Source organism: Watersipora subatra, chromosome 2, assembly GCF_963576615.1.
Source record: "Watersipora subatra chromosome 2, tzWatSuba1.1, whole genome shotgun sequence".
Taxonomy (NCBI): Eukaryota; Metazoa; Bryozoa; class Gymnolaemata; order Cheilostomatida; family Watersiporidae; genus Watersipora; species Watersipora subatra.
This window is the reverse complement of record NC_088709.1, coordinates 38,789,118-38,933,296: the sequence shown is the minus strand read 5'-3', so window position 1 is coordinate 38,933,296 and position 144,179 is coordinate 38,789,118. Positions and strand designations below refer to the sequence as shown.

The window sequence follows — 144,179 nt, the reverse complement described above, 5'->3', positions numbered from 1 at the left end:
CCTATATCTACACGAATGCTGCAAAACCAGATGAGCAACCTGACCTTTTGTTACTTGAAATCTAAAAGGAATGAGTTTATGATTATGTCTATATTTTACAGTTAGGATGACAAGACAAATGGGCTCTATTAATTAGATCAAAGTGTAGATGGCTTCACATGATTAATCTAAAAGAAAAAAACCACAGAGGCAAACTATGTACATCAACTGAACGTCATTTTTGTAATTATGGGTGTCAAAGGATCATTTAACAGAGTAGGAATCTAGAGAAACTTGCTTATTACATTCAGAAAAGTTTTTCATTTTGATGCTAACATGTTTTATGTTTTTAAATAGTGATGAAATACTCTTTGAAAAAGAATATAAAATCGCTATTGCAATACGTCAAAGGTCACCTTAGCTTATTACTAGTCCAGTTAGAGTTAGAGATAGAAGGGGTGATAGATACTACACTAACACGGACAGTTCTATTACTCGCTTTAATTTTAATGAAAGCAATTCTTCTTCCTTTTCTCATTACTATTACTACCGTTACTAATATTATTATAGTTACTACTAGTACTAATCATCTTGGGGTCAAGCAAGTTCAGAAATTAAATAGAGGAGACTCTGAGCTGCGTACGCAATATTATAGGTGCATGTTCCAAGCGTTGGCTTGTAGTTCCAAGCGTTGGCTTGTAGTTCCAAGCGTTGGCTTGTAGTTCCAAGCGTTGGCTTGTAGTTCCAAGCGTTGGCTTGTAGTTCCAAGCGTTGGCTTGTAGTTCCAAGCGTTGGCTTGTAGTTCCAAGCGTTGGCTTGTAGTTCCAAGCGTTGGCTTGTAGTTCCAAGCGTTGGCTTGTAGTTCCAAGCGTTGGCTTGTAGTTCCAAGCGTTGGCTTGTAGTTCCAAGCGTTGGCTTGTAGTTCCAAGCGTTGGCTTGTAGTTCCAAGCGTTGGCTTGTAGTTCCAAGCGTTGGCTTGTAGTTCCAAGCGTTGGCTTGTAGTTCCAAGCGTTGGCTTGTAGTTCCAAGCGTTGGCTTGTAGTTCCAAGCGTTGGCTTGTAGTTCCAAGCGTTGGCTTGTAGTTCCAAGCGTTGGCTTGTAGTTCCAAGCGTTGGCTTGTAGTTCCAAGCGTTGGCTTGTAGTTCCAAGCGTTGGCTTGTAGTTCCAAGCATTGGCTTGTAGTTCCAAGCATTGGCTTGTAGTTCCAAGCATTGGCTTGTAGTTCCAAGCATTGGCTTGTAGTTCCAAGCATTGGCTTGTAGTTCCAAGCATTGGCTTGTAGTTCCAAGCATTGGCTTGTAGTTCCAAGCATTGGCTTGTAGTCCAAGCATTGGCTTGTAGTTCCAAGCATTGGCTTGTAGTTCCAAGCATTGGCTTGTAACAACAACATATTTACAGAAGTCAGCCAAAACTCTAGGGTGGCCCATTTACTTCTCACACCGCTGTACAAAGATGGAAGTAAGAAATCCATGTATTGTATAATATTACTCAGGCACCATAGAATCAAATCATATGAAAGAGATGTGCGCTAATTTAACAAGTTCGAATATTTCGAGAGACTTATGGATGCCGCGCAATTATGTTAAAGTACTCCGTGTGTCGAGGCAAACAGGTGATCAAATCATTTCTTAAAAAATCTACATGTTGAGCTGATTGCAAGCCAGTCGAGTTTTGACTTCCATTTTCAGAACAGTCAGCACTAGTCTGTCTCCATAACTCAGCACCCTAAACAAGTCTATGTTGACTAAGGTGAGACTGAAAGCTGACTCACTGATGAAGAAGTATTTGTGCTGCCAGTTATACGGCATAGTCAGCGTCCCCTCCTTTTTGGCTACCTCAACTGGCATCACGTCACCAATCACAAACAGTTTCTCCAATCTAACGTCAGGGTCTTTGCCAATCTGCAAAAGTTGTACGAAGAAAAATTAGTGCAGGCAATCAACGATGCTCTGTCATATGTTGATTCTATAAGATACAGCCCTCCACTGAATATTGCAAATTACTTTTTACCCTGACACATAGATCTAGGTGAGTCTGCGCATCAGTGATTCGTCACTCATCGCTACTACAGGTTCATGAAAAGTTTGGAGTTGTCTATACCACATGTAATGGTAACATATTGTGTCTATGCAGATTTGTTACTCACACAAAGTAAATTAGGCAAGACCAAGCACTGTGATGAATCCTCTGTATATCAGAACAGAAATACAAATAGGTAGAGGCACGTAAATCAGGAACAGAGGTACATATAAGTAGAGGTACATATAGGCAGAGGTGCATATAGGCAGAGGTGCATATAGGCAGAGGTGCATATAGGCAGAGGTGTATATAGGCAGAGGTACATATAGGCAGAGGTACATATAGGCAGAGGTACATATAAGTAGAGGTACATATAGGCAGAGGTGCATATAGGCAGAGGTGCATATAGGCAGAGGTACATATAGGCAGAGGTACATATAGGTAGAGGTACATATAGGTAGAGGTACATATAAGTAGAGGTACATATAAACAGAGGTACATATAGGCAGAGGTACATATAAGTAGAGGTACATATAAACAGAGGTACATATAGGCAGAGGTACATATAGGCAGAGGTACATATAAGTAGAGGTACATATAAACAGAGGTACATATAGGCAGAGGTACATATAGGCAGAGGTACATATAAGTAGAGGTACATATAAACAGAGGTACATATAGGCAGAGGTACATATAGGCAGAGGTACATATAAGTAGAGGTACATATAAACAGAGGTACATATAGGCAGAGGTACATATAGACACTTAGATGCCCTCCAGAGGCTTCAAAAAGCTGCCAGGAAACATTAGCTTCTTTAAAAATTATCCTTTATACAGAAAAGCGCAAATATAGCGCATTATCTACAGTTATTAGGGATAACAGTTTATTTAATTATTTAACTTTCAGTTATTTGTGTGGCAAAGCTTGTATGGTTATTAATAGCCACAGCCGGTAGTCATATTACAAGCATTTGCTTGTAGGTCTTATTTTTTTCGCCGGATTATTTATCCAGATGCAAAGAAAGTTTTCATATCGATTTTAATTTTTCATTAAAGTATAATTTGTGCGATGTACTGACAAGCGAAGTGTATAAGCTCAAAATAAACATGAGAAAACACAAAATAGAGAGGTAGTTGTTAAACAACCAACAATGTTAGGCTTGGAATGGTGTTGATAGTGCATGTGGTTCCACCAATGGCAGCATGTCCCTTTCATCACACAAAACAAGAGTTTGTGGTACATTCTGTTAATCTTGTTGCTTTTAAATATGGAGAGATGTCCGGCATCGTGCTGGTACCATGCAAGCTGCACCTGCAAAAGTAAACAGAATGTACTCGAGCCGCAATAGCTCTGATAAGCTGGTTAAAACTGAAATACGCGATAGTGAAACTGAAACAAAAAATGAAACAGATAGTAAAAATCAATATTAAATATTATACAAGGTACTAACAATATGAACACAGATGATCTACCCAAACCACTGAGAATTGTACCAAGATTTTTGGCCAATTTGGTACAAAGGTAATTAGCCTTAGAACTGCTTTACCCTTCCTCCTATTTTATTACCAGAGGCAAGATAGGCACCAAGGTTCCCTTCAAAGCGTAACACTATAGATTAACTCTATGGACTACATACACTCGCATTTATAAAACTAAGCTTGTCATCTATCTCCTTATTGTTTAAATACTGAGTATAATAATTACAGCGGCAGTGTCGTTAGTAGTGTCGTTAGTAGTACAATTAGTAGTACAATTAGTAGTACAATGTACTGTAGAGTGTGAACTGAAGTGTTATTTATAGACAAAACATTGCACAGCCACAGTCTATCATCATGTAGTTATAAGTACATGTAATAGAGAAAATAGTCTCGACACCTAGTAAATCTCTGTTGTGTGAACACTAAAGCTTTGGTCTTTTAATAACCCCTAGCCTGTCTTGACAAACTGTTGTTTTTGCGGAGTTGTCCCCCGTCAAGCGGGCGAGCAACACAACAGCTTGTCACAAGACGTACTGCAACTGATGCATCAGCTGCACTGAAAGGGAGTTGTTCTCTTCCGTCTATGCAGCTTGGCTGCGATGTTATGGCGGTCGCTCTATTGGTAATCATAACGGATTTCGCGCAAAAATTTATGTACAAAAAAAATAAGATAACAACGTTTAACCAAAGACCAGTCTCTGTTGTAAACTTTAGTAGAACTTAACAATAAAGTAAATTGAAAAGAAAATCCATAAAAACAAATAAAACTGACTGATACAAAAATAGAAATAAAAATGACTGAGCACACAAATAACGACATGTTTAGTCGCTGTTGTTGCCTAAGTTCTCAAGTTCTACTAAAGTTTATCGCCGAAACTGGTCACTGGTTAAACGTTGTAATCTTATTTTTTTCTACGTAAATTTTTGCGCCATTTCGTTATGATCACCAATGGAGCGACCGATATAATATCGCAACCAAACCGCATAGACGGAAGAGAACAACTCCCAATAAGTGCAGCTGATGCATCAGGTGCAGTACGTTTTGTGACAAGCTGCTGTGTTGCTCGCCCGCTCGACGGGAGTACAACTCCACAAAAACAACAGTTTGTCAAGACAGGCTAAATAACCCCCAACTTCATTAAAGGCCTCAATACATCCACAATCTGATGTTATAATATAGCACTGCATTTTAGCCCAACCTAGTGATAAAAATCCTACTGATAGCATTGTGTTGTTGATAACCTAGTCAATTGAGCTGGTAAGCTGAGCAAATAATGAGAAAGAATGCATTGGAATGCACGCTTCGACTTTGGCTCACCTGAGCAGTCGTGAAGAGTGTAATGCTGATCATCCAAGGGATCCACCCGGAGCCATAGTATCTCAGTACCAAATAGCTAGCGATGTCAAGGACAAGGATGTGCAGAAAAAGAGCGGCAAAGAAGAATTTACTACCCTCAAAAAGACCCTGTCAAACAATTTAGACAATTGATAGTTAGTCATACAGTCATCAACTAGAAGGCTGTACTCCCCACCCACTATATGAACACTACCCACTATATGAACACTACCCACTATATGAACACTACCCACTATATGAACACTACCCACTATATGAACACTACCCACTATATGAACACTACCCACTATATGAACACTACCCACTATATGAACACTACCCACCTACTCTTCAAGGACCGGCCACGTACAATCTGAAGACTACCTATCTAACACAAGGGCTAGCAACCTATCATATGTTGTCTACCCATCTACCATCTGAGGACTATCGACCTATCATTTGAGGACTACCCACCTTTCATCTGAGGACTACCGGCCTACCATCTGAAGACTACCCTCCTACCATCTGAGGACTACTGACCTACCATCTGAGGACTACCCACCTTCCATATGAGGACTATCAACTTACCATTTGAAGACTACTCTCCTACCATCTGAGGACTACCGACCTACTGTACTATCTAAGGACTACCCACCTTCCATCTGAGAACTACCAACTTACCATTTGAAGACTACTCTCCTACCATCTGAAAACTACCCACCTACTTACTATCTGAGGACTACCCACCTACCATTTGAAGACTATCCACCTACTATCTGAGAAGTACCCATCTTCCATTTGAAGACTACCCACCTACCATTTGAGGACTACCCACCTACCATTGGAGGACTACACGCCTACTATCTGAGGATTACCTATCTAAGATTAGGGAGCTACCCACGAACCATATTACTTCTACCCACCTACCATCTGAGCACCTACTTTTCGAGGACCACCCATCTATCATCTGAGAACTATCCACCTACCATTCAAGGACTACCCACCTAACATTTGAGGACTATCCACCTTCCATCAAGAATTACGTACCATTTTCTCTGCAGTCAGTTTTAACTCTTTAAAATCGGCTCTGATGCTTGAGTCGATAACCTCTTGATCCTCTTGCAAATGACCGATACGCAAAGGCTTGAGAAATTTCCTCACGTAGTTGATGCTATTATGGTGGAATGCTTCAAATGCTTCCTGCAACATATCGTAATATACCTTCCAGAACTGTGGCCCTATGTGACTGCAGAAACTATGTAAACTACGGTTACCATCCATCTTCCTACATACAAACTTGTTCATGTGTAATATTCCAGGTCGAGCAGAGATCAAGTAAACTTAGTGAAAAGATCCTTTAAGATTGGACAACCCGAACAGACTGAATAAAGTGTCAACTACACAGATATTACATAGAATAGATTTGCCATACAGTCCAGCTAGATCACCGAGCCAGTCTCATCAATTCATCAAACTGATATCTCTATTTACTGAACACGAGGGTTTTAACAGCCTTGGGAACAACAGATGGAAACAAGAAACGATTGTTGATGTAATTAGTTGTGTTTGAATCTGTGTCGAAGGTAAAGTCCGGACAGTATTTGATGACGTGTAAATCCAATGCCCGCTCCTATTCATTTTCTATATTCCCTAAACAGGGGTTTGTTTAAAAATTAATAAAACAGTCCAAAAGACATCTTTATATGCAAAAAATGCAAGAAAAGCTTACAGGGTGCTTTCAAATGCATGAAATCAAATTAATTCCACTTCCGTCACAATTTTTTCAAGCTGGAAAAACATTGGGAATATTTTTGTAGTTGTAGCCCTCCGATTTATTACAAGGGAAGATAATAACACTGTAGATTCTATTACAGCATCAGTAATCATAGAAAGTTTTTATTTACCGTTGCGTCTTGACCAGCATAGTGCCCTAGAAGTGCGCTTCCACCGGGATGCTTTTTAGACCAGTTTGTCACATCATAGACTTCCCTGTCGATGACGATCCATCGACTAGACTTCTCTGAGTGCTTGTTTATTTCCTCCCATCTTGAAATAAAATCTTTCAAACTTAAAAAAGATCTGGAACAATTTTTTTAGAGATGATATGTATTTAAAAATATTCATATTGATCTTACATTTTTAAGCTGGCAGATGCTCCAAAATGAGACCTTTTAACAACAAAGTTAAACCTCTACATGCAAATTATTTTACATTCAAGGTAATAAATTAAGAAGTAAGAGATTTGAAAAAATATTAGGTTTGATATGGAAGCAAATTTCCAACATAGGATGTCCGAACTTAATTGAAACATCGCAGTTTTATAACTCAAGAAATATGTGCACAGTACTTCATATAGTTTGGTTTTAGTAATGATAATACATAAATAATTTCAATTAATTTAACAATATTTAATTAATGTAATAATATCTATTAGCGCTTCATACCATCCTTCATAGATCACAACACTGATGCAACTGGTAAAGTGGCAAAAGAAAAAGGTAATACTTTCCTTGGCATTACAACAAATAATGAAAAATGAACAACTATCTTCAAATCAATTGCAATCATCTCTGCAAGCGTCTAGCAGCTATCATGAGGAAAGTGAAAGTGATGGACTTTTTTGTCCATCACTTTCACTTCAAGGCGGCAATTAGTGATATTTAAAAGGTCACTTTTAAAAAAGCAAAAACATGAAATAGCCTATAGAAACAAAAACAATATGAAGAATATATAATGATAATATATAATATTATAGTTTATATTATATAATATTATATAATCCCACGACCAAACAGAGCGAAGCGATTGGTTGGGAGATTTATGATAAATGCACATGTGCACACAACTCCTGAAAATTATTCATCAACATTGAGACGAACCCTTGTATCAAAATTTCATCAACAAATTTAACCATCGTTTTGTAGAGTCGTTAAAGTATAATAATGATACAAAACACATAGAAACCTATTTAAATATGTTACCAAGTCTTTGTAAACCGTCGTTACTATCTTAAAACTTACCCATCTGATCGGATTATAAACAAATAGACAGATTTATTTGGACGAAAATCATTATTAAAACTTGCTAAGCCTTACTTTCATAAAAGTTAAGACCGGAAATTGAAATGCCGAGCGACAAAGAATAGAACGATTAAGTCGTGCACATTTCACCAAAAAATAATGTGCACTTTTCACCAGTCTATAGCATTGTCGAATTGCCGAAGGTTTCGGTAATTAACATAGGAATACTGAAATTGTTTCATTTTTGCCGATTTCAAATTAACTGACATTTCAGACACATTTGAGTACTTTGGTATTCTAACTGATGTCCAACGCAGTGTAAGTAAAGGAAATGACGATGATATTTTTTTCTAACGATTTTTATGAGATTACGATATTTAATTATAAGTTTGGATATTCTTCTTGATACTTCTTGATATTGTTAGCGATGATGTTTTTAAATGTAAACAAAATTGTTCATTGGTTTTCTATTATTACTGTATTACTATATTAATAACATTGGTTATTCTAATAATATCAGTGCATTTTACTTCTAACATTGGCCAATATTGCATTTCTCCTATTGCAGGGGGAGAGATATAAGCATATAATTTTTTTTTTCATTATTGCTATTTGTTGTATATAATAACACCCACACCCAGTACATTACAGCTACCATTGCAGTTATCCTATTGCACTGCAGTGCCATTTGACCGCTAATATTGCATTTCTCAACCATCAGTACCCTTTCTTTTTTCCAATATCACTTTGGTCGTGGGCTGTATGACAGTGGAATTTCTAGTTTATATATAAAATTATAATTTACATAAATTATAATGTATTATCAATTATAATATATATGATTTCTATATAATTTATATATTATAATAATATAAAAAAAATATAGAAGTTATGTTACCTAATTTAACGTTCAAAATCTCTCACTAACTCCGTATCTCTAAACAGAGTTGTTAATTGTTTTATTTAGGGCTTTTTCTTCAAAATTCTTAAATGTTTCAGTATTTTATCTGTTCAAGCATGTTAATTAGTAAAAGAAATAATAAGCCATTCCCCAATTGGAGCAGAGTCTGAATTCACTGGTTTAAGCAATTGTTTATAGTTCAGGCGAGAAACCCACATCAGTTGATCGTTTATACATGTACACAATCAGTTGATCGTTTATACATGTACACAATCAGTTGATCGTTTATACATGTACCCAATCAGTTGATCGTTTATACGTGTACTCAATCAGTTGATCGTTTATACATGTACACAATCAGTTGATCGTTTATACATGTGCACAAAAGTATTAGACAAGCCCTACAAAAACATTTTCAACAGCATTAGCATGTTTCTATCAGGGCTCAAAGTCATTGACAAGTTATCTGAAGGCCTAAAAACTAACCTGTAGGATTTCTGTCTATCTGCGTGTGACTCAGAGATTTCCATTAGATTTTAGGCGGTGACAGGAGTCAGTGTCGCCCTACAATACAAAGGGTAATATATTATAATGCAAACAGAGGTAGTAATAAGGTGAGTGACATAACCTCCCCTTTTGTGTAATCCGACAAAAATGAGAATAAATACATGCACAAGTATGAACCCATTAGCCTGTGTGAAAACATGGCACAACTCAAACCCAGACGATATGACAGAAATCAGTAAACGTGTTGATGCTTTATATAGGTAGTTATTCAGGGTGTTTTGAAAAATTTCGACTAAAAGATTTCAGCTGGACATGATGCACATCTATGATTATCAGTACCAAGTAGCTAAAATTCCATTCAACCTATCAATAAGGTGTTAAGTACCACAAATAAAAATCTCAAATTTGTATCTTTAAAAAATTGTATATTTAAAAACTAGTAATATTACGCTCATGAATCTAACGATACTACATAGAGGAAACATAGAGGAAACTAGGCAGGCTAAATGTTTATTTCATCAACACTAATCTTCAGGTGTTATCTAAGGTGTTGCTTCACGTGCTGCTACTAACTAAGAGAGATGCATAAAAATCTAAAGTACTTATTGTCAAGTGTCCGAGTTTCACATGCAGTGTTGGTGGGGCACAGGGTTGGAAATAAACCACAGTTTTTTTAATGAAAAAACCGAATAAACCAGATTTTTTTGTTTAAGCCGGTTTTCATGGTTTAAACCGGGTTTTATGGTTTATATAATTTGACCAAGGTTTTTGCAATTTCAAGTCTAATTAATAGCACAAGTTATTTAGGCTTGAATTCAATACTCGCTGCATGATCGAGTATTGAACATACATATGTGGAATCATGTGTTAAAGATGGCACTGTGGGAGTTGTTATGAGGAGAGAAAACATATAAAAATTTCAGAATGAACCTTTAATCAAACATGAATGAAGAAATACAGAGCAGAAATCTTATCACATAAAGTGAATATATATTACAAACAGCTGTATAAGTTGGAATTTTAATTCCAGTCATTAATTGTGTGGTAGTGAGGAGCAGCTTGACATTTTGCTACATGTGCTTCAGGCCTATCTGCATGACCTTGCGTTACGACAGCACACTTATTACATTTTGCCTTAAAACATTTGGCTTCTGCAGTTCAAGTGAAAAACTGCCAAATGGGATCATGTTTGCAAAGCATGTTAGAAATTCAAGGCACAATTTTAAATTTTCGAAACATAAAAAACTTGATAAACTGAAGTCTAATAATCCAACTACTTTGGTTTGTGCCCATTCAATGAAATATTAGTTTGCAAACCTACAGCTTTTACCCAAAAGGATTTCATTGTTTTAATTTCTAATTATAAGCAATCTTTCCTTACTAGCCAGACTTGCGAAAGCTTTCATTCATTGTTAGAGACAATGATAGGATTAGTATATTTCACATGATTTTTATATTTCATCAGTAAAGAGATCCTCATATCACTTAGTAAAAGCAATTGAAAATGAAATTTACTAGTAAATTGTTGTGCTAGAATTTCAGGTAGCCAACAACAGGTAGCCGACAGTTGCAACTACTATGTGCTAAATAAACTTCCATAGCGGATAATTACATAGAACTGCATTTCTACCCCACAGGAACCACTAGGAGCTCAAAATATAATTTTTTCACAAAAAATAATGAAAAACCATAAATACCAGTTTTTCGGCTAGTTCAAAACCGCTTGGTTTAAACCCAACTCTGGTAGGGTAGTAGGGTTGAGCAATGAGCGTATGGATATCAAGTTTGATTCAGTAATTCAAATACTACAATCAACTACATATTTTTAATTAAGGATATTTTTCAAATACAGTTACCTGCTTTCTGATCAAAATATGCCTATATAAGCTAAGCTACATGTTCTTACTTGTCATTAATAGACAAATAGTATTTACCTGTTAATTTAGAAATGAAAATTTGTGGAGGCACAGAACATATTTATGTTATACAAAAGTAGTATGAATTTCATTCTGTCTATTTCCTTTTTGCTGAGTTGCTTTGGCTTCAAAACTTCTTTAGCTGTTTTACCTGTGAGAGCTAGTGTTCTCACACGTGTATCTTGTTTTAGTAGGTTGTTACATGAATAGGCAATTTAACTTGTCTATAACTTGAATACACTAGTAAATTGACATGTTACCATTCAATGAACTTTAAAACATATTTGCAACACTAAACACTGGAAAATTAGTTGCCCATATTCTTGCCATTTATATGTAGCCAAAACTTAATAGTCGAAACTTAATAGTCGAAACTAAAGTTAACCGATAATAGAACTTTGAAAAGTTCACCTAGCAGTGCCGCAAATTTGAATTTTTCAAATTGACTGAACATTTCATATCTATACTACATGTAGGCTTTCTTCTGGATATGTGCCCATTTTAGCTTTATGTGTATTTCTACATCAAGGGCATCCCCTACCTGTACTTTTTTGGAACTTCAAAGTAATTTTGGACCCTAGAAGGCTTATCAATGTTAAGCTAGAGTTAGAATTAACAGGAAATAACAATCAATTGCCGCACTTCACGCACTCAATTGGCTTTTGTCCTATCAAAGAGGCTTCTTATAATTATGAAAAATAACATGTGTACAAAATTTTGTTAAGCTGTAGATCAGCCAGTGATGTAATGAAAGTATTTTATAGACTATGTGCAATGAAACTGCTATCTACTTGCAACGAAAAACTTTATCCAGCTTCCAAAAAATACTCTAAAACTGCTACGTGAAAGGTGTCTGAATTATATACACTCAGAGCAAAAAAAGCAGGCCAAGTAACTCTCTTCTCCATAAAACGTAAGACAATAAATTTACCCAAACAATCAAAATTGTGTATCCATTCACATCACCATAACAAGTTCAGAAGTTAACAGCTACTTGTACATGTAAATGCTTCACGGTTTTAGCTTGTCAGCAAGCCATACTGTTGGACATTGAAAATGCTCCATGATTACCAAACCCAATTAATTAAAGTCGCATTTTCTGTGTTTTCGATACCAGCAACATGCTGAGAGGCTTTTGCACCCAGCCTACTTCCAATGCATATAATTTCCGCAGCTAGTCTTCTAGAAGGTCTGCTAGCTTGTCAGCAAGCCATACTGTTGGACATTGAAAAAGCTCCATGATTACCAAACCCAATTAATTAAAGTCGCATTTTCTGTGTTTTCGATACCAGCAACATACTGAGAGGCTTTTGCACCCAGCCTACTTCCAATGCATATAATTTCCGCAGCTAGTCTTCTAGAAGGTCTGCTAGCATTTCCTAGACGTTTATCATCGTATATGCCCTAAAAACGGGTCAATATGACGTATTCATAGGAGTGTAGTACATATATCACATCCACGATATTCAGTCTGTACGACAATAGCATGTATATTCACTTTTTCAACGAAAATTATTTTAGCAACACTTGAAAACAACACAAATAGCAACTTCCTTAGCAACTTGTTAAATCATGCACATAGCAACTTTGTAAAAATTCAGAAAAATCCAGAGCAAAAAAACGTTTGCTTGTAGTACAAGTCTTCCGTTGAAAGTTTTTTGCTTATTAACTATGCCGCTGTAGCGCCAACAATCGCTCAGTTATCATCGCTATGGAAATTATATACTGCAGTTACAAACGTCCTTGGACTAGATACAGAGTACGCATGGATGCGGTATTTTAGTTATGCAATACCCGTAGGCTAGTCTTTAGGCAAAAGCGCGGAATAAATTGCGCTGTATATTATATCGCCGAGTGAGAATGGTAGCTTTCTGATGTACGATCTAAGTCTACACTACGACTAAAATTTCAGGACGGCTTTCAAAGTATTCACACAGACCAAGGTATTCCAACTATGAGTCGTCGCCTGTCTTGACAAACTGTTGTTATGGCGGAGTTGTCCCCCGTCGAGTAAAACAAGCGTTTTGTATGGAAGAACAGTGCCTCATTTGCTAGTATTTGCCGTTTGCGAATAGCAGGGGAGATAATGAGGAATAGAAAAGTATACGTGTAGTTCGTCCTAGTTGCTGGTCATCCTAGCTGTCATAGAATATAGATACATACATGTAAACGCTATCACCGCAAAAACGCTAGCTGAATTAAAATTCACTGTTACTAATATTGTCTTATGGTGTTAATTGATTGTTGTTTTTCTTATAGCGGACACTATAATTCGTGTTACGATTTCTAATTTTAGAAAAATGTTTGAAAATTAAACCAAAAATGGGTGCCTGGCCCCTTGCACAGAGCAAAACAGTAAGTTTAACAGGTTTCTGAAAGTAAAAGAGCTCCCTTTAATTTGTAACACAAAACTACTATGTATGTTGTACTTACTGCAGCAGTTGGTATCTTATTACTAAACAGTAGTAGGTGTAAAACAATACAAAGTATGTGATAACCATCCACAATTTTGTTTCAACACACAAAAGCAACACTTCGTAACGCAAAACGACTATGTGATACTCATTAATAACAGTAGGCGTACAACAAAACAGAGTATGTGATATATGTTCATTGTCCGTATACAATGCAAAGTAACACTGTATGTGTAACGCAAAGTAATACTTGTAGCAATTGACAGTATGTCTACAACACATGGTATCTGATACCTATTCACAATAGGTGTACATGCACAACATAGAGTATGTAATCGCCATTTACAGTAGACAGAACACAATGGAAACTTATTATCAGTGAGTATATAAGACAGAGTAAATGTAATCTGTTTCAACAAGAAGACAGGCTTGAAAGTATAGATCAGAAATGACGACAAGAAATCTGCCAAATGAAATGAAAACAGCTACTGCAAGCACTTGTCCTTGTCATTATGGGCTACAGAAATAATCATCAGTTAATTTATTAGTGAAAAGGTGATGATATTTGTTGGCTCGAGAGTTATACATCCCCTGTGGTATCACTTATCGCAAGTACTGCACTAAACGATAGATATGCTATTCTATGATAGTCATTCTCAAGCTGAGGCTTGTTGTATGGCCAGTGATACAGTCAATCTACAACAAACCAGGCATAAAATCTATGAACCACAATCAATAATCTCTCCATCCAGGTGTTTCCAAAGGGATGTCATTGTGAGCTCTACAACATGCACACAATGGAAAAAACTGAGCAAAGGCAAACTTGTTAACAGAAATCTAGCCTCTTACAGTAAAGAAGTAGTGAGGAAAAATCTTGCAAAATAGATAGCCCTTTCAGTCTCCAGTTGTGTTTTAGGAAATGTGCCACCGTGACCGAGAGCTGTGCTTATGTCATCAAAAAAGTGCTGTGATTATTTACTATGATGTATACAACGAAGTCTTACCTTGTCACTGATAGTGTGGGCTCTAATTCGTCTGACCTTTGGCCTATGAACCCCTGAAAGCAAATTCAAAACGGATAACCATAAATTATATCCTCAACAGAAGGCTGAATTCCCTTTTACCTCACAACAAACTACTCCCCCAAACTGTTTGAGAATGTCTATCAACATTTACAAATGTGCTCAACTAGTAAAGGAGAGAATTTTATGATAAAACTGGTTGTCTACAAGTTTGCTGCACACTTTCTTTAGGAAATATAATAATAAATGCAGTTTCAACATAAGTCAAACATTTCCTCAAACAATAACACTATCAGCTGATTGTTTTTTATATTCAGTATACTACATCAAGCTAAATTTTTAGACTTTACTGGGCTTATAAACAACACTGTTAAGGAATTAATGTCACCCCTTTTGACCTTCAAAAACGCTTCCTCTCTAGCTAAGTGAACTGCTTATTTGGTATTTGCTTGCTTATAAAGGATACACGTCAGAGATATGGTACCCTGATATAAAATACATAGTTAATTCAATGATATACAGCCCTGGAAGTCTGTATATCATTGTGAACATATATGGCTTTAGTAGACTTGATTATATTTCCTTTAAAGTGATAAATAGCAACTGGCAGTCCTTTGAACACAGACAAGAGCTGAAAAAATTGCACACCTTTAGTTAAAACCAATTTCAAGATCTTAAAGTTACTATATTCATCGGCTCACACAAACCAACTCTCAATATTTTACTAGATGCAACAACATATGGCATACTATAAATATTAACATAATAGAAAATTTATTTCTAATCGAAGTATTAAAGTTTTACAACTAATTTAACTTTTTACCTTTATTTTCCTAGAATTGAACCATTTTATCTACATAAGCTAACCGCGCCACAGAAGATACCCTACAGAGATAGACAAACTGCTAGTATCTACCACACTTATCGCTCGCCATCCCTTCTTATTGCTTTCTCCTTTGCCTGCCAGACACTCTTCATCATCACTCATTCTGATTCTGTTGAAACATTATCACAGGTTCCTTTTGTATAGTTTCCAGATACTCCAACAGTAACTTACATGAAAGTTCACTACTCAGGCGGATATCTTATATTTTGCGGCAATCAGCGAGTCAACTAAGTAACTGGAGACAAGCTTTTTCCAATACGAACTATACTCTTCTAATCCTCATTATCTCCTCTGTCATTGGCAAATCGCAAATGGCAAATACCGGTAAATGTCACACCGGTCTTCGATAGTTTTGCTTTGTTGTTTTGCTCGCCCGCTCGACGGGGAGAAGACAACTCCGCAAAAAACAAACAGTTTTTCAAGACAAGCCACATGTTCATGTTAAAGTAGAGCCTCTAGACCGCTCCGAGGCGAAAGGGGAGACCATCAGGATCAATTGGTAAAAATGGTTAAATTTTAAGTTCACGAGTGGTTCTCGCTATAAAAATATTTAAACATTTATCACGGTTACTAGAAATAGCCAAAGGTTGTCCTTTGGATTTGGCCCGTGTTTGTGGACGATCATCCTTAAAACAAGTATCAATAAAATCGTTTAATTCCTTCAAAGATGGGTCTGTTGATTTTATAATAGTATGTAAAGTTTTAACCCTTTGGACCTGTTTACGTTCTTCCAAAGTCACAAGGCCCAACTGCTCTTTTTCTTGTGTGACTCCCTCCCTTCCCTTCAAATTACTTATAAAATGCGTTGCCTTGTTTTGGACCATTTCAAGCAATTGTACATATTTCTTTTCGCTCGGGTCCCATACCTCTAGAGCAAACTCCAGTTTTGGTCGACATAAGATCTTATATGCGATTATTTGGATTTTAGGTGGTGCTGATGAGATATTTCGTCTGAGCATGCCGAGAGTCTGAACAGCCTCTAAATGTTTTTTGACTATATGCTCAATCCAATTAAAATCATTTGTTATTGTAACTCCTAAATATTTGATACTGTTTACAGTGTTTAAAACTACATTGTTAAATCTATATTTTAAATCTTGGATATTAACAGCTTTGGTATTCCCAAAAATAATTATTGAACACTTAGAAGTATTAAAAGACATTTGCCATTTACTCACCCATCTCTCCAGGCTATCCAAGTCCTTCTGAAAATCTTCCACAGAAGATGAACTATTAATCGGGCAGTGTAGTAATGCGTCATCCGCATACAATCGTATTGTGGATGTCAGAGTAAGCCATATGTCATTGATATACAATAAAAACAGAGCTGGCCCGAGGACCGAGCCCTGGGAGACTTCTGAAGTTACCGTTTCAACATCTGAAAAAATTCCATTTAAAACTACTCTCTGGCTTCTGCCCGATAAAAAGTCTAGTATCCAGGAAAGAACATCACTTGGAAAACCAAAATAAAAAAGTTTGCTCATCAGTAGTAAATGAGAGACCTTGTCGAAAGCCTTGAAAAAATCTAAAACCGCTGCCTGCACACATCCTCCCAAATCAACTTCCCTCAGGATGGACTGGGTGGTGATCAAAAGTTGGCTAGTGCAAGACAGTCCCTTTCTAAAACCATGTTGTTGTGGTATTAAAATATCATTTAATTTGGAGCTCATATTATGTAAGATAATATGTTCTAGCATCTTGGAACATATGCATGTCAGTGACACAGGTCGATTGTTTGCAGCTGACTGTTTACTACCCGATTTAAAAATTGGGACAAGAATTGCCCTTTTCCATTCTATTGGAAGTCTGCCAATATCTCGAGAATACTGGAAAACAACGGTTAAGATCGAGGACACCTCCTCAATGGCCAAACAGAGATCTATTTTCTTGAGGCCATCTGGACCAGGTGCCTTTCCTAATTTTAACTCCCTGAGTAAGTTTGTAATTACATCTTTAGTGACCTTGATTGTAGAACAAGAAAAAAACAGGATGTGAAGTATTGCTAGGACTTGGGTTGAAAACACTTTTAAAATTGGTTCAATTAATCCGCTATTTCTTTCGAGTGTTCTAAACGCAAACCAGGTTGAATACTGCTATTTAAGGATTTAATATTGTTAGATTTACCTAACTTAGCCTTTAAAAATGATAAAAACACTTGCTGTCTCCCTTGGCCATAGGACCAAAAAGACGATTGTTGAGATAGTCATTGTGTAATTTCCAAAGTGCCTTCTTGGAATTTCTCCTAAACAGTTTAAATTGCTGGAGATAGAGTTCTTTCCCTGATTTCTTGTATTTGTTGTACATTTGCCTTTGTTTAATGACTAGCTTTCTGGCATTGTTATTGAACCAGTAAGGTTCCCCATCTCTCCTAGGTCTGATTGTGATTGTCGGGACATGCCTTTCTATGATTGTGTGCATACTATGTGTGAATGTATCCCACACCTTGTCAATACCCTCTTCCTTATCAATTAAGTCTCTGATTTGTTTCTCCGTGTGTTCTAAGGCCACTGCGATTTTACCTGTATCCGCATTTTTACACAACTTGATGGTCTGCGGCGCTCTATTTGTATCTACTTGTTTAGAGTGAGAGCTAAGATCTATCTCAATCATATAATGGTCATCCTACCCCGGATTTATTACAGAAGGGAAAAATTCGCCTTGATCAGAATTCACAAATATCAAATTAAGTGTTACCCCTAATGTGAGTTAAATTGGAAATTAGTTGATGGAAACCAAATTTGTTGAAACAATTGATATAATTTTGATGTAGGCTCTTTCTATTGTTGCTTCTTTTAACAGTTCCATTCGTCCAGCCAATGTCGGGCATGTTAAAATCTCCTGTGATATATATTTTGGCATCCCGATACTTTTGCGTAAGCATTGACAACATGTCGAACAATGGATCTATCGCAAGGTGTGAAACACTAGGTGGGATATATACACAAACTAGTACCATGTCAGTATTTACTGAATTATGTTTAGGAATGAAAACAACCACAACCTCCAGCAAGAAGATCGAGAAGTCCTCTAAGTCAAGATTCAATGCCGAATGAAAAAACTTAGTTGAAACTGCAACCAAAACACCTCCACCACAAAAGTTCCGATCATTTCTGTAAATATCAAAAAATATAGAGTCCAACAGCTCTCCATTGTTGTCTGAGGCATCCAATTGGGTTTCAGTAAGACAAAGTAGTGCCAGAGCATTCAATTCCAAGATCTTCCCTTTCACCGAACGAACATTTGCTATCAATTATTTGCGGGCTTTGAGTCTATTTTCTTTATTTGGTTTCAGATAATTTTGTATACTTCTCCTGGGCTCTCCTCTCTCAATTTTTTTAACTCTGTTCGTAACTGAAAATCCGCCTCCCTCTCCTCTTTGTTGAGGTCAGGCTTAGCGAAAACACCTTAGAGTTTTAACCCATTTATTCGTTTGAGAGTATCCCATTTTGGTCCTCTTGATTTTGTGCACAGTTTCAGAGGTCGAGGAACTTTGGCACCCTGGTCATTGGTCTTGATATTTTCGATTTTTCCAAGTCTGAAAAGATTTTGTTTTTCGACTTTAGTTGTAAGATGGCAATCTTGCATGATCTTTTGAACTTTATCAACAGTTTTTTGTTTCGTGCTACCCTCTTCCATTCCAAAAATTATCATGTTCTTATCTCTAATTTCTTTTTGGTCTTGTTCTGTCTGTTTCATAGACTTTTGGGTAGCACCTGCCAGGACTGTAGAGTTTTTCTCTAGGTTCTTGACTGCCATTGCATAGGTTTTTTGCATAGCTTCAAATTTAGGTTCGAAGTCTTTTGAGAACATAGATTTTATCTGGTCCACACTTTTTACAATCCTATCTAGTTGAGCAGATTGTTGCACAGGCCTAGAAGAAATCAATCTATTGCAGCTCTTACAATTTCATCTGACACCCTTTGCCTCAAGGCACGATATAAAAGCTGCCTCCTCCTTAATTAAATCGCTCCTCTTTAATATGAATCGCTATGGTGGTGTTTGTGGTGTAGGATTGTAATATTCGTTTTTAGGTCTAACCACTGCATTACTATCGCCCTCAAGAGAGTCTTGTGTGAACTTGTTCTACTTATATAAGTCTATCTCTATGGTTCCACTTGACACGATGTTGGCAATTATAATTATTTACGGAGAAACGAGTAATAATTAGAATTGCAGAAGGTTAATTAGTTACCGGTAGTTATCTTTTATTTTGCTGATAACAAAATAACAAAAAGCCTTTATTTGCAGGCATATTATTAAATAAAATAGAAACTGTAAAAGTATCGTGAATGCAAGGTATGCAAGGCAATCGCCATAAGTATGGTTATTATAAAATATATGATATTGGCCTGCTTTAAACCATTAAATCTAAAGACAATATCGAAGTACTTTTTTAAATAAACTATTGATCATTTTACGATAGAGCGGTGGAGCGGAAGGGAAGGACAATACAGTGTTATACGCGCTCTGTTCTCCAAGGTTTAATGTTCAGGTTTGCAAAGGTTTCAGTCTAAGCATTATAAAAGTGTAATGGATTTACTGAGCTGAGCTTTCTCTAATTATCATAAGTGTTCAACCATTCTCGGATTAGCCCAAAAACCAGCTTGTGCAGAAAGCCCATAGATTGACACCCAGCCCTTGCTATATAAGTGAATGTGCTCCAGTGTTAAGCAGATGGGGTAAGGATATGCAACAAGAGAAGATACCCTAGTCAGAGAGAACAAAGTGCACAGAGCAAGCGATACAGACTACGAACTGTTGTAAACTTAAAAATCAAGCGAGATATTCAAACGAATAAACTCCATGAAAATACTGATGGCCCTGAAAAGGGCCGTGGGAGGAATAATTCTGGAGAATTATCCTATTTGGATGTTGGTTGTGCCAAGAACGTCCAGGTCATCAAGGCCGAGAGGATCTCGGGGGTTCTTGGCGACTATGCGAGAGGAAACCTCGCGTGTCGGAGTGGCCAATGTCCTAACCGAGTGGGATGGACGCCACACCGGCCTTCGGTGCCCACTTGGCAGCTGCCTCGGAGAAGGCGCCCTCCTCTCCCTTGGCCTACTGGTGCATGGAGGCTTTGTGGGCGATGTCTGTGTGGCCACAGATCGCCGGTGTATCTCGTTTGTGTGCTGTACTAGAAGCGCCCTGGTGGCGAAGACGCTCTCGCAGGAGGGACACTTAATCTTGTTGATGTGACATCGCTCATGTCGTCGCAGCTCTCTGAGCGAGGCGAAATGCTTAGGGCACTCCGCGCAGAAAAACATGTTGAACTGATCCAAAGGTAAAAGGTGACGTAGCCAATATATATATGGAGAAGGGACTTCTGGGATATTGGTTGACCTAGAAAAGATAACAGACGCCATGTATTAAACTTTTTACGCAATGAACAATTTTCTATAATTTATTTCTTATCGTTCACTCATTGAAAGACATTTGTTATGTTCATGGTTACATGTCAAAATAATCTAAGTTTCTGTTATAATTGATTGTTAGGGGTTTTAAGATTACTTAAACAAATTGTTTCCATTTTTGTTGTACATTTTCTCGAAATAAGATTTTGTAATTAGCCCTTTTCGTTATCGAAATATGTCTTATTGTTTTGTTACAATTACTGTTCGCTACCCAGTGTATGTAGAATTTTTTGGGCTTTTTGTTAGTGTTTAGATTGTTACGCTGCAATAACTCGTTGTCGAACAATAATTTTTTATTGTTACGAGTGTGAATATTTTTTGAAAGTCAGCAGTCAGCAAGACGATATGATTGGTCGGTTTGAAAAATAACCGTCAATCTCTAGGCCAATCGCTTATGTAATATAAATACTGCCACTAATTTTTAGGCAGTTCAGCTTGTGTTTGGCTCTTGAAATAGCCACATGATTGATATTATCATAATAAAGTCGTTGTTATTGGAAATATATCACTTATCATCATCACTAGCAAGCTCACACAAAGTTACTACAAGCAATTTGGATAATTAAATAATTATTATCCTTACAAGAGTTGTGTTCTCTCCTGTTGGTTTCAGCAGGTTATAGCGTTGGTTTCAGCGCACTCTGTTGGTTTCAGCAGAGCACAAGTGAGTTGGGTTCAGCTCCCTCCTGTTGGTTTCGGCAGGTTGTACAGTCGGCAGCGTTGGGTTCAGCGCACTCTGTTGGGTTCAGCAGAGCACAAGTGAATTGGTTTCAGCTCCCTCCTGTTGGGTTCAGCAGGTTGTATCGACGGCAGCGTTGGTTACAGCGCACTAAATAAAAATAAGAGTTGCCCCCACCCCACTCTTGCGAGTTTTCTTCAGAACGACAGAACTACGGACTGAGAATTACGAACAGCGTGATAACATTAACCTACCTTTGTGCAGCTTTGTATATTTTGGTATCATATATATCTTAACATTCTTACATTTACAAGTGTAACTGTTTGAGTATTTATTATAAACTCATTTCAGCATTACGCTTGATTGTAGTGAATTGTATCTAATTGTTCTATCTTTTCATGCTTATAGAGCTTGTGTAAATAAAGAGCCATTATTCACCAGACACCTTGCTTGCAACAATTGCAGTTGTGCATGAGAGATTACTCACTCGGTGTAAGACAACTTGTACGCAGAACCCACTTGCAAGTGGCTAGTCATCGCTGACTTCCACAACAAACGTAAAAGTGAATGGCTGTTTGTCACTGTACATTAAATTTTTTGTATCTTTAGGTCTAAAAATAAAAAATCGTCATACATGTAGATGATTTTTGTAAATCTATATAGTGCTTTTGGATTTCATACGCTTTCGATTCTTCAACCAGCGATGTTAATTAAGTCAACCTTAACCCAAGTCAAGCTGTATTTCCTTTTTCGCCGCAAATTTCGGTACGTACGGTTTTGACGAAGATAGGCGTGCAAAACATAGGCCTGTTACCAGCTAGCGTTCACGAAGTTGTAGTAACATCGTATGCTCTGGATTGTGTAGAAGTGGAAAACTGTCAGACACATGTTGTTTTATGTTTAATTTGATAAATGCTGAAATAGAGTAAGCTGTCATGACTTTGGATATGTCTGTATTTTTAAGAAAGTGCATTGAATTTTTATTGAGACTTTTAAAACCTTACTACCGGCTTATCGCAAAATTTGCTTTGCGTCTGTAGTGAATGGCTCACCTTGTTAGTATTATCAGTATTCGTTCTCTCTAGTTAGCTCTCCCTGCTTGTTCCGTGTCCGCTCGTGTATCAAAGAATGAATCCCTTCGTCCTCGCGCCGGGATATTACGTCACGTCCTTGACCCAGGACCACCACATCCTCTTTTCTTTCTCTCTTTTTTTTCTCTCTTTTTTTTTTTCTCAGTAACAGTAACAAGTAACAGTGCTTGAAGGAATCTTGAAGAAGTGCTGTGTTCTGAATTTAAAACTAAAACTTTTGGAGAGATATTACTTTTGGGAATTAGTAATATACACAATCAGGGTGCAGGTGTCTCCTAGACACAGCTCTTCTACTAGGAGCTCTTCTTTGCTCGGCCTCGATGGGTCTAAAGTGTTCCTCCTCCGGGTTCTCAAACTCCTGGTCACTCGAAGAGTCTGTTTCACTTGAAGTATCTGTTCCATCTTCGCTTTCCCGTTCTTCCTTTGTACCTAGGGGCATCCCCCGTTCAGAGTCTTCTGTCTCACTACAACTGTCTATCAACTGGTCTGGATTCAGCTTTTTAAGATGGCTCCGATTTCGTCTAACTGTATGTCCCTGTGCTCTGACGTCAAATGAGTACGGCTCCTCTCTCTTTTTCAAGATAATCCCTCTCTTGCCTTCGTCCCCCTTCTTGCACTTCACCCACACTATGTCTCCCTCTTGGAGGTTGTCTGGCTGTTTAGCCCTTCTCCTTCTATCGGCATTTCTCTTCTGGCGCCGTTTCAAGGAGACATCTTTCTCCTCAAAATGCTCACAGTCTACTGCATCGTTTGGGGAACTTGTGGGAATGTTAGTGCGAATCTTCCTCGCCATCAGAAGTTCTGCGGGACTAACTCCACTTTCAAGTGGTGTCGCTCGGTAGATCATGAGGGCCAAATTCTTGTCCGATTCCTTCTTCCACATCCCTTTCACCGTCTGCACGCACCTCTCTGCTAAACCATTGCTCTCTGGATAATGTGGACTGCTAGTCTGGTGTTTGATTCGATATTCTCGTACGTACTCCGCGAAGAAATCCCCCGAAAAACATGGCCCATTGTCTGTCCGCAACCGCATCGGAACCCCAAATCTCCCGAAAATAGACTTCAGCTTCTTCACTACCGCCTCTGCGGTTTTGTTCGCCAGTTCTGCTACTTCAATCCACCGAGAGTAATAGTCAACAGCGATGACATAGTCACGGCCTTTAAACTCAAATAGGTCTGACCCAACGCATTCCCATGGTTTCCTGGGCAATTCTGACGTCTGCAGAGGATAATGCTTCCGTCTTCTCTCCTTGATGCACGCATTGCATTTGTTTACATAATCCTCGATATCTTGACGCATGTTAGGCCACCACATATTGGTAACAGCCCTCCGTTTACATTTCTCTATCCCTTGATGACCCCTGTGTATCCTCTCCAGCATGTCTTTCACCAACCCCTGTGGGATGACTACTTTATCTTCTCTCATCACGATACTCTCTTTGGTAGTGAGCTTTTCTCTCTGTGTATAGAACTTCCTCAGGTCACCCGCGTACGACTTGCCTCTCCCTGGCCACCCCAATTCGACTTCTCTTATCACTCTTTGATATGTCTCATCTTCGTCCCCTTGACGCCTTATCTCTTGTAGAACTCCATCATCATATTCCTCATTGGCTGCTATGACCTGTCTGATATGCCCTTCCACCCTGGATTCCTTGGCTCTCTCTTTGTTAGTCACTTCCTCCGCAGGTCTGGATAATGCATCCGCAAGAAACATTTGTGTCCCCGGTGTGTGGAAAATAGTGAAGCTGTATCTCATTAGCCTCAACTTGAACCTCTGACATCTCAAGGGCATGTTAGACAAGTCACTCTCACCCAATAGCTTCACCAGTGGTTTGTGATCTGTCTCCACCTCGAAGTGAGTGCCTACCAGGAAGAAGTCGAACTTCCCGCACGCCCAAGTTATCGCAAGAGCTTCCTTCTCCAGCTGGGCATACTTGGTTTCAGCAATAGTTAGTTTGCGTGACACAAACGCCACCGGTTGCCAGCCCCCCGTCTCAGTTTCTTGAAGTAGTGCAGCACCCAGCGCGTAGCAGCTCGAGTCAGCGGTTAGTCGGTGTTTGGCTCTTACATCGTACTTGGCTAGCACTGGTGCATTCGAGATCTCTCGTTTTAACGCCTTGAAGCTTCTCTGATGGCTCTCTTCCCATGACCATGGTGAATTTTTCTTGCCTAGCTCTCTCAGTGGCTTTTCTAGTTCGGCCAACCTGTGGCTGAATTTGTGAAGGAAATTCACCATACCCAAAAAGCTCTTCAGCTCTTTCTGATTTGTCGGTGCTCTCATCTCTCTGATTGCACGGACCTTGTTTGGGTCTGGAGAAATCCCCTCTCCGCTGATTTTGTGGCCCAGGAAGATAAGCTCTTTTACCCTAAATTGACATTTTTTCTTGTTTAGAGTCATACCCGATGACTTTATCCTCTGCAGTACCCTGAGGAGTCTTTCATCGTGTTCTTTGACGTCTCTCCCGTGTACCAGAATGTCGTCCATCATACAGATGGTACCTTCGAGCCCCTCCAGGATTCGCGACATCTGCCTCTGGAAGAATTCCGGCGCTGCCGATATCCCAAAAGGCATTTTTCTGAACTGAAACCGTCCGAAAGGTGTAATGAATGTAGTATATTGGCGAGACTCTTCTGCCAATTCTATCTGCCAGAACCCGCTGTTTGCGTCCATTTTAGAGAAAATCTTGCTTCCCTCCAGATTGGCTAACAACTCTTCCACCCTCGGCAAAGGATAATTCTCTCGTAGAACGCTCTTATTGAGAACTGTCAAGTCTACGCATATCCTCGCATCACCAGAGGCTTTTGGCGCAACTACCATGCCAGCACACCACTCTCGATGCTCTTCAACTCTCTCTATAACACCTAACTCAACCATACGCATTAGCTCTTTCTCGGCTGCATCTCGTAATCCGATTGGCAACCTCCTCGGGACTTGCAGAGCAAAAGGTTGCACATTCTCCCTCAACTTGATGGTATATTTCTCTGGCAACTGCCCCAAGGCACCATATAACTCCTGATATTCTTCTTCAGCTTGAACTTGACGTACCACTTTCGGCACTATGTGGATAATGCCTAGGCTCTCTATTTCTGGCATACCCAACAGGTTCTGAGGCGCTTCTGGAATAATAAAGAGATTTGCTTGTACGGCCTTACCATCCCTGTCGAGCTGGGACGTTATCATTCCCTCCTGGTTGAGCAGTCTTCCACCGGCATCCAATAGCCTCTTCGTGGTTTTCATGGGGCACGGTCTTTTGAGACGCTCCCAAGTTTCTTGATTAATGACCGTCAGGTCTGCCCCAGTATCAATCCTAAATGGAACTGCCGTCCCATCCACCCTGATTTCTATGTTGTACTTAGCGCGAATGTTACGAGTTGTATTCAACCCATATAGTCATAATGACTCATCACTTGAAGAATCTACCATCAACCCTTGAAGTGTTGTCCTCACCTGCTCTAAAACTTCTCTCTGTTCCTCGGCGCGGACTGTGGCTGTCTGTCTTTCATAACCCTGGCTTCTTCCCCGACCTCTTCCTCTCGTGTGCCCTCTCCAGCCTCTCTCTCCTCCTCTCCTCTGGATGTGTTCTCTACAATCATACTGATTGTGACCCTGTTTCCCGCACGAACGACACACAATAGGATTGGTGCAATCCTTACTCAAGTGTCCCCTCTGTCTACAGTTGAAACACTCTACTAGTGGACACGTGGAAAGCTCGTGCCGATTGCTGTGGCATTGTGTGCAACGTCGTGCCGGGGGTTGGAAATAGGCCGCCACCTCTAGATCGTCTTTGTCCGTCTTCTTGAGTTCTTCTAATGTTCGGCCTGCTGATTCGAACTTGGCACAGGTGGTTGTCAGCTTGGCCATGTCAATCTCTGGTTGTTGTAACAACTCCGTCTTGAGTTTCTCCTCTGATAAGCCATTAATAATAACATGGATGGCCATGTCCTCCCGGAGTTCCCCCAACTGACATGAGTGTGAATGCTTGATGACTCTCTGGGTGAATTCTGAGAGCTCCTCTCCTCTTTCTTGTTTCATGTTTAAGAACCTATGTCTGAGGATCGTCTTATTCTCTCTCCCTGCAAAATGTTGCTCGAATTTCTCTACTATGCTATCGAACTGAATATCATCCACCGCTATGTTGAATGTTTCAAATATTGTCATTCCCTCTTCACCGAGACAATTCAGGAACACCACCCCTTTTATCTTGCTTGTTGCTTTCTTCTTAGCCTCTTCCCCTGTCTCTGTGACTTTATCCCCAAAATCGACTGGAATTGATGCGATTTCAAATCGTTTAAGGAACCTTTTCCAACTTTCCGTCTCATTATTTATCTCAATTTTCAGAGGTGGGATTCTAACCTTACTTGCCATTTTCTGTTGACTATCCTTGTTACCGTCTCGATGGATCTGACTTGAAGAATGGCTCAATCGGCTGAACGCTAGATCTAAATGCTGGACTACTCGATGTACAACAATTTAAGTTACAAATACCCCGCAAAGGCCTGACTCTCACCAAGTTTTATTAGTATTTATTCAATTAGATATCAGTTAGATGTACACAATCTATCCAGGCTATCTTATCAACTCTCTTGATGGTGATATCCAGATTCCTTGAATTCCCAGAATAAATAAATGTGTTTCACCCGTGGTACCATGTAGTGAATGGCTCACCTTGTTAGTATTATCAGTATTCGTTCTCTCTAGTTAGCTCTCCCTGCTTGTTCCGTGTCCGCTCGTGTATCAAAGAATGAATCCCTTCGTCCTCGCGCCGGGATATTACGTCACGTCCTTGACCCAGGACCACCACAGCGTCAAGAAGCAACCTTTACTAGGTACCTTTAATCATCATGCACTGCTAATACCGAGCCTTTCAAACTTTGTAACTGTTATAAATTATCTGTGTTTATATGTTGCAGTGTGGTTGAAGCGTAGGTATATCAAATGCTACTAATGAGCACTGAAGCAGTAGGAAGATAACCTTGATTTACATTTGGTACGATAGTGCTTCATATTTCTTCTTTCTTTTTCTTTTGTTTGCTCTGCTGAATATGCATGGTTAGTTGTGATATATTTGCTTCCGTGATAGTTTTATAAATCACATGTTCACCATACACTTGTGGTATGTTTATCAAACACTCAGTAAGCAACAGATCACTAGTACGTTTATTCAAATCCAAAACGCAACTGAATAATCTATGTACATAATCTAACACAAAGTCATTGCATCAAGCATGGTGTAATGTAAGCATTGTGACAGGCTGTACATTCTACAGAGGCAATGCATTCTACATCCCCTCTTGATCTTAAGATCAACTGTTGTAAAACCATACAGCATAAAATCTAATGGATCTCAGGATTAACTGACTTGTAAAACCATTACAGCACAAAATTTGATAACCACTTAGGAAGACGTCTATCTCGAACAGGTCTGTTTTCAAAGTCACTATTTTGATTGAGATCAGAGTCAACAGGCTCTCGATTCAACTGAGCATTGTTATCAAGCAGGTCTGAAATACTAAACTCAACTTCGACCTGATTAGAGTCTCTAGTTAGCCTAGTTGATACATGTGTACTATCTGCAATGTCGTCTTGATGAGCCAATCTAAGGTCAGACACGTGCTTATTTGTGTCATCGACTTCAACCGAAGTGCTAGAATTTATCTTTGTCACTTTTCAGCATTTCCACTTATCAAAGCACCTAGCATTAACTGGCTCGACATAAACAATGTCTCCAACTTTGTATGGGTTAAGGCTGCAGTCTCTATTGTCACTCGGCTTTTGTGGTATTTCTGTCGATTTGATTGCCCCTGCTAAGTCACTACGATAGTTGTATAGTTCTTCCACAGGCATGATGCCATTGGAGTTCGGTGAATTGTTATACCAATATTCCATTTCTTCAGGTCCTTTACCAGTTCTCATGACTGCTCACTTTATAGTACGGTGATGTCTTTCAATTATTCCATTTCCAGTAGGTTTATAGGCACAGCTAAGGATCTGCTCTACACTCCATTTCTGCAAAAACTCTCATTTTAGCGCTTGTGAAACATGGACCATTGTCACTGAGAAATTCCTTAGGAGGTCCACGTTCTCGAAACACATTGTCCAACTGTTTGATTACTACAGCTGATGTTTCATTAGCCAGTTTGAACCAAAGAGAAAACCTGCTAGGCCCACAATCAATAATAGTCGGATAAAGTCGACCGTTCACATGAGTGATATCTGATGCAAGGCGCTCCCATACATTTGCTACGTTTAGCTGATCATGATCCCATTTGATTGAATGAGGATCTACACTGTTACACATAAGACAAGTTTTCACTACTTGCTCAACTATGTCTATTTTGATTGTTCGTCCAAGCCTTTTTGTGCCAAGTACAGGGTTTTGCTGACACCAAAGTGGTGGTCTTGATGAACTTTCTTTACATCTTCTCTCATCTGTGTTAGAAAGTACAACCCCTGAGCATGCAACAACTTGTAGCCATTTCTTTGGTACTCTGGTTAAGACATCCGACTTGTTTTCACTTGATGGAACAAGTTTGATCATTAGTGTTAACCCATATTCATCAATCAGCTGACCAATAATTCCAAGTCTACGTCGAATGATCAACTCACTGAGGCCAGTAACCTTAAGCCTTTTGGTATCTTTTATCATTGAATTTATCCACCCATGAGCAGTAGCTGAATCTGTGACCACTTGCACATTTGTCAATTTCCACTTTAGCGCTAGGTTGATTCCTTTCAATGCAACTTCTAGCTCAGCAACATTTATATGAGCATCATCATCCTCTTTACGTAGACATTCTGCATCCTCAACAGTGTAACCATCTACCTCCAAAGACACTTCGAGAGCCAAGTTGCTGGCGTCACACCACACAGTACACTGAGAGGCCTTCTTGACATCCCACTTGCCTCTCACTTGGTCTTGCTTTTGTACTCTGAAATATTTCATCAAAAAAAAAGATTTCACAGAACTAGGAACTGTTTCAGACCAGTCTATGCCATTGGTCAATCCCTTTACATAACTACAAGCAACTCTTAACCATCCAGCAACTGGGTAATGTCCAACTAGTTTGCCACAAATGGAAAAAAGGTCTCTTTTCGTAATTTTTCATAAACTACAAGCAAATAACCATCTTGCTTCCAGTTGTACTGATCATCTTCAGCATTGTTTACTCTAAGACCCAACACACGAGTATCTGATAGTGTCAATGGGTCTTTTGCCACAAGTCTAAACCTTAGTAAGTGAGCTCTAACAACATCAGCTCGAACTACCTCCTCCTCTACCCAAATGTCATCAATATAGTGATCAGTTCCATTGCAAATCTGTTCATCCAATGAGAGCACTTTATCTATGATCTTGGACATTATCTTGGGAGCAACATTCAAACCAAATCCCATGCGTGTCATTACATACGTTTTACCTCTGTACTTCACTGCCTGGAATCTTTTCAGACTGGGCTCTATATGAATTTGTAGATAAGCCTTCTTCAAATCTAACAGACATGCTTTGCTTCCTCCTAACCTCCAATTTCACAGTTTTTCTTGGCAAATTGCAGTCTCAACACCTGGACTACTGTGAATATAGTTGTTTAGTTCATGGTAATCCATAACGGGGCGAATCTTATTAGGCTTGTTTGGTTGTTTTGCAGCAATCAATGGGATTATCCCCTCTACATGACCATGGACTGTGCTATCATATAACTCTAGCCATTCATCATCTTTCCAGCGTTGCACTTCTTCATCAAACTCTTTTCTGTCATCATCATTTATCTTGTATTCAGAGCAATGATTTTGTAGAATCGGTTCATCATCTTTCCATTTCCATTTGACAAACCATGCACTACCATCAAACCATGCTATGAAATCTTTATCATCAATCTCCTAACTAGTCTGGTGTCTTGTGCCAACACTTATCACTGGCACCTCACCACCAAACTTAACGCCATTGTGAACATCAACATTAACTCCACCGAGTTTAGCAATAGCATCCATTCCCAATATCACTTGTGCTCCACCGACTAGTGCTGGCGCAATCAAGCGCTGCAGAGGAAGCTCTTCATTTTCTGTGACATTGACTTTTAGAACAGTTTTGCTCTTACATCCAGTAGTTTTACCGTTTAACATGCTGACAATTCGAACAGGACCGCTAGGCTTTTTACCCAATTTAACACAAAAATCATCTAAAACTACAGTCTGTTCGCAACCAGTATCTACAAGAGCTCTTGCTGATACTTTGTTTACATATATATCAACAAATAGTAGCACCTCTTTGTTCAGTGACTTGTAGCGGGGAGAGTATCCGGTGCAGACACTCCCCCATTCTCGTTTCCCTTAGCCTTAGGGCAATTCCTGGCTATGTGATTGCCAAGCTCTTGACAGTTGTAACACTTTATTATCCTTTTTGCACCCTTTACAACCTTGGATGGGCATTGGTGGGCTCCATGACCTCTGCCAGTACAAATTGAACAAATCTGTCCAGCAGGTTTTGAGCCTACATACCCCATTGCACAGACTCCTTGTGCTCCACTTGTGCTAGACATAATCATTCTTGCTCTTGTGGCCAACTCTGACAATGAAAGTTTTTTAACTGCTGAAATGGACTTTATCTGGGTAGCTACATCAATTGGTAACCCAGCCATAAAAGCACACTTCAACAAGGGTTTTGGTACAGTTTGGCCAATCAGAGCTACTAGCCTACGCAAATCTGCCAAGTAGACATCAACAGTTTCTCCTTCTTTGTATATCTTTTGTAGTTGTCCATATGCGCAAAAGTTATTTACTCCAAAAGCAATCATTAGCTCCTGTTTAATCAGTGCATAATCCTTTTTAGTGTCGGCTGACAGTTGTTTATAAATGGCGAATGCCGGTCCAGACAGAAAGAGTGACACAAAAGATTTCAACTCCGTAACATTCTGCAGCTCAGCTACAAGCTCTAACTTGTCACTCCACTCAGAAAAATCACCACTCTTCTCTACGTCTTCATAGGTTTTAATCAAGTCTGAAAGTTTCACTGCCATTATTGTCACAGTTTTGCCAAAATAGCTTGTGGTATGTTTATCAAACACTCAGTAAGCAACAGATCACTAGTACTTTTATTCAAATCCAAAACGCAACTGAATAGTCCACGTACATAGTCTAACACAAAGTCATTGCATCAAGCATGACGTAATGTAAGCATTGCGATAGGCTATACATTCTACATAGGCAATACATTCTATAACACTGGTAGGGTTCATGGTACCCTTAACTAAAAGTTGTTTTACTAGAACAAACTCTAAATCAGTGGTTCTTAACCAGGGGGAATTCCCCTCCAGGAGGGAATTTTGGGATTTTAGGGAAGAATTTGGCAGTTTTCCAAAGGCGGTTTCCGTGGCACCAATTTTCTTATATAAAGGGCAGCGAATGAATTTCAGTAGTTTCAACAAAGCCAAGATCTAAAACTGTGGAAAAGGTAAGGATTGCCACACTACATGCATACACATACCTGCAATATTAATTGTTCAGTTACCGATTTAGTTTGCATAAACTTATAACATTTTGACAATTTGCTCTGTGGCCTAACATATGTATAATGTTTTGCTCATGTAGATATTGAACGTATTCAAATATTTTGATTGCATATCCCATATTGTAGGTGTTAAAAATGTCGAAGACAAAAAGACGAACATATGATGATTCTTACTTTAACTATGGATTCACTTGTATGATTAAAAGCGGCATCGAAGTACCACAATGTGTTTTGTGCATGAAAGTGCTCGCTAAATGACTCCATGAAACCACATCAACTTAAGCAACACTTGAGAAGTAAACATGCAGAACACATGGATAAATCAAAGCCGTTCTTTGAAGCTAAAGAGAGAGAACTCAAGCGGGCAAAACTGGATTCCACCGGCAGCTTTCATATCCAGGCACAGGCCATTACCGAGGCTTCCTATGCTCTGTCTTGCCATATCGCCAGAGATAAGAAGCCACACACCATTGGTAAAACATTAGTTAAACCTTGTCTGCTGGAGTGTACTAAGATTATTCTCGGAGACACAGTCGCTCAAAAGATAGCTGATTTATCCCTCTCAGACAGCACAGTGAAATCGAGGATCGATGATACGTCTGCGGACATAAAGAGACAAGTAATTGAAAAGATCGACTCATCTCCCATGTTCGCCATTCAACTTGATGAGTCCACTGATGTTGCTAGCATTTCACAGCTGATGGTGTTTGCACGCTATGTACACAGAGAGACAATTGAGGAAGAATTTTTGTTCTGCAGTCCTCTAACAGAGACCACCACAGCTGCTGATGTTATGAACCTGGTTTCCAACTTCAGCAAAGAACATCTGGACTGGGGCAAACTAATTGGAGTTTGCACTGATGGTGCTCCAGCCATGCTTGGCTGTCGTGCTGGATTTGCACAGTTGGTAAAAGAAAATAATCCTTTAGTGGTGAGTACCCATTGCTTCATTCACAGACAAGCGCTAGCAGCAAAAACTCTTCCCAAAGGATTGCAGGAACACGTTTCTTCAGTGATTAAAGTAGTAAACTTTATCAAAGGCTCTGCCTTGCAAACACCTCTCTTCCACAAGCTTTGCGAAGATATGGATGCTGTGCACTCATCACTATTGTTCCACACCGAAGTTCGACGGTTATAAAAGGGTAACATGCTTCTGCGTTTCTTCAATCTACGAGCAGAGGTCAATGAGTTCTTGAAAACTCATAACAAACCCAAACTACTGGCTTCAATGCAGGTGGAAGGCTTCCATCAGTGTCTTGCTTACCTGGTTGACATATTTGGTTCAATCAATGAAGTGAACACAAAGATGCAAGGTAAAGACAAAAATGTGTTGAATGTAACTGATAGTATCAATGCATTCAAAGACAAGCTCAAACTCTGGGTGGAAAGACTGGCTACTGGGAATGTAAGAGTTTCATTTCCAGTTCTGCATTCATTAGTTGACAAGAAAGCTCCTTCCGCTTCTTTGCTAACCGACATAAAGCATCACTTGAACAGCTTGATGGCAGAGTTTGAGAGATATTTTCCAAAGTTAGATCCTAGGACAGAGCAATTGATGAGCCTGACTCGAGATCCTTTCAGGTGAAATGTCCACGAGATTCCGGAACAGCTTCAGGAGGAGTTTTTGGAGCTTACAAACAACTCTGCATTAAAAGATGACTTCAAGGAGCTATCAATAGAGCACTTTTGAGTTCAGGCCCAAAGATTGTATCTCAACATAAGCCTGGCCGCTTTCAAGATGCTCATACCATTTGCTTCCACATATCTTTGCGAGTCAGCATTTTCAGCAATGCTAACCATAAAGAGCAAATCTAGAAACCGTCTGGAAGTAGAAGCTGACCTACGGTGTGCCCTATCTACAACAACTCCTAACATCAAAATTCTGGTCAGCTCCAAACAAACACAGAAATCGCACTAGTCTGCTGACTGTCTTACAATGGTAGATATATTGAGTTTCAATATACATTCATTTTTAATATTCCATGTAAATATGACTGTAATAAATGCATATATACATGTATATAAGTTATATATGTCAATAAAGTTCGTTATCTAGTTGCAGTGCATTATTTGAAGGAGTTGGGAGGGGTGAATTTCTGTCTTTAGGTTTGGAAAAGGCGGAATGGGGCAAAAAAGGTTAAGAACCACTGCTCTAAATGTTGCACTGAGGTTTATATATAAACAAAAATACAGTTTTACTGAGCTAAGATAAATTAATTTTTGGAAGAGAGACAAGTTAAACTTTGTCATAATGTTTTTGTAAAATTCTGGGTGGTGATATTGACATAGGCTGCAGGAGCTAATGTTAGAGATAATAGTTTGCCAGAGAAAGCTGCTCTTGCATTCTCTATTTGTTTTGGCCACTACTACCTACCTTATATTAAAACTGATTAAAAATGCTTAAATACTCTTCTTGGCCTCGTACTGTACGGGGAATTGCGTACCGAGATTCAGTAGATATTTAGAGTAAAATAAATTATTTTGTAATTGTTACCTCCTTGGAGAGTCTTTTACGTAAATTTTTAAACTGAACTGAACCCCAAAAATTGCAATGCACTTATGAATGTAAAACAAAATAAAACTCCAGCATAAACGTTTTAAACACTAGAAAATCGCAAGAAATGCAGGTATGGACTGCTCTAAATCGACTGTACATGACCGATTCATGACATCGTGCTCAACCTCTCTTGTTTGCATTCATTCACAATGTTTTGATGCTCATATTGATTCAACTCTTTTTAGGTTTTTTTTTCAATAATGTTACCAATAAAAGGCATCTTTTATTGCTACTCGGTATTTAATTTTATGCTGTTAATTTCTCAGTAATTAAGATGATCAGTTCAATTTTGGAATATAAGCTAAAGACATTTTCTTTTAAATGCTTCTTAGGTTTTTGTTATCTCTTTTTCCTTTAGTGAGAGGTTGATAGAAAACAAATTAGAGTTGAAAATCGATGCACTCGTCAATAATCCATGAGGCATATAGCAGTGTTGAAGCTATATAAATGTGTGCATCGGAAAGCTGAAGTCTAGAGCATACAGTGCACTCTCAAGATACGATTTTAATCCGTTCCAGGTTGGCATCGTATGGTGAAACAATTGTATGTAGGGGTATAGAGACCATGGTAATTATATAATGCAAACATCCCCTGGTAAAAATCATCAAAATTTCATACAAGTACTGTACGTATTAAAATTAGTAACAAAATAGTCTGTTAACCTTAGTAACTATAGTTACCTACAATAGCTTTAATATATTTAGTGTATTTATTGGTTACGATCTGCATTAAAATGTGGCGTTGTTATGTGCAGTACGTACTGTTGAGAGTTCTTACCTTCAAGACAGACGTACGTATAAAATAAACTTTGAATTTACTTTAAATAAATTTCGCTTACTAAGCACATACTTTAAACTAAGTTTGAGTATGTATTTTTAATTATTTTACTAAATTTCAACTTGTTATCACTAGAATTTTAATACCTATTAGTTTCTGGTTTCGTTTTTTATATAATTTTAGCCGATATCATGGAAACCTTTTTCAACCTAGTTTGGCAAGAAAGCCCGAATGATGGTGTTGTCGTTATGAAATAGATTTTTGTTAGCCGGTTAAGAGTTTTTTATAAGTTAAGTTTTCTGACCACTGACTTTCTGTTTGATGGGATCGCAACTCTAACTTTGCTACTGATTTTAAAGGGAAAGTATTACCGTTTTACACATAAGAATTGCTGAACTGAGAAAAATCGATCATCATGTCCCTTTACGGCATTGTGAAAATGTTTTCGGCGAACAGCATTTCGGCGTCTTTGTTATTTTGATGTACGTAATAAGCACATCAACTGCCAAATTTGAACTCGGGTGAAAATTTTGTTGAATTCATATGGTGAAATAAGATTCAAATGGAGAAGTGAAAAAAATCATCATGTTCCACTTCGTAAAGTAAAAAAATCGCATATCAGGGTAATCATATCCTGAGGGTGTACTGTATGGAATATATCCTTTGCCTTTGACTATTGACCTTTGCTCTATTGACCTTTGCTCTATTGACCTTTGCTCTATTGAACTTTGCTATATTGACCTTTGCACTATTGTCCTTTGCACTATTGACCTTTGCTCAATTGTCCTTTGCTCAATTGTCCTTTGCTCTATTGACCTTTGCACTATTGTAATTTACATATTTCTTTTGTCAGGTTAGCTAGAATTAGCATTCTCATCCTTCACAATCAGCCTCAGGTTCTTTTATGTCACTATGAGTGTGAGCTCTCCTCCACCTTCCCCATCTCAACCCTCTTCAGCATCTGCTAAGCCCACCCAAGGAATATTTCGAAGATTTTGGCATAATGGTGGCCGAATAGTCGCTATTATGGTGCCGAGTATGGCATTGTTGAGCTACTTGTGGTATGAGCTCCAGTTTGTTGAGTCAATTGTTCCAGAGGAGAGGAGAAAACAGCACACACGTGTTGGACCCATTCTCATCCATAAAGACCGAACTATTTCATTTATTCCTTTGAGTGAAATGAACCGCTCCTATGAGCTCGAGGATCGGAGGAGTGGCAAATAATGTAATAATCCGAAATTTTAATTTGATAACCAAGTTATTTGTAAGCGCATGACAGGCTCACTGGAATGGCTGGTATAGCCCGTAAGGTTTCGCTTAGCTGATACAGTGAGGCCACGCAGATGTTCTCATTGAAGCCAAAAACATTGCTTTGTTGGACTATACTGCATGTTTTTGTACTATCAATACTATATACTTCTAATGGGACCTGCTGTAGTTATATATTAGGCAATATCAGAATACCATCAAGGTCGCTTCTATTACCTCTCCTTCTGTTTCCAGGAAGGTATTTTATTGATTTTTTTGTTATTTGCGTTATATTTTCTATGTGTGAACTGAGACCTTAAAGAAGTTAAACTTCATTCTTTGGTTATACATAGTCTGAGCGGTAATTTGTGTTAATAAACTTCCTCACCATGCTAAAAGAACTTCACTTGTTTACATGTTCAACTATAGCCTCTAAGCACTGACCACTTCTCTGAACAGTGTAGACACTGCCCTGTGCGCAGATATTATTGAAAGTTATAGAATACTGTTCCAATATTATTGAAAGTTATTGCTGTTATTCAGATTTTTTACCATACCCGAGATTTACCAATAATAAGTATGCTGCCAAACTGGTTAACAAATAGGTTAATAATTATTGACTGCATTTTAAGATTACATTTATTTAAAATATAGTAATTATTGTTTTTCATCAATAATTTTATGTTATAGGACAAAAACCAGTTCTAGAGATAAAAAAGTCTGTATTGTATTAATAATCCCTGCATTAGTTTGAGTGGTGGTTATAGAATTACATCTATTGGCTTGCGTCCATTATTTTGTGGACTACATCAGCTCTAAATTCTTCATTTAAACAAACTTGAAATTTTAAAAAATGCGCTTAGTATTTGGCTATTTTAGAAAAAAATCTATCAATGCTCTGCTTTCATGAATAAAAACTTTAAACGAACAATTTGTGGATAATCCAGTACAAAAACCGATAATTTTAACTTAATTATATACCATTGAAGTTGTCTTCCCATCGATATGCAAATACTACAAATCTCTTTTTGTTCATGTTGGCCACCTAAAAAATGTTAAGAAATCCTAAAAATTGGCAGAAATCACAGAGATATTATTTACACTACAACTTGTAATGCTCTGTGTTTCTGATAATGTATTAATTTTGGAGGTATCAGTTAGTATTTATTGGCATTCGGTTTCTGGTTGATGTTGAGACATTTCCTAAATATATTTTGCCCGTAATTGACAAGTAAATCTTAAGTGATATGAATGATCATAATGTATTTACCAATAGCTTCATATGGATGAGTCATATACCCAATTTACCAATGTTTAGAAATACTTGTTAGTCGATGTGGTTAAGAATGTCCCTAGTTAGAATTTCAATTGTTAACAGTGGCTAACGGTTTTGGTCGAGGGAGATTGAGGGATGGAGCGTTCCTTTTGGAGGGGCTGAGAGTTTCCTCGACTCATAGTCTATCTAGATAGTTATCTGTAGATACAGTAGATACTGCCTACAGAGTACTAGACATCTATTATATGAAGACAAGCAGACACAATAGTCCGACCCAATGCTTGATAGTTCACCCTCGAGATCTACTGTTACAAGAGGTCCACATTTTAAGTCACAAGCTTTTTGTGCTTAATTATACATATCACATATGGGAGTTATCCCCTGCCTCCTCTGAGCTGTACAGATGAGGCTTAAATAGCCAAAACCATATACAAATGTATAATAGTATTATTTGTAGCAGGAGTAAAAATATATATCTATATACATCTTTTTAAATTGTGTCTTATGTCATATGTGAAATATAATATAAAATAGATAATTATATAACTATATACTATTTAATTATTTAAAAGAATTATTTTAAAATATAATTTAATAAATTTTCGATTTAATAAAATGAAACTCGTAAAATGTAATCATGTTATTGTATGGCTCTATGTAATTTTGTGTAAGGTGTAAGCACTCTTGACTGAATTTTTCAGGTAGCAAATAATTATTTCAAATTGGTAAAGTGGTTCCTTCTGCCAGGCAAAAAAAATGTTTTCTATGATAATCAACTGTCAAATTCAATCCTGCAAATTTGTGTAGGATCTGTGAGATACACTGTATTTGTAATTGTGACACTAGTTGTCTTCTCCTGAATATTTGTATACTTAGCTCTCAGTTCAGTAGTTGTCTTGTCTTGCTTGATCACTAATTTTGGCTCCTCTGTAGTATGAGTGTTAGTACCAACAGTAGATTGGCCTATCTCAGGCTCCGATATAATGAATATTTAACAATAATAAGAAACCTCACTTGGGCATAAAATCAATAAAGAAAAATCGTCCAAATAATTCATAGTATATAATTGTCAAAATTATCCTTAACAAAACGTATTAGGGTTGTAGAAGTATTCAACCAAATGGCCTTCTCTTCTCATGGTAAATAGCAGTAAAAAGTTTGTAATATCTCACCCGTCTGGCCTCTCTGGCCTGCTCTCTCCTTGGCCGGTTCCCTGATTCAATCACTTTCAGAGGCTCTTTTTATACAAACCGCTTAAGAATAACAACTTTTAATTGGCTTCTCGTCAGCATTTTGCAAGCTATGTGCAAATGCTGACTAGGCATAGCGCAACACATCTGCTGTGGTTAAGGGCATTAGCTCACTTTGTAGGGAGCCCGATGATGTTTGAAAAACTTGGATCATTTTTCTGCGTGTAGAATTTATAAAAGTGTTCTTATCTCTTTTGTTTGTAGCTCTTTTTTGTAGATCTAGAAAAATTCTGGAGTATATATTTTGCTTCATCCATTCTGTATTTCTCAATGTCATATTTTTAGAAAAAAAAATTTCAATTTGTTAAAAATTATTAAAGCTTATTTCTCAGAGGCTAGGCTTGCTGCTAGAAACTAGTTCCTTGGGAAATTCCATGAATAAATAGCATCTCATGGAGACAGATAAAAAGACTATTTTTCATGAGTTTGATAGTTTTTTGAGAACCACTTTGATATTGCTAGTGTACAATAAAAATAAAATTAGCACAAAGTACAAAATTTAAAATTAATATAAAGTATAAAATATAAAGATTAAAATTTAAGCTCAAGCAACGCTATTCTTGTTTATGTGACTCAATATCTTGTTGTAGCTCAGAGATATATGCATGGAGGCTCTATTCTACTCTGTACAGTCTCTCTACAGGATTGTAAAACTGTTTCATTTTTGTGTGTCTCCTTCCGATGTCTATGCAATATCTTGATGTGTTGTGTTGAATCTGAATAAGCATATAAATAAATATATATATTATGGTTAGATACGGTGATTTGTGGTTTTTCCTATCTAGTTAGCATCTGACATTTTCTGGGTGGTCTGGTGTGTTGTGTCTAAGATGAATAGGTAATTAATCTCCTTTCTGCAGGCATTGTTTTCATCATAGGGCTGTAGTAGTTTATGGTTTCCTTGACAAAATAGGTCCTCACGTTTTCTTCCAGAACTGATATCTGACAATTAGTATATGAACCTCCTATCAAGTAGCAAGCTGATCATACGTCTAGCACTCCGTGGACAGGTCAAGGAAACCATCAGCCCATCTAAAAGAAACTTGCCTCACCTCAATCTCACTCAACCAGAACTGTTACAGTAGCCGTTGTTGCAGATCAAAAGTCTGGCTAGTGAGATGCATACTAGGCCATTATATTTATGGCTCCAAAAGACTTGGCCACCGGAATCTACTGTAAATCTGATTGATTGTTGTCCAGTCATCACTCATCCTTCTACCACTATGTGCAGTAATAACATGCAGTTGTTATGATCATTTTATGGCCTAAGCCACAAGCAGTGGCCAGCAGTCAACCACATTTAGACGAGGAAGTCCAATCACAGGGTTTTGATGTATGATTTCACAGTATTCATTTTATGTAGGGCAGTTTTCAGTCCATGTACTCCTAATCTACCGGCAATTTCTATCACCAGTTGTGCTTGTCACATGCTCACCTGTAGTACTTGTCACATGCTCACCTGTCTGTGGGGTTTGTCATTTGCTCCTAGCTATGCTTGTCACATCCACTTGTCACATGCTCACCTATGGTGCTTGTCTCTTGCTCACGGTGGTGCTTTTCACATGCCAACCAGTGATGCTTGTCACATGCTTACCTGTGGTGGTTGTCACTTGTCTTCTCATGGTGCTGGTCACATGCTCATCGGTGGAGATCGCAACTTCCCTACAGTTAGTGCTTGTCACATGCCTACCAGCAGCAAATCATAAGTGGGTTATTTGCTTCACCATGCTTATATAAATTATGTAAAAATAAGTTGGCAGTTGACACCTTAAAAGCAAAGACTAGTGCAGTTTCATGTTCCCTCCATTTTATAGTACTCACTCACTCATTTTAGCCCAAAACAGAATTATTAAGACAATATTAATTCCATTGTAGCTTTCCTAGTTCTATTGATAACATCATCTGTAATATATTACGTATTTTCAATCGAATATGACTTTACAAGCTGCCATTTTTTTAGTATTCACACATAACATGATCAATGCATACTATGATCCACATATTGTATGTATTAACGCATGATTAGATCAACGCATTCCGTACCATATATCAACATATAATATGATCAACACATTGTGTATATCAAATATAACATAATTACCATGTAGGCTGAGTGTAAGTGAATCATTACTATGGAGATGTCACCTTTGTAAAAAGCCATCAACTTGGATAATACAAAATGGTTATTTTTATAATATTTTCAAATCACAACCCTCTGTGGCAGCTTTTGCCAGATAGTCTCTAATTAAACAAAAACAAATCTATAAAACGCAAATGCCTAGTATCCTAAAGTAACCTCTGCACAAATTCTATCGGATGCGTCTTGCAAACCCTCCCTTGTTAGCACAGTATTATGCATATTATTCTAATGCCAATGAGAATCAATATACTGTCAGGCTGTGCCTACACAATAGTCTGAAAGGACAGCATAATAAGGCCATTGAGTGCAACACAAAGGTGTCGATACTCCATTAGAAAGGCATGTACAATCAGAGTCTCCATTGCTTTAAGGGAATGCGCTAGTTGTATGATGCAACCGAGGCATACTTTATTAGTTGCCACGGGCTAACAACAAGCTAGAAAGGGTTGAGGTAAGCTAATCACACTGTTTAATACTTACTTAATTCTCAGTACTTTGGCTGCTAAAATGACACAATGTATATAAGAAGTATGATGTACGTTTTTATGAGCTTTTATTGTAGTTCATATTTATAGCTATACTCAATACATAGCTCAATACCAAATGTTGGTAACAGAAGCAATATCGGCACTGAATTCCATAGACAGAAGAGAATAATCCGTGCCCCAGCAGCATCGCAATTATAACTCATGTATATGTTATATTTTTAGTTCTTTCAGAGTGGCCAGATCAAAGCGTACCAACTGAACATGTCTGTCAAGAACCTCTGCATGTGGTTCTGGATGACTCAAGTGACAATAAGAAGTAGCGCAGCCGCACAATGCAACTTACAAGGGAATGTCAAAGCTGATAGTGACTGGGTTGGCTTTAGCCATCAGTTTATGTATAGTGCTGGTGCTAAAGTAGACTTCAGTTACAACATAACTTACAGCCGGGCAGACAGCATTCAGATGCCTATCATGCTTATTATCTATAGAGCCCAACAGTCTTACGTACGTATTACAACACCAGTCTTTTATACATATTCTAATCTTATCTCCTATACATATTCTAACTCTAGTCTCTTATACATATTCTAACTCTAGTCTCTTATACATATTCTAACTCTGGTCTCTTATACATACTCTAACTCTGGTCTTTTATACATATTCTAACTCTGGTCTCTTATACATATTCTAACTCTGGTCTCTTATACATATTCTAACTCTGGTCTTTTATACATATTCTAACTCTGGTCTCTTATACATATTCTAACTCTAGTCTCCTACACATATTCTAACTCTGGTCTTTTATACATATACTAACTCTAGTCTCTTATACATATTCTAACTCTGGTCTCTTATACATATTCTAACTAGTCTCTTATATATATTCTAACTCTGGTCTCTTATACATATTCTAACTCTGGTCTCTTATACATATTCTAACTCTAGTCTTTTATACATATTCTAACTCTGGTCTCTTATACATATTCTAACTCTAGTCTCCTACACATATTCTAACTCTGGTCTTTTATACATATACTAACTCTGGTCTTTTATACATATTCTAACTCTAGTCTCTTATACATATTCTAACTCTAGTCTCTTATACATATTCTAACTCTGGTCTCTTATACATACTCTAACTCTGGTCTTTTATACATATTTCAACTCTGGTCTTTTATACATATTCTAACTCTGGTCTTTTATACATATTCTAACTCTGGTCTCTTATACATATTCTAACTCTAGTCTCTTATACATATTCTAACTCTAGTCTCTTATACATATTCTAACTCTGGTCTCTTATACATACTCTAACTCTGGTCTTTTATACATATTCTAACTCTGGTCTTTTATACATATTCTAACTCTGGTCTCTTATACATATTCTAACTCTGGTCTCTTATACATATTCTAACTCTGGTCTTTTATACATATTCTAACTCTGGTCTCTTATACATATTCTAACTCTAGTCTCCTACACATATTCTAACTCTGGTCTTTTATACATATACTAACTCTAGTCTCTTATACATATTCTAACTCTGGTCTCTTATACATATTCTAACTAGTCTCTTATATATATTCTAACTCTGGTCTCTTATACATATTCTAACTCTGGTCTCTTATACATATTCTAACTCTAGTCTTTTATACATATTCTAACTCTGGTCTCTTATACATATTCTAACTCTAGTCTCCTACACATATTCTAACTCTGGTCTTTTATACATATACTAACTCTGGTCTTTTATACATATTCTAACTCTAGTCTCTTATACATATTCTAACTCTAGTCTCTTATACATATTCTAACTCTGGTCTCTTATACATACTCTAACTCTGGTCTTTTATACATATTTCAACTCTGGTCTTTTATACATATTCTAACTCTGGTCTTTTATACATATTCTAACTCTGGTCTCTTATACATATTCTAACTCTAGTCTCTTATACATATTCTAACTCTAGTCTCTTATACATATTCTAACTCTGGTCTCTTATACATACTCTAACTCTGGTCTTTTATACATATTTCAACTCTGGTCTTTTATACATATTCTAACTCTGGTCTCTTATACATATTCTAACTCTGGTCTTTTATACATATTCTAACTCTGGTCTTTTATACATACTCTAACTCTGGTCTTTTATACATATTCTAACTCTGGTCTCTTATACATATTCTAACTCTAGTCTCTTATACATATTCTAACTCTGGTCTCTTATACATACTCTAACTCTGGTCTTTTATGCATGTTCTAACGTTACACTCAACTACTTATCTATCAACTTATTTCTTAATACCATTTACTGTTCCGGTCAATGCAGAAACACTAGTCTAGTAAGGCATCCTTCTACTGGCATCCTGGAGCCTACATGGAGATCACATAAGCAACTACACATAAGTTTGTCAGTTATTAAAAGAGATATTAGTGCTTTTGGTTTAACATAAAGTACAATAACAACTCAAAATGTGTTGTAGGTTCATTTCATACCAACAACAGGCAAATAGTTACTTGGCATTCTTCCTGTTAACTTTACGTGTTAACTTTTCTTTATTACAACGAAAATAACCTGCAATGTTATGCTGACCAGCACAACTTGATTGCAGCATTTTGCTTTTGTAAAAGTTTGATTTATTTTAGAACATTAGCACAAGTACAGACTGTTTCCACAAATTAGAACAGAGTTATTATGAAGAGCTGGCCAACCTAAAAATTGAGCTAAGTGAAGACAACTTCTGGTCTGGTTGTGAAACGATTAGTGGGCAAAGATTAAGATGCATAGGAGGCCGAAATTTTGTGACTGTCACAAACACAACTTTTTCAGTTGCTGCTGCCAGGTAAGTACCATTATAGTGCCATGTTTCATGACCTCTATGTTTTGATAGATTTATGGTTTTGATAGATCTGTTTATATAAAGTTTCATTTGGCAGTCCATACTCATTTTTATTGAAAAAATGTTTCACATATACTGTATATATGGCGTCACCAAATAATCAAATGATAAAAGGGTAATGGTATGTGGTGTCATAAACGCGAAAACAAAAATTTATACAAGGAAGACTCAAAACTACTATGTTTAGGTCTACATCTTAACTCTTTTGACTAAAGATTAAAATACATGTAATTATCAATACATGTAATTATCAAAACATGTATTGATAATCAATACATGTATTGATAATCAATACATCAAATCATCAATACAACTGTTGAGTGCATTTTGAGTACAGAATAAAATCATCCGGCCTACAAAAATATCGAGTTTGTAAAAATATAGACTCGGTAACTTAAATCAATCAATTTTCTATTATTCTTGTTACTAAGCATCTGGTTCATATCGTAGTTTTGTTGACCAACAACCAATAGCTCATTAGAGTCAAATCTTTGTTTAAATGAGGCTGTAGCAAACATTAGTGTAAAACATGCGTCCCGATGTTACCAGTACTTCCCAGTTTTGCATAACCTCTCCAGCAATCATTTCTAAGAACCGTTTGATATACATCGCGCGTTGGCCTGCTTGCTCAAGTGAAATTTTTGTAAAGCCAATTACGATTAATACTTGCTAGAACACTAGGAGAACACCTAACAGAAAACATTAGTCACTATCAACGCTGAAGCATTGCGCATGCACCCAGTTTTGAACCTATGCTGGAATTTAAATTGAACCTCTTTCCCTGTTCAGCTAATTGGGTGGTGACAACTTTTACATGACTAAAGGTCATACTAGAAACTTGGACAGCTGACCAAGACCACACTGCCATTTATTGATTTTTCAGTTAGTTCCTGCGATTATTGATGAAATGTCTTTAGCAAGTGGTACGCTCCTTTTGAATATGCTATTGTTTCAACGTCTCATAAGATTCCTAGACACAGTCAAAAACGATAAAAACTATTGATACATATTTTGTTTAGTTAGCATAGAAGCTTCAGTAATAAGTCTGTTACAGCATCAAACACTAATTTAAAACTGCATTTTTAATAAACTGTATATAAATTTCGGCTGCATCAGAGAATCGCCTAATAATATACGGTTAACACTAATGGCTTACATATACATATATTATGCTTTACCAAGATAACTCTGGTAATGAAACTGGGAGCTTGTATAAACCAGAATTACTGTAATTACCAGACCACCAACCTCTAACCTGTAAGAAAGTCTTTTACATAGTCTTTTTTTATAACAGGTGCGGGTTTCCCCCAATACAGATGGAACATTCAATAGGTTTCCAAGGCTACACCGGAGAGTGTCAAGGTGTTCTTACACCCAGCTCAGATCAAGCCAGGTCATTCACCGAAAACATATTAATTGTGACCATAATTACTGTCATCAATGCAACTATTTTAGTCTTAGCAGTTATATATTTAGCATGCCGAAAGTGCAGACTACGTTCTGCCTCAGTAAAGGTTTGAAGGATACCTTTCAATGGAATTATATAGACTAGCAAGCAAGACAACTCAAAAAGCATATGCATTCCAGCCATCAAACTGGACAGAACTTTGTACAAACTTATTTTACTACTATAACTGTAGCAAATGATAAGTTCTGGTGCAGTATGAGTAAGAATTCTGTGCAAATTTGTAAAGGATTGTCTTACCTTCACTACTGATACGTATTTATATTTTTTAATCATATTTTTGCAAGGAAACGGTATCTTTCAAAAATAAACATCGCAAAGCCGAAATTCTTAAAAAGCAATATTATTTGTGTAAGGATTATGGATTCTTCATGCCAACCTACAACCTCAGTTTTATGCCTCATTCCCCCCAAAACCAAACATGGTGCAAATATACAAATACATCACTTTTATTTATCTGACATGACCTGGGATACTGCACCATACCAATAAGGTAGACCCTGTACCACATCATATCGATAACGTAAACAAAAAATCGTTCAACAAATCTGAGCTGTGTCCAGACTAAGGGTAGTAGAATGCATTCGCAGCTTTGGGAATCCAGAAGACAGCACTATTAATACATGTACATGTGTAGACATGTACATGTGTAGACATGTAGATATGTACATGTAGATATGTTGAGATAGGATCAGCAGTGGTTTTTTATTTAGCTCCGACCAGCTTCTTTAGTCCTTCTGTGCTCATAGACTTAGGTCTTTCGAGGGGCAGCCCGAGTGCCCTGTCCCATATAAGAGAGGAGAGAACTCCAAGTGCTCTCGACACGCCAAATAGAACTGTGTAGTAATTCATCTCAGTCATGCCGTAGTACTGAAATCAAATAACATATTAAAGAGCTCTTGCTACACTCGAGCATTTCAGGATAAGTACACATATATGAATATAGCAATGGTGATATAGCTGTATCACCATATACATATAGTGATATAGCAATATCACCATATACATATAGTCATATAGCAATATCACCATATACATAATATAGTCATATAGCAATATATACATATAGTGATATTGCTATATCACCATATACATATAGTCATATAGCAATATCACCATATACATATAGTGATATAGCAATATCACCATATACATATAGCGATATAGCAATATCACCATATACATATAGTGATATAGCAATATCACCATATACATATAGCGATATAGCAATATCACCATATACATATACATGGCCAGTGAGAAAATAGGATCTTTAGATGTAAGGAGTAAAAGGGTGATTAATAGCCACAGAATGTAACATGTGGTGAGAAACAGTGGGAATTGATGTCAAACTTCTTGCCTAAACCAGGTGATAAAAACCTGTGCTTACATAACGAAAACAAATATAGTTGCAACGTGTCAAATTTTATTTTATGAGTTTCATAGAGATAAAAAGAAAAGAAATTAGTGATAATCAACAATAATAGTAAACAGCTGGTAAAGTTCATAGTTATTTTCAAATTTTCAAAATTCATAGTAATTTATACACAAAATTACATCAGAAATCGTAGCAGTTGAAAACAAGAAAACCGTTTTTAGGTTCTCCTATAACTGATGGGAGAAAATTACTGCATGATGGCTTTTTATTAAAAATGTCGTAGAAAGTTGTGGTGAGAGAGGAATTAATATAATATTTTTAATGTGTCTGTATATAAAAAGTTGTGGTGAGAGAGGAATTAATATAATATTTTTAATGTGTCTGTATATAAAAAGTTTTATGGAGATGAAGTACAGTGTATATGACAAAAGCAACTATTAGCAAGGAGTTAGCAACTATTAGCAAGGAGTTAGCAACTATTAGTAAGGAGTTAGCAACTATTAGTAAGGAGTTAGCAACTATTAGCAAGGAGTTAGCAACTATTAGCAAGGAGTTAGCAACTATTAGCAAGGAGTTAGCAACTATTAGCAAGGAGTTAGCAACTATTAGCAAGGAGTTAGCAACTATTAGCAAGGAGTTAGCAACTATTAGCAAGGAGTTAGCAACTATTAGCAAGGAGTTAGCAACTATTAGCAAGGAGTTAGCAACTATTAGCAAGGAGTTAGCAACTATTAGCAAGGAGTTAGCAACTATTAGCAAGGAGTTAGCAACTATTAGCAAGGAGTTAGCAACTATTAGCAAGGAGTTAGCAACTATTAGCAAGGAGTTAGCAACTATTAGCAAGGAGTTAGCAACTATTAGCAAGGAGTTAGCAACTATTAGCAAGGAGTTAGCAACTATTAGCAAGGAGTTAGCAACTATTAGCAAGGAGTTAGCAACTATTAGCAAGGAGTTATCAACTATTAGCAAGGAGTTAGCAACTACTAGCAAGGAGTTAGCAACTATTAGCAAGGAGTTAGCAACTATTAGCAAGGAGTTAGCAACTATTAGCAAGGAGTTAGCAACTATTAGCAAGGAGTTAGCAACTATTAGCAAGGAGTTAGCAACTATTAGCAAGGAGTTAGCAACTATTAGCAAGGAGTTAGCAACTATTAGCAAGGAGTTAGCAACTATTAGCAAGGAGTTAGCAACTATTAGCAAGGAGTTAGCAACTATTAGCAAGGAGTTAGCAACTATTAGCAAGGAGTTAGCAACTATTAGCAAGGAGTTAGCAACTATTAGCAAGGAGTTAGCAACTATTAGCAAGGAGTTAGCAACTATTAGCAAGGAGTTAGCAACTATTAGCAAGGAGTTAGCAACTATTAGCAAGGAGTTAGCAACTATTAGCAAGGAGTTGGCAACTATTAGCAAGGAGTTAGCAACTATTAGCAAGGAGTTAGCAACTATTAGCAAGGAGTTAGCAACTATTAGCAAGGAGTTATCAACTCTTGGCAAGGAACTGCCACAATAGTGCCAGATGCATGATTAAATTTATAGCATAAGTTTGAGTTCAAGCAAATCATTAAACAAACTAAATTTAAATTTGTGGTTAGATAAAGTGAAACTGACAATTATTGTGGTTTGGTTAGATAAAGTGAAACTGACAATTACAGCAAAAATAATATTAACAATTCAGTTGATAAATCTCATGTTTGAAAACAACTAGAGTGCTCTGCATAACCAAACTTGCTCTCCGAATTTGTTACCAAGATATTGCCAAATGGAGCTTATTCATTATGATGCAGTATATTTCGACTTACTTAAAATTAAAGTTCTAAAAACTGAAGTTTTTTTTATAATTAAATCTAACACGCACGTACATACATAAAAACTGGTTCAAACTATATCGCCATATCTCGGCGTTGGTGCCACAAAACTTCGGTGATCATCGATGATAACAATGGTCAAACTATCACAAACCCATCCGCGTTTGCATCAGCAAATACTCCGTGACTTGGTGTTTTCATTTTTTTTCTCAAAGAAACCTCTTTGTTTTCGCGTGCTTGAATCAAATACTAGTCTCGCAACAATTATCATAAATAAAAGTAAATCACGCTATCCGGGACTGCGAATTACTATCACCGACATGGTTTGCATTAAAAGGCAGTCGTCGATGCTCGGTGAAATATTGAGAAAGTTTGATAGCTGCAAACTTTCCCGACGTATCCGCTTTGCTGCGTCAATGTCATCGGTTTACGGTTCACATAATCGATGATGAACGCCGAAAGGAAAACGCCGACATGCGGGGATATAGTGTGAACCAGATTCAAGTATTTGTGCCAAGAGAAACACGACAGTGCAAGAGATGAGCTACATTTACTTACCTGTAGGAGGACACCGCTATGGGCATCAACGTTAGGCCAAGGATTGGCAGCCTTTCCATGCTCGAGGAGCACAGGGGGCACAATATGATACAACTGTGCCACTAACTTGAACAAACTGTCCTCAGGCAGGTGCTTGAGCGCAAACTCTCGTTGCACCATGTATCTTGGATCAGTTTTACGTAGAACTGCGTGTCCATAGCCTGGGATCACCTGGATGTACAATTGAATAACATGTAATACAGAACACGACTTGCTCAATTATCGCTTCTGAATGCTTCCTATTTTTGTCGCACTCAGTCCTAAAATGACCGTTAATAGGGTAAGAATTTTTATTATGAGAATCTTGCGTTAAATTTGGTGAACTGTTCAAAGTTTTTTAAACATTCTCAAATATTAGTATGTCATAATACAACATCTCGTGTATCTAAAAATTTAAAAAATTGGTCTATTGGCATATATTAACGATTTTGTGGCATTTTGTCAAGATGCAAATGTATGCGACAAAAGGACAACATGATAGTCATCAGACATCATGCCATCATTGACAAAATATTTTCATTAATGACTTTTCTAAAGGTTTGCAAAAAATCAAATTTTACCAAACATCTGCTTTGCGATGTGTTTGGTAAAATCAAACTCGACAGCACAGCATGATGTGACACCCTATGTTTACAGACTTGCAGGAATATAGTACACTGTTTACTGACTTGCAGGAATATAGTACGCTGTTAACTGACTTGCAGGAATATAGTACACTGTTTACTGACTTGCAGGAATATAGTACACTGTTTACTGACTTGCAGAAATATAGTACACTGTTTTGATGTTTTGAATACTTCATCTCTCTTAGCTTGTCTCTTCTCCTCAGTCATATTGTAATAATAATAATTACAACACCACTGACTATTGTTTTAGGCTTATTCTTTCTGCTTTTTGTGAAGCTTTTGGTAACTTTCGCCTTTGTTCAATTTAGGTGGCATGTTTCTTAAAGGCCTATTTGAAATGGCATATGTTAGTTGCACCAATACCATATTATACCAGGTATCTTAGTGTAGTTATTAGTGTATTATACCTGGTGGCCCTCATAGCTAGTTGATGTTGATGTATAGTAATTAACACTGTATCCATTATTAAATTAAAAGAGAGTTAATTCAAATAAAATTGCATCAATATTCAGACGCTGCAGTCAATTAAGTCTATATTTAATGAATTATATTTAAAATTTATTTGTTTTACAAATTCCACAAGCTAAAAATTTGTAACTGGTTAAATTGTTGATAAAATTTGAAACACTTAACAAGTATTTTATAGAATATGAACAATAAATATTTGCTAACAGCAGTTATAATTTGAGCCTAGGCGATATTTCAATGTGATGCCATAATGTTTATATAAATTAAAAAGATAAGTAGTATTAATAATATTATTTCATATTTATAATTAATATAATAATTACTATTTAGATAGTAATTGTAAATGGTAATTTAAAATCAAATAAACAAGGAATGCGATGTAATACATTCTGTATTAAAAATATAAATCTTGATGTTTCAAAGATGCTATCCAATTTCAGTAACAATAAAAACATCATAATTTAAAAATGATATAATATTTATAATCATATTGTTGATAACGAAATTAATTAGTGTTTTTTAATGTTTGCTTAATCGTTATGTGCTATTTTACTATTTACTATCTATCGACGATCGTTATTTAGAAGAGAATAACAAGTGACAAGAATATTTCAAAAGCGCATTAACCCAACCAATAGTGTAAGACAAGCTCGTAGTTTACAGTATATTATATAAAATCATTATTTTACATAAAAATTTACTACCAAGTTAAGTATCTGTTTGCAACGCAACTCGCTAGCGGAAATGTAGTTATACGTACACATAAAGTAATGACTGTGTAGTTATACGTGTAGTTATACGTACACATAAAGTAATGACTGTGTAGTTATACGTGTAGTTATACGTACACATAAAGTAATGACTGTGACAATCATCCCTGCTCATACATACCCGGTGACCTTCATCAGTATTACTAAATTTAACAAGGCGTAAAGCTGGTCTATGTTATTGAAGCCAACATGAAACAATTTACAAAGATCCCTTCTATAATTACCTGTATATTCCAATTTCCAAATAAAGTATATAAGTATTTTTCTCATTGTTGAAGTTGGAGACAAGGATAAGGGATAAGTTTAAAAAAAATTACTAAAAGCGTCAAACTTTCTATTTTACTAAAGTTTGTCCTGATGGAGTAATGAGGCAATAATAATAATTTTTACAAGTGAGCCGATTACTATCACGGCAAATTTTAATTATCAGCGTGACGCTGTTTTGCAGGCGTTAATAACTGTAAAACTGATGCTTGGAGATTAAAATGTTGGCGATTTATATTTAAACTGCAACACAAGTTGTTCCGCTTTAATTTGAGAATATTTTAGAATTTATATTTCATCATTATACACTATACAGAGATCGACAACATTAAAACCTAATGATATTTAAAAATGCACTACCATCGTGACCTCAATGACCAACATAGAATCATTTCATTTTCAAGTTAATATTCCATATATTGTACAGTTTATGATAGAATAAAATGTGGAGATTATGAAAATAAAGTACTTTGTTGTAAAATTACATTTTACAGTATATTTCTGGTTGAATCTTAATAGGAGGTTCCACAAACTGGCTATTTTCATAATAAAAAATCTTACCCAGCTACGAGTTAGTAAAAAGTAATGATGTCATAAATGGGATGTGGATAACGTCCTGCTGTCATTAGTGAGCGGATTATATTTTAGTGAGATCATAAGTGAGCGAAGTATATTTTAGTGAGGTCATAAGTGGGATGAATATATTGTTGTGATGTCGTAAGAGGGAGCGTATACTGCTGCGAGGTCATAAGCGGTGGGAGTGTACTGTTGTGATGTCATAAGAGGGGGTAGTATATTGTTGTGATGTCATAAGTGGAAGGAGTAGATAGCTGTGATGTCATAAGTGGAAGGAGTAGATTGTTGTGATGTCATAAGCGGGGAGTATATTAGTGTGATGCCTTAAGTGGGTGAAGTATATCGTTATGATGTCATAAGTGGGTGAAGTATATTGTTCTGATGTCATAAGTGAGTGGGGTATACTGCAGTGATATCATAATTGGGAGAAGTATATCGTTGTGATGTCATAAGTGAGTGGGGTATACTGCAGTGATGTCTTAAGTGGGTGAAGTATATTGTTATGATGTCATAAGTGAGTGGGGTATAATGTAGTGATATCATAATTAGGAGAAGTATATCGTTGTGATGTCATAAGTGAGTCGGGTATACTGCAGTGATGTCTTAAGTGGGTGAAGTATATTGTTATGATGTCATAAGTGAGTGGGGTATACTGTAGTGATATCATAATTGGGAGAAGTATATCGTTGTGATGTCATAAGTGAGTGGGGTATACTGCAGTGATATCATAATTGGGAGAAGTATATCGTTGTGATGTCATAAGTGAGTGGGGTATACTGCAGTGATATCATAAGTGGAAGGAGTATATTGTTGGGATGAGCACAAAGAAAAGGCTTAGACAAATAAGGGAGGCAACTTACCCCTGTCTTAAGTGTTTCCCATACAAAGTCTTTTAGTTCTTGATCAGTAAATGTGGATTTCTCGCCATGGACTTTGTTTAACCAGATGAGTACTTCCTGATTGGCCAGCCCGTGCAGAGGCCCAGCCAATCCATTCATAGAAGCAGCGAAAGAAAGATATGGGTCACTGAGAGCTGAACCAACGAGATGGCATGTGTGGGCACTCACATTGCCTCCCTCATGGTCTCTACAAGCAACCAGCATCTCTATTAACTCTTTCGCTACTGTAAGCCGATGTATCGGCTTATCAATAGGGTTTTACATTTCTTTTCATGACGAAGCCCACACATTAGCTAGAACAATCAAATTTTGTCTCCAATGAAACGACCTTGTTGCCTATCACGTGCAACTAATGGAAAATCTTTTAGTTCAACAATTTCATTTTGAATTATTTTAAAAACGGGAAAACCAGATCGTTATCGTCATAGCAATAAAAAACACACAGCGTTCGTTCAACGCAAAGGAAGCGTTAGAAATTTTGTGAGAATAGAATTCACTAGACAATTTTTTAATTATCTTGTAGAGAATTTTGTTCTGAATAAGATGTATTTTACAGTAAAATGATATCTGTTTTGATTCTTGAGATATTGCCTAAATACTAGCGGTATGCCGGTTTTTCGACAATCCGTTTGAATTAAATTGGACAAAATAATCATTCGGTCAGAATTTAATGCAGTAGTGAAAGAGTTAGGTCTCTATCAACGCTATTCATATAATATACAATGTTTATTATAAATGTACATCGCGACTCTATCCATATAATAGGTTGATGTAAAATAGATTGTAAAATATTCATTTATGCACTTATTTATGTATTTATTGGTTAGTCAATGAGTAGTGGGAATAATGTCATAACACATATTATATATATATATATACTGTATAGGTATACTGATGAAGATGGTTGCAGTTTACTAGAAGCAGAGTGGTCAATATTAAAATAGAGCATTTATATAAATGTATTAAGAACTGTAAACTTTAAAAACTATTTACTACTTAGTTTCATGGTTGTTACTATTCATCAGGTAATACTAAAATGTTACCATTTCAGTCATACATACAGTGAAACCTCGGTTCTCGAATGCTTCGGTTCTCGACCAACTCGGTTTTAGACCAAAAAACTTGAAATTTGTTCGTCTCGGATCTTGAACATAATTTTGGTTCCCAACCAAACCAGAGCATGCACATTGGAATTAAATGTTCGGAATAACTCCGGAAACAGCATGGAAACATTCGTTAACAAAGGGAGAAGTAAAGTCATGCTTTATAAATTCTTTACAAAAAGAAAGGAACCATCTGGGACGACGTCTCCTCTATCGAACAGATTTGCTAGGAAACAACTCCTCTAGTCGAGTTACCCTAAATTGTTTTGGAGAAAAATTCTCCTTCAATGATGTGAAGCCATTGTGCCATTGCTGTTTATATTTTCTTTTTCACACAATTTTTTATGTTGCTGATCTGTTGTATTTTTTGCTGTTTCATTATCTATTTCTGCAATTTTTGATATTGTATCTTAACCTTTAATGTTTTCGATGATTTAAGAGCAAAACATACAAAATGTTTACTTGTTGTTTTCTTTTTTCATCATTATAGATGAAGATCTTTTATTAAAGTTAAACCCAATCTATATCTACCTGTTTTTATTTATAGTATGCCGTATACAGTACAGTTTGTGGTGTAAAATGTTAAAAAAATGCTTTATTGAAAAAAAATGTTTTCTCGACTTGGAACGGATTAAAATTTCACACATTAATTCTTAGGGGAAAACTTGTTTCGGATCTCGAACAACTTGGTTTTCGAACAACCTTCTGGAACAGATTATGTTAGAGAACCGAGCTTCCACTGTATATATACACACCCATAATTTTGTCATAACATACATTATACATATCTACACATATGTATATACAGTGAAACTTGAATAACTCAAACTTCACAGGACCGAGCGAAAGTGTTCAAGCTATCAGAGCGTTCAAGTTATCAGAGCACTGTCACAAGTGCATGTATTTATTAGTAGATACATGTACATATACAAACTATATATAAATCAAAAGCATAGATTGCTTGTTGCAAGTAAAAGGGCCTCTCATGTAAAGTTTTAAAAATTTTATCAGAAAGTATAGATATTTTTCAATCGCTTGAGATTTTCATGTTTTAAGTGATTTGACTGCCAGGACATACAGGAGTAAAAATGGGCAAAACTTGATCGCGGTTAAAGCACTCAGAAATAAAAAAGACCTTTTTTCTCTCGAACATTTTAACCATTTTGGCCAATCAATTTTGCCGATTTTACTTTGTTTATCCGAAGGTTACTTCGCTTTTCTTTGCTTTCGAAGGGGCATTGCAACGCGGATGTTTGCTAAAATTTGCTATTTTGCAAACCTTTAGAAAAGTTGCTAAAGAAAGTATTTTGCTGATGATGGTAATAACGACGCCTAAAAACTACTAAAAGTCGTGCTTATCTCTATGGCTTGGAATAAAGCGATTTTCTAAAGTGATAACAACCGTCTCGGTAACTGTTGGGCAAAAAACTGTTCGAATCAATGATGTTGAGGTCGAGTTATTTAAAGCAATTCATCATGGGAACAGACCAAACAAATCCATTTGAGTAAACCATGTGTTCGAGCTATCCGAGTTTGACTGTATATAAACATGTATATATATACATACATGTATATATACATTTGCAAGCAATTCAATTGCTTGCAATTGCTGCTTTGCATTAAATAACTCGACCGCAACATCATTGATTCGAACAGTTTTTTGCCTAACGGCTACCGAGACGGTTGTTATCGCTTTAGAATATCACTTTATTCCAAGCCATAGAGATAAACACGACTTTTAGTAGTTTTTAGGCGTCGTTATTACCATCATCAGCAAAATACTTTCTTTAACAACTTTTCTAAAGGTTTGCAAGAATCAAATTTTTCCAAACATCCGAGTCGCGATGCCCCTAGTCCTAGTCATATTCACCTAGTGTATATATATATATGCTGTGCCACTAACTTTATATATAGCTAGCTGTACTACCCGGCGTTGCCCGAGTAATAAAAAAATATTTGGACAGCAAATTGATTTTTATTTAACATATAACAACATTTGTCATTCTAACTTTCAAACAACATATCATGAGAGAAGTGTTTTGTGTAGTTGAAATAAATTAAGGGAGAAAATAAAAACAACTAAAGGTTTTCAAACTTTGCCAAACAACTATAATTTTCAAACTTCATACCATGAGGAAAAAGTTTTGTGCAGGACAACTAAATTAAAGCAACTGTAAAAGTTTTCAAACAACTGTAAATTTAAAATTTCATAACTTGAAAGAAGTGTTTCGTTGAAATAAATTAGAAGGACAAATAAAAATGTAAAGGTGTTTAAATGTAAATGTGAAATCATTAGCAAGTAATGACTAAATATAGTCTATTTTGCTACGATTACAATCCAAAATTATTTGGTATACAATTGTTCGATTTCAGTTCGTTTCAGTGTTGGCATGCAAAAATTGACATGTAGGCTAATATCGTAGGCTATAGGTACTAATCATCATCATCATTAAAAATAGTACCAAAATACTATGTTAACCTTAGAACTATAGGTACCTACAAAAACTTTAGTGAATTTTGTGGTTATGGTCTGCGTGCCCAAGATAATATAACATTACAATGTACTACGTTGAGAGTTTTTACCTTCAAGACAGACGTGTAACATAAATGCTGAATCTAACTTAAATGAATTTAGTTTACTAAACACATACTTTAAGATATTTAAGTTTACTAAACACACTTGAAGGAAGTTTTAGTATGTATTTTAGTAAACCTTAAACTTTTAACATTAGTTATATCATTGCGAAACGTTTTTATTTTAACAGATACCGGATATACCGTATAACGGATACCTGGCCATGGCAAGTTCAGCGACGCTATTTCAATAACGCATATAATCAGTACACAAATCGCCAATTTTTTAGCTCGAGATAAATTATTGTCGATATCGTGGGCTGAATAAATTAGCCCTAACGAAAAAAGGCAAATAAGCATCGCGTTGCATATACTTAGGTCGCAAAATATTTCTGAACAGAAGCATCGTAACTCGTGGACACAAGGCTAAAATAATTAGCACGCGCATGGGGTATGCTGTATATGATAACACAATTGATAACTATGTTGTTCTGGCTCAGTGGTAGAGGGTCCATCCGGATAAGAACCTTGTCAATGTGTTTGTTATGAGTTCAAATCCATCATAAAACAGAGTTTTAATATCAAGATATCAAGATCGATAGCTAGAGGGATCACAGCAACAGTTTCACCATATGAAACAGATCGATAGCTAGAGGGATCACAGCAACAGTTTCACCATATGAAACAGATCGATAGCTAGAGGGATCACAGCAACAGTTTCACCATATGAAACAGATCGATAGCTAGAGGGATCACAGCAACAGTTTCACCATATGAAACAGATCGATAGCTAGAGGGATCACAGCAACAGTTTCACCATATGAAACAGATCGATAGCTAGAGGGATCACAGCAACAGTTTCACCATATGAAACAGATCGATAGCTAGAGGGATCACAGCAACAGTTTCACCATATGAAACAGATCGATAGCTAGAGGGATCACAGCAACAGTTTCACCATATGAAACAGATCGATAGCTAGAGGGATCACAGCAACAGTTTCACCATATGAAACAGATCGATAGCTAGAGGGATCACAGCAACAGTTTCACCATATGAAACAGATCGATAGCTAGAGGGATCACAGCAACAGTTTCACCATATGAAACAGATCGATAGCTAGAGGGATCACAGCAACAGTTTCACCATATGAAACAGATCGATAGCTAGAGGGATCACAGCAACAGTTTCACCATATGAAACAGATTGCAGAGAAGATGACATTTTTTGCAGAGGTTTGAATGTCTTTATCAAGTATTAGACGATTATAAAAATAACACTATGTTTTAGTTGCTGTGTTAACAGGTCAACATTGCCATAGCAATCGACTGTGGAGCTCACATATTTAATGTACGCCCAAAAAATTAAATCCTTAAACAACCGAAAAAGTTTTGCTGAATTTTTGATTTACAATGTTAATAAACCACCGTAACAGTGTCAAAAAGCTCATAAGACAGCAGAGAACGACTGAATTACTATACAATAAATTTGAAGTACTGCAAATTCATTGTATAGATTCCAGTTCAGCATGCCATAGAACTGGAATCTAGGCAAGGGTTTTTACGATGTTACAAGCAGCAATGCACTTGATCGAGTGACTTACGTGTGGATGGTGAGGTAGAGACGCATGAGCTCTGTGAACTCTCTGTTATCATAGCCCAACATTTTCACAAAGTTGGCCGACCAGTCAAGGTTACCCTCTATGGCAGCAACTTTACCATCACGATAAAGGTTTCTGTATATAATGGCAGCAATGGTTGGCAGCTTGGCTATTAGATTCATGCTGTCCTCATATGCATACTGCAAACAAGTTACCGTAAAACCTTTATTTGAATGCAATGGTGCTCTAACTTTCAACCCTTCCCTTAAAGTGGCGCTTTATTAGAGGTGATGTTTAAATAAAGGGTGGCATTGTATTTTTCAAACAACCCTTCAGAATATTGAGAAGATAAATTTATTCATTCCAAGGGCGAATTGAGTGTCACCTATATTTTGCACTCTTCTTCGGGCAGTGCAACACAAAGTCTTCTGTATGCAAAAAATTCACTAACATACCTCCGACTTATCAAAGATCTCTAAATAAATATGCATGGAGAAGCTAATAGATGTCTCTACCAGTTGATATCTAATGCCTGCAATTAACCTAGGATTATCTTATAGCCTGCGTCGCAATTTGTTGGCGCTTTCAAGTTTTTTATTTGTTTTCAAATTTGAATACATATTTTCATTTTATAACCATATTTAACCAGGTTCCATAAAAGGTCATTGCACTTATTGATATGTTTGCTACAGTTTGCAGCCAAAACTCGCTTTTTATGTGCAATAGAAGAGAGTTACGGGCGTCAATCCCTTGTAAGCTGAGCTCAGATTACCGCAGTGACGATATCAAATAATACGCCAAAAATCTGCAAACTTATATAAATCATGTATTTAAATTTGTATTAATAAGTTACACAATACTAATCTATCAAATTGTACAAAAAAAAATATATATATATATTCAAGAACAAGTGACATTAACAAACCATATTTATAATATATTCAGAAACAAAACATTTTAAGACAAAAGTATTAGCATCGTTTGCTCGGCCAGTTGTGTTCTGGCTGTTGCCTATGTTTTAAACCATTTCAAAATGTTTTGGCTGTTCAATACCCTCCACAATGTCTTCTGACCTCAACTTCTCTTCTGTACAGCTGAGCTAGTCAATATTAGCGTTCAAACGTTTGTTAGCAAGACAAAACTTTTACGCGATGCACTTTAGAATACATGTATACACTTCTGGCGCAAATAAAGAGAAACCGCGTGTAATCAAAATAGCCTTAAAAATTTCCCCTCAAAATACGTAGTAGCACAAATTCAGTCGTAAAAGTGGATGAGTTTTTCACATAAATTGAAGTATCAAGACCGCGTTCAATAAGGAACTACTACTAGCCTGATACTGTTACTAACCATTTCTATGGTGTTGCAATCAATGTTTTAACGATAAAACCATAAAGACTTGAAGCTGGAAAATGGACTTCAATACGAACAGAAACAACGAGCGTATTATTTGTTATTAATGTGATCGAATTATTATTAGCACGGTTTTGTGGACACCACTTTACTGATCACTTGCTATTTTGGGTTCGTGAAGATTAAGAATGTCAAATAGTGGCGGTCAAAAAGAAGTGGTGTTGAAAAAGAAGTGGTGTTCAATTAAAGGGTGGCACTCTATTTTTCAACCCTTCTCCCATTGTGGCGCTCAAATAAAGGTGGCATTCAAATAAATCTGACATTTAAATACAGATTTTACGGTATTACGCGGTTTTATGATGTGCCCGTTGTTGTAAGTCTATTGTTACGTGTCTGTTGTTACGAGTCTGGTGTTACGTGTTTGTTGTTACGTGCCCGTTGTTACGTGTCTGTTATTGTGAGTTTGTTGTTACGAGTCTGTTGTTACGAGTCTGTTGTTACGGGTCTGTTGTTACGAGTCTGTTGTTATGTGTCTGTTGTTACGTGTCTGTTGTTACGTGTCTGTTGTTACGTATCTGTTGTTACGAGTCTGGTGTTACGTGTCTGTTGTTACGGGTCTGTTGTTACGAGTCTGTTGTTACGAGTCTGTTGTTACGAGTCTGTTGTTACGTGTCTGTTGTTACGAGTTTGTTGTTAGGTGTCTGTCGTTACGTGTCTGTTGTTACGTGTCTGTTGTTACGTGTCTGTTGTTACGTGTCTGTTGTTACGTGTCTGTTGTTACGTATCTGTTGTTACGAGTCTGGTGTTACGTGTCTGTTGTTACGGGTCTGTTGTTACGAGTCTGTTGTTACGAGTCTGTTGTTACAAGTCTGTTGTTACGTGTCTGTTGTTACGAGTTTGTTGTTAGGTGTCTGTCGTTACGTGTCTGTCGTTACGTGTCTGTTGTTACGTGTTTGGTGTTACGTGTTTATAATTAGTTATTACAAGGTTGTTATGACATGCTAGTTTCTGCAAATTCTTGAAAGGACATCTCCGTAATTAATTTTATACCAAATTTGCCGAAACGTCTGACAGTTTATCCATCTGACAGTCTATCCATCTGACAGTGTATTCATCTGACACAACCTATCCAGTTGACACAGTCTATCCATCTGACTCAGTCTAATCATCGGACACAGGCTATTCCCAGCAAAATGTGTTTGAGTTTTACTAATCAATGACGGCGAATACAACATAAGAGGCATACAATTCAAACAATAATCAAACAGAGGTTCAGATGTACAAACCTGCCAATATTCAGTCTTTTTGACACCATCTGCATAAGCCTTGCTGAAGAGACTCTCACTGCTGAGGAGGTTGACAGCGGCACTGAGCTGTGCCATAGGATGCACTGTGTGAGGAAGGTTGTTGAGCATTGTTACCACATGGCTAGGAACTCCTGCACGTTTAGCCCATTCCTGTCAATACATTTGACAAACACTGCATGCAAATGGAGTAACAGTGTATAGTATACAGATAGTGTATTAGTGTATAATATACATATAGTGTATCAGTGAATAGTATTACAGATAGTGTATCAGTGAATAGTATACAAATAGTGTAGCAGAGTATGTATACATATAGTGTATCAGTGAATAGTATTACAGATAGTGTAGCAGAGTATGTATACATATAGTGTAGCAGTACATAGTGTAACAGTATATATTATACAGATAGTGTAGCAGGGTATTGATGATAATAGACATCTGATGATGATAGACATCTGATGATATTGGACACCTGATGATATTGGACACCTGATGATATTGGACACCTGATGATACTGGTCCCTAGGTACTAGAAACATGCCGGGTGATGCTATGTACTTACAAGTGAGACAGAGGCGACCTGAGCTTCTGTCGGAATATCGCCAGTACAGAGCAACCAAAAAAGGCCCTCAGGTAATGGTTCCGCACCGCCGACAGCCTTAGGTAGCAGCTCTTGGCATTCTGGGATACTGTAACCACGAAACCGGATGCCCTCTTCTGCATCTAGCACGCTGGTCTCTGTCACAAGCCCTTTCATCCCTCTCATGCCACCATACATCTATCAGCATGTACAACAGGCCTAAATATCTACCGGGCAGATACTGACCAAGATAACACTGAACTGTATGTATATCCTGGCATCATTTTTCAGAAATGATATTAAATTTTTAAGGACATCCTGCATTAATTTTGTTATCTCTGTACATAGTCTCATATAAAATTGCTAGTACTTGGACCTGTACTGCATATTAATGGAGGCTATGTTTAGGGTGCCTCGGTCTAATATTATTATCAATTCTACCAAACTTTGTTCTGGGAATAAATGACTTGGAAAATAGAATAGCTTGTGATACGTAAGAAAGAGCAAGGCGAATCCAGCCACCATATAAATTGTCACAATGGCAGTCATTTATTACGGACAGCGGCAACCAGAAGTGTTAATACAAATGTTTAAGACAATGGCCAACAGAGAGTCATAGTATTCTAAATTTTACTCGTAATTGGGACCGATCAGAGTGACTGTGAACTGGGAGTAAGCATAGTGTTAGAAACAGTGCATTCATCAGCATTTATCTGTTATAATGATATTACAATTGGAAGGAGGTAGCCTTGAGAGTGCATATTTAGGTGAAAAGGCATGGTGACACGCAAGAAGATGAAAAATATACTTCGGTTAGAGAATAAAGGGACAAGAATGAGATGGGTGGAGTTGAAGCTTTAGCCCTAATCACTGACAGAGGTTTTGCACCATGGAATGTAGGAATGGATATTTCTAAGGGACACGTGACTACTATGACTGCTGTTTCACTAGGTAACACAACATTTTCTGCTAAATAGACCGAAACATTTGGGCTTGGTTGAGGTATGACTATAAACATAGTGCACAACAACTGGCACACAGCATTTAGCATCCAGCTAGGCATGGTAGATGCATAACTCATTCCTCAGCCTAGTAAACACTGTTCAAACTACATAACAATCAACTTTCTGTCATACTTGTAATATCTATATGAATATTAATTTGTCACACACACTTCTTTCTTAACAGAATTTTAAACTGTAACTGTAGTGTCGGTAGATTGTGAAATACAGAAAAATCTAAATACTTAAAAATGGCTAGTATAAAGATATTCTAATGTTTGAAATGTTTAACATACAATTTAATTGAGTAAAAATGATGTGACTCAGTCTGGTGAAGTCATGGTTCACCTTAGTCAAGCGAAGAGGCAAGGTTTGACCATGGCAAGCCTTCCAGCTTATGCTGTACAACAGGTAGTAGGTAAAAAATCATATTCACAACATGATAGTTTCTCAGTGGTATTGTGATCGAACAACATCTGATATGAACTGGCCTCTTTAGCAAAGATGCAGTGAATAGACTGGCTTATGTCCACAGCCTCATGTTCTACATTATGACACAAAGAACCACCACTGCCCACTTAGTTAATGCACTTGGCATAAACGGTTAGTAAGAGTTATCAGCACTCGTGTAAAGAAACCCTCAATCGCTAAACAGACAGTTCATCTGCAGCATTACTATAGAATGAACATTAAACGTAGGAAATAATTCTCATAGTTTTATATTATCCGACAGTTAACTTGCAGAACTGACATATTAACCTACAGTAGATACTCCTATAACGTATACCTCCTATAACGTATACCTCCTATAACGTATACCTCCTATAACGTATACCTTCTATAACGTAAATTCCAAATAATATAAAACATTTATGCAAAGTTTTTGCTTCGTACTACGTAAAACATTCCATATAACACAAAGTGTCAAGTAGGGGCAACTTCTAAAATTTGATTTGAATGGTAACATCTCGTCGCACTTGTGAGAAAAAAAACGATATATGTATAGTGTTGTATCCATTATACATACAACTTCCATGATATTTCAGTTCGCCATGATAGATCATCAGATAGGTCGACACAACAGAGAATAGGTAGCTATGCAATTGTTAATAAATACTTAGAGGCTATTGATTGATGCAGGTTTTACAGCATCGATTCACCAATCTGAATGTCACGAGTTGGAGTATCGCCGAAAGTTATCTTTTATCCTAACCTTGACCCCTGGATACAGAAACACCCCGAACAAGTAGACACTGCTCTTTTTATAGTAAAAACACATTTTTGTTTTGCTTTATTGTAGACATAAGTCAGGTTTTTCCTTTTCGTATGGCCAAAGAAGTGAGTTTGGACAACCTCGGAACGGATTAGGCAATTTAATGTATTTCACTGTTCGCATAACATAAAATCCCTATAGCGCAACCGTTCCTGGAACGGATTATTTACGTTGTAGGTGTGTCTCCTGAATTCATAAATATAACTAGGTCAAGTATTCCCCATCGGTTATTGACAGTAGCTTAAAAATCCTAATAATTACCAAATAACTTTACACATATCTCAGACATCGAAATGAGTTTATACAAAGCACGAGTGAAATAAATCTTGACAATGTTATCATAAATTGAACGCGATAAACGGAGTGATACATGGGATGCAGCGAGAGCTATTATGACTATCTTTCAAGATTAGCAGCTCATAGCTTATAGAACATGCAGTTCAGTGAATGTTCAGGGTCAATATACAGGGTCAATATTCAGGGTCAATATACAGACCATGTTGACTGTAATTTCTCCAACTTTGGTGTCTCCATACTCCTTCCTGAACTCTGCCACATCCTTCTGCGCTACCGGTATTTTCTCAGCAAGAACCTTCTTCAAGTCCTGAATATTTGTATGAATATTAAGTTATGCAGCATTTCTTAGTATTGAAGGGAGCTAACCGATATAACAGAAGGGAGCTAACCGATATAACAATGGATCTAACCATTATAACAGAAGGGAGCTAACCAATATAACATAATGGATTTAACCATTATAACAGGAGGGAGCTAACCGATATAACATAATGGATTTAACCATTATAACAGAAGGGAGCTAACCAATATAACATAATGGATTTAACCATTATAACAGAAGGGAGCTAACCAATATAACATAATGGATTTAACCATTATAACAGAAGGGAGCTAACCGATATAACCGATGTAACAGACAATTTAAAAAAATTAGATATGGTAACTTCTTGTATTTGGAGTTATGTCAAAACTAAATTTAGATTTGGCTAATTTGCTCGATGGTCCGTCGCGATGATGTTAACTATGCATTTTGATGTTGCCTATGCATGAGTTCCCAAGTATGATGTTGCCTATGCATGAGTTCATACAAGTATAGAATAAGAAAATGATTAGCTTTCTCTGTGACCTCTCAGCTAAAATGAGAAATTATACGCATTTGCTCTTTATAATATTCAAGAAAGTTGAAAAACAAACAGAAAAATTGAAAAGTATTGGCATTGCTAACTTTAGAATTATTGCAGCAGTAATATAAAATAGCTCATAATGGTAGTCAGTGGGAGACATGAAAATTCCATAACAGTGCTTACCTATAAAAGTGAGGTGAGATAATAAAGCACTCATAATTTGGAAAATAGAATTATCTTCTTGTCTGATATCAAGTTTTTCAAACAAGACTTGAGTAATATTTCGCTAAAGCACATCAGTTACTTTTGTTAGTGTAATTCATAGCCATCTATACAACAATAACAAAACTGTCTGCAGGCCGGTTGAATACTTTAAATATTTACACCATAACGCTGAACTAGCGCTCATGGGTTTTGAACTTTGACCTGTGATTAGCATACTTACTGGAGACGATGAGCTGTTTCTGATAGCGACAGAGGACAATGTGGATGCAGGTAGCAACTTCTACAACGAAATTTAAGTATTTGAAAATATTTCCATAAACAAAACTATTTTCTTTAGGAATAAGAATTATGGTTGGCATTCAACGAGCCCTTTATTTAAAGCTTTTTTTGCAGTTAAAAATTTTATATGTTCTATATATTGATGTTATAGAACTCTGATCATATAATCTTGCTCAAAACTGTCACACCGAAGAAACGGTATAGGCAGTAATTAAAATGCTTCATTAAAGATAGCTGTCTATGGGTCTTGAATCAGTTACGTAGCCCAACACTTCATCACTTGCACCACTCTACCACACTGCCAGGTAGAAGACTAATCTTTTATATGGAAAAAGTTATAAGAGTTCTACTCCCTATAGTTTATTTAATATGCAAAAACAGCTCCACTTCAAGAAAAGCCAAGTTCAATTGGCAATCAGAACTTACAATTTTTGTATAACTGATGTTTGACCGATCTGATCAGAGACTCTAGAACCCATCTTTGCATGCAATAAGCACTACTGTACTCAATGAACGAGTTCATGGATTTTTTGATACAATTTGTGCTGAAAATGACAGAAATCCCGAGCATAACCAGACTTAATGCTAGCAGTTATAAAGGTCAAATTAGAATTGCTGAATTTAATATTGATGACATTTAATCATAATAATATGTAATAATACTCAGTGTTTATATTGAAACATTTTGAACGTTGCAAACCAGCAAGGAGTGCTTGAGATTTGTAGTGAACTAAATGAAGTAAACTGTTAGCCTAATTAAAGATATCGTTGATATCAAAGCACCGGTGAGTTTTCATAGAAATGTCAAGGACAAGTATGAATAATGAGGCGCCTACTAAGCTACTCAGATGACTCCCACTTTATGGTAATGTTCTACATATACACACAGAAAGAATAAAGTTATTAGTTATAATCATCTCCTACTGAAAAAGTTTGCTTTCTTCATATTCTATAGGATCTCTACTTGTTTTTGTTTTATGTTGAACTACAACTGTTGTAATATTCCTTGCTACTATGTTTATAGTCACGTGGGCAGCCTATGTTTAAGCCCCAGTCCGTTTTACCATCAAGCGCGCTCATTTTCTTTGCCTTCATCAGTTTATGTTGTATACTTGTTAAGGAATAAACGTTGTTCATACTCATCTGTATAGCACCACCAAGATCTTACAACAGCTACTAGAAATTTCAAGTACTACAAGCCAAATAAAATATGTGAACCTATGTAACTGTCTGGTTTTGAGTACCGAGTCAGCCGCCAAGGATATATTCTGATATATTACAATAAAGTAGATCATTTTCATCTCAGCCACTTGTTTGTGTTAGACTCATAATCTACTATCAACAGGGACTATCTTAGTTGGCATGTCTCATTGCTGTGACTCTATCATGGGTAATGCTGATACAACAGTTCGCTACAACATGTGATCACTTGAGTTTGTAACACCAGGTTTTGCATTTGTTGTCCTGATGTACTCATTCAGGTCTATATGAAAGCTAACGCACAGGTATGCCTATGGTCTGTTAATGGCTATGGTCACTTTAATCTTATCACTAACTACTTATCTCATTTTCCTGAGTTTCACAGACATAACCAGTATACCACCGACCACAATCTCTTGAGTTTGTTTTTTTCAGCTCTTACATGCACCTAGCATTAATTTATAGCAGGCTGCAGTCACTTGAGCCTGTATTATAAATTCCTGCACTAGACGTGCTTATATACTCTTTTCTGTTATGACTTATGATCCCTCGAGTTTATACCATTGGCTCATAGGTTTGTGTATGCCTGCTCGTAGCGCAATACCGCCTGTAATCATTTACATGCATGTAATTTTTGGCCTTGACACATCCGTACATAGCTGTTATTTTAGCTATCAACCTTACAACCACATTTTGTAAACTTTGAATTTTCAGTCACTCATAAATTTTACACGCTTACATAAGTTGAATCAAGGAATATTTAGGCGATTGCGAAAATGTTCTCTACGGTTTGCTCTCTAAACTTGCCGAGAAAAACACACACATGTCACAGTAGCTAAATTCGAAAAGCGTGTTTGTAAAACTAATTTGTATTATTTAAAAAAGTATACATGTATATACCTTTTTCAAAATAGTAAACAGGACCTTAGGCAACACTTGACAATCGTTTATCTAATAACTTAAATAATTCGAGCGTTCTTTAATATTCTTTACCAGTTGTACCTTTGCTAATTGTGGTAGTGCGGGTCTGTAGAATCTTGAAAGAACACCCATATTTAATAATATTGGAGGATTTATGACTAGTTCGCGATGTTATTACGGTAAGTGAAATGTTGGAGAACAGTCGCGAACACTTCTAACTTTGACCAGTTAACCGGCTTCAGATAAAGCTCAACGGCGGTCAATAGGCTGACCGAAGTTGAGGTTGACGACGTAGTAACAGTTAACCAATCATAGAAATAGTAGAAGTTCTCAACCGCATTTCGTGTGGCTCGGACGTGTTTACCTAAACGATTTTGCAGTACCATTTAGAACATTTTCAGAAAAAGCAAATGGCAGGTACGCGAATTGAGCGCGTTGGCTCAGTCTTTCAAAGGTATTAGAACTTCTCATTAGAAGCAATTTTTTATTGAAAGATGCATTGTTTTTGTTTTTAGTAGATTTATATCAGAACATATTTAGTTTTAGGTTCGGTGCTTGGCTGTAAGATTATTAAAAATCAATATCTGGGTTTCTTAGACAACAGGAGAAACAGACTGTTTCTTGTACGCTAGTTAATCTATGTGTCCGTCAAAATCGAGAACGACTTGCATCTTAGGGATGCATGCTTGGGTCAAGCAGCATGGTAGAGTAGATGTGACCCTGTTTTAAGTAACAATTACTTCTGGCACTGTCAGGTTAACCTGAAGGGTACATGTCGCAACACGTCCGGTATGACAGAGCCAGGTAGCCATTTGCCCAATGTGTGAAGGAAAGAGGTGGATCTTTAACGTGCCCACAATTTCAGTGTGGTGCACGGGCCTCCAAATTATGGTCTAAATTCGAGAGACCCAGCAATTTAGGGTTTAAAGCTTGCTGTGAGCTTTTTTGTCAGATCGGCATTAAGCAGGACTCGAACCCCACCAACCATACCTGCCAACTCTCACGCATTGGGCGTGAGACTCACGCAATCACCTCAAAAAAAAAATGAAAATGCGTGAGATTTTTTCCCCAATTTCCACAAGTTTATATATACTATCATTGATGCATCAATTGCCCCAAAACCAAATCTCACGCATTGCCCCACTCTTGGGTTGGCAGGTCTGCCACCAACCCTTATGGTAGACAGTCAAAAATGCTACCACTAGGCCATCCTGATACCCTATATATTTTTGATTTTATGATGTATTATATATATGTATATATATATAATATATCATAAATATATAGGGTATCAGGATATATATATACATATATATGTGCATATGTATATATATAGGTCAATATATATAAGGTCAATAAAAATGACCGCGCTAAGATCCTCTGGGACTTCTACATCCGGACTGACAAGCATGTCCTAGCGAACCAACCAGATATAGTGGTGGTGGACAAGGAGAACAAGAGGGCTACTATAATAGATATAGCAGTACCCAATGACTACAATGTAGCTAGCAAAGATAAAGAAAAGGTAGAGAAATATCTCCCTCTTGGAGAAGAGATTGAAAAATGCTGGGATGTAAAATCAACTGTAATGCCAATAATCATTGGGGCACTGGGCGCAATAACACCGGCTCATAAAATGTGGCTTGCCCAAATACCGACAGCAATCAACTCGGTGAGTCGCAGAAAAGTGCGCTACTGGGAACAGCTAAGATCTTGAGGCGAGTGCTCAAACTCCCAGGTCTCTGGTAGGAGACCCGAGTTAGAGCAGAAATTACCACCCATACAGGTTAACTGGGGTGAGGAAACAGTTTATATATATATATATATATATATATATACTAGCCGAATGCTGGGTAAATGCACAGTATTAAAACAGCTTATAAACAGTGGCCAGGGTTGGCATTCTTCCCGGGGAAAACTGTTTTTCCAGGACAGTGGGAAAAACTGGTAAAAACCAGGAACAACTGGTTAAAACCAGGAAATACTGGGAAATATTACAGTGCCAGAATTTGTTATCCAAATGTTTAGTTCAACAATGAAATTTAATAAAAATAGAAAATTAGACTAAACAATCAGTTGTGTGGCTCCATATTTATATTAATCAATAGCAATGGAAATAAAATGTGTTTAAAAGTGAGAAAAATTAGATAAAATCAACACCCAGGATACGGGTTGAATAACGATAAGCTTTTTACAGTCCAGTAATAGAACTGTTTTGACGTGTATTGTTTAGCACTTTTTCTTTAGTGCAGACCAAGCTGCGCAACAGGCTTGGTATGGAGAAAGCGTCCAAACTGGTAGCTTGATACCAAAACCTGCAAACAATTCCTTTAGGGTATGATTCGGCCGAATACGAGGATTAACTTTTCTTAGACAATAAATTCTCAATAATCTAATCCGTTCAGTTCACCAGTCTCGACTACTTGGCATTATCTTCATGTGTTTTCATTTTTCAATTATTTTTTAATTGATGTATTATTCTTACTGTCATGTTTCACACATATCAATTTTGTTTTTTATTCAATATTAGTATTTAATATATGTAAATAAACAAATATTATCTTGTTATCTGGTCTTTTCATTCAATATTTAGTAAATAAACCAATTATAAAGATTATGCGCTTTCTTAGCCTTTGTACTGTTAAAGAGTCATAAAGAACCTCTGACAGCTAATGGTATAAGTTTATTGTTATTCTTTGCTTCTTTTCTTATATTAGTCAACTTGTCAAAAGAGAGGTTTTTTAGTTTTTCCCACTTTTTCCCACTTTTGGACAAAAATGAGGTTTTGCCGGGTGGTTAAAACTCTTATAAACCTGCGGTAATAACCGCCATAGGAAATACTATGCCAATCCTGACAGTGGCAGATAATGCAGTTGCATACCACTTGCCATTAGCCTTGCACATTGCTAATGACTAATTTAAGCACACTACTATCTGTATTGCTAAACATAGTAATAATAGCTGTGAGAGCAAACTTTAGTGACGTTGCGTCGTAAAGCGGAGTGCTATGTGTATTTTAACCTAGATAGCGACTCATATTGCCCAATGAATTCACTGCATGTCGTGTAACTCAAGGGGTTAGTTTATCGCCTGGTGAACGGAGGCTCCTCGATCAAATCTTTTGTGGCACAGATTCTTCATTGCTAGATACTAATCAGCTAGAGCTGGAAAGACTGAACGACAGACTTCGAAATATATACAGTGAAACACGAATAACTCGCCCTTGGATATAGCGAACACATGGTTAACTCGAATGGATTTGCTTGGTCCGTTCCCACGCAATGATAAACGGCTCTATATAACTCGAACTCAACACTGTTAATTCGAACTGTTTTTTGCCCAACGGCTACCGAAACGGTTGCTATCGCTTTAGAAAATCACTTTATCCCAAGCCATAGAGGTAAACCTCAACTTTTCGTAATTCATAAGCGTCGTTATTACCTCCATCGGCAAAATATTTTTGTCAACGACTTTTCTAAAGGTTTGGTGAAGTTTGATTTATACTGCTATACGATGAATAACACGGGCTAGCCGGGTCGCGAAATTTTTTTTCCCAAACAGGTTTACATACGGCAGTAAAATTTTGGCTCCTGATTGGCTTTAGTAATTGAGTTTTAGTAATCAAATATTATATCATTACATTAAAAGTCAATAGTTATAATTAGAGGGGAACACAAAATTCCAACATTTTATTCTGAATAGCTTAAATTAATGAGTTTCAAGTGAACGCCTCTTACGTTTTAACAGCACTTTTTGAATGATAACATCAGTTTTACTACGTTATTTAGAATTTTGTGTTCCTTTCTAATTATAACTATTGATTTTTAATGTAATGATGTAGGTTTTGGTTAGTAAAACTCAATTACTAAAACCAATCAGGAGCCAAAATTTTACTGCCGTATATAAACCTGTTTGGGAAAAAAAATTTCGCAGCCGGGTCACGCGCGCAAGGATTTTCGCCACGCACATACAAAACAAAAACAGCATGTTGTTTTTGTTTTGTATTTGCGTGGCGAAAATCCTTGAGTGCGTGACCCGGCTAGCCCGTGATGAATAGTTTTCCGACGTTGATTCCGTGTTGAATCAACGTCGGAATGTTGAATGTTTAAAACGTCTTAAAAATTGTTGTAATCAAACGTATACGTTGTCTTAGCTAAAAAAACTATTCATCGTTTGACCTAAACACAGAATACGTGTGTACATTCAATAAGTATCCATTCAAAAAGCGTGAGTGACATACAATGTACCGTAAAACCTCGTAAAACTTTTAATTGAACTGCCTCGGAGTGTTGCTCTTAACGAATCCCAGGTAAAGTAAGGTAATCTTTGCATAAACTTCAAGAAAAATCGGCAAAATTGATCATGGGTAAAACGCTCAAAAGAAAAAGATGTCTTTTCTTTTAAGCATTTCAGCAACGATCAAGTTTTGCCAATGTCAATCTAAAAAACGTCCTGGCAATAACATCACCTCAAACAACAAACCAATCTCAAGTGATAGAAAAATCTCTATACTTTTTCATGAAAACGTTTTAAACTTTACATTAGAAGCATTTAATTTGAAACAAGCCATTTGTGCTTTTGATTTATATTATAGTTTGTATATGTACATGTATCTACTAATAAATAAGTAAATACATGGACTTGTGACAGTGCTCTGATAACTTGAACGCTCTGATAATTCGAACACTTTTGCTGGTCCCTTGAAGTTCGATTTATCCGAGTTTCACTGTATATATATATCTATATATATATTTCTCAAAGTCCGTGTGTCGTGTGTCCGTCAGAAATCCGGCTATAGCTATTATTAGAACAGCTGAGCTGGACAACAATACAGACTCAAAGTCATGGCTTACCGTCATTGGAAACCTAACCTTATTAACTAGCTTAGTGGAGTTTTCTATTGACAATATGCCAGGCTACTAGCTTGAAAGGTACAGTTGTTTGACAAAGTTTTAAAACCTTTACAGTTGTTTTTATTTTTCTCATAACTTATTTCAACTACACGACACACTTCTCTCATGATATCTACTTTGAAAGTTATAATGGCAAAGGTTGTTATATGTTAAATACAAATCAATTTTCTGTCCAAAGACTCTTCTATTACACGGGCAACGCCGGGTGGCACAGCTAGTATATATATATGTGTAAATATATGGGTTTATTTATATAGACTGCAATGTTTGTCCATCTGTCCAGCTATAGCGATAGTTTTAAGAATGATAAATCTACTGCGAGCTGGATTTGAACTCACAACCTCCAGTATTGTGGACAGTCATTTATCTAATACACTACACTGTTCGGCTGGCTATACCATGGAATAAATGCATATATAAATATGCATTATAAACCGTGCATATATAAATATATATATGTACAGGGTATATACAGGATATACTGCCCTAAGCAAGCAAAACAATCTGACAATTTTTTCAAAATTCTTCAGAAATTCATTTTTTTTCTCTTTATATGTAAGTTAGGTTGAGATCTAACATGTCTCAAATTCCATACTTCTGAGACTCCCAGAATTAGCACTTTTCAATATGTGCAAAACGCCCTATCCACATTTACCATTTTATCCACATAAAGTGGCAATCAAAACACCTTATCTGCAGATAGGGCGTTTTGATTGGCCTGAACATACAAAGTTGGGCATGATGAGCAGCATTATGTAATCACATAGTATATAAACAATGGGAAGCAAAACTAAAGCAGATATATTTTGTTGTTTCTAAGGCAGCTTTTACACACTAGTGCACTTCTATGTCCTCAATCCTATTGCTATATTTTTTATCATAGTATATTTATTATGACCAGACCAGTCAATTTCTAACTGACATCAGTCTAAATCCTAAATTCTGACTCTGAGCTTTGATGAGAAGTTTGTTTTAGGTGCATGTACCTGGAAAGGTTTTGCTTTCTTGAAATACTGAAATTATTGCACTCAATTGTTTGTTTAAATTATTTTCAATAAAAGCGTTTGATCCTATTAAAACCATTATTTTACTTACTCTTTTCATTTCATAACATCAGATTTGAATGAGACTTACATCTTTAATCATCTCTTAACTGTTGAGCTGAAGGATAGTTATTACAGGGCTTTAATGCTTGTGTTGACTGGATTAGTAATAAGAATTGAAACCTTTAATCGCTCGATAATCGATGAAGTGTCAATTTAGGCAATAAAAACCCCTCAAGTGAAATAACGCCTTTGATTTTTCACACAAAAATTTCTGGTAAAGATTATTGGACATCTAACCATAATAAATCAGAAAAAATAATTGAAATACTGCTAAGACTGTTGTCGGGCTCAATTAAAACGCGTTTTTGCTTGTACTGAACAATTTACAACAATCAAGATAAGGCGTTTTGCTCGCTCAGAGCAGTATATACAAGATATATATTCTGTATATACATACAGGATATATGGGATAATTCATTATACTCGTGGGCATTACATGGATATTTACTAACTTAAGAATAAATAAATTAAATTAAAACATTTGTTTTCCTTTTCCCTTTTTGGCCTCCCTTTTTTCACTAAAATGAAACAAAGAAATGAAATGCACTAGTCTATCGAATAAAACTCTAATTCGATTGTAAAATGAGAGCTTGAATTGGTCTAAGTGAAAATCACCCAAAAAAGTACCAAAACCGAACCCTGCGAGACTCCAGGGAGGACAGCAAACAACTCTGACCTCGTACCATTAACAGTAACAAATTAAGTGCAGTTCCTCAACCACATCTCAGTCTACTGCACTACATGTACATCTTATTCATAATTCTTGATTTTACTGACAAGTAGATGATGAGGCACTTATTAAAGGCCTTGGCAAAATCAGAACAAATACGATTATAAGCCTTTTGCTCGGCTAGAGCCTGTGTTGTATGGTGAATAACATCAAGAAGTTTAATTGTGGTATTATAGTTGTAGTACTAAGAAATGGAAAACGGAATAGAGAGATGGTGTGCATGACAAAAATTGTTACAGGAAGGGGGAGTATAGCCTTAAAAGTTGGAGAACAATACAATTGAACTCTCAATAGATGTAGCATGGAGAATTATAGAGGGAACAGTCGAAGCCAAGGAAATATAGTGGAACTAATAGCAGGCTCTGTCAGTGCTCATGATGCATAAAAGGATGAAGTTCTGCTTTTGAAATTCAGTCAGAGCTTGTCATGAGTTGTGTCAGGGAGGAACTCTTGACCATATACTCTCCCTTCTCAAGTTTCACGCTTACTAAATAATTGACTGTTTCCTAATTTTGTTTGTGGTCTAATTTGCGATCTTAAAATTACTCAACACATTTCTCTATCTCATAAGATAAGTGATGCATTTAGTAACATAGTTATTAGCTATTATGTTACACTGACAACTACCCAACACTGAAGGACAAGATCGTTCTAATATGACTGCCCCAATTACTGAAGTGTTTTAAGTCAACATTCTCAATTGTGACTTAATTTTTAGGCAGTGTTGACGCTATTTGGGCTTACTTAGATAGCCATTTGACACTAACTCAGTCTAATTGTAGTTTTACAGCAATATTTATGCATTAGTCGGATTTAGTTAGGAGTAGGGAAATGAAGCCAGTTTTTAATAGTTCTAAAATAGTTGAGGAGGTTTATTACAGAAACACAGACGATTTTATTGAAAACCATATTTTTTAGAATGCGTTTTCTATATTTTGTTTAAAGGTTGACTTGCAACAAAATTCACATCACAGTTATTTGGTATTAAAAGATTCACCATGTCTTACTCTGCTATGTTGTAAGTGCAAAATATTTGGAAATGTGATTACAAGCTCTTAAAAGCTCAAAGATGAACAGTTAATCCCCGCCATCACGAAACCGCCATAGATTGGAATCAATTTACTTCTCTGTCGTACTCCAACGAATTGGTTGTTGTTTTGACACGTGATGTTTTCACGTGAATTGAAAGGCCAATAAAAGGCTCAATATAAAACTTCTCGTAGCACTAGTTTATGACAAACACTCCGGGTTTTACCGAAGATTCCTTACCAAATATAAATGCTCGCTAGCTTACAGTTTTGTTTTGGCTTGGTCTAATCGTTTAGTCGCAATCTGATCATGTGACCCATAATTCCTGCCAAACAGCGCGAATAATTTCTGCAGCATGTTTTGACTATCGCAAGTGACCAACAGGCTCGTCATGTTTATCGGAGGATGATATGCACTCCTTCGAGCTAAAGTTAAGAAATTAAACTAATTTTTACACTGGGTTTTGAGATGTCAGTGCTCAAAATGAAAGCATTACAATGATGATGAAATAGACGTGAAAGGACAATAGACATGGTTTTATTGAATGTGTGAAGTATATTTGTGAAAATCTTTCGACGATCGAGGTTGCATGAAAATGTAAACAGAAGCCATCTTATTTGAGCCGTTTTGGAAAGGGATTCTAATCTATGACAGTTTCGTAATGGCGGCGATTAGCTGTTCGTTTTTGAGCTTTCAAGAGCTTGTAATCACATATCTATATATTTTGCACTTAGAACACAGCAGAGTAAGACATGGAAAATCTTTTGATACCAAATAGCTGTAATGTGAGTTTTGTTGCAAGTCAACCTTTAACATAGCTAAAAAGCATGCAATGACAAATATTACATGCAACATTTTCGTAACAACCAAAATATATCAATGACATCAGCGAAATAAATTTTACCTCAAATAAAATATTTAAGAAAATACATGTATAAAAGAAATAAGGTTACCTCAAACAAGCTGCTCTGCATTGCCGATTACAGCAAATTTCAGAATTAAATATGGCTGACTCAGGTTGCGAAGATATGTTATGAAACTTTTGATTGCCTATCATTCTATCCTGCTAGTACAGCCAAAAGGAACTTGTTGCTCAACAGATGACAATAGACTTGCGCTATGCATAGGGCCTGTCATAATGGCCTCTTTGGAATTCCCTTTTAAATGTGACCAAACCTATTGACTCAGATTTATGTGGTTAGAAGGGTGTTTATTTTTAATAGACGATAGAATTATTTGGCAGAACTGAATTTTTTAATTTTTTGGTTACAGCGTTTTAAATTACTGTAGCCATGCTGATATTAGGTTTACGTACATGCTTCTGGCAATTTTCTAACCTTGACTGTTTTCTCTTTGGTAATCTGAGACTACAATTTTGTTGTCACTGCATGCATAACATTGTATAAAAAATGGTTTGTTCTTGTGCCTATCTGCCACCTATGAAGCTAAGATGCGCCGTATAATTTCTCTTCGTTGGCTCTAGCCTGATGCATATAGTATAGGCTCTAGTCAAATCCTAGTAAAGCTTCCATGTGCTTTTTGGAACACATTCGGCGTTTTTCTTCCCACAAGAAGCGTAAGTTGTCTCATATTTGAGTTTTCCACCCAGGGTGCAGGGTTTGTACAAAGGAGGAGTGCTCACTTCTGAAGAGCTCCCAATATGGTACAACGTGTGGAAAACCTTTCCTCCTAAACTTGAGCCAGAGCTATCCAGACCAGTTCCAGAGGCTGCTGTGAAGAGTTTAGTTTATGTGGAAGACCATATTCGAGGGTTTGTTACAGTAGCAGCCAACGCGTAAAATGGTTGTCTTAAAACAAGTCATTCCAAACAACTAGTTAACACAATCTGGATGTCCTGTGAGCAAAAGGGATATCCTTGGTTGCATAAATCATAGAAGTCACGAAAGCTGTTTTTCATTTCAGTTAAAAAGCTAGGAGCATTTTGTTTACAAGGGTTGTTCTATCATCCAAATTCCTAGCCAATTATGCATTAAAATTGGATGCAATTTCACAACTTTGTTGATCTGGTCAAACCAAGACTTTTGTCTATGAGTAAAAAGTAAAGTTTGAGCAAACATTTGCTTTGACACAAGAAGTAATTTTCAACATAAAACATCTGAAATGTCTTGAAGCATTAAATTTTCTAAGTACAATTCAAAGGTTTTTACAAATAAACTGAAACATAAATATAAACTGAAATAATAAAAGAGTTATATAATAAGTTAATTAAAACTATCTAGTGTGAGTTAAAGTTAATTAACCTACATATTTCTATTACCCACTCTCCTACCAAACCTGTCTTGCTACTCTCCTGCCAAACCTCTCCTACCAAACCTGTCTTGCGAGGCATATACTTCCAGATGTTTGTTTCTAAGAAAAGCTGAACGTAATCCTTTTTACTGATTATTTTGGTAATTTGGTTTTTTAATTTAGTTCCTTTTACATATTTTATGTAATGAAGTCGTTTTCATGCTATATGTAACTATTTGCAATATATATTAATATTGTTTTGACTCTTGAATAGATTAAATAAATAGAAAGCATTCTAAAAATATTTGCTTCAACTGATCATGATTTGGACACACATGACATCATAATAGTTTGAGTTAATATGTAGAGGTTTGACTACCTTCTTTTACACGCTCCATAAAATAATTTGGGTTACGTGTACTGAACGGGTTCATAGGATAAGTTCACTGTGGTAACATTCACTGCGGTAACATTCTCAGCAATATAATTGTCTTGATCAATATTTCAGCATGTCCGTGTGCAGTCATTTTTTTCTTTGTAATTTAGAAAAGTAATTTAATTAAATTAATTAAAGTAAAAATTTTTCAATATCTTATTTGACTGATTGATGTGACATTCAATGTCGATATTATCACCAAATGTATGCAACTCTTAGTCTTGAGTTTAAGGTCTTGATCATGCACAAATTGCATCGTTTCTGGTGTTTGTTGGTACTGCTAATAGGTAATTCATTATTGTTATACCATTTATCTAGTAGTGTGTGCAACTGATAGTGCAACAGCAAAGATCACAACACTTTTTGGCTAGTGAAAAACACATGAATAAACACGGTGATAAACTTGGCAAGATAGTAGATAGTTTCTTCTGACCTGGATAATAGACTAGAATGGATGCCAAACTAGACTCATTGAAAAGGAGTGGCGTATGTAGCTGCATGCAACTAGACTCATTGAAAAGGAGTGACGTATGTAGCTGCATGCAACTAGAGTCATTGAAAAGGAGTGACGTATGTAGCTGCATGCAACTAGACTCATTGAAAAGGAGTGGCGTATGTAGCTGCATGCAACTAGAGTCATTGAAAAGGAGTGGCGTATGTAGCTGCATGCAACTAGACTCATTGAAAAGGAGTGGCGTATGTAGCTGCATGCAACTAGACTCATTGAGAAGGAGTGGCGTATGTAGCTGCATGCAACTAGACTCATTGAAAAGGAGTGGCGTATGTAGCTGTATGCAACTAGACTCATTGAAAAGGAGTGGCGTATGTAGCTGCATGCAACTAGAGTCATTGAAAAGGAGTGGCGTATGTAGCTGTATGCAACTAGAGTCATTGAAAAGGAGTGGCGTATGTAGCTGTATGCAACTAGAGTCATTGAAAAGGAGTGGCGTATGTAGCTGCATGCAACTAGACTCATTGAAAAGGAGTGGCGTATGTAGCTGCATGCAACTAGACTCATTGAAAAGGAGTGGCGTATGTAGCTGCATGCAACTAGACTCATTGAAAAGGAGTGACGTATGTAGCTGCATGCAACTAGACTCATTGAAAAGGAGTGGCGTATGTAGCTGCATGCAACTAGACTCATTGAGAAGGAGTGGCGTATGTAGCTGCATGCAACTAGACTCATTGAAAAGGAGTGACGTATGTAGCTGCATGCAACTAGAGTCATTGAAAAGGAGTGGCGTATGTAGCTGCATGCAACTAGAGTCATTGAAAAGGAGTGACGTATGTAGCTGCATGCAACTAGACTCATTGAAAAGGAGTGGCGTATGTAGCTGCATGCAACTAGAGTCATTGAAAAGGAGTGGCGTATGTAGCTGCATGCAACTAGAGTCATTGAAAAGGAGTGGCGTATGTAGCTGCATGCAACTAGACTCATTGAGAAGGAGTGGCGTATGTAGCTGCATGCAACTAGACTCATTGAAAAGGAGTGGCGTATGTAGCTGTATGCAACTAGACTCATTGAAAAGGAGTGGCGTATGTAGCTGCATGCAACTAGAGTCATTGAAAAGGAGTGGCGTATGTAGCTGTATGCAACTAGAGTCATTGAAAAGGAGTGGCGTATGTAGCTGTATGCAACTAGAGTCATTGAAAAGGAGTGGCGTATGTAGCTGCATGCAACTAGACTCATTGAAAAGGAGTGGCGTATGTAGCTGCATGCAACTAGACTCATTGAAAAGGAGTGGTGTATGTAGCTGCATGCAACTAGACTCATTGAAAAGGAGTGGCGTATGTAGCTGCATGCAACTAGAGTCATTGAAAAGGAGTGGCGTATGTAGCTGCATGCAACTAGAGTCATTGAGAAAGAGTGACGTATGTAGCTGCATGCAACTAGACTCATTGAAAAGGAGTGGCGTATGTAGCTGCATGCAACTAGAGTCATTGAAAAGGAGTGGTGTATGTAGCTGCATGCAATTATTAAGCTTTCTGAATTTTTTTACAAATTTGTTCTTTTGCAATTTTAGTCTTTCATAAAAATTACTAAAGCATGCCTTGTGTAAATATAATAATATAATCCCAAACACCATGTATTATTTGGGTTTATTTGCTTCATTGCAGACATTATATGAAGACTTATGCGCCACAGACTAAAAATCATGTCAACCTTCTAGTGCCTTCTACTATGGATAACTCTGCCATGGAAAAGTTTGTATTAAATATATAAACTCATTCAAACCTCTATTTTGCCAGTAGTGTTTTCATGGTTAAAGTGCTTTTGTTCAAACTGAAAGGTTTACTGGCATCACATCCTATTTTTGAACACCCCTTGCTCAAGTCTATGTCCTACCTCAAACTCCTAGTAATATTAAAACTCCAGTCCTTGTCCTACCTAACACTCCTAGTAATATTAAAACTCAAGTCTATGTCCTACCTCAAACTCCTAGTAATATTAAAACTCAAGTTCTTGTCCTACCTAACACTCCTAGTAATATTAAAACTCAAGTCCATGTCCTACCTAACACTCCTAGTAATATTAAAACTCAAGTCCTTGTCCTACCTAACACTCCTAGTAATATTAAAACTCAAGTCCATGTCCTACCTAACACTCCTAGTAATATTAAAACTCAAGTCCATGTTCTACCTAACACTCCTAGTAATATTAAAACTCGAGTCCTTGTCCTACCTAACACTCCTAGTAATATTAAAACTCAAGTCCATGTCCTACCTAACACTCCTAGTAATATTAAAACGCAAGTCCATGTCCTACCTAACACTCCTAGTAATATTAAAACTCAAGTTCTTGTCCTACCTAACACTCCTAGTAATATTAAAACTCAAGTCCTTCTCCTACCTAACACTCCTAGTAATATTAAAACTCAAGTCCATGTCCTACCTAACACTCCTAGTAATATTAAAATTCAAGTCCATGTCCTACCTAACACTCCTAGTAATATTAAAACTCAAGTCCATGTCCTACCTCAAACTCCTAGTAATATTAAAACTCAAGTCCTTGTCCTACCTAACACTCCTAGTAATATTAAAACTCAAGTCCTTGTCCTACCTAACACTCCTAGTAATATTAAAACTCAAGTCCTTGTCCTACCTAACACTCCTAGTAATATTAAAACTCAAGTCCTTGTCCTACCTAACACTCCTAGTAATATTAAAACTCAAGTCCTTGTCCTACCTAACACTCCTAGTAATATTAAAACTCAAGTCCTTGTCCTACCTAACACTCCTAGTAATATTAAAACTCAAGTCCATGTCCTACCTAACACTCCTAGTAATATTAAAACTCAAGTCCTTGTCCTACCTAACACTCCTAGTAATATTAAAACTCAAGTCCTTGTCCTACCTAACACTCCTAGTAATATTAAAACTCAAGTCCATGTCCTACCTAACACTCCTAATAATATTAAAACTCAAGTCCATGTCCTACCTAACACTCCTAGTAATATTAAAACTCAAGTCCATGTCCTACCTTAGTAAGTTTATCAATACAGATAATAGCTTACTCAAATTATTCGTTGGCAATGCGCCAGGCTAATGGCAAGTGGCAGGCAACTACATTACCTGCCACGGTTTATAAGCTGTTTTAATACCCATGCGAAGCCGGGGCATTCACCTAGTATGATGTTAAAATGCCTACCATGTCGTTTATTACATATTAATGAACAACTTCAAGCTGGTCACAGAATTTCTTGATTCAACCGTTTCAACTTTTAGACGCCATTTACTAACATCTTCTATTGGTTAAACTTTTCAATCCGAGCCTTCAAGACATGGTAGTACTCAGTATTAGAGCATGACATATACTCAGTATTAGAGCATGACATATACTCAGTATTAGAGCATGACATATACTCAGTATTAGAGCATGACATATACTCAGTATAAATGATCAACATGATTAAAATGTCTCATCGTTGTTCACCAGGTTTGTCAAGAGGTTCATGGAAGTTGCCGCACAAGATGATGGAAGTAGTTCGGAAGACATTATAGTGGAGGTTGAGAAGACTATGCAAGCGGATGGTTATGACCTTAAAAAGCTCAATAAGAATTAGGTCTAGTTAGATATGGAGTTATCATCACCTGGCTGCTAGTTTTTTGGCAAGTGCGGCTGGTGTTTTGCTGTACCTTGAATAAAGTTTAGAAACGATGCGGATGAGTAGCATTTCATCGCCATCTGCCCTCATCCTCTGCTGATGTGATGGAATAACTTTGTTTTTTCATAGCAATCACTGGTTGTAAATTGACCTGGTATTTGGTCTCATTTAGGTCATGAGCTCACTTCAGCTGGCACAGTTTAATCCTTTTTTGTATGATATCAATTATTGGTGTTCATAAATTTGCTACCACAACAGCTGTATATTATAGCGTTCAAAATGGTATATTAATAAATTTGCTGTTGTTCATATTAGTTTTAGCGCAAGTTGTACTGTAATAATTTTGTTACAGAAGTGATCACTTGCTAGTCATTTGGGTCAATTTTATGTTTTGGATGTCAATGTAACATATACATATTTAGATTTCCATTAGATTTGCCACAGGCAACTATCTAAAAGTTCGCATGTCATCCTATTCACTCTATACCAAAATAGAATTTTGGCAAAAACTTTAAAATACCATTACATTATTTTTCAATAGTTGCCTTGTCGTGGTTCAAACACATCATGATAAGGGGAATTAGTCTGCACAATGAAATGATCAATAGGCCTACAGTAATTCATAGCAGAACAATGTGATGCTCTGTCCAACTGTAAGATTGATGTTTCACTACAATTATTAGTTTTTTAGATAATGCCAAGCCTACAAGTGCAAACTTTATTTTGTTGGACTTCAAAAATATTATGGCCTTTCAGTTATACCAATGATATACAGTCCCCCAATGATATACAGGGGGACTGTATATCATTGGTTATACATAGTGCTATACTTTTTTCTTTTGAAAAAAAAATGATTGAACTTTTTTTGGACACTGCAGTTTATTGGTATATGTACGAATTTACTTGGCTTCTACAAAACTACCCAAAAAGCTACAAAATTGGAGCTTACCAAATAATTTTACGCTGCAACAATGCGGACAAAATGTGCTGTGTCGCCACATCCATCAAATGTTTGTCGGCGAAAGAGAAGGATTTTTGACTATTTTATCAACCGCATGAATACCGAATTATATATGGTGTTTGTTGTTTCAGGCCCACGGACATAATTTATAACTTGCGTTGCTTTTTACAATGCTACTATTAATTTATATTTTTTATGCTTCTAGTATTTTGCACGTTATGATAGTCACAGCAGAAGAACACGAAATCGCTTTTATCTTTTCATGATAGCTCAAACATTCAGCTCATTTTTGGTAAATGTGAATGGTAGATATAATTGAATTTATTGTATTTTTGTAGTGTTTGTAAAAAAATATCAATGAAATGCCTTTATAAATGCATAAGTTCTCTTGGTTATCTATGATTTTCAGGCAATGTCAAATAACCGTGTTGAAAGCTTAAAAATAAGCTCTTAAAACATCACACTGTGTATGGTATTTTTGTAGCTTCCGATTGATAACGTAAAATTCTAATTTACTTCTGTCTTATGGATTTACCACTGCCGTATTAGTTTCAGAACAATCATGTTCCATTTTCTATCACCATGAATTTAATTATAATAGTAAGAAACTAATAAATCATTAATTGAAAGGCTATGTCGAAAGGCTCAAATGCTATTCTTGTTATAGTTTTAGTATCGTTCTGCAAGGTCTACAGCCCTGGTATCAATGGCTGATGCTTCTGTTGTTGACCCAAATCAAGAAGTAACCAACAAACCTAAAGAGATAGCTTCAAATGTTTCTGACCACAGCAATGCAGGAGATGTTGCATTTCTTTACAAGACAATGTGTGAGTTGCTTTCAATAACAAATCTAGATAGATGATAAATGATTCAACTGACTGTTTAAAGTGTAATATATATATGTATATATATATATATATAGATATATATATATATATATCTAGGTGAATCTCTGGCATTGCACGGATAATAAAAAAAGTTTTTTGCACAGCAAATTCATTTTCAATCAACATATACAACATTTACCATTCTAATTTTTAAATGAAGATATTTGTTTATGCTATATATACATTGATTTATAGCCTTTTGGGGAAGTCTTGCCACAAATTTTTCTTCTAGTACACTGGCAGTCCTGTGTGCCATTAAATATTGGTAGGTGTAATAAGTATGTCCACAGTGATTCCACAATGTAGTGGTTAATGTGCCTGTCTGCAAAACCAGAGTTTGCGAGTTTAATTCCAGTGCGAAGCAGTCTATTTGTTCTTAGCGTCGCAAGCAAACATATTTTATCGCTATAACTAAGCATACAACAAATTAACAAATAAACACTTAGATTTATATATATATATACATATACTAACTGTGCCTCCCGACCTTGCGCGGGTATTAAAAATCAGCTTATAAACATTGAGAAGTGATGAGAGTTGTCTACCACTTGCTATTAGCCTGGCACATTGCCAATGAAAAATGGTATTTAAGGTCAACTTATATGTATAAACAAAGAGAAGTAATGAGAGTTGCCTGCCACTTGCTGGCAGGCAACTCTCCAGCAAGTGGCAGGCCATTTCCAAATGGCCTGGCACATTGCCAATGTAAAATTCCAGTAAGCTAGTAAGCTTCTAATGACAGCACGCTATTACGTTGCGTTGGCATTGTCCAGCTACGCTATTCTAATAATAGCTATAGCTGGAGGGACACACACACATACTTTGAGAAATATATATATACGAGCTGGGCCACCCGGCATTGCCCGGGGAATAGAAAAGTCTCTGGACAGAAGATTTATTTGTATTTAACATATATAACAACATTTGCCATTCTAACTTTCAAACTACATATCATGAGAAAAGTGTTTTGTCTTATAAACAATGAGAAGTAGTGAGAGTTGCTCGCTATTAGCCAGTTCAATAATGTGAACGAACAGCTTCTCGTGACGTTATGCTATGACCCGTGTCATACGCAAAGCAGTTAGGTTTTTGCTCTCATATAATGATTTATAGTGGCAAGCTAGCAATTCGATTTCTGTAGTCTGGTGGGTAAAGCATCGGACTGGTGAATGGCAGGGTCTGAGATCAAATATTCTTTGGTACGGAATATTTATTCCAAGATTTTAAGATCTATAGCCGGACAATCGATCCTACAAACCTACATACACGTACAACAAACTTTGAAAAATATATATATAGATAGATCTATAAGGTTGTGGTATGTTGGAGGAAATGATTTTTCAGCATCACCATGCCCGGCCTATTTTAGTGCTTCACGGCTGGACAAAGAATTCAGCATGCCTAATGTTTGGCCTGTCTCACTTCACTTTTCTCTTCCAAGATGACCTATCACTTACTTTTCTCTTTTAGTTGAACATAATCTTGTCTCTCGCTCTCTCTCTCTCTCTCTTCCATTATGCTCCAATCCTCGCTTTACGTTCCAATATGGCCTCTAGTCAGTCATCGTCTTTTTTTTCATGACTTGCTATCTCTAGTCATGCCGGTGCATCTGTCATGGCGTTATTGTGACAAGATCAGTTATTTCAGACTCTTTAACATATGGTGTATCCTTCACTTTTGCTGGTCGTCTAATCACCCCACCTAGCCAGATCTTGCCCCTTATGCTACTGCCGTCAAGACACATGCATCAACAATTTTTATTCAAGCATGCTGCCTTCACCTAGTGAAATTTAATCCTGTAAAAAGTTATATATATTTTTTATCATATTTGTGTTGGTATCACTCACTTACGCAAGTGCCTGGTTTGGTGCTCTTTTAACCAACGCTCTTGTCTTATGTGAATTAATTCTTATTCTCAAGTTTTTAGTAGCGCTTGCAATTATCACTTTGTCATATCTCTCTAATCCTCAAAGATCCCTCTCTGTGCAAAGTTGTACTTTTTTCCCAAGGAGTTATGAGATCAATCTATGTCTATGGTTGTATTTAATCCTCAAGGAGTTATGAAATCACTCTAAGTGCATAGATGTATTTTATCCTATGTCAATTTACAATCGGTGATAAAAGTTGAATATCACCAGAAACCACTAGTTTTGAAAGTTTCTATATCTGCTAGCATAATGTGGTAGAATTGATTCACTGTTTATAGTAATCTTTCGTTTTATGCGGCTAATCAAGAGCAAAGTGAAAATCTGTAAAATAAGAACTAATTTTTAAAGTGAGCCATAATTTTAACAACAGAACAATAAGCTTAAATGACTTTTTAAGCTTATCGTATTTATTGTGTGAATTTCATACCTATAAGTAGATAAATTGAAGTTTTCTGTTATTGTGATGTCATAACACCGCAATTGGGTTGTTTTTAAAGGCTTTTGAAGTAGAGGTTTGAATTTATTATCGAATAAAGAGCACAAGCACCATGAATAATTACTGTGTGCTCTAAAAACTCAAACTAACATTTCGATTGAGAAATACTTCCCGCTAGACATGACTATTTGGATAACACCAAGTTTAACGATACCCACAAAAGTAAATAAGTGCTTATTGTCACAGAGATCACTTATAATACTTTACCTTTTTAGTTAGTAAAAAGAGATCACTTACTATACATTACTTTTATAGTTACTGCAAAAAGATCACTTACTATAGATTGCCTTTTTATTCAGTGCAAAGGGACCCGTCAAAGAGGAAAGTTAAACCCGTGGAGCAGCACCTGATGCAAATACATTTTGGCATGTCAGATGATGATGACACGGACAGTGACTATGAGTTCAAACCAGGAGCAGCCAGTGATTGCGATGTTGGCAGCGATGACTCAACTGGAGGCCTTGCCGCTGAAAAGGATAAAAAAGATAAACATAAACTGTCAGAAGGTCTAATAGATTTATTGTCAGGTTTCATGTTTTAAAAAGCTCCCGTGCATGCATATGCACGAGTCGTGAGTGTGTTTACCTGAATAGATGAACACAAATGTCTTAAAGTGTCACCTGATTCTCTTGCTCATTTTTGCTCAGTTTCTGGTAGATTTAACATTTAACATTGAGTCAGAAGCAAAGGTAGCGGACAAGCGTGACGGTTCTTTCAAAAACTGATAATTGTTAAATCTAACCATGAACTCTCAACTGGTGACCTTCAAGGCTGCTTAAATTGTAAAGTTGTAATGATCAAGGGGTGTAATAATCACTTGGTGTAATGATCAAGGGGTGTAATAATCACTGGCTGTAATGATCACTGGGTGTGATAATCTCTGGGTGTAATGATCATGGGGTGTAATGGTCAAGGGGTGTAATAATAAAGGGATGTAGTGATCATGTGGTGTAATGATCAAGGGGTGTAATGATGAAGGGATGTAGTGATCACGTGGTGTAATGATCAAGGGGTGTAATGATCAAGGGGTGTAATAATAAAGGGATGTAGTGATCACGTGGTGTAATGATCAAGGGGTGCAATGAAATCCAGAAATCTTCAAAGAACATTATAATGCTAGTGCACTTTGAAATAGAAAGCAAGTAGGATAACTGGACAGCTAATGGTGGCTATACAAATTATTTAGCACTCTTACTTTACCTTTTAATTTTCTTTTCCGCTTTCCTCAAAGCTGAAGCTCATTCGAGGGTAGCCTGTCTTGACAAACTGTTGTTTTTTGCGGAGTTGTCCCCCGTCGAGCGGGCGAGCAACACAACAGCTTGTCACATGACGTACTGCACCTGATGCATCAGCTGCATTTATAGGGAGTTGTTCTTTTCCATCTATGCAGCTTGGTTGCGATGTTGTCGGTCGCTCCATTGGTAATCAACGAATTTCGCGCAAAAATTTATGTAGAAAAAATAAGATTACAGCGTTTAACCAGCGACCAGTCCCTGCGGTAAACTTTAGTAGAACTTGAGAACTTAGGCAACAACAGCGACTAAACATGTCGTTATCTGTGCGCTCAGTCAGTTTTATTTCTATTTTTGTATCAGTCAGTTTTATTTGTTCTTATGGATTTTATTTTCAATTAATTTTATTCTTAATTTTTACTAAAGTTTACAACAGAGACTGGTTTTTGGTTAAACGTTGTTATCTTATTTTTTCTACATAAATTTTTGCGTGAAATCCGTTATGATTACCAATAGAGCGACCGCCATAACATCGCAGCTAAGCCGCATAGACGGAAGAGAACAACACCCTTTTAGTGCAGCTGATGCATCAGGTGCAGTACGTCTTGTGACAAGCTGTTGTGTTGCTCGCCCGCTCGACGGCGAGACAACTCTGCAAAAACAACAGTTTGTCAAGACAGGATAATTCGAGGGATGTTCACAGTTTTTATTTCTGTTCATAGAGTCAGACAGCGATGCCGAGTCCGAAGATGAATTGAGTTCCGGTGAACTTGAGAGCATGAAACAGGAGCAGCCGGTTGTCACCTCTAAATTAAAGTTTGATCTGAAAGTCTGTTGCGTTTGCCTCACAAGCTCGTGGTTAGCTTTTATCATCATTTGATTAGACTGTCTTGTTTTAGGGCGAGTTTTTGGCATGACCTGGTTGGCTTGTTGCAGTAGGGTAACGCGGGTTTATTCATATTTGTTATTTATGTTTTATGTGGCTGTTGTTTGAATTTGAAGTTTAGTTAAAATTTTTGTCATTTGTTGACTTTTTTGCATTTGGTTAATTTAAACACATCAAAATCTTCATCTTTTTATATTCTTTTAATCGTTTCATACATAGGCAGCATCAGAGTGCACACGGCAGCGTGCATGGCCTTAGCCAAATTCACAGTATCAGAGCCAAAATCTAGCCATCGACTTGGTGAATGACAGTTTACAACGTATTTTGTTATTTGGTGGCAGCGATGAAGATGAGATAGTGGAATGTGATGGCTGCGGTATCCTCGTCCATGAGGGCTGCTATGGTACTATTGAAGAAGACGTACTTTCTGTGCACAGTGATATGTCGACAGAGAGTACCGAGCCCTGGTTCTGTGACCCATGCAAGGCGGGAGTTGTCCCGGTCAGTCTGCCTCACCTACTATCATTTCCAGATCACTAACCACTTCTATTCTCTTATTAGATATCCAAGCATAACTTTAACTCTGTCACTATGGAGAGCCTTTATAATGCGCATATCATTATTTTGCTAAAAAGAATACACAAAAACATTGATCATTGATCAAAATTTTACCACAACAAATATAGGACATTCGGTTATTGTTTTGTCGGAAAAACAGCCAGTTAGTTTTCTTTGCAAATTCACAGCATAACATCGCGGTTTCCAAATTTTTTATTTCTGGTTCTATGGTTGATGAAAAAAAGAGTAAACAGCGGCTTAAATGAATTTCTGCTGGTGAAATTCTTCAACATCGGCCTCTGATATTTTTGTTAACTATATTTATATATAAGTGAATGACGGGCTGCGTTTTGATCAAACTGCAAAAATGATAGCATTTTCTTTTAGCATCCGGTTTCATTAAACTAACAAAAGATATTAAACATTGCTTTTGTTTGTTCAATGCATTAATTCTTGTGCAGAATTTTCTGCTGATTCCAAAAAATTGTACATAAAAGTGCTATGACAAAAACTCTAACATTTACAGCAAAAATACTCAGTGCACGTCAGCAAAATGTTTTCTGCATGAATTAATTCTGACAAAACGAGCTAAAAATTCCGTAGTAGAACAGTCAAGTTCATATGGACAACAGACAAGTCATCTGTATGTCTGTCTGTATGTCCAATTATAGCAATAAAGTTTTAGGAGCGAAAGATCTGCTTCACATTGGATTTGAACTCGGTCTGTCGAGTTTTACAGACAGGTGTATTATCCATTACACTACAGATTCAACTGACAATTCTAATGAATAATTGTGCACATACTTATTACACCGTTTAAAATATGCCCGCTTAAAGCGCTTACAAAAATACTGTTGGTTACTACTAGCATGCTGGTAGATCGTCATTGTGTGAAAGATTATCACGCATAACGTAATGATTATAAGCGCGCACAAGCTGGCTTCAGACGGACAGACACGGCTCTTACTATAGTAAAGAATTAGACAGCTTAAATTACTAGCTTGAGTTACTCAAATTCATTGGATACCGTAAAATCTCTAATTGAACGCCATGGCGCTCTTTTTTTCAACTCTCTTCTATGGTGGCGGTCAATTGGAGGCAGCCTTCAAATAGAGGCTGGCGGTCTATTTTTCAAATGACTTGTCAGAATTTTTTGAAAATAAATTTAGCCCTATTACGGGCGAAGCGGATGTCACCTATATTTTGCCCTCTTTCCGGTGGACCGATATTAAATATTTTGAATGCAATTTCATTGCTAACTTACCTCTAACTTGTCAAAGATCTGTTAATGAATGTGCATTGAGAAACTGAGAAATATCTCTACCAGTTGATATCTATTGCTTGCAATTGACTAGCGATAATATTCTAGCCTGTGTTCTTCTTTGCAATTTGTTGGCATTTTCAATTTTTATTTTAAATTTGAAGACATTTTTATTTTATATCTATATTTAACATTGCTCATTGCACTCACTGATATCTTTGCTACAGTTTGCAGCCAAAACTAGCTTTTTATGTGCAATAGAAGTGGAGCTATGAGCATCGATCCATTATAAGCCGTGTTAAGATAGCCGCAAGGATGCTATTAAATAACATGCTATAAATCTGCATATTTATAAGTTATACAACAATAATCTATCAAATGATACAAATATATATTCATGAACAAGTGACATAAACGAACCATACTTATATTACATGCAGAAATAAAATTTTGCGTTTTTAAAACAAAAATATTTCCATCGTTTGCTCGGATAGCTGCGTTCTGATTGTTGCTTTTGATGGAACGATCTTCGATCTTCTAGTTGTTCAATATCTTTCACAATATCTTCTGGCCTCACTCTGCTTCTGCACTGCTGAACTAGTCGATATTAGCGTCCAAACAATTTGTTTGACAGAGCAAAACTTTTACGTGCTGCATTTAGCGCAAATGCAACGCGTAAAAGTTTGCTCGCTAAAAGTTTGCTTGCGTAGCCTTTGGTTCCAAACTTGCGAACCGGTTTTTATATGCATGTTCTTCGAAGTATTAGGACCGCGTTAAGCACAGAACAACTATTATCCTACGACAGTTACTAGTTATTTCTATGGCATTGCTTTCAAAGTTGCATGTACCATCGTAAATTTAAGCGATTTTTTATGAATTTAGGCTACTTAGAAGTAGAAAGACCGCATTAAACAGAGAGCTACTACCAGCCCGAGACTTTTATTGATTATTGCTACGGTGTTACTTTCAAAGTTTTAACGAAAACAATGAAAAGCTTTAGAATTGACAATGAGAGAATTAACTGTTATTGATATAAACGGTTGATTATTAATACGATGTTGTGGACACTTTTCTCCTGATCAGTTGATATTATGGGCTCAAAAAGATCAAATAATGTCAAAGTGGCGGTCAAATGGAGGTGGCGTTCAATTGGACAGTGGCGGTCTATTTTTCAACCCTTCTCTCAGGGTGACGGTCAATTGGAGGTGGCGTTCAAATAGAGGTGGCGTTCATTTAGAGGTTTTACAGTAATTATTTTATTACCCGTGTCATGACAGGCATTCAGCTGGTTTACAATAAAAATGGCTCTACTTACTAAATGAATGAGCAGCAATCTACAAAATAAGAGCAAAACAAGCTCTCGGTCTGTCTCTCCGTGGTATGCAAGAGAGATCTGTGCCACAGTTGGGACTGAAATAATAATTCATGATATATATGGTTCTACTTATTAGTCATAGCCTACAAGGTAAAGTTATACATCCTTAGTAACTCACATTCTTAATAATAATTTATACATTATAGTTGAATTTGACCATGGTAGCCACGACTATCGTTCAAATGTCAGTGGACGTTCCACTCCAGCATATCGACCTTCCCCCAATTGTAAATTGGTTAAGACAAATATCTTTTATCTTAACTAGGTCCTGCTGAACCCTATTGTATTATTCTGCTCTTCTAGCCAGTTGGTTCAGCGAGTAATCTTGCTTAATTTAACAATAACTTTTTTTGGTTTAACGCAAATCTGTTGCAAGAGAAATATTTGAAATTTAAGGGTATTTGAGCAAAAGTAACAGACAATCGGCAATAAGCTCACTTTATGTTTATCATGTCGCTATGGCAATGTGACATACATTATAGCTATTCCAACAGAATGCGATGGACTGATTTTTCTGGTAATTTTTCCAAAAATTTCCCTTGCAGCATTACTCTGCTCATTGTTTACTCTGTTCAATTGTAGACTTGTGAACTTTGTCCAAATCAGTTTGGCATCTTCAAACAGACAGACACTGGCAGGTTAGTGATCCTATTTGACATCCGATTTAAACAATGCCTTTGAAACAATGGTTTGAAGGTTTCTTTTTGCAAAGCCCTAATACCATTGTCAAAACCTAAATACACACTAAATACTTATCCAATCAGTGTACAGCTTGTCAGCTAAGGTACATGTAGTACAGCTGGATAAGGATTAGTACAACTGATGTAGCTGTGTAGGTCTGGTACAACTGGTGTAGTTGTGTAGGTCTGGTACAACTGGTGTAGTTGTGTAGGTCTGGTACAACTGGTGTAGTTGTGTAGGTCTGGTACAACTGGTGTAGTTGTGTAGGTCTGGTACAACTGGTGTAGTTGTGTAGGTCTGGCACAACTGGTGTAGTTGTGTAGGTCTGGTACAACTGGTGTAGTTGTGTAGGTCTGGTACAACTGGTGTAGTTGTGTAGGTCTGGTACAACTGGTGTAGTTGTGTAGGTCTGGTACAACTGGTGTAGGTCTGGTACAACTGGTGTAGTTGTGTAGGTCTGGTACAACTGGTGTAGTTGTGTAGGTCTGGTACAACTGGTGTAGTTGTGTAGGTCTGGTACAACTGGTGTAGTTGTGTAGGTCTGGCACAACTGGTGTAGCTGTGTAGGTCAGGTACAACTGGTGTAGGTCTGGTACAACTGGTGTAGTTGTGTAGGTCTGGCACAACTGGTGTAGCTGTGTAGGTCAGGTACAACTGGTGTAGGTCTGGACGACCGGTGACTGGCTTATGGCTAGCCCACCATTGCTTGCACTCCTGTCAACCTACAGTCCGGCGGATGCAGATGTATAAAATTTGTAATAATTAGTTTAAAGTGCTAAGCTTGGAATTATAATATGAAGAATTGATTAGTTCTTACTGATGATTTTCGTCAATTTGGGTGTCTAATGTTTATCGTAACCAGGACCAATTGTCTACCAGATATTTGAGTCTGGATTATTAGTAAGTTAAATTGAAGTATAGTTCCCTTAAACTAGGGCTAATTACTAAACAAATATATCTATGGCCAGTTCAGCTCAATAGCTATTTCAAAAGAAGTCCAACCAGGCAGCCTTATATCTCAAGTAGCTATCAGTGTTGACAGTATGTACACTGTATGTACACAGTATGTACACTTGCTCCGTAGCCAGTACGAAGGATGGTGAAGTTGATAATCACTTTGTTAACATTTTGGGTGTCTGATTATTCAAGCGTGTGAAATATATAAGTATAGTGGTACCTTGATATTCAGTGTGCCCTGGGAGATCATCAAGAGTGATAGCTAACTACACAATTATTCTTAATTACGGCAAGACAGTTGATTGTCATAAGTGGTGGAGCGTCAGTCTAGCAAGCTAAAAGTTGCGGGTTCAAATCCCATTGAAAGCAATTCTTTTTTTATTATAGTAAATGTATTGATCAAGTCCGATTGCTGCTGCATTGGATACTTCTGTAGCCAATGCTAGTCGATGCTGGCCAGAACTTGTGAATATGATGTCTTGCTTAACCTTGCAACTTCCTGTCTCTTCATCTTGTTATTCATGGCTCCCTCGTTACCAAGTAAATGCCCTTAAAGCTAAGTGGGCAACACGAGGGAATTGAATAAACGAGAGAGATGATAGAATACTGTTTAATAGTCATATTAAATATCATATTATCATATATATATCATACTCTTATAGTTATTGTCAGACATTAAATTTTTTATCTGAGTTGATTTTTCATCCTATGTTTGGATATATATGTTTTAACATGTATACCTATTAAAAATTATATTATATTATAATAGACGCATGTTATTGCTGAGACTGAAGGTATAATTGTTTCAAATTAATGAATAATTTTTTAATATGCGTTGACCTCAAGGCATAAATTGTATTTGTTTTGCATATGGGATCACATACTTGCATAGGATGTCTGAATAATTACTACAGATAACCGCACATGACTATAAATCAAAGGCAGTGCTGAATGATATAGCGTGACATAAAAATATATTAATAAACAAGTAATTAACAACAAAATGTTTTATGGTTACTTTACCTTAGGTATACATGAGAGAATGTGGTAGGCAGTGTGTAGGTTCAGAGGTAGAGGTAGGTTCAGAGGTAGAGGTAAGTTCAGAGGTAGAGGTAGGTTCAGAGGTAGAGGCAGGTTCAGAGGTAGGTGTCGGTTCAGAGGTAGAGGTAGGTTCAGAGGTAGAGGTAGGTTCAGGGGTAGAGGTAAGTTCAGAGGTAGAGGTAGGTTCAGAGGTAGAGGCAGGTTCAGAGGTAGGTGTCGGTTCAGAGGTAGAGGTAGGTTCAGAGGTAGAGGTAGGTTCAGAGGTAGAGGTAGGTTCAGAGGTAAAGGTAGGTTCAGAGGTAGGTGTAGGTTCAGAGGTAGAGGTAGGTTCAGAGGTAGGTGTAGGTTCAAAGGTAGAGGTAGGTTTAGAGGTAAAGGTAGGTTTAGAGGTAAAGGTAGGTTCAGAGGTAGGTGTAGGTTCAGAGGTAGATGTAGGTTCAGAGGTAGGTGTAGGTTCAGAGGTAGATATGGCAATATCCTGTGCAAGTTGCTCCAATAGAAAGCAAAATCTAAATTAACTCAGTTTTGAATTATTTATTATTTTTTGTCTTAGTTTAGTTTTTGATTTCAACTTTTCTAGTTATATGAAACTCTTATGCTTTTAAAAACATGTAATGTCGTATGTTAGAAACACGTTGTAGTGTTTGTGATTTTTTGAGATTTTACATTGCGCATTTATAAATTTGCATGTTAAGGCAATCATAAATGAAGGTTTGATTGATTTTCTGAATTGACGTTTCACTGTATTCAAGATAGCAAAGCATAGCTCAAGTTCCTACTCGGTAGACTGTGGATATTCATACTTTTTGTCTGTGAACACACTTCTTCCCTTATGGTAAATACAACCCGTGCCATTGCAGATGGGTTCATTTGATATGCGCTCTTTATGTACCAGCTGTTGCCTTTGGAAACACAGAGAAACTCACCAATGTGACACTTCTTGAAATGCCCTACACAAAATGGGGATCCAAGGCTAGTATCTATCCATATTTGCAAGGTTTTTTGCGTTTACTGGTTTATTTTGCTCAATTCCTAGCTTTTGTGAATCCTGTTTATGAAGACAGATATTTTCTAGGGCCCAGTTTAAGTGAATTTATATGAACTTAGCCATTGTTGCAGGAGTGTAGCCTATGTGAGGATGAAAACTACAGCTCTGTAGGAGTCTGCATCGGATGTGATGCTGGAATGTGCCGTTGTTTCTTTCATGTGACCTGGTGAGTACCGGAGCTCTACTATTTTAATAGGCTTTTAGGGCCTTCGCTCGAATGAATAGTTAATGGGCCTTAAGCTATCTGGGACCTCGGGCTAACAAACTGTAGTATGCGTTTTGTTAAGGGGCAGACCATGTACGACCACATCATGCAAGTTGTCTCACTTACATTTGTATGTTTTCACATAATTACTATTTGATATGTAGCACTAGTGAGATGATGGAAAAGTGTTTTATTTAAGGATTGCATTTCACCTAAATCTGTCAAAACATACTGAGTTGTCTCAACCTACCCATTAGCATCATATTCCTTTGTGACATCTATATAGATCTTTGCCTCCTGATGACAACTTACTGCTAGATGTTAGGCAGGTTTATAGAACCATCACGGGTGGTGCTATTGTCATAACTTTATCTTATTTCTTAACGTTAGGGTACTCATTCCGCTGTCTTTGTTCTTTTTGGTCAGTGTTCCCTTCAGATTGGTGATGAAATCAAATAATCTCTACCAGAAAACAGAGAGCCATCGATTTTAAAAACTTTTTATTATCCTGTATAATAGCCAAGAATAAAATCAAATCACTTTGGGAAAATTGAGCGTGTCTTCATCTCAAGTAGGAGAAAGTGGACTGTTTGCCATTTCTTTATAAATATAAAAACAAAACTAAAATTAATTTGTTGGTCTGTCAGTGAGTTTTACTGTTTTTAGATGCTGAAACAGTTCCACTGCTAGGTATATCTTTATGCAAAGTTAAGGATTCTTTCTCAATATCCAACAGCATTTGTAGTGTTTGCATAGTAGGGACACAACTCCTTGCTTGGTGATACACTACTCTTCTAGATGTTAGTGAGATATCTTGTTTTCCTTAAGCTCTAGAGGCCATGTTGATTGCTGCCAAATAAGTTGCCTAGACTATGCATTTCGTAATTGCTCATCGCTAATTGGATAGTCATCAGCTGCTATGGCTCTTTGTTCCACGAATGCTAGACAACCACCAGACCCTATAGCCACACCTTCTAACAATCTTGCTCCTTGCAGAGGTCATAACACTCGTGATACAGCATACTAATATAAGTTCAGCATGATCAAGTTTTCCAACTCTTCACTATATTTCAGGACGCCAAACAATGAATGAGATTATCCTAAGATTATATTTGTGTTTGGGATGATCGGAATTTCAAGTGTGACATAACATAAAACCAATGATATTATGGACATGTGTATGTAATCTATTTCATTAAGAGCATTGCACAATCGGGTATAATTGAATTATGGTAAACGATTGAGCAGGTAAAAACAGAGAAATGATCATCACATGACTGCCAGTAGAAACTCTTTATGTCTAGTGATTGTTCTAGGCATCATCTTCTCCTCCTATCCTTTAACCATTGCATATGAAATGCTGATGCCATTGTGTTTAAACTGTCTCTTAAAGACCTTTAAATGACCTCTAACAGCAATGCAGCTGTGTTCACCTTATGATCACCTTATTTACCGTTTACAAATTACACTGAATTTTCACAACATGAGGGGTACACTTTTTGCAACAGTGACTCAGCTTTATTGCCTTAAAAAAAAAACTTTTTAAATTTGTAGTATAACTTCTGGCGGTTCGACATTCATCTAACTGCTGTAAGGAAAATACACACTCACAATTGGTAAAATGTAGCTGTACTCGGCACAAGCCATGTCATGTTGTGACATGCTATGACAGGTTATAAAACGCTATGCCATGTTATAATATGCGATTACAAGCTATAGCGTACCATGACAGGCTGCGATATTCTATGGCAGGCTATTAGATACTATGATATCTTGCGATGGGCTCTGCTAACAGTTTTTTGCTCATTTTATTTCAGTGCACAGAAACAGGGTCTTCTTTCAGAAGCTTCCATCGATGAGGTATGGGATTTCCTACTAGCTAGCTTTCAAGCTCCTGTAAATCATCTGCAAAAACTAACCAAAGTTGCCAATAGAAGGGTGTAATTTTCATAACCTTTTAGATTATGCTTAGAATTTATGGTGTGTTTTTTTGTCATGGTAATGGTTTTGACGAAACAAAGCTATAATCTTTGGACTACTATAATCTACAGACGGCTATTATCTATAGACTACTATAATCTACAGACGGTTATTATCTATAGACTGCTATAATCTACAGAATGCTATAATCTATAGACTGCTATAATCTACAGACGGCTATAATCTATGGACTGCTATAATCTACAGACTGGTATTATCTATAGACTGCTATAATCTACAGAATGCTATAATCTACAGACAGGTATATTCATAGGCTGCTATAATCATTTGTGTGTATTTTTATTTCAATATCGTCAAATAGTTTTCAAAGTGCCACCATACGGTCGATTGCTAGTGAGTTCAGCTGGTATGTTAGCAGTAGCATCTTATTGTAAGGAACTTATCAAATGCAGATCGTACAGGGAATATGGTGAGTTCAGCTGGTATGTTAGCAGTAACATCTTATTGTAAGGAACTTATCAAATGCAGATCGTACAGGGAATATGGTGAGTTCAACTGGTATGTTAGCAGTAACATCTTATTGTAAGGAACTTATCAAATGCAGATCGTACAGGGAATATGGTGAGTTCAGCTGGTATGTTAGCAGTAACATCTTATTGTAAGGAGCTTATCAAATGCAGATCGTACAGGGAATATGGTGAGTTCAACTGGTATGTTAGCAGTAACATCTTATTGTAAGGAACTTATCAAATGCAGATCGTACTGGGAATATGGTGGAATTTAGCTGGTATGTTAGCAGTAGAATCTTATTGTAAGGAACTTATCAAATGCAGATCGTACAGGGAATATGGTGAGTTCAGCTGGTATGTTAGCAGTAACATCTTATTGTAAGGAACTTATCAAATGCAGATCGTACAGGGATTATGAATTTCTGAGACTTGCGTCAACTACCGTGTTTTGGCTGTGACTGTTTCTTCATATAGTAAATATGCAGATAAGCCTAAACACCGTGAGCATTGTGCAGTGCTATCTCTCTATCATTTCAGTGCTTTTCTATCTAACAATAGAGACTTCTTGATAAGTTTTTGAAACATTTTTATATCTCATCTTCTAAATGGCAGGCTTCCGCTTGCTTGTTGACAACTACGACACTCATAAACCCACAGATATCAGTGGGTCGTTGACCATCTCATGAGTGTCTTGCTAAATATTCTCACTGTCTGTTTTCGGTTGGAGTAAAATTAAAATTGAAAGTATTTTTGTAGGAGATTGCAGATCCGTTTTATGCCCACTGCAGGATGCACGGTGACAAACTCGTGAGCAAGCATAAGAAACGCAACTTCCTGGCTCTGAATAGCCATGTCAAACATTTTAGAGAAACCAAGTGTAACCGTCCCGTATCGGTAAGTATTGAGCCGTGAGAAAGAGAAACTTAACTATCTCATTGCTAGCTATAATAACAACAATTTATGTTTTTGCTTACCACTGATTGTTATAAGTAGGTTAGTGAGCATACTGCCACAGGGCAGAATGTCTCAACGCACAGCAGCAGCAACACTATTAAGCATTAAGCCAATACAGTGCACCCCCCCCCCCCCCGGGTTACGATACCTTTGTTATACGGTTTTTTCGCCTTACGATGTGACACACAATGTTTTTTTTACCGTCCCTATCATACAACTTTTTTCGCCATACGACATAAACAAAAATTTATTTCAAAATTCAAATTTGGCAGTCGGTGTGCTGAATAGTGTCCACCATAGTGTCGGTGTCCATCAGAGTGACGAAGATACCGATATGCTATTTGCTGAAATCCCTCCCAAAATTCGTGAAAGAGATACGATGTTCTCTCTCTCTCTTTCAATTCAGCGGTATTTGTTACAAGTTATAGTGCAAACGAAACTGGAAACAGATAGGTGATAAAATTTTAGACGATGACAAAATTAAAGTTTAGTAAAATACATACTATAACTCAGCCTTCAGTGTGTGTTTAGTAAGCTAAATTCATTGAAATTAAATTCAGAGTTTATGTTGTACGTCTGTCTCGAAGGAAAGAACTCCCTATGGTACGTACTATACATAGTACATTGTAGTGTTACATCCTGCAAAGCAGATCATAACCACCAAATACACTAAAGTTACTGTAGGTAACTATAGTTACTTAGGTTAACATACTATTTTATTACTAATTTTTGATATGTACAGTACTTGTATATAAAATTCTGATGTTTTTTACCAGGGGGTGTTTGCATTAGATATTTACTATAGGTTTCTATACCCCATTATACGAAATTTTCTCCTTGCAATGCGAACACTAAAACGAAAAACCATCATATGGCGGGTTCCACTGTATTAATGTCGTATGGCAGGGGTCCACCGTATTAAAGATCTGATAATTTTTGTTCTTGTCTTTTGTCCAACGCATTGCATTTATAGCGGAGAACAAAAAGAAGGTTGGAGCATTTTAAGAAGAAATTTAAGGAAGCTGAGGCTAGACGTCCACCTGCATGGGGTATGCTATATGTTAGGAAGTCAGTCTAAGCTGTAAATTTCTACATCTAAGTTCTCATAGCCCTAAATTCATTATATGTTTATTTTTATTTGTCAGTTATTGGTGTTAGTAGCATTACAAATGGTGAAATAACTGAACATGTTTAATTGCTTTCTTGTTTGATTCACGCTCATTAACTTATATCTAAGGTGATGTTTTGTTAGCTTAATTCACCGTGTTTTTGCGCTTCGAATGGGTTCGGAGTTGCCTGCTGCTGACAAAATTCCTATCTACAGTTTGGAGTTGCCTGCTTCTGACAAAATTCCTACCGTTTGGAGTTGCTCGCTGCAGATGTATTCTCACATCCTACCGTTTCAACAATTCCGAGCACTATTAGATCTTTCCTAAATTCGCTATGTATCACAGTAAATACCTTCACACAAATTTAGCGAAATGGTGCCGAGTGTGTTCGGATTGTACCTTTTGAATGATTCGAAGTGGAGGCAACTCCGAACTTATTCAATGCATCGACTACAGATGCACCGCTACTTCCCCTGTTCATGACAGATGTCTCATTGCAGAATAAAAAAATATTTTTGATTATTTGTTCTTTTTCTCTATTGACTTGGTGCTATTCTGTTGTAGTTCCACCCAACAAGCTGTCGAGGTCGATAAGTTCAAGTGCAAGTGCTGTCAACAGCCTCCTTAGGAAAGCCGAACTCCTTGGTATGGTACCTGTGAGTGTCTAACATTTATTCCATTCACAAACTTTATGCAAGAAAAATTGTTTGCATCAGCCAGCTATTTGTTTTCTTGCAACTACGAGCAGAGACCGACCAGTTGCCATGAGGTCAAAAATCAGACTATCTTAAACACCTGTCACCAAAGTTTTCTATCTGCTGAGTTGTTGAAGAGCTATGTATCTCCTGATGTGTGTTTGTTGTTTGCTGTTTTGGTATCCTATGATCTTGTGATTGCTTGGAACTATCAACTATGAAATCATCAATATACCTTTTGTCGAATCTCTACTGAAGCATGGGATTACTTAAAGTGGGCCTGCTTTGGTTCATGAAATAAGCCATAATGTGTCAAAAAGATTTTAATCTTCAGAAACATGTGAATGAAAGTTTAGGCTCTGCAGTGCTTGTTATGTACTAGAATGAGTGACAGAAATGTGTCATAATTTACTCTAACATTAGATATAGTTTAAATTATTTTAATTGAGAAACTTATTTTCTAATTTTCACATTTTGTTTAAAATTTTTATCAGCTCTTTTATTTTTGCTTTGAAAACTTAACTCGTTAATATCGACACAAATATTTGCTCAAATTTTACGCATGTTTAAAGATTAGGATGTAAAGGTGGCGGTTTGTCCAGGTTTGATTTTAGATTCTCGGGTAATCTTGCATAATACCTGAACAGGCATTACAGAGACATACTTTCGTGTAAACGTCGTAGCTGTTCATGAATTGTTGTATCCTTCTCATTTAATTACATTTTGCTCGCTTCTCTTTTTCTATTTGATGCCGTAGGGTCAGCATTCTATGCGTGTATGTTAGATGTCCCTTTCTTCTCATTAGCATTCTTAATTCTTTGCAGGGATCTAAAAATGCACAGCATAAAGCTGTGGTAACAAAGAAGTCGTATGTAGCGCCCGCTCTATCTGTTGACTTTGCATCCTATTTTGAGCGTAAGTGTTGATAGATACACGTGTGATGTTCTCTGTACATTTAAGGATGTTCATTTTACCACAGGTTTGTCCAAGATTTTTATCGTCTGGCATATTTATCATCTTTTATGCTGCATATTATCTAATAGATTACAGCTGCAAGTCAGGGCTCCAGGATTTCTGTGAGATAGTCTCATGACTAATTTATTATAAACTGGCATTAAACCCAGCAGGGCCCAGAATTTTTTTCACTTTTTAATGCAAATTGTTTCATGTGAAAATCCATGAACGCGTTCATGGATCACAATTGTCATTAACACATGCAAAGATGGGTGCCTGAGTCCCTAATCAGATAGATGGTGGCACATTTATACGGAAAACAAAAGTTCTATGATTGCCAATTGAGTCTGCGATTGCTTGAAGTAGACCTACTTTTACACATTAAACAACCCATAGTGAATCTGCTGTTACATCTCTTCTCCCTCGTGAGTATTTGTTAACATCACGGAACTCAGTCTATGATACTTATGATTACTTAGCAAGTTTTAAATGAGGTTGAGTGGTGCAAACGCTGGCGTGTCGGTCTACCAAACTGAAGGTAATGTGTTTGGTTCTCATAGAAAACAATCTTTCATCAAGCGTTTTAATTACCAGTAAATCGCCTCCTCAGTGTGATGGTTTAAAGATTACAAGATATACTGTAATATAGTAGATAAATATAGCTTTATATATTATTTCTCAACCTTAGTCATTCTCCCTCAACGATAGTTGGCTGTTTTGTATCCAGAGCTCATCAGTGGAGTATAGAGTAGCGAGTGGACAAACCCTAATTAAGCTGTCGCAGTATTTGGCCCTCACCCCTTTCAGAGTGCACAAACTGTAAGACAATGCTCTCATCATGATGTTTAGAACATGGTGCAGCCCGAGAGAGAAGAGACTGCACAGTTAACACTTTTAATATTTTATTATTTGTTCTTTCTCAGAACGAACAGCTAAAAGTGAGTCGTTGAAGAAGTTGAACAGAGAGTACGAGCAGGAAAAAGAGAGCTTGAAGGAACAGGAGAAGACACTGGGCGAGCGGATAGACAAGGTAGTGGATGATCCAGTGGATGCAGATACATGCGTGGCTTTGCTACACTGTGTCATATAAAATTATATTTGTAAGACAGTTGGTTTTGCTTTTTGATGAACAAGGTAGTAATCGGTTAAATCGTTAGTAATATATTAAACTGCACACATTTTACATTTGAAGAACCAGAAATCAGAAGTTTTTTTACGGTTTCGCACTCCTCAGTTTATTCAACATTTTTGCTGTCAGAAACGCAGTTGTCTGTTGTTATACCCTGCTACCGGAGAGCTAGGTGCCCCTTGTTATACCTTGCTACCGGAGAGCTAAGTGCCCCTTGTTTTATCCTGCTGCCAGAGAGCTAGGTGCCCCTTGTTTTATCCTGCTGCCGGAGAGCTAGGTGCCCCTTGTTTTATCCTGCTGCCAGAAGGTCATTTATTGTAGAATTAAGTAACAAGAAACTTAAGAAATATCCATAAATACTTTAGAAACTAGTTTCCCATCATATGAATCAAATAGTTAGTATACTAGCAGTCTAAACAGTCCACACAACTAAACACACAAGTTTCTTACTTTAAATACCCAGAAGATGCTACTATACGCTTGTCATTAACTCGTCATACACCCGTCATACACCCGTCATACACCCGTCATACACCCGTCATACACCCGTCATACACCCGTCATACATCCGTCATACATCCATGGTGTTGTAATATTATACGCCCATTCTACTAATACAAATGTTTTATGCTATCGTATTGATACTTGATTTTCTTTTTCTATGTTTAAATTAAGGATCTAACACTTGCTATATCTTGCGCTCTCACTTATTCTATTCGCATCAGGCTCTCAGACTTCACATATTTGTTTGGTTTAGCTTCAGGTCTCAAATACTCCTAGAATAGATATTATTTATGGCTTGGAAACAATAGTTATGTTTGATTAATTGAGAGTATAAATGTGTAATACTGGAGTTCTATCAAATAAGGTGCATACAAGACTTATACGTTAATGTGTTAGCCGCAGGGGATATTCCATCACCAAAGACATGTCATATTCACCTTTGGTGTTGGTTTACGGTAAGTATATATTATCAGTGGTCACCTAGGGTTTCCATCATTCTCCCGATTCCTTATAAACTTGTGTTTACTTGCAGCTACGAGCCGTGATAACAGAACTAAGGACGTGTCATGAGGAGAGTCGACAAGCAGGCTATGAGATATACACAGCTCTTGAGCATTTCTCAGATCAGTCGGTATGGAACCTCTCATCAGACAGCATCCATAGGATGCCTCAGCCCTGCCAAACAATGGGGCTGATTAGCGTACATTATCCAAAGTCTATACAATTTATCAATTGGCCTGAGAGTGTTTAGTTCTTGTGAGAAGTCTTTGGGACGCCGGCATGTTTTCTGCCGAGTGACTTGTCACTAGCGGTAATAGGTTCTCTACTAGCTTTCTGCCAACTTATAATTTACGCTGTACCTCTATAAGCGAGTATTTAAACTGCGCAAAGGGGGAATGGTCAAGTAGTTAAATTTAGACAAGTTGACAATCGATCAGCTGCCTCAGGGGATATCGTATTAGAAGGGAGACTAGATAGAAAGAACATTTTTGTTAAAGTTGCGAAGAAAAGCTGTGCGGATCCAAAGTGGAGACGATAACAAAGAATGTTATTAATAACTGCACATCAGATTGTGACAAAATACTAAGCATACTAATGCTCATAGCTTGTAGGTGGAGCGCTTTGTCTATCTTTATCATATGCATGTCAATCTAAGAGTATTTTGCTATATCTGTGAAGTGGTTCAGCTAGCAGTCTGTACACAATATCTGCGCCGTATTCATTTACTGACCTTTGAACGCGGGCAAATATTGTATGCGGCTTGCCAGCTGAATCACTTCACAGCCAAACGCTATTGAATCAATGTAATAAAGATTGAGAAATAGTGGACAGCGCTAGTGGCCAGAAGTGCACAATTTTCAACTTGTGTTATTTGATTAATGTTTTCAAATCATTAACGCCGTTAGTCTCTGTTTTAACTTGCCGTTAGTCTCTGTTGTAACCTGCCGTTAGTCTCTGTTGTAACCTGCCATTAGTTTCTGTTGTAACCTGCCATTAGTCTCTGTTGTAACCTGACGTTAGTCTCTGTTGTAACCTGCCGTTAGTCTCTATTGTAACCTGCCGTTAGTCTCTGCTGTAACCTGCCGTTAATCTCTGTTGTAACTTGTCGTTACTCTCTGTTGTAAACTGCCGTTAGTCTCTGTTGTAACCTGCCGTTAGTCTCTGTTGTAACCTGCCGTTAGTCTCTGTTGTAACCTGCCATTAGTTTCTGTTGTAACCTGCCGTTAGTCTCTGTTGTAACCTGACGTTAGTCTCTGTTGTAACCTGCCGTTAGTCTCTATTGTAACCTGCCGTTAGTCTCTGTTGTAACCTGCCATTAGTCTCTGTTGTAACCTGCTGTTAGTCTCTGTTGTAACCTGCCGTTAGTCTCTGCTGTAACCTGCCGTTAATCTCTGTTGTAACTTGTCGTTACTCTCTGTTGTAAACTGCCGTTAGTCTCTGTTGTAACCTGCCGTTAGTCTCTGTTGTAACCTGCCGTTAGTCTCTGTTGTAACCTGCCGTTAGTCTCTGTTGTAACATGCTCAAGAGAACAGTTTTGGTCTGGTGGAGTTATGTACTCCTCATCTTGGTCTCTTGTCACTTAAACAAGGCTACTGCTCCTTTACCAATAAACATCTGTGCTATCCGTAGGTGATCGGTCAATGTTTCACAGTAATATACATCGAAGATGTGGTAGTGCTTCCCTAGTATGTCTTAAGAATAATTATCTACCACTTATGGGTCCTCAAGTTCACAAGGTCGGTACTATGCCATTTGGCATATACTGCGCATTGCCTGAAGCATATTTGCCTATGGAGTGCATTTCATACATGTTCATTGTAAACATGGCTCACTCATCTATATCTATTTTAGTTGCAGTATGGTCACAGCGTGTTCACGGTATGCTCACGGTGTGCGCGTAGTTTAGTTACACCGGTCTTCTTTGTTGCAGATGAAGATTCCAGAGCAATACAAACCTCGAGGGAAGCTTATGTCTCCTAGCGGTATAGCATCGATGAAGGTTGGTGGGCAAGTGGCCAGCCCTTGCGGAATATGCAGAAGTATGAAAGAACAGCATCTACTTGCCCAGTGTGATCAGTGCTCCAACTTGTATCACCTGTACTGTCTAGACCCTCCTCTCACTCGTATGCCCAAGAAGTCTAAGCTCTGTGGATGGTATGTTAAAGGCTCAGAGTATTCACATAGAATTTCTAGATAACAAACATTGGAAGGGAATGAAATGCTAATGCACCGAGTGTGAACGGCTCATCCGCTCTTATAAGTCCTTTGTAGCTGGTCGTCTATGACCATCTATATGATATGGCATATAACACCTGGTCGTCTATGACCATCTATATAATATGGCATATAACACCTGGTCGTCTATGACCATCTATATGATATGGCATATAACACCTGGTCGTCTATGACCATCTATATAATATGGCATATAACACCTGGTCGTCTATGACCATCTATATAATATGGCATATAACACCTGGTCGTCTATGACCATCTATATGATATGGCATATAACCCATCTATATGATATGGCATATAACCCATCTATATAATATGGCATATAACCCATCTATATAATATGGCATATAACACCTGGTCGTCTATGACCATCTATATAATATGGCATATAACACCTGGTCGTCTATGACCATCTATATGATATGGCATATAACCCATCTATATGATATGGCATATAACCCATCTATATAATATAGCATATAACCCATCTATATAATATGGCATATAACACCTGGTCGTCTATGACCATCTATATGATATGGCATATAACCCATCTATATGATATGGCATATAACCCATCTATATGATATGGCATATAACCCATCTATATGATATGGCATATAACCCATCTATATAATATGGCATATAACACCAGACGACAACTCGAATTCATGTTTATTTTCAAATTTATGATTGTCAAGAGGTGGAAAACTTGGACGAGATATTATAATATCTTCTGAAAATTCAATGCGATCATCCACATTTCCACTAATATAGAGGGTCTGTTCTACATGTTACTATAGATCATCTACATCTGTCTATTACATATGGTCTGCTCTACATGTCACTATAGATCAACTGTATCTGTCTATTATATAGGGTCTCCTCTACATGTCACTATAGATAATCTGTATCTGTCTATTATATAGGGTCTGTTCTACATATCACTATAGATCATCTGTATCTGTCTATTATATAGGGTCTGTTGTACATGTCACTATAGATCATCTGTATCTGTCTATTATATTGGGTCTGTTCTACATATCACTATAGATCATCTGTATCTGTCTATTATATAGGGTCTGTTGTACATGTCACTATAGATCATCTGTATCTGTCTATTATATAGGGTCAGCTCTACATGTCACTATAGATCATCTGTATCTGTCTATTATTTAGGGTCTGTTCTACATGTCACTATAGATCATCTGTATCTGTCTATTATATAGGGTCTGTTCTACATATCACTATAGATCATCTGTATCTGTCTATTATATAGGGTCTGTTGTACATGTCACTATAGATCATCTGTATCTGTCTATTATATTGGGTCTGTTGTACATGTCGCTATAGATCATCTGTATCTGTCTATTATATAGGGTCTGCTCTACATGTCACTATAAGAATCATCAGGTGCCAGCTGAGGAAACAGAGGAGGTCGATACGGATGCACCCCGACGTCTCAGACAGGTCGTCAGAGAACCTGACAAGTTCATTCAGCCTGAGCTCAAGTTGTTCGTTGAGAAATTTAAAGTAAGGTTTTTAAAGACCATGTTTTGTTTGGTGAACCTGTAAATAGGTTTCTGTACACCAACATCTAACAGATGAGTTTTGCATAAAATATTTAGTCCCTCAGTCTTTTAAACTATACTATGGTTGCATTATAACTTTCATACGTAACAATTACCAAACTAATCATTTCAATAATGATGATAAGAGAAGATATTTGTTTCAAATATCTTCCTTTCATGACATGAAAAACCACGTGCAAAACACGCTTTTACTATTTATCCATTAGTTAATCTTAGACGGACTAACACTAATCTCAGAACATATTCAATGCATAGAGTTACTGTAGAAAATAATAATAAGTGATGTCATCTATCAATGGCTATGAGTTATGAATAGATGACGTCTCTTATTAGTATTTCCTTGTATCTCTGAGTATTTAGTGCAGAGTTACCTTAGAAAATACTAATATGAGATATCATCTATTCATAGCTAAATTAGTAACCCAGTAAGTTAAGTCATGCTCAGTTACAACTAGACTAATAAATTCACGAAAAGATTTCTTGTTGAAGTTACCTTCTCTTTCTCCGTTATATGTAGTGCTCTTGTAAAATGGTTTGTTTTATCTACAGCTTTTTACTGTAACCGGTGTAGGATTAGGGTTGCATTTATCTAATCTGTAAACGTTAACTAAGTGCCATTTGAAATGTGTTCTCCTGCTCCTTGTTTTTACTCAGTTGAAAACACCTGCAATATATTGACTCTCAGTTTGTATGTTTATTGGAGCATTGGAGAAGTGCATTGCAAACTGACATTAAAAGTAGTTGAAATGGTAAATAGAAATACATTTGTCTGAGCAAATCCCTCAAAAATAGAGTGGGATGTCAGCTTAGCTTACAACAAGCAGAAGCTGTGAGTGTTTTTAAGAGCCATTATTACAAAATACCATGACTCGGTGATTGTGGTTGGACACATCTGGGTCCAGTGGCAAAGGAATCTTGATGACTGGAGATACGGCCAGTTACAGAGAGCAATTTATGGTTGGGTGTCACTCCTGTCACCATCAGTGGCCTTGCACAGGAATTGCACAGCGCGCTAGACCACTAGGCCACGGTCACCCTCGGAAATAGATCTGCTGACATGTTACGGAATGAACAGGTTCATAACAGTGTTTTCTTGTAAGTCCCATTTTGTAGAAGCATTCTGTGAGAAAAGCTTCTCGAAACAAACCAACCAAGGCATCACTGAAAAAACCAAAGAAACACGCTATCAATAAAAAGAAGGTCGGAACAGGACAAAAGGGCAATGAATCAATTCTCATTCAGGCGAAGGAAAATTCAGAGTTGGTGGAGAGCCTAGAGGCTACTACAGCATCGACAATAAAATCTCCTGTGAGTTTTTATGATGCATGTGTCTCATATTGTTATATTGTTTGCTGAGAAGATAAAAATGTTGTCATTTGATGGATGGAAGTCATTATGTCTAGTTATGAAATAGACTAATCTAAAAAAGTCGGTGTGATTTAAGACCTCTGTGCGATTATCAGTCCGATTCCACCTATCTCCTGCTATGCCTAGCTTTTCTCGTTAACTCTCTTCTGGTCTCACCTTTGGATTACTTAGGCCAATCAAACCCCTGGGATCCCTTTTGGCTTGTGTCATGTGATGTTCAGTTTAGACTACCGTAATCCCCAGGCTTTTGCACATGATAGACAAGTTTATAACATTTTGTTATGCACTAACAGGTTTGTGGAAGTGTTGATGTCATATTTACAAGAATTACTAACATGAATGTAGGTACAATAGTTATGTTTGTAGAGGAGGCAATATTGTAGCCTAAATGTCTGACTCGCTATCATTTTTACAAACACTAGTCAAACGTTTATCTGTAGCTGAGAGGAGTAATTTATTAATAGTGTAATATCAATTACTGCTACTTCATAAACTATGTGCTTGTGTGCTGAACCTAGGGATGAGCACAGAACTTAGGGATGCACTCAGAACCTAGGGATGAGCACAGAACTTAGGGATGCACACATAACTTAGGGATGAGCACAGAACCTAGGGATGAGCACAGAACCTAGGGATGCACACATAACTTAGGGATTACTACAGAACTTAGGGATTACTACAGAAGCTAGGGATGAACACATAACCTAGGGATTACTACAGAACCTAGGGATTACTACAGAAGCTAGGGATGAACACATAACCTAAGGATTACTACAGAACCTAGGGATTACTACAGAAGCTAGGGATTACTACAGAACCTAGGGATTACTACAGAACCTAGGGATTACTACAGAAGCTAGGGATGAACACAACCTAGGGATTACTACAGAACCTAGGGATTACTGCAGAAGCTAGGGATTACTACAGAACCTAGGGATTACTACAGAACCTAGGGATTACTACAGAAGCTAGGGATGAACACATAACCTAGGGATTACTACAGAACCTAGGGATTACTACAGAAGCTAGGGATTACTACAGAAGCTAGGGATTACTACAGAACCTAGGGATTACTACAGAACCTAGGGATTACTACAGAAGCTAGGGATGAACACATAACCTAGGGATTACTACAGAACCTAGGGATTACTACAGAAGCTAGGGATGAGCACAGAACTTAGGGATTACTACAGAAGCTAGGGATGAGCGCAGAACCTAGGGATTATTACAGAAGCTAGGGATGAGCACAGAACTTAGGGATTACTACAGAAGCTAGGGATTACTACAGAAGCTAGGGATGCACACAGAACTTAGGGATTACTACAGAAGCTAGGGATGCACACAGAACTTAGGGATTACTACAGAAGCTAGGGATGAGCACAGAACTTAGGGATTGCTATAGAAGCTAGGGATGAGCACAGAACTTAGGGATTACTACAGAAGCTAGGGATGCACACAAAACTTAGGGATTACTACAGAAGCTAGGGATGCACACAGAACTTAGGGATTAATACAGAACCTAGGGATGAGCACAGAACTTAGCGATGAATACAGAAACTAGGGATGAACACAGAACCTTCGGATGTACACGGAACCTTGGGATGAACACAGACCTACGGATGACCACAGACTTAAGGATGAATAAAGAACTTGGGAATGTGTACAAGTATCATGAGGGTAGAAACCAATGAGTGACAACCACTGTGGTTCTGTCAGTGCTTGGCTATTATCAATTCTTGATCTTTTATATAGACAGATGCTGACACTCAGCCGGAAGGGCACCTCTCTTCCCCTCTTGGTCTACCTCCACATTCACCTATTAAACTTGGCAGGAAGTCAAAAGTACTTGAGAAAGGCTTATGCAAGCCATGCAATACAGGCTGCAATGGAGCCAATGCTGTCAAGTATGATATAAATTCTGTCAATACTTTGCTAAGGATCGTTTGGAAAAGCTTCCCTTTTTATCTCTTGGTGACGTCTTCTAAAATTTTAAAAATTCTTTTTACTTTGTAATATTGTGAGTCACTAATTTTCAATTTGGTCTATTGGACAGTTTCAAAAAGGCCGCACCATTTTTCTGTAGGCAATCATTTTACTTTACAGCTGCTAAGACTGAAGATCGAGTAAATTTGAACATTATTAATTCTGAACACACATACAAGTTTCATCTCTTTTAATGGGTCGACATTAAGATTTGGTTGCAAGAAGCTTTCCTATAAAAGACATTATAATAGCAAAATATTTTACTCAAAAGTAATTAAGCGTTGTGGATGTTGCAGATAAAATGGTGCTTGCTTCAAAATGTGTTTCATGAAACTACATTTGCATCTAGGAACAGAACTATACGTATATAACATGCACAATTGATTCGACTACTTTCCCGTTGCAATGGTCGCGTCATATGGGAACCATGCAGAAAATGTGATCTATTTAGTGTATAGCATTTGTTCCTTTGCATCATTTAATATGTTATGTCTGATAGTCGTGCTATGAGCATACAGGTATTAATATAGTCTGATGGTCCTCGTGTGATATAGATGTGACGGGTGTCTCTGCTGGTATCACCTCAGCTGCTTGGAACCACCAGAGAAAAAGTCACCAAAGCCCCGAGGCTATCAGTGGTATTGTGATGATTGTGACAAAGCATTGGAACAAGGGAAGGAAGGGAAGGAAGGAAACGCTACCCCTTCTGATGGGGATTTTTCAGAATCCTTGACAATGGAAATAGTGCAGGGCAATGATGAAAAGACTGTGGTTTCATTTGATGGCGATGTCACTACTATTTGACAGTTCAGATAAAAACGCGAGAATATCTCGTCTGTCCTCCAGCTCTTCGCCGCTGGTTTAAGATCTGATGCGATGATTAGTCATATGTACGTACGTCTGCTCAGCAAGATGTACTCAGTTCCTTCTCTGCTCAACAGGCGCTTTATTCAATACATTTTTGATGTCTATAGTGTCCATATGTTTTAAGATATATAAACAAATTTTAAAAACAGCTTTTTGTTTTAGCAATTCTTCTTAGTAATAAGAGTATTTTTTGTCGTATTGGCAGCATCTGAAATATTGTAGATGACTAAGCAAGCCAAAGGTATGCGAAATGTCAACACAGAAAGCCAATGGCTGCAGGTAATTTTAGATTTGTAGGGAACTCTCACCATGGCCTTAATTTTGTCATTGATGATAGACAATAATATTTATATTTAGTCCAAACTCGATCTGTTTCTATACATACAGCAATCGAGTGTTTTTTGCCACATATCTGAGTTGGCAGGGTAGTGTGAACCATAGGGTTATCAGTGTTTGACATGGCAGAAGTTATCTACTTTGCAAAGTGGATTTCAATTTGTTTGGACAAGTTAACTATTCATGCCATAACAGGAAGCTATGTAACTACCTTTTTCTGTAAAGGGGTTTTCTCTAAAAGAATTGTATTTAAGTAAATGAAAATGTCACGACTTGTATATCAGTAATTAAAAAAATTGTTCATTACACAAGTATGTGCGTGAAATTGTTTAGTAACGGGTTAGATTGTGCAGTGAGTACTTGCGGTTCTTGAGTAAGGTTGTCATAACTAGGCAGGTAGCAGAGCACTGGTCAAAGGCTGTCATAACTAGGCAGGTAGCAGAGCACTGGCCCAAGGTTGTCATAACTAGGCAGGTAGCAGAGCACTGGCCCAACTTATCTACTGCCATTACTAGGTAGGTATCCAAGCATTGGTCCAAGGCTGTCATAACTAGGTAGGTAGCTTAGCACTGGCCTAAGGCTGTCATTAGGCTGGTTCGGTTCAAGCATGACTAATTTGTCAAACTTTGGATACTTTTCAGCAAAATCAAAAATCAAGGTTACTTAGGTGAGTAGCATGCTTTATTATAAAACAAATACAGATGGTTACAGTATATACCAGACATTAGGCTATCACTATCACTAATCGGAAATGAGGTGAATAAATAAAGACATTTCCAGAAAATGAAAGAGTTGTTTACTGAACGTAGTAAAATGTCATGGAGATGAAGCAGGAAGTGGTGACTTGAACTTGGGTAACACACATCCCTTCTACTGCAATCTTTACTATGACAATTTAATTATTGGATGCATATTGGAAAAGTCTAGTAAAAAGTATAGCAAGCATTACTATAGAACTACCCAATTCTCACCATATCATGTTACCCTGTCAAACACCTCTTAGGATAATGTCTGCAGGAACCTCTACGCATTACATGACTATATCACCTACATGTATTTTACAAAGGGCATATTGAATTCAAATAAATAATTGTGGTAAATTAAATAAAATTCAAATAAATTAACTTCATATGGTTTGATATAGCGAGCAAACCTCAGCAGCATATCTTGGCTCAAATAAAGAATACAGCAAGACAACAGTAAAGTCAAATTTAGGAAGACGCTAGCTGTCTTTTACACCCTCTTTTCTTGTTTCATCAAATAGACGTTATGAGCTGCTCCGATGACAAGCTTTGGTAAGCCACCCTGTCGGTCATTGTCTATGGAATAGACGCCCTGTTCTAAGTCAACAACCTGGGCCACAGTCTAAAAAACAAAATACTTCCAGACATTAGCCCTGTTTAAGCTCAAATTGTTTGTCAACATTTGTTGCTTTCCTAATAGCTTAAGAAATAACTGAAGAAACATGATTGCAGTAAAGTAAGTTTTATAGAGTGTGTATTTTTGTTATGAATAGATAAACAAATAGTGTCAATGCAGACCTGCCAACACAAGAGTGGGGCAATGTCTCACGCTCAATTCGTGAGAGTTGGCAGGTATGTGTCAGTGTAAAGATCATCTATTTTTGATCATTATCAAGAATTTCGATCGGTATTTTATTAGAAACTAATCTCACGTCAGCAGCCATTTTTATTTCTCAGTCAGAAATGTTCTCAATATTTTGGTGAATTCTCAAGAACTCCAATCAACTTGAAACTTTAAATTATACTAAAAGTTTATTACCCGCCAAAATTTGAAATTTCTACGTAAGCTAGTGAAGTGTAAAAACATCAAAGCGAGACTACATAGTTGAGTTTACTCGGGCGTAGGATCAGCTGGACAAACAGACAAACAATTACCCGAAGTTTCAGGCCGAGGCCTCAAAGCGTTAAAAAGAATCGACATTCAGGCAGAATCACTGAGTTGGATGAAGCAGCAATGAAATTTTTGTGAACCCTGAAAAGAAACCAATTCTTGTGTTGCCAAAGTTTCGTGAACTAAGGCTAAGCCTTAGTCTTGTGAACTAAGGCTATGCCTTAGTTTCGTAAACTGATAGCTTAATATTTATTAGTTTGAACTCAGGGAGAGATTGTGGTAACTCCTGTGTCCGGTACTGAGGAAGTGCAGACACTGATAACATAGCCAAACATACAACACAAGTTTACCCGCACTTGTTTAAAATAGTTCACACTATGATTGAGCAGAAATTCCATGTGCAAACTGCGGCCTGGTGATTTCGATAGTGCGATCAAAGTAGAAAGATATTGCAAGTGATTAACGTTTACTAGCGTTTTACTAAGATTTAAACTTTACAAAAAAATGAAAACTGTATTCAGAATAAAAGTAAAAACTTTGATAAAAAGTTATTTTCACTAACTTTAACAAATCCGTAACTTTACATATATTGGCAGCAAGTAGCATATATTGAAAAGGGGTTTAAAAAGTTGTTAAAATCTATACGCTGTCAATAAATTTTTTTTAGTTTACCTCAAAAAAGGTTAACTTAATTACAATTTGAAATAAACTGCCAATAGCCAAAATATTTAGAAGATTTAAAATAGTACATACTTGGATAAAATTGCTGTTTTGCAAGCAGCTTTAGCTGAAGTCTTGTGCAAAATGATAGTTTTAGATCCTAGATCTAGCATAAAAATCCAAAAAAGTTAATGAATGGGACCTTCTCTGAAAAGACTGTATGCAGCACCAAAACTGATTTCGCCAAAAATTATTATTTTTCTTCACAAACCCTTTGTTTTTCTGAAAGATTTGAAACAAATTTTTTTTAAATTCAATAAATTAAGAACATCTGGCCCACAGGATAAAAAAACATTTGAATGAGCCACCCTTAGGGAACATACATTGAGGGTTCCTCGGTCTATAATCCTGGCCATGTTTTGTTCATTCCCTCCACAGATAATGTAGTCTTTACCAAGCCACTGACAGCAGTACAACTGCAATAGAGAAGGTACACATTGCCCCTTGTGAAACTTTGTGACCTCATGACCTTGTGACCTCTTGGACAAATGTTTATCAAATGTAACAAATTCATAATTGTTCCATAACTTCATTGATAGACATTACAGTTTCTGTATAAAAAGCATAAGTTGAACAGTTAAAGTATGTATCAATAACAAATGAAGTACCATTTTGGTAGGCAGGAAGAATTATAAAAATCTCTGCACTATTTAACATATTGAGCCATGAGGTGGCTCAATATGTTAAATAGTGCAGAGATTTTCATGAAAAAGTTCAAATGAAAAGATGATGGCAACTAACACCCAATGACACACTTGGATAAGTGGCAATTCTAATGGCAAACATGGACAAATGGCAATGACACATGGACACATGACAATAATATTAATAGATATGTGGCAATGACACAAATAGACGTGGGGCGACTCCAATGGCACATGTGAACACATGACAATGACACGGGTGAACATGTGGCAATTTCAATGATACATAAACATTTGGAAATGACACACATTGACACGTGACAACTCCAATGACACATGAGCATGTTGCAACTTTAACGATACACATGGACATGTGGCAATAATACCAATAGACATGTAGCAATGACACAAATAGACACGCGGCAACTCCAATGACACATGTGAACATGTGGCAATGACACACGTGAACATGTGGCAATGATACACGTGAACACACGGCGATGACACACGTGGACACGCGGCGATGACACACATGAATATGTGGCAATTTTAATGACAACATAGCTACCGACATAGCAGATGTCAGCTGTTACGCTACCACAGATACAACATGGAATGAAACCGGTACACTGAAATATCTCATAATAGAATAAAAGTTGTTCAGTTTATTTCCATTCACAACCATGTAAATTATTTGAGCTACTGGAATATTGGCACCCAAAATAAATATTGACAAAACAATGAAATTCCAGTCTATAACGAAATGGTACTGATTTAGCAGGAGACAGCTAGTTAAAGACGGCATATACTTTACAAAATGGCGCTTTCAACTATCTTTATGGTTTCTAAAGATAAAATTTAATGCCTTCACTTGAGTGAAACCTTAGCTGTTTACAGTATTTTAGTGGAAACCATCCAGACGGGTGCTACAAAAAGACCGCTGGGCTCACTACAATTAGCCATGCAAGAGAGAACAGAGCTTAGCCTACCACAGAGCCAAAGATATAAAGAAGCACATATCTAGCCTAGTGTTTAGAGTAGCGATGCTTGTGTTTGACAGTTGTCTATGCTATACTATACTTGTTCTCAAATATATGTAACATATGATTACTACCACTTCTTACCGTTGCAAGTACTTCTAGAGTTGGTGAAAATAAGTGAAGAGCCTAAATTTCCAACCGGGCCGAGTCATAGATTGGCCGGAATATATATGTACAGTCGGTTCCTTTACAGTATTACCCATCAGCAATAAGATAAAAATTTGCTTACGCATACTGGTCCAAAATGTCAAGGGTGACAATACTTATATAGAGGTATGAGAACAAGGCAGAGCATGTGCTCTGCTATGATGTATGGCTCTTACTATGCCATACCATGCACTTGTGCAGAGCATCCTGCGGTACATCCTTTATCTTTGAACCTGAGGCTATGTCCCAGATTTGAAGAACGTTGTTCTTCCTCCAGGAGCCAGTGATGACATGGTTGTGAACTCCATCAATATCCAAGGCATCACCGCAGATGTGAGGACCATAGATTCGTCTCACGGCATGCGGTGTCCGGTCGTCCCAAAACTAAAATTTTAAGCAAAATTAGACTGAGGTAATTTAAATAGTTTCTCAATGACAAGCGGACAGATAACATGTAGCAGTCCCAGTCTGGCCCCAGCTATCTCAATCGCCTTTGAGAGATGAAAAAGAGAAAGCTATTCAATGCATAACAGCAGTAACAGATCCAACATCTTAGAAACTTGGGCTAGAAATATCAGAGTCTTGTTGATATTGTAGTAAATGTGCGTAAAATTTACGAAAAAGACTTTCCACCATTAAAGGGAAAAGACAACTCCTCATTAAATGTTGGCAGCTCTGAGAAAGGCCAAAGAAAGGATAGAAGCAAAGGATAAAACTACACTAGCGAGTCAATCCGAGCTTATTTATTCAACTAAAGAAATCAAATTAGGATGTATTCAAACGGCTAACAAAGACTAAGATGCTTGTTGGAATAAATGCAAGCTAAAAAATCATATGGCACCCGCTACCTTGGACTTACGAGCAGAAAATCCTTTAAACTTCAAGAAAGAATATTGGTTGTTCCTTTGTTTTATTATTAACTTTTTTCCCATATTAATTTTATGTACTACGAAAATGCAGCAAATTTTTTATATCATGTATTTACATGAAAATAGCATTTGTTTTTTGAAAAGTAACTTCCGTTTTGACCTACAAATTTCAACTACTTGTAACCACCAATCATCTGTTGTGTTTGCTTCTGCTCGCTTTTATAAAGTTGTTTTTGCATTTGAGGAGCAGTCAAGACTTGGCTAGTGTGGTGAGGCATACTATGATATCACAATAAATTTATTTAAGTACAACAGATCTTCTTTTGTAACTTAAGACAGCTTGGCTAAAAGGTGTGCTAGTATATATATAGTCTGCTATCGACTGTTATATAGAGTCTGATTATCGGCTCTTGTTGGAGTTGCGCTGGTATATACACAGTCTGCTATCGGCTGTTATAGAGTCTGATTATCGGCTCTTGTTTGGGTTGCACTGGTATATACACAGTCTGCTATCGGCTGTAATATAGTCGTGATTTATCGGCTCTTGTTGGAGTTGTGCTGGTATATATACAGTCTGCTATCGGCTGTAATATAGTCGTGATTTATCGGCTCTTGTTGGAGTTGCACTGGTATATACACAGTCTGCTATCGGCTGTTATAGAGTCTGATTATCGGTTCTTGTTGGAGTTGTGTTGGTATATATATATAGTCTGCTATCGGCTGTAATATAGTGTCTGATTATCGAATCTTGTTGGAGTTGTGCTGGTACACATATATAGTCTGCTATCGGCTGTTATAGAGTCTGATTTATCGGCTCTTGTTAGAGTTGCACTGGTATATATAGTCTGCTATCGGCTGTGGTATATCGAGTCTGATTTATCGGCTCTTGTTGGGGTTGTGTTAGTGTACCCACAGTCCGCTATTGGCTGTGTGATAGCGAGTCGGTATTAACGGCTTTTACGCTGGCAGAAAGAAGAGTTTACAAACAATGCTGAAATCTACTGACATACAAACTAGGAAATATATTTTCCGAGTACATAAATTTATGAAAAGCAGATACATGTATATGAGTAAAGCGCATGGCTCAGACTGATAGACTGATCAATGCATGATGAGGGCATGACGACTCCTACTGACAGGGCTCAACAATCGAATATGCGCAGCGGGCACATCTGAATAAATAACTGACAGTGGCAACAAGGAACAAATATTGGAAGCAAATAATACATAATAACATTATTAGCTTTCAAATATTTGATTTGTGCGTTGGCCGCACATCAACAGAACTAAACGGAAGCTTTCATTTAAAAATTAGAACGGTAAACATTGCGTATATTAAATAAAAATGAATTTTCTGTGCAAAACCTTTTTATCACCCGCGCAACGCCGAGCATTCACCTAGCTATTATCGTAACAAATACATGTGTTATAAATACACGTGTTATAAATACACGTGTTATAAATACATGTGTTATAAATACACGTGTTATAAATACACGTGTTATAAATACATGTGTTATAAATACATGTGTTATAAATACACGTGTTATAAATACACGTGTTATAAATACACGTGTTATAAATACATGTGTTATAAATACACGTGTTATAAATACACGTGTTATAAATACACGTGTTATAAATACACGTGTTACAAATACACGTGTTATAAATACATGTGTTATAAATACATGTGTTATAAATACATGTGTTATAAATACATGTGTTATACATACATGTGTTATAAATACACGTGTTATAAATACATGTGTTATAAATACATGTGTTATAAATACTTCTAATAAATCTTTTTCGATTCACCTCAAGAAAGCGTGAAGACTGCTAACTTAATTAAAATTTGAAATAAATTGCCGATAGGCTGCCTCCTCTTACAATAACTTTTGTAAAACACCGACAGCTTTCAGGTTTTCTCATCAGAAACTCTCCTTGGTCTCTCACTACAGGGTGTTCCTAAACCAACCTACAGGTTTTCCAAAGGAAGCAACTCGAATACAGGAAAGCATTCTATTCATCAAAATAACTTTTCCAAATATAAAGAGACTGCATCGGCCACAGTAAATGAAATCAAAGCCTTTGTTCTGCAGCTACACTAGCATAATAGAAATCAGCGTATATCACTAAAGGCTGCTTCCCCTGGGTGCCTGCTTGGCTACAAACACGCTTAAATCATAAATTGTTGAAAGGCTATTTAATCACAAAGCCTGCCAGGAAGGGGCGCCAACAAACAGACTCTTATTGATTTGGAACAAAGCCATAAAATTATCCAGTTTACTATAACATTCTAATCAACTAGTTATTAGCTTGACAAGCAAACAAGCGCTAAGAGTTAGTTTGGCCAAATATTTGAAGAGGTCAGAATTAATAACTGTTCTCTCTTCTCTGGCAGCAATGGAGAACAACTTAGAAATACTTTCAAAATATTTACATCTATTTTAAATGAACTCTCGTGAAAATTAATTAAAATTTGTGCTGATGCATGACCTGCCAAGATCTGATTTTCATCAACAGTAACCGAGATATTTTGTATTAACAGAAATTCATATATTTCGGGCTGCTTTCTGTACTGGCAGCGCATAGATTTGAGGGGATATTAGCCACCAGGTCTCTGCTGCCAAATATAAAATTATCCTTAGAACTATGCGGACTAGAGGCAGTGGGAGGTAGTGGAGTGTTGCATTTTAATTATTGCACTTCCCATACTAACACAGTGAGTCTGGTTAACACAGCAAGTATATCTAACACAGTGAGTATAGTATAGCCAATGATATACAGCCCCCCAAGGATAGCGGAAGGCTCTCATATGGGCGGGTTTAATGATGGAGCTCTGTTGGGATGAACCCGAACAAACAAATATGCTGAATAAAGCCCCTTGTAAATTTAGAAATATTATGAACTATAGTGGTTATTTTACTTATCTGTTGAATTCATTTTGTTGTCAAATAAATATAGTATCCCAATATTGTCACCATTATGATCAGTCAGTGGTCATTCGCAAGCATTCGTGATATTAATAGTCACAATCGTAAAATAGCCCAAATTCGGTTTTGTATTTAGATTTTGAGTATGAAAACTACACTGCTCAGCTTTGCCTGCTGTCCCATCTTATTGGCTAGGTAAAACAATGTGACAACGATGAAAGACTTTGTCATTTTATATTAGGGGTGGCAAAATATTAATCAAAAACTAGAAAAAAAATGCCGTTGTTCAGGTAATTTCGGGTGAATTATATTCAACTTTAGGCATATGCTACGACTTTTACCAATTTTAAAATTACTAAAAGTAATTTGAAATGTTTTATTTTCCATGGATCCATTATTTTGATTAGGTATCACCCCTACATTGTAGAAATTAAAGGTTTGCTATTGTGAACCGCGGGGACTACTGACTGAATGAGCTAATGAAACGATAACAGCGAGTCGTGTTTTCCAAAACCTAACAAGGCAACGCTACAGCCCCGCAAGAATTGTGTTTGCTCCGAAACCCAGGCTAGCGTAATCCCAACAGAACTCCATCATTAAACCCCGCTCATATGATAGCCGTCGGCAATCCTTAGGGGCTGTATATCATTGGTATAGCTAACACAGCGAGCATAGCTAACACAGCGAGTATGGTTAACCCTGCGAGTATAGCTAACACATCGAGCATAGCTAACACAGCGAGTATAGCTAACACAGCGAGTATAGCTAAAATAGCGAGTATAGCTAACACAGCGAGTATAACTAACACAGCGAGTATAACTAACACAGCGAGTATAACTAACACAGCGAGTATAGCTACTGGTGTACCTGAATTGTGTCATCCCAGCCTCCTGAGATAAGCATATGAGTATCATTGGGGTGGTATTGGACAGCAAACACTCTTAATCTGTGCCCATTCATAACGTCTCTGCTGTCACTACAAGAAACTACGGTGAGTTATACAATAAGATGTAGACATCTATAAAGAACATTTAAAATATAAATGAATGTTATATCATAAAGATAATGGCCGAAACTGTTGTTGTCGACAGGCTACTAGTAGAATTCATGGACTATTAGTCGAAATTGAATACTATTGAAAAGACTTGTATCATAAAACTTTCATTTTGTTACAATTCGTAAAAAGTACACAAATAGCCATAACATCAAAATTATGCCATCTCAGAAGATTTCACTATATATGACCTATAAAACAAATAAGCACACTTGTCGGTAAAGTTGTGGTAGCTTTGAACAAACCAAATTTTGCATAGCAACTTGAATCTTGAATCAAAGGAACACACAGAAACATAGTGACTAGTAACATAGTGCACTAGTTCTCATCTATGTTTGTTTAGTTTCTGCATTACTAAATATGGAATTGTACATGCGTAGGTTTCATTGTGTGAAGTTTTGGAATGCTGTAGGACATATTGTTACACCCATATGTCACAGAATTTCATAAAAATAGGTTTCATGCATATCAAAATTGTGTGTGAAGTATTTTGATGGTTCAGTAACTATAACATAACACATATTTAGCTGTTAGAGCTGGTACAAAATGAGACAGCTAAACTAACACCAAGTTAACTATAACCTTAGCTAACAGGTAAAAACAGGTAAAAACAGGTAAAAAAATTGAAAGATTAATATAGTAATAATTCTCATTACGGAGCCTTTGGGTCAAATACATGACAAAAAATAATTTAGTTTTGCGAAACATCTTTGTGGAAACACCTATACCGTATACTAATATCTACCTTGGCTCGAGAGTGACAACCTTCTTCTTGGTGACTGTGTCATAAACATTAATAGCTGGGTCAGCACCACCTATAGCCATCCGCTCTCCAGTCAAAGTCAAACTGGAACACAGGCACTGTCGAGAGCTCTGCTTAGATTCTATAATTGTATTGAGACACTGTCCACTGGGGTAGTGCCAGAATTTTATGAATCCAGAAGCATCTGCAATAACAAATTGAACTATAGATATTTCTGAAAAGCAGTCGTAATGACTAAATCTAGTTTCAGTCTTATTGTAAGTGACTTACATGTCGCCACCAATATGTTACTTTTGTCCTCAGAATCAACTGCTCTGTGAGGCACGAACTGTATGCTGGTGCATGGCAGCCTCATTTTAAGGACATCACTATCATGCAGACTATAAACGAGAGTCCCATCGGCTTGAAATATCTGCACAAACACCATCATCGTGTCGTTTGTTATTGCATGCAAACAAAATTCCAAATGTTCTACCTTAAACAGCACCGATCTGAAACCTATTTAAACGTCTTCATATGCTATTTATCCCAATGTGATAGCAACGCTTTGTATAAAAAGCCTTACCTTTATATTGCCAGTTGATAGTCCAACAGCGAATAAAGACCCATCTGATGAAAACTTTGTACACATCACCTCTGCACCACAATCTCTACAAATAACAAAGAATGCCGTCAAAATGTAGTTGTTTGATAATGTTTTATAAACTTTGACACAAAATGTATTTTTACTACAATATTTATTTGTCTCACACTGTTGTAAGCCATTTTATATGCCCTTCTGTGTGTGGTGGCCGTAATCGCGCTCCGTCGGAAACGGATGAGGTCATGCTGTTACTTCTAGTTCTTGTCACGGGTTTCGTATTACTTGATTGTGCTGCTTGCAATCCATCTGTTATCCCAACAGTTCTTCCATTAGACATATAGTCTAATGCAAACATTGTGTAAATTTGAAAGACGGTTGAAAATCTTAGATTTGTGCCCCAAATTAAATATTGACACATGAAATCAACTAACAGCTCGTAACGCGATAAGAAACCATAGCGTCCTTCTGTCACAGCAACAGAGTCAAAGGTTAAATTTGCAAGACACTCCACTTAAATTTATTGCAGACCGGAGTAAAAAAATTAAAGTGTTGACATTCTCTAAGATTTAAGGCATAAATGTGCTTCCGGTGTAAAAACAATAATTATTAACAAAATGTAATTTTGTATCAAACATACTGAAATTTTTATTAGTTAATGCATAACAATTATTAATTTTTAAATACTTTAATTGCGTATACAAATAAAATTTACATGTATTTCAAAATCTTTGTATAAATGTAACTTATTGTATGTTTGTGTCAAGTACCTGTCGTTTTTTGTCATTACTCACTACAGAAAATTTTAAATTAATTAATATTTGATAACAAAAATACGTGTATAAATTTTTTTAAATTTCAAACATCATTTATCTAAAATGTTGTAAAACGAGTTTCATAAGTTTTTGTATAATCATATTTTGGTATGTCAAAAAATACAAATACAGCTCGCTGTTGTGGTGTAGTATTCAAACTTGTCTCTCTCTCAAACTTGTCACTACAGGTTCACAGATCTCGCCCTCGGTGTCGAATTCTGTACTATTCAGATCCATGTCTACTCTCGCAAGATTAGAAAAATGAGTGCTATTGCGAGTAGTCTAAAAGTTCAAAACAAAAGGGTTGTCGTTACAGGCATTGGATTGGCAACTTGTCTTGGTTTCGAGTTGGGAGACGTTTTTCAAAAGGTTATTGACAAAAAAACAGGGATCTCGCCGTTGAAAAGTGATGGTTCGTAAATACTTAATAAATAAGCATTCGAGGTAGCATACCGGCAGCCTTTAAGATATTGTTTCATACCTGATAAGTAGGTAGCTTGTTATTAAATTTCAATTTTCAAGTGCGTTGAATGCATTAGATTTAAAAAATATCGTTAGACTAGAGTAAAACGCCACAGACATCGGTCATGTCGCCTCACTGTCTTAAAAGCTCAAAACAACAGGGTTGTCGTTAGTACTCGTTACAGGCATTAGATTGGCAACTTATTTTGGTTTCGAATTGAGAGACCTTTTTAGAAAGTTATTGACTAAAGGACAGGGATCTCACCGCGGAAAAGTGATGGTTCGTGAATACCTGATTACTAAGCATTTGAGGTAGTAGATTGTTGTATGGAAATATCTCCAAAACAAGATGCAAACAGGGAGGGAAGCCAGACCACAAGATGAGCATACAATACATACAAGCAGCAAGACACTCAAGACAAAAAAAGATCCAACAATTAGAAAATGTCAAAAAGCAAATTAAAAACTTCAAAATGGTAGAAATTAATCATAAAAAATGAGTCGTTAGCTTTGCCAGAAAACCCCCAAAGAGACATTGGGAATGAATCAAATGATTTCACGTATAAAAATCTGCCATTTTTTACCAGACAAAACCTAGATACCTGGAGTAAGTTACAAGCTCCACCCTACATGTTTACATCACGTACACCAACTTGAGACTTACGCAAGCAAGATATCTTTGTACACTTACATAAAGCATTAAACCTAAACGCCCAACCTACTATCTACAGGCTAGCCTTTTTACATGCTAGACATCTATGAGATAAAACAGCTCCAATGCATCAGCCTTTCTTTCTCAAGGGCCTGCTTAGGGGCTTTTTCCATTTCCTGCTGAGGAGCCTCTCTCTCCTGCGTGTGGAGTTTCTGTTTTCCCACCACTATCTGAAACTCTCTACCTATGGACTGTCATAACTTTCATTTGACTGTCAATACTTACAGTCATATGAAACCGAGCAAACAAACATGGACAACCGCTCTAGTCAGGGTGTAACCTTTATTGACTATTTTAATCTTTTGTCATTAATATTATTGTTTAGGATTTTGTTAGTTGTGTATTTTAATTGTTTTACTTATTGCATGAAGAGGTGTCTTTTATTGGTAAATATCAGTATTGCTTACAATAGTCTAGCATCTTCTCTAATACCTGAACCAATAATAATCAAATTAGTTCACACAATCTAAGCAAAAGTACACAACTAAACATAATCAAAATAGAATGCGATGACAAAGCAATTAAACAATGAGTTTGTTAATGGATTTGGATTAGTTATGCATAACATAATTTCTCCATTAACACACATAACAAGATCGACAGCCATTGATATATTATTTCATACCTAATAAGTAAGAAAGTCACACCCTCATAACAGCTTATTCAACTTGAATGCAAGAACAACACGATATTCGCAAAGTCATTCAGCACGTCTGCAGTTCTTAACCAATGAAATGCTATTGTAATAACAAGGTCTGAACAAACCAAATTCACCAAATAGCTTGACAAAAATATGTCGACTTTTAACAAGTACAATTTATTGCTGCTAACTGGTTTTACACAATAAGTGTCTCAACAGAAGCAAACTAGTTTACATAAAAGTCTGTCAGCCAACGCGGTGGCTGTTGATACGCACTAGCACTTCTTGAGCATTGTCACATTCATCATCAGGGTTTTCATGAAACTCCTCACTCGTGTTATTCTCGCTTTTACCTCCATCACCTAGGACTAGCTCATGGCTCATCCTGTATGTGACGAGGATCTACATCAACCCTGAGTTCAACACCGGAATTGCTACTGCTATAATTGTCTGTAGAAATGTTACAATGGTTTGGTCTGGCGAGTCACTTATCGGCAGTGTGACTGGCAGCGCTTTCAACTTCTATCGCAGTATTTGGCGCTATTGCAGAAGTTGTACCCTATTTCCACAAAGTTGTGCACTTTGCTTTAGCTGGTTTCACATATGTGTCACATACGCAATAAGGATTGGTGGAATGTAAGTTGCTAAAAGTGTTAGCAATGGCTATTCCAAGCAATCGTGCATTGTAGCCATAGAGTGAATTTGCAGGCACGTGGCCCCCACATTTGGAGTATTGTTATACCAAAAAACCATTTGCCCTATGCTATCCTCTTGATTGTCCTATTATTATGTTCTATCAGTCCATTGCTTGATGCTCTAGACCAGGAAATGCCAGGTTCAACTGCTGAGCGACAGACTGCAGCATGACAGATTGCTCGCACCCAGTGTCTACTAATGCTTAGATATCAGTATTGAGCACACTAATAAGAACAGTGGGTAATGCTGGCTGATCACTTTTTAGTTGCAGGGCGAGATATCCAGCACTAATGATGCAGCCTCAATTGCGCTTCTCTGCTGTGGTTGCTGTTTCTGCATGTATGCGAAATGTTCCCTAACTGACCACACCACCATCATCTAAGAGGCCGACTGGTTATTTTCCTTTCATCATCTTGCGCATGTCCAGCTGCACACATTGGTTTTTCACCCATGCTGTTATTTGTTGACTATTGTTTGTGCCTGAGCCACCATGTCATCAAGATCAAGCTTTCCTACTGAACTGACAGACTTCAGCTCTCCTGAAATATCCGTCGGTGAGCCCGACATAAATGCACTTTACAGGGGATTAGTTTGTTTTTGACCCTGATCTGACCTTGATCTACTGTCTCACTGTCACCTAGCACTTTTCCTCGCAGTTGGTCATATACACTGAAATTGTTTACACTAAATGCTATCAGCATTTGACTTTTGATTAACTTGTAATCCCTGGTTTCCTCCGACATTTGTAGCCCACATACCTTTGCAGCAATGCAGCCACTGAAGTTTCTCTCATGCATGTAGTGACATGTCCATTCCACATCTTTTTACAATTGCTTATACACGGCAAAGGCTAGTCCAGCTAGAAAAAGTGGCATAAAAGCTGACAAATCCTCAATCTTCTGCATCTTAGCAACCAATTCCAATTTATCACACCAGTCTCTAAAGTATCCTTAGTTGCTACTTCTGCGCAATGCGAGATATAATAATTTTAAAGCCATATTACTAGTTTGTTTTAATGAAATAGCTAAAATAGTTTTTAGAATAACTCTCAACAGCTTATTCAACCTGACTGCAAGAACAACACGATATGCGCAAAGTCATTCAGCACGTCCAGAGTAATTGACCAATGAAATGCTATTGCGCTAACAAAGTCTGAACGACATTCACTACCTACAGTTTTGAATTAAGAGACATTTTTCAAAAAGTTGAAGTTTTGAACTTTGGCTCATAATCTTATATGTTTTGCCTTTTGACTTATTCATTTTTAAAATAATGTAGTTTTGGTATGGAAACAATAACAATTTTCACCATTTCGAAGTTTATGAATTTTTAATACTCATTTATTTATGGACCACACTCGAATCCATCAATGCACTTTCAATAGTATTACGTAGATGGTCACTCGTAAGCCTTTGCTGTAGCTTCTAGGTAATGATAGTTTATATAGTGGAAAATGGTAATATCATTATTTGTGTTTTTTAATTTTGTTGGACATTTTCCCTCTCAGTGCAACAATCACTGTTAGTTATATACCTGTATTTAGTGGTAGTGTAAGCCGATTATGTATTTAGTGATTGGCCTAGGCAGCCTACCATTTAGTGATGAACATTTACCACCTGTTATCGAGGGATAAAAATTCTATTGGTAGACTACTGGGCAGATTCTCATACGAGTGGTCACTTGAAAAGATTATTTGCTATAACATAGTTCAACCTTGAATGATAAAGTAAATAAAGTGCTGTTGCCTTAAACTGTCCACTGCTTTGAAGGTTGATTTTATTTCAAGCACAGATCTGTTCAGTTGAACTTCATCTACCTTTTCTCTATTATTTTGGCCTATATCGCTGGAGAGCTTTATAAATGGCTTTATATATCGCTCACTCATCCTTCTTCACTCAAGTAATCTCTGATGTTTTAGAATGGAAAGGGCTGCCCTGCAAGGTCGCTGGAGTTGTGTCTACAGAATGTTTGATGAAGGAATTCACCAAAGGGGATATGCGAGACAAGTCTCGACCGATTCTTTTGGGTGTATCTGCAGCGAGGAGAGCCCTACGGCATAGCAAATACACGCCGACCAGTGATAAGGATATGCATAGATGTGGTGAGAGGCGTCTACCCAACAGACCTATGATGCTGTTGTCGCTGTCTCCTTAGGCATCACGCATGCTCGAGGGTTGTTGTCTAACATGGCATTTCTTCAGTAGATCATTGTAATATATAGGTTTATATTGCTTACTGGGTGCTTTTTTATGTATGGTAGATTCTAAACTAACAGAATCACTCTGTTCATTTTTCAAATTTTTGTTTTTTTTGCTAAAAATTTCAAGCAGTTTCGTTTTGTTCAACTATGCAAGGTTACTCATATCATATGTACTACCAGGTTACTCATGTCATATGTACTACCAGGTTACTCATATCATATGTGCTACCAGGTTACTCATGTCATATGTACTACCAGGTTACTCATGTCATATGTACTACCAGGTTACTCATATCATATGTGCTACCAGGTTACTCATATCATATGTACTACCAGGTTACTCATATCATATGTACTACCAGGCTACTCATGTCATATGTACTACCAGGTTACTCATATCATATGTGCTACCAGGTTACTCATGTCATATGTACTACCAGGTTACTCATGTCATATGTACTACCAGGTTACTCATATCATATGTGCTACCAGGTTACTCATATCATATGTACTACCAGGTTACTCATATCATATGTACTACCAGGTTACTCATGTCATATGTACTACCAGGTTACTCATATCATATGTGCTACCAGGTTACTCATGTCATATGTACTACCAGGTTACTCATCTCATATGTACTACCAGGTTACTCATATCATATGTACTACCAGGTTACTCATATCATATGTACTACCAGGTTACTCATATCATATGTACTACCAGGCTACTCATATCATATGTATCAGGTATTCTGTGTTTGCTGCTGTATAATGACAAAGGGAAGAATTCAAAGAATTTGTTGTTCGAACTGTTCCTATTTTTTATGCATTCCTTTATTATGTTGGAGCCCGCTTTGGTTTTCGTTTAAATTGCTATAGTTTCAAGGGTTGAAACAATAAATTAGTTTTGTTTGCATTTTCATATCATAACAGCCCTTTTGTCTTCGGTCGTACTAGTTACATCTTGCACTAGTTCTCAAACTATGTTTGTTTTGTTTCTCTATTACTTAATTTGTATTTGTACATGCGTAGGTTTCATTGTGTGAAGTTTTGTAATGCTGTAGGTGTGTCCGTCGGCATGGGAATGTGTGATCTCCAAGAAATTTTTAAAGCTGGACAAGCGCTTCAAGAAAAAGGTCTTCGAGGTCTTAGTCCCTTTTTTATGCCTAGAAACCTCGTAAACATGGCATCTGGACACATCAGCATCGAGACAGGCTTTCAAGTAGGTACCTACACTCTAGTTTGACATCGGTTTGTTATTAGTAATCACAGCAGACTAACCAGGCTATTCAATCAAGTTGAGGTTAATATTAACTTGGTCAAGTCTGCAGTCATACTATCTTATAATTAAGGCAGGTAATTCTGTCTCACTTACAAGGAAAGTCTGTTGTAAGTTTTATCTTACATGGAAGGTAAATTCTATAGCCTTAGAGGTTAGCCTATAGCCTCAGAGGTTAGTCTATAGCCTTAGGGGTTAGCCTATAGCACAGGTGTCAAACACATGGCCCGCGGGCCACATGTGGCCCGCCACCTCATTTTATGTGGCCCGCGAGGGCTTAATTACTCATTCGCCCGAGACTCATTCTCCCGTATTTATAACGTTGCTAGGCACACCAACGCGAGTTATCTTGCCTCTAAACTTTGTCTATTCCTTGTGTTGTTATTTTTACATTACATGAGAATAATTTTGATTAGTCAGAAAAACTTTTTTCTGGCCAATCAAACAAACGTACATATATACCTCCATGATCTCTCTGGCAAAAGTTATAACTAAATTACTACGCCCATTTCGACATCTACTGAACCGAAAATCATCGCTGTCACTTTAAAATTTATCGTTCGCGATCAATTTTTTTCAACTCGAGAAGTAAATATGCAGATTCAGAAGGGGTAAGACAGTGAAAGACTGCATAAATCAAATTGAAACATTATTTTTAATGTTTCGAAGTTTTTACTAACTTTTAATTTTGTCAATTTGCATCGTTACACTCGAATAAAAATGCACTTTTAGGCTGTCAACCGTAGTCAGACAAAAGTTATTCAATCTCGATAGGATTATAGTCATTCTTAGAGCGGCCCCTGAAGTCTGAAAAGTCAAGAACAGAGTTACTGAACATAATTTTATTCTTTGAAACATGTTTATGATAGTTTATTTGAGTTATATTAGGATGTAGATTTGCTATGCTATGAAGATAATACTCGCGAGGAAAAATTCGAAATTATAGTTTCGTGATTTTCATGTTCATGACTAACTGTACATGTATAACTATTATTCATAACTTTGTATTGTATGTAATAAATCACTAATTTTAGTCAAACACTGTATATTTTGTAATTTCTTTGGTGCAAGTCTAACTTTGTTTCAGCAAATAGCAAATAATTTTTTGATTTTTTGCTGCTTACATATTGATTTTGTGTTGCTGCTGTTGCAATTATTTAGTGTTTGCAGATTTAATGTGTGTATGCCAACAAATTCATGTTCTTAGCAGCTCACAATTTTTGATTTTACTGAAAGTATGCCCATGTTGATGGGTATTGTGTAACTTTTCTGATTTTTTTTTCGGAAACAAGTGTTTTGCATATTTTGCTGTGCAACTGTTCTGTTTGCAACTTTAAGTAATAAAGTCAAGAGTTATTTAATATCAAAGACTAGTTTAAGTTATTTTATATTATTCGATTACATTTCATTACAATTATAAGTTACATCTGGCCCTTTGAGGACAGCCATTACGCTGATGTGGCCCTCGGTGAAAATGAGTTTGACACCCCTGGCCTATAGCCTTAGAGGTGTTCTCTGATTGTGTCAGATACATTTATCGCCTTGTCACCTAAGTTCAATCTAGAAAGTTGCTCTGCTTGATTATCAAATTTTAAACGTATTTTATTAATTTCCTGGTTAAATTTGTCGTACTTTACTGTGGCATCTTCAGCTTTTCGAATTATCTCGCCTTCATGACAGGGTCCTAACCTATCGGTATCTACAGCATGTACCACTGGACTTCACGCAATAGGTGAAGCATACAGACTTGTACAACGAGGTGACGCAGATCTCATGCTATGCGGTGGAACTGAAGCTCCAATTTCTCCTCTATCAATTGCTGGATTCAGTAGGATGAGAGCTCTGTGTACTGATTCGAACGATAGCCCTCAGACAGCGTCTCGTCCATTCGATAAAAGGTAGGAATTTTGACTGGAATCTTGTCTTTCATTTTTGCCTATCAGGGAGTCAGTTTGCTATAAATTCGAGTTCATTACGAGAAGCAGAATTTGTCGTAAGTTAGTGTTGAATTCAGCAGGTAGATATGGGAACTAGGGTTACTAGGGTGATGAAAGCACTCATTACATAATATTAAACGTCGTGTCTCCTCTCTCACTCATCACCCTTTTTATATTGCTTTTTTCTGACATGCTCTTGTTTCCTTCGAATATTTACACACCTTTGTTCATATCACTTACTTCCTGCAATGTTTACTCAACACAAATTTATTTCTCCAAATTCAAACCAAGTGGCCTCAGCAGAACATAGCTTGCACTTTTTGTATTGCTTGCACTTTTCATAAGGATTATGTGTTTCATGTCATCCTCTCAGGCTCACTTCAAACACACTTTGACTAGATGTGTTGGTGGCTTCCCATTGACATCTTTATTGGTAAGCAGCTTTCTCTTCATCTTTCCTCTCTCTTCCTTCTCAGCTAGGGCTTTCCTGACAAAGGAACTATTACTATTAGTATTTACCAAGTGTTCTGTATGATTAGCATTGCAAGATTTCTAACCAATTGTAAATTGTTGATAACGAGGAGAGGAGCTAAGGTTGATATAATTGATAGATGTAATTGTGGTCCAGTGCTAACATGTGATTGATCTAAAGGCTCAGCTGCTGTTGATATTTTCATTTGCTGCAGTTTTTGGTCTAATGAGTCATAAGTTCATGCTAGGACTGCCTCGGTTGTCCTTTCAAAAATTAATGCAATTGTTTATATAAGCCCTCTTACAATTATGAATACTAAAAATATTTTTTAAAACCTCCTTCCAAGTTTTATCGCAATCTTTAAAATATGTGATGAAAGGTTTTAGGAAGGGTCCTATTAGAAAAAAGAATGTTAAAATCATGCGTTAGGAAAGTTTGTGTTAAGAAAGAGGGAAATTAGGAAAGGGCGGAGTTGGGGATGCGAACTTTAGAAATGAGTGTGTTATTTAGGAAAGCGTATGGAAGAGGGTGGAGGAAGGGCTTGAAAGTGGTGTGCTGGGCAGGGGATTTTAGAAGAAGGAGGGTTAAGTAGGTCAAGTTAAGGGAGTGGGTTTTAAATAAATTATGAGCTAAAGTGGTTTTTAGATAGATGATGGGAAGTTTTTAAAGAGTGGTATTAAGGAGTTGTCTTTCCCGTTCATCAAATACAAAGACTTAGATTTCCTTGCCCAGGCTCATCACCTTCAGAAGATTTGAGCACCTGCTATTAACGGCTAAAACTGTGGTGCGCATAATATTCTTATTTTCTTTTATTATATGTATATGCATTCTGGTTGTGATGGAAATCTGCTGACTCGATAACACAGGCTTTGCTATACTGTAAGTACCTGTAGATTTAGCAGCTGTTCAACTCATTCTGCTGGCCATAGCAATGCGTAAGATGGTGCAGTAGCCACCCTTAAGATAGATCAACTTTTTTTTGTGTTCTGTCATTTTATGAGCACGAATATCAACTGTAGATAGAAGAGCAGATAGTTAATGTTGTTAGCCTACAACCTGTAGCTTATATTGTTATCTTACCCGTCTCATCATATACCTATCTGTCTGCACGCTGTACATGTACTTGCAGTCGTTCTGGATTTGTGATGTCAGAAGGCGCTGCTGTCATTGTCTTAGAAGATAGGGAACACGCTTTAGCCCGCGGCGCTGAGATTATAGCCGAAGTGCTCGGTTATGGGTTGTCAGGGGACGCATACCATATTTCTTCTCCTAGGGAAAGCGGTGATGGAGCATTGAGGTTAGTGCTTGGAGATTCAGTGTCGGTGAGATGTAACTTGTTGGCTTTTAGAGCATTTTTGAATTATTGTGCCGCCCTGTCTGTAGTCAAAAGTTGTAGTCAATGAAAGGGTCCCGACTGTAGACAATGAAAGGGTCACAACTGTAGACAATGAAAGGGTCCCAACTGTAGACAATGAAAGGGTCCCAACTGTAGACAATGAACGGGTTCCAGCTGTAGACGATGAAAGGGTTCCAACTGTAGACGATGAAAAGGTCCCAACTGTAGCCAATGAAAGGGTCTCGACTGTAGACAATGAAAGGGTCACAACTGTAGACAATGAAAGGGTCCCAACTGTAGACAATGAAAGGGTCCCAGCTGTAGACAATGAAAGGGTTCCAACTGTAGACAATGAAAGGGTCACAACTGTAGACGATGAAAGGGTCCCAACTGTAGACAATAAAAGGGTCCCAGCTGTAGACAATGAAAGGGTCCCAACTGTAGACAATGAAAAGGTCCCAGCTGTAGACAATGAAAGGGTCCCAACTGTAGACAATGAAAGGGTCCTAGCTGTAGACAATGAAAGGGTCCCAACTGTAGACAATGAACGGGTCCCAACTGTAGACGATGAAAGGGTCCCAACTGTAGACGATGAAAAGGTCCCAACTGTAGTCACTGAAAGGGTCTCGACTGTAAACAATGAAAGGGTCACAACTGTAGAAAATGAAAGGGTCCCAACTGTAGACAATGAAAGGGTCCCAACTGTAAACAATGAAAGGGTTCCAACTGTAGACAATGAAAGGGTCACAACTGTAGACAATGAAAGGGTCACAACTGTAGACAATGAAAGGGTTCCAGCTGTAGACAATGAAAAGGTCCCAACTGTAGTCAATGAAAAGGGTCTCGACTGTAGACAATGAAAGGGTCACAACTGTAGAAAATGAAAGGGTCCAACTGTAGACAATGAAAGGGTCCCAGCTGTAGACAATGAAAGGGTTCCAACTGTAGATAATGAAAGGGTCACAACTGTAGACAATGAAAGGGTCCCAACTGTAGACAATGAAAGGGTCACAACTGTAGACAATGAAAGGGTTCCAACTGTAGACATTGAAAGGGTCCCAACTGTAGACGATGAAAGGGTCCCAACTGTAGACGATGAAAAGGTCCCAACTGTAGTCAATGAAAGAGTCCCAACTGTAGACAATGAAAGGGTCACAACTGTAGAAAATGAAAGGGTCCCAACTGTAGACAATGAAAGGGTCCCAACTGTAGACAATGAAAGGGTTCCAACTGTAGACAATGAAAGGGTCACAACTGTAGACAATGAAAGGGTCCCAACTGTAGACAATGAAAGGGTCACAACTGTAGACAATGAAAGGGTTCCAGCTGTAGACAATGAAAAGGTCCCAACTGTAGACAATGAAAAGGTCCCAACTGTAGTCAATGAAAGGGTCTCGACTGTAGACAATGAAAGGGTCACAACTGTAGAAAATGAAAGGGTTCCAACTGTAGACAATGAAAGGGTCACAACTGTAGACAATGAAAGGGTTCCAGCTGTAGACAATGAAAAGGTCCCAACTGTAGACAATGAAAAGGTCCCAACTGTAGTCAATGAAAGGGTCTCGACTGTAGACAATGAAAGGGTCACAACTGTAGAAAATGAAAGGGTCCCAACTGTAGACAATGAAAGGGTCCCAGCTGTAGACAATGAAAGGGTTCCAACTGTACATAATGAAAGGGTCACAACAGTAGACAATGAAAGGGTCCCAACTGTAGACAATGAAAGGGTCACAACTGTAGACAATGAAAGGGTCCCAACTGTAGACATTGAAAGGATCTCAACTGTAGACAATAAAAGGGTCTCAACTGTAGACAATGAAAGGGTCTCAACTGTAGACAATGAAAGATTCATGCAGAATTGTCTAAACTGTAAATTTATCGTTATTAGATTGTACAATGTTTAAGAGCTCAATGCTAATGCATAAGCTCTTGCTGGAGCAAAACTGCTAGAATATCTGGTCATAGTAATTGGTGCCGATTCGGAATTTTAGGCGGTCAAAGTACAGGCCTCAGATATGTTTTACCTATTTCATACAGGCAAAAGTGGGACACCTGGAAGAGTGCGCTATGAAAATGGGAGTCGTTCTCCCGGCTTACCAACATGAAATTATTTACATATTTCAGTTAGCTCAGTGTCATACTTACCTGAACCTTAGCAAAAAGAACATTTGCTATCAAAAAAAAGAGATTTCCATAAATGCAAACAAATTGTTTTTACTTGCATTTATCTGATTTTAAAACTAAAGGAATTGATAAAACTGTGATTAATTTATATGCTCTTAATTCTACTTTTACACAAATAAAATGACAAGATGCAAGTTCTTAGACCCCACACTATCAATGATATTTTACTCAGTCAAACATGCAACTGATGAAGTTAACAGATGATGAAAAATCAAAATATGAAAATTGATACCATATTTAAATAAAGTTACCTCTGCCAAATTAAAACTCAATTTTAATAATAGTTTGAACATAAGATGAATCATGTTTGTATTTAATTAAACTCACTATGTTCACCTCATCATAGCATGACTAAACTCACTATGTTCACCTCATCATAGCATGACTAAACTCACTATGTTCACCTCATCATAGCATGACTAAACTCACTATGTTCACCTCATCATAGCATGACTAAACTCACTATGTTCACCTCATCATAGCATGACTAAACTCACTATGTTCACCTCATCATAGCATGACTAAGCTCACTATGTTCACCTCATCATAGCATGACTAAACTCACTATGTTCACCTCATCATAGCATGACTAAACTCACTATGTTCACCTCATCATAGCATGACTAAACTCACTATGTTCACCTCAACATAGCATGACTAAACTCACTATGTTCACCTCATCATAGCATGACTAAACTCACTATGTTCACCTCATCATAGCATGACTAAACTCACTATGTTCACCTCATCATAGCATGGCTAAACTCACTATGTTCACCTCATCATAGCATGATTAAACTCACTATGTTCACCTCATCATAGCATGGCTAAACTCACTATGTTCACCTCATCATAGCATGACTAAACTCACTATGTTCACCTCATCATAGCATGACTAAACTCACTATGTTCACCTCATCATAGCATGGCTAAACTCACTATGTTCACCTCATCATAGCATGACTAAACTCACTATGTTCACCTCATCATAGCATGGCTAAACTCACTATGTTCACCTCATCATAGCATGACTAAACTCACTATGTTCACCTCATCATAGCATGACTAAACTCACTATGTTCACCTCATCATAGCATGACTAAACTCACTATGTTCACCTCATCATAGCATGGCTAAACTCACTATGTTCACCTCATCATAGCATGACTAAACTCACTATGTTCACCTCATCATAGCATGACTAAACTCACTATGTTCACCTCATCATAGCATGGCTAAACTCACTATGTTCACCTCATCATAGCATGACTAAACTCACTATGTTCACCTCATCATAGCATGACTAAACTCACTATGTTCACCTCATCATAGCATGACTAAACTCACTATGTTCACCTCATCATAGCATGACTAAACTCACTATGTTCACCTCATCATAGCATGGCTAAACTCACTATGTTCACCTCATCATAGCTTGACTAAACTCACTATGTTCACCTCATCATAGCATGACTAAACTCACTATGTTCACCTCATCATAGCATGACTAAACTCACTATGTTCACCTCATCATAGCATGGCTAAACTCACTATGTTCACCTCATCATAGCATGACTAAACTCACTATGTTCACCTCATCATAGCATGGCTAAACTCACTATGTTCACCTCATCATAGCATGACTAAACTCACTATGTTCACCTCATCATAGCATGACTAAACTCACTATGTTCACCTCATCATAGCATGACTAAACTCACTATGTTCACCTCATCATAGCATGGCTAAACTCACTATGTTCACCTCATCATAGCTTGACTAAACTCACTATGTTCACCTCATCATAGCATGACTAAACTCACTATGTTCACCTCATCATAGCATGACTAAACTCACTATGTTCACCTCATCATAGCATGGCTAAACTCACTATGTTCACCTCATCATAGCATGACTAAACTCACTATGTTCACCTCATCATAGCATGACTAAACTCACTATGTTCACCTCATCATAGCATGACTAAACTCACTATGTTCACCTCATCATAGCATGACTAAACTCACTATGTTCACCTCATCATAGCATGACTAAACTCACTATGTTCACCTCATCATAGCATGGCTAAACTCACTATGTTCACCTCATCATAGCTTGACTAAACTCATTATGTTCACCTCATCATAGCATGACTAAACTCACTATGTTCACCTCATCATAGCATGACTAAACTCACTATGTTCACCTCATCATAGCATGGCTAAACTCACTATGTTCACCTCATCATAGCATGACTAAACTCACTATGTTCACCTCATCATAGCATGGCTAAACTCACTATGTTCACCTCATCATAGCATGACTAAACTCACTATGTTCACCTCATCATAGCATGACTAAACTCACTATGTTCACCTCATCATAGCATGACTAAACTCACTATGTTCACCTCATCATAGCATGGCTAAACTCACTATGTTCACCTCATCATAGCATGACTAAACTCACTATGTTCACCTCATCATAGCATGACTAAACTCACTATGTTCACCTCATCATAGCATGACTAAACTCACTATGTTCACCTCATCATAGCATGGCTAAACTCACTATGTTCACCTCATCATAGCATGACTAAACTCACTATGTTCACCTCATCATAGCATGACTAAACTCACTATGTTCACCTCATCATAGCTTGACTAAACTCACTATGTTCACCTCATCATAGCATGACTAAACTCACTATGTTCACCTCATCATAGCTTGACTAAACTCACTATTTTCACCTCATCATAGCATGACTAAATTTTTGCCGATGCTGGAGAACTTGGCAGCTTCTTTACCGTATAGCGGTTGAATTGATAAAAGTTTAACCATGTCATGGTACTGGATTTCTATCAGAGCATTCTATATTAATACTCTATTATTAGCCTGAATGACAAATCATGGTGTAGGGGAAGTAGGCTTACATGCTGCAAGTTTTTACAAAAGCTCTCATTTCGTAATTTTCACTTACATGCAGGATAGGCTAATATTCGAGTATACGTTTTCCTTTGGATCACTTTTCTATTTTTTTGAAACGCGTGTATCACATGGAAAACATTTGACAATTAGTTGAATGCCTAATTTCTAGCAGGATATTAAAGGGTTACTCGCGTCAACTTCCACAAAATCATATCAGAAGATTTAGATATTTTTCTATCAATTTTGATTTTGCTTGTTGTTTTAGGTGATCTGACTGCCAGGATTTTTCAAGATCAAAGTTGTCAAAATTCTTTTTCCTTAGCATTTTGAACTGTGATCAAGTTTTACCGATTTTAATCTTGAAACATCCTGGCAGTCAGATCACCTTGAACATCCAAAACAATCGCAATTGGTAGAAAAATATCTATATTTTCAAATGAAATTTTAAAATTTGGCATGAGTGACCCCTCGAGTATTCACATAAAAACAGGTGATCAGTGAGCCGTGTAATGGTCTTTTTTACATTAGTATAGGTGCATGAAGGCTTCCCTTGAAGATGCCCAGCTACCTGCTGAGGCCATATCTTATGTCAATGCTCATGCTACATCAACCGTTATTGGGGACGCCGCTGAAGCCCGAGCTATTGACTGTCTTTTTGGAAGCCACGCTACATCCGTATATGTTTCATCCATCAAGGGAGCCTTTGGTAGGTGTTTGTTTTGATTCATTAAACATCTGTATTGTTTTCATGTAGTTAACCATACTAGGGGAAGATAACTCATGTTCACATGTTAGATGCCTTTGCAAAAGTCATGTCAGGTGTCTGTAGATGACTCACCAGCTGTGTAACTCTATCAGGTGTTTTCAGGCTATGCTCATCAATTCTTGTCAGAGGATGTAACAAGAGCTCGTAAACAACTTCCCAGGCAATTGCTTGTTTTCAATCTGTGTAACGCTCATCTCCTGTTTCAATAAGCGAATAAAATTTGAACATTTTATTTACTGTAATATCTGTACAGTCTTCATGTGCCTTTAATAGATGTCAAAATTTTTCTTTTCCTTTTAGCATAGCAGACCTAATCCCTCCAAGCAGTTATAGGTCATATATCAGGAATTGTTTTCTCCTTGAATGATTTGATTTTTAATGATTTGGTATGCGCAGTAGCGGGAATCTATGTCAGCATGTGCAGTAAGGGGAGTTAATGCAAAGTTCAGTAATTTTCTGTACTAGTACCCTGGCAGTCTAGTGTGCTCTGAGAGATAGTTGTGTGTAATACCTATATGTACAATTGTTCTGAAAGGCTAGTGAGCGGTTGACTGGTGCAGATAGTCGCATGTCGGCTGCGAAGGCGAGTGTGATGAGTGCAAATCCCGTATGATACAGTTTTTTTTTGCAACCTTCAGCTGTGGCTTTAGACAGCCGCACGGATGGACAAGACTATTATTAGAGTAAATATATTGTAGTAGAGATTTATGGCTATCTATTCATCTATAGAATCAGCTAGCTAATATTTACTTGCTATCTATTCATCTATAGAATCAGCTAGCTAACATGTACTTGCTATCTATTCATCTATAGAATCAGCTAGCTAACATGTACTTGCTATCTATTCATCTATAGAATCAGCTAGCTAACATGTACTTGCTATCTATTCATCTATAGAATCAGCTAGCTAACATTTACTTGCTATCTATTCATCTATAGAATCAGCTAGCTAACATGTACTTGCTATCTATTCATCTATAGAATCAGCTAGCTAACAGATACTTGCTATCTATTCATCTATAGAATTAGCTAGCTAACATGTACTTGCTATCTATTCATCTATAGAATCAGCTAGCTAACAGATACTTGCTATCTATTCATCTATAGAATCAGCTAGCTAACATTAACTTGCTATCTATTCATCTATAGAATCAGCTAGCTAACATTTACTTGCTACCTATTCATCTATAGAATCAGCTAGCTAACATTTACTTGCTATCTATTCATCTATAGAATCAGCTAGCTAACATGTACTTGCTATCTATTCATCTATAGAATCAGCTAGCTAACATGTACTTGCTATCTATTCATCTATAGAATCAGTTGAAAGTCTTGTTATGTGTTGCATCAAATGCTTTCATAGAAGCTCGTTTAAGATGCTCTACTGTTAATAACTGTTGATAACTGTTTATAACTGTTGATAACAGTTTATAGTTGTAGGTCTATTACCAAACCGCAGGAATTCATTTTGTTTTATCAAAATGAATCCCGCTTTGTTTTTCATTCAAAATGCTATGGTTACAAAGGGTTAACACAAAAACTTTTATTTTTGCATTTTTATGTCATAACAGCCATTTTGTCTCCGGTCGTACTAGTAACTTAGGGCACTAGTTTTCAAACTATATTTGTTTTGTTTCTGTATTACTTAATTTGTATCTGTACATGTGTAGTTTCATTGTGTGAAGTTTTGTAATGCTGTAGGTGTGTCCGTCGGCATGGGAATGTGTGATCTCCAAGAAATTTTTAAAGCTGGACAAGCGCTTCAAGAAAAAGATCTTTGAGGTCTTAGTCCATTTTTTATGCCTAGAAACCTCGTAAACATGGCACCTGGACACATCAGCATCGAGACAGGCTTTCAAGTAGGAAAGCCTGTCTCAATAATTTATTTTATAATATTTGAATCATCCTTTTTCAGTATTATAAAAGTCCTAAGTCTCTCATATCAAACCGCACACTAAAATATGCGAACAACCAAATTTTGTAATATATTGCCATTTACACTTATATCAACTATTACATGTGCACCAGTTAATGAGCAATCAACAGCGTTGCAAAGTGCTCTTGTCAACCAGACAAACTAAACCTTGTAGGACATTTACTTGGTGCTGCCGGCAGTTTAGAAGCAGCTATCACAGCTTTTGCTTGTTGTCATGGAGTTATTCCACCAACAGCCAATCTCATGGAACCTGACGTACCAGGTAAGTCTTTTTATTTGATCTGCACCCGCAGTACTTGCAATGAGGCAGAACTAACACGTGCGGTAGATAAGTGTTAGTTTGGCTTGTATAGAAACTAGAAACAATTGAAGTAGGATACAGTGATGAAACATACTAAAACGTGTGCAATACATTGCTGTAAAGGATACAACCTATTTACATGGAAAAGTGATAACAATTTGCCAGCAGGAGTTTCAATTGCTAAATTAAAGGATCTGTACTGTCACTCATGGAGTTGTCTGCTCAGACATATATCGTATATGCATATATATTGTTTGTATACATATCATGTAATACTTAATATATACATAAATAGTGCATAATATATAATATGCAATACATACCTATATAGCATAATTATATAACAAATACATGTATGATAGGAATAAAAAAATTTAGTTCCAGGTTCTACTAACTTTTGTTATGCTATGCAGTCATACCTGATACATGCACATGTGAGATATTCTATAAGATGTACATATGTAGTTTGGCATCACTAAACTCGCTGATGTAATAGCACGCTCTTGTTAATCACGGTATTGCAATAGCATGCTCTTGTTAACCCCAGAATTGTAAAGATGTCATTTTTACTTTCCTAGGAAACTTTAAGCATGTGATGACATCTGCCCAACGCTGGGAGTCTGAAGATAGAATCGCTCTGACTAACTCTTTTGGGTTTGGTGGTACTAATGCCTCACTTTGCTTATCAAATCACGAGACATGATGAAGGATTTACATCGCTGGCTTTAATTGGTTATTTTTCATTAGCTCACTTTAGCATTGTAATTGTCAGTCGCAATGACTTCCCAGCTGTCCAGTCATATTTTAAATAATCTTTCTCATGTTTGGTTGGCACGCTGAAGGGATTTACATATATATGTACATATGACATGTACATAAGGCATGTGCATAGAAAATGTCATATGTCATGTCCTATGTACATATATACATTGGATTGACAGAAGGCACTCATGTGTTTATAACAGAGTCTTCATGAAACTGTATCTTCAAATATTTGTATCTGTATCATATATCAAAAGATATAATACATTTATGTTGAATGAATATATCCATGATACTGTTTACTTATTGGTCAGTGCCAATACTAAAGGTATACAGCTCTGTTCTGTATCATCGGCATGTGGCAGCTGCTCAAGTAACCGAGGGAAGGTTAGTAGGGAAAGTATAGGAAAATATCAGCAGTTGCAGTGGGCCTGAGTGACTTTGCACTTCACTAGGTATTCATCAGTCTGTCCGTGCTCCATAATCCGATGTTATGAATAGTTGTGAATCCTAGTGCAGTTTGAATAAATTTCTATGACTATGTAAGCATAAGATGCAGTGGAGTTGATCTTATAGGTTTGTGCACCAACTCAGTTGAAATCCAAATTAATTTGTGAGTAGAATTCGCATGCATATTTAAGCTTGCAACTAAATTTAAGCTTGAAAGTCGTATATTTTCTCTGCCGCCATAAAATAACGATTGCAAAACTTTCGATCATCAAAGTATTTGTCTGTCTGTTTGTCTGATGTCACTGAAAAGCAGCCTGTGCCAAAAACTGTTTCTACTTTTAATAAAAGTGGATCTGGCTGGAAGCTTTTTCCAGTTTTAGAAACAGCCAATCAAATTATGAATACAAATGATTTAATACTGTTGTATGGCTGCGGTGTTCCTCAGGCTAAAATTAAAAGGTGATGAGTGCCTAGGGCTAACCATTCCACTCAATATACATACCGACAGCATAAAATTAAAAAGGGATGCCCGGACTTGTGAAGTCACAAAAATGAATGTTGGTCGGTTAAAGGGTAGAGTGAGAAGAGACACAGACGCCTCTCATACTACCTGACTTGAAGTTGAAATGAGAGAATATTAAACCAAGTGTTAGGATTTTCACAGAAGCCCTAAAAATAGCTGCCTTGCAGAAATGGACTAAAGAAACATTGCTTTAGTCGA

The 144,179-nt window shown here is 37.1% G+C and overlaps 7 protein-coding genes across 10 annotated transcripts in view; 4 read left to right on the top strand and 3 right to left on the bottom strand.

Annotated features, from left to right (window-relative positions):
* LOC137387242 (acyl-CoA 6-desaturase-like) overlaps positions 1–9,290 on the bottom strand; it is an 18,730-nt gene extending 9,440 nt beyond the window's left edge. Inside the window, exons 1-6 of the mRNA XM_068073580.1 lie at positions 9,221–9,290; positions 6,718–6,859; positions 5,861–6,013; positions 4,796–4,942; positions 3,149–3,310; positions 1,751–1,880 (exon numbers count right to left, since the gene is read on the bottom strand). Coding sequence (XP_067929681.1) covers positions 1,751–1,880; positions 3,149–3,310; positions 4,796–4,942; positions 5,861–6,013; positions 6,718–6,859; positions 9,221–9,264 — 778 coding nt within the window. The 5' untranslated portion in view covers positions 9,265–9,290. The remainder of the gene's footprint in view (positions 1–1,750; positions 1,881–3,148; positions 3,311–4,795; positions 4,943–5,860; positions 6,014–6,717; positions 6,860–9,220) is intronic.
* Positions 9,291–40,332: 31,042 nt separating this feature from the next.
* LOC137388763 (uncharacterized) lies at positions 40,333–46,556 on the top strand. 3 transcript variants are annotated; one of them, XM_068075212.1, is made up of 4 exons: positions 40,333–40,446; positions 42,131–42,403; positions 44,545–44,741; positions 46,093–46,556. In XM_068075212.1, the coding sequence occupies exons 1-4, from the start codon at positions 40,390–40,392 to the stop codon at positions 46,316–46,318; spliced, it is 753 nt and encodes a 250-aa protein (XP_067931313.1). In that variant the 5' UTR covers positions 40,333–40,389; the 3' UTR covers positions 46,319–46,556. The 3 variants fall into 3 exon arrangements, with proteins under 3 accessions (XP_067931313.1, XP_067931315.1, XP_067931314.1); XM_068075214.1 differs by lacking the exon at positions 40,333–40,446 and adding an exon at positions 40,884–40,977; XM_068075213.1 differs by lacking the exon at positions 40,333–40,446 and adding an exon at positions 41,780–41,862.
* Positions 46,557–46,694: 138 nt separating this feature from the next.
* On the bottom strand, positions 46,695–68,464 carry LOC137388762 (probable citrate synthase 2, mitochondrial). The gene is made up of 9 exons (XM_068075211.1): positions 68,286–68,464; positions 66,025–66,084; positions 64,934–65,041; positions 62,146–62,361; positions 61,563–61,733; positions 58,927–59,123; positions 53,608–53,833; positions 50,005–50,214; positions 46,695–47,133 (listed from the first exon to the last, which is right to left on the bottom strand). The coding sequence occupies exons 1-9, from the start codon at positions 68,334–68,336 to the stop codon at positions 46,969–46,971; spliced, it is 1,404 nt and encodes a 467-aa protein (XP_067931312.1). The 5' UTR covers positions 68,337–68,464; the 3' UTR covers positions 46,695–46,968.
* A 127-nt stretch (positions 68,465–68,591) lies between these two features.
* Positions 68,592–83,088, top strand: LOC137387804 (small ribosomal subunit protein mS23-like). The gene is made up of 4 exons (XM_068074312.1): positions 68,592–68,658; positions 77,592–77,753; positions 80,787–80,873; positions 82,606–83,088. The coding sequence occupies exons 1-4, from the start codon at positions 68,615–68,617 to the stop codon at positions 82,730–82,732; spliced, it is 420 nt and encodes a 139-aa protein (XP_067930413.1). The 5' UTR covers positions 68,592–68,614; the 3' UTR covers positions 82,733–83,088.
* A 1,326-nt stretch (positions 83,089–84,414) lies between these two features.
* Positions 84,415–113,002, top strand: LOC137387148 (PHD finger protein 14-like). The gene is made up of 19 exons (XM_068073464.1): positions 84,415–84,562; positions 87,346–87,552; positions 89,001–89,136; positions 89,506–89,665; positions 92,941–92,996; positions 95,898–96,009; positions 96,157–96,251; positions 98,108–98,150; positions 99,497–99,634; positions 100,668–100,743; positions 101,368–101,459; positions 102,323–102,413; positions 103,376–103,482; positions 104,618–104,716; positions 106,517–106,740; positions 108,204–108,357; positions 109,530–109,724; positions 111,537–111,688; positions 112,322–113,002. Exons 1-19 carry the CDS (start codon positions 84,442–84,444, stop codon positions 112,569–112,571), a joined length of 2,508 nt encoding a protein of 835 aa, XP_067929565.1. The 5' UTR covers positions 84,415–84,441; the 3' UTR covers positions 112,572–113,002.
* A 637-nt stretch (positions 113,003–113,639) lies between these two features.
* On the bottom strand, positions 113,640–124,009 carry LOC137387464 (WD repeat-containing protein 5B-like). Its single transcript, XM_068073893.1, has 8 exons — positions 123,751–124,009; positions 123,566–123,650; positions 123,271–123,412; positions 122,983–123,184; positions 122,051–122,159; positions 117,562–117,759; positions 115,868–115,960; positions 113,640–114,335 (listed from the first exon to the last, which is right to left on the bottom strand). The coding sequence occupies exons 1-8, from the start codon at positions 123,999–124,001 to the stop codon at positions 114,204–114,206; spliced, it is 1,212 nt and encodes a 403-aa protein (XP_067929994.1). The 5' UTR covers positions 124,002–124,009; the 3' UTR covers positions 113,640–114,203.
* Positions 124,010–124,614: 605 nt separating this feature from the next.
* Positions 124,615–143,284, top strand: LOC137387273 (3-oxoacyl-[acyl-carrier-protein] synthase, mitochondrial-like). Of its 2 annotated transcripts, XR_010977888.1 has the most exons (9): positions 124,615–124,807; positions 128,824–129,006; positions 130,172–130,329; positions 132,067–132,284; positions 133,925–134,092; positions 139,777–139,949; positions 142,100–142,207; positions 142,825–143,117; positions 143,188–143,284. XR_010977888.1 is itself a non-coding variant. In XM_068073622.1 (8 exons), the coding sequence occupies exons 1-8, from the start codon at positions 124,657–124,659 to the stop codon at positions 142,947–142,949; spliced, it is 1,284 nt and encodes a 427-aa protein (XP_067929723.1). In that variant the 5' UTR covers positions 124,615–124,656; the 3' UTR covers positions 142,950–143,268. The 2 variants fall into 2 exon arrangements, 1 of the variants encoding a protein (XP_067929723.1); XM_068073622.1 differs by having other exon boundaries at positions 142,825–143,268.
* The last annotated feature ends 895 nt before the right edge of the window (positions 143,285–144,179 follow it).

Excerpts from the sequence above, each read along its gene's own strand:
- LOC137388763 (XM_068075212.1), top strand. The coding sequence starts at position 40,390 with ATGCATACTAGGCCATTATATTTATGGCTCCAAAAGACTTGGCCACCG. Across the intron at positions 40,447-42,130 it reads CTTGGCCACCGGAATCTACT|AGTGGCCAGATCAAAGCGTA; the intron begins GTAAATCTGATT and ends TAGTTCTTTCAG. Across the intron at positions 42,404-44,544 it reads ATAGAGCCCAACAGTCTTAC|AACATTAGCACAAGTACAGA; the intron begins GTACGTATTACA and ends GATTTATTTTAG.
- LOC137387273 (XM_068073622.1), top strand. The coding sequence starts at position 124,657 with ATGAGTGCTATTGCGAGTAGTCTAAAAGTTCAAAACAAAAGGGTTGTC. Across the intron at positions 130,330-132,066 it reads GCATCGAGACAGGCTTTCAA|GGTCCTAACCTATCGGTATC; the intron begins GTAGGTACCTAC and ends CCTTCATGACAG. Across the intron at positions 142,208-142,824 it reads CATGGAACCTGACGTACCAG|GAAACTTTAAGCATGTGATG; the intron begins GTAAGTCTTTTT and ends TTACTTTCCTAG.
- LOC137388762 (XM_068075211.1), bottom strand. The coding sequence starts at position 68,336 with ATGGGTGTTCTTTCAAGATTCTACAGACCCGCACTACCACAATTAGCA. Across the intron at positions 66,085-68,285 it reads CACTACCACAATTAGCAAAG|AAGTTGCTACCTGCATCCAC; the intron begins GTACAACTGGTA and ends ATTTCGTTGTAG. Across the intron at positions 62,362-64,933 it reads GAGAAATTACAGTCAACATG|ATGTATGGTGGCATGAGAGG; the intron begins GTCTGTATATTG and ends ACATGCTGATAG.
- LOC137387804 (XM_068074312.1), top strand. The coding sequence starts at position 68,615 with ATGGCAGGTACGCGAATTGAGCGCGTTGGCTCAGTCTTTCAAAG. Across the intron at positions 68,659-77,591 it reads GTTGGCTCAGTCTTTCAAAG|GGTGCAGGGTTTGTACAAAG; the intron begins GTATTAGAACTT and ends TTTTCCACCCAG. Across the intron at positions 77,754-80,786 it reads GTGGAAGACCATATTCGAGG|ACATTATATGAAGACTTATG; the intron begins GTTTGTTACAGT and ends GCTTCATTGCAG.
- LOC137387148 (XM_068073464.1), top strand. The coding sequence starts at position 84,442 with ATGGCTGATGCTTCTGTTGTTGACCCAAATCAAGAAGTAACCAACAAA. Across the intron at positions 89,666-92,940 it reads GCAAGGCGGGAGTTGTCCCG|ACTTGTGAACTTTGTCCAAA; the intron begins GTCAGTCTGCCT and ends GTTCAATTGTAG. Across the intron at positions 101,460-102,322 it reads AACTCCTTGGTATGGTACCT|GGATCTAAAAATGCACAGCA; the intron begins GTGAGTGTCTAA and ends AATTCTTTGCAG.
- LOC137387464 (XM_068073893.1), bottom strand. The coding sequence starts at position 124,001 with ATGTGTCAATATTTAATTTGGGGCACAAATCTAAGATTTTCAACCGTC. Across the intron at positions 123,651-123,750 it reads ATAAAATGGCTTACAACAGT|AGATTGTGGTGCAGAGGTGA; the intron begins GTGAGACAAATA and ends TGTTATTTGTAG. Across the intron at positions 114,336-115,867 it reads TAGACCGAGGAACCCTCAAT|ACTGTGGCCCAGGTTGTTGA; the intron begins GTATGTTCCCTA and ends TTTGTTTTTTAG.